This window comes from Pithys albifrons, chromosome 17, assembly GCF_047495875.1.
Source record: "Pithys albifrons albifrons isolate INPA30051 chromosome 17, PitAlb_v1, whole genome shotgun sequence".
Lineage (NCBI taxonomy): Eukaryota > Metazoa > Chordata > Aves > Passeriformes > Thamnophilidae > Pithys > Pithys albifrons.
The window spans coordinates 7,637,160-7,775,697 of record NC_092474.1 but is presented as its reverse complement, the minus strand read 5'-3'; the positions used below and the strand labels follow the sequence as shown (position 1 = coordinate 7,775,697).

The window sequence follows — 138,538 nt, the reverse complement described above, 5'->3', positions numbered from 1 at the left end:
ACCAGCCATTCCCCCATTAAGCTGATGTTATGGGCTTTTTACAGGTGTCTTAAATAGACATTGTTATTAACGAGTGTATTAAGCCAATTAAAACCAGCGCCTTTGAGTAGGATTTAATGGAGCTGCTGAGAGACAGGAGGCACAGCACCAGCAGCTTCTTCTGGCAGCACACGTGTGGCAGTGTGGCATTGTCCCCAGTAGGGACATCCTGGGAACCGACTGTCCAGCCTCACACCTGCAGGGCAGCTGGTGCATGGGCACACCTGAGTGTGCACGGGGGGTTCTGCTGAGCATGGGCATACCTCGGGCCAGTGTATGAAGGGGGTTGACCACCTTGCCCAGCAGCATGGCACAGACTGGCATGGCATGGCATCCATGGCACAGCAAGGCACAGCACTGCACGGTGAGCCATGCACATCTGCATTCCCCTTCATGGCAGCACCACTGTCCTTGGAGGTGGCAGCATTGTGAATACTCAATTAACATGATACTAATTAGCTGGTGACACCTGCAGAATCCCTAATGAGCACATTCCATGCAAATGCTCTTTTCCAAGGAAAAATATTAAAAAACCAAGGGGCTGTTGCTGAAGAGAGTGAGGTGCCAGCGCCACCATAGCTCCTGGCACAGGTCACCAAAACCCCATCCCCAAGCACCAGGGCTGCAGGTGACACTTTTAGGGTGGCCGTGAGCAGTCCCCTGGCACTGCCCACTGCTGTGGTTGGGATGAGCCCAGCTTGGCCTGTCATCCCCCATGCCAGCCCCGGTGCCGGCGCGTGCCTGGCTGGAGGGAGCCCTGAGCCACCTTTGTCGCCTCTTTGTGCCAGCTGGGTTGGATGTGACAAAGGCACCAATTCGGTGTGTTGCCACATCTCAGGGTGACACACCGAACCCCCGCCGGGAAAATTACAGCGCGCCCACTCTCCTGGCGGTGCCGGCACGGCGGCGGCACCGCTCCCGCTCCCCGCGGTAATTACTGCTTTCCAGAGCGCTGTAATTACCCAGAGACACAAACTCGCCCGAGCCACCGCGCCACCCGTCAGGCACAGCCAGCCCTGACACACAAGGGTTTGTCCCCTTTGTCCACCTCCTCTTGAACTTGGACCTTCAGAGCTGAGATGCTGTGGATGGGTGGGATGTGCCACAGACCCCCGGGAGCTGACATGTGCCAGCCCTAAACCAAACCCAGCCACTGGCATGACAAGCAGCCACCAACAGCTTCTCCCACATGTCTCACTGTCTCCCAGCTCCCTCCCCCAGCGACATTCCCACGGGATGCATATGGCACCCCCCCGGCTCCCAGCTCCCTCTCCCTCCCTGACCTGCTCTATTTTTCCAGCCTGCACTCAATAACAGCTAAATAATTGAATCTGCTTGGCAGCCAAAGATTTGGTTTGAATTTTATTGGAATTTTAAATTGTTTTGTTTCTTCAGTATTTTATTACTGTAAATGGAAAATGCATCGCCCGCAGTAATAATCCGATGGCTTTTTATATTACTCAGAGCTTCTGTTCGGAGCATTATTGGAAAGCCAGGCAGAGAGGAGACCCCAGCTAATGGCAGCACGGGCTTATGAGATTATGCCACCAGCTAAACAACTTTTTACTTTAGCAAATTGGCCACCAAACCCGGCCCGAGCCACAGATGTAAATCCCAGGCCCTGCTGGTGCCGCGATCTGGAATAAATCTCAGTTTATGGATCAGGAAGCTCCAGCCCTCCTGTGCCTGGAGCAGCAGGTCAGTGCAAAATGTCCAGTGGGGACAGGGGAAGGCTGCAGGATGGATGGGAGGGATGGGAGAAACTCCCCCCAAAATCTCTCCTGACATGCACACCCACTGCCAGCATCCCCTGCATCCCCCTCATCCTCAGCATCCCCTGCACCTCCTCATCCCCTGCATCTTCCACATGCCCTGCATCCCTCACATCCCTGGTGCCTCTGGGGGCCCCCACGCCATGCCCTGCTGCAGCCACAGCTCTCAAAGGCTGGGAAAAAAGGAGAGATGGGAAGAAAGAAGGGGAGAGAAGGTAACCAAAGCCATCCTTGCAGCAAGAGCAACCAAAGCTAATGGGAGAGCGACAATCTGAGGCTTGTGCAGCACAAGCCCACACACTCCCAGTTACCCCCAGCCTCGGCCCCACGCCACTGGGACACAATGGGCTCAGTGAGGCCCAGCTGCTGGGCCCCCCTAATTGCCCTGCCAGGCCCCCCTAATTAATTCTGCTTTTAACAGTACACTTTAAAGGCACTAAAGCAGTTACAAAGTGGGGAACGAGGCTGGGTTAATAGCACAGCCCTAAATTTCAGCCCCTGGGGCAAGGCTGCACAACAGTAACAGACCTGATGGGGCTGCTCAGCTGTCAGTCAGGAAACAATCCAGCACCAGAGAGCTCACACAGCAGCAGCATCAGGCTCCAGCTCTGGCAATCAGGGTCTGCCTGGTTAAAGCAGCTGTGGGATCAAAACGGCACCAGGACGGATCCTCAGTACAGAGAGGGATGCTTTGGACAAGGAAGGACAGGATGGATGCTCAGCATTAGGAAGGACACTTGTCACTGGGAAGGATGCTCAGGACCAGCAGGGACAAGATGGACACTTGGCACCAGGAAGGATGCTCCAGGCTGCTCCCACAGCCCAGGTGTCTTTGTGCTCTCCAGCCTGGTGCCAGCAGCAGCATTCCTGGCTGGATTCTCTCTTCCCTGCACGAAGGTGAGCACAGGCACTGGTAATTTGTGCCTTTAATTTCCACGCCATGATGCTACAGGAGACACTGCACTGCCAGGCAGTTTCCTGCCTCTGGATGGGGACAGGGATCAGGACATGGGGTGCACAAGGGGAACATCCCAGGGCTCAGCACCTGCAGACCTGAGCAAGGACTCCACTGAGATAAGCAGAGTGGGAATGTGGCAGCAGCACATGGCACTTCATTGGTTAACAGCAGCACAGACAATCACTGCTCCCTCCCTCCCCTCCATTCCTTCTCAGATAAGATGGGACAATCCTTATTTTTACACATCGAAAGCACTACAATATTTTGCAATAAATGAAAGAACTAATCTCAGCAGGAAATCTTTATAAAGCTGCTGAAGGCGACATGTGGAAGCTGGAAGCTCCCTGTTGCTGCACACAGGCCTTGCCTTCCCCTGGTCCCAAAGGAAAAAGCTTTCCACCCTTTTACAGATGGGAAAAAAGCTTCAATAGAGGGCTCAGCCCTGAAAAGTGAGTGAAATGTGACAGCAGCCAAAGAAAACATCTGCCCCAGCTCTGTTTTCATGTGGTCCCCTCGCCACGTTCACCCTGTGAAGGGGCATTTTCTGGGATCCTTGAGCATCCTGCCAAACCTCACCCTCCCTCCTCATCCACACCATCCCTTCCCATCCTCGCCCTCCCTCTTCCCATCCTTGCCCTCTCTATTCCCATCCTTGCCCTCCCTCTCCCCATTCTAACCCTCCCTATTCCCATCTTCCCCATCCCGCCTTGCCCCTTTTCCAGGAAAGTGCTGACATTTCCAGCCCTGAGCTCGTGGTTTGCTTCTGTCTGGCCTCCCTGAGCCAGCAGGGCAGAAGGGCAGCAATTAGGCAGGATTTTTAATTTGCACAGGGGCAGGAGGGAGTGGGAAGGGGAGTGATGCCGGGGGAGGCAGGAGGATGCTGGGACTCTGAGCAGGCATGCCAACGGCTCTTATTAAAAAATAATAGTGCTGCAGCCTCCAAATGAAATGAATTCTGTGAGAGCCGAGAGCTTGTCCCCAGCTCTGGGACCAAGATCCCTGTTCCCCTGCAGCAGGAAGATCCCAATGCCTTCAAAGCTTCAAAAATCATCAAAAATCCCCCTTTTCTCTGCCTGCCACACTGGGAACAGATTTTGTAAGAGCTAAACCCTAAATATTTGCAAAACACTTAGAAGAAACTTCAATATTTGGAAAACACTTGGAAGAAAACAAACAAAAGCTGCTAAATTTAACAAATCAGCACTGTCTTTCAAGTTTGGGTCTGAGCCCCAGGTGGCAAAACTGCTGGGGCAGAAACTGGCTGTGCTGCGGGGCTGGAGGGCAGAGCCTGGCACAGCCGGGGCCGGGACCCAAGTGATGGGGTCAGTGACTCCTGGCTGAGGGCACAGCAAATCCCGGCAGTCCCAGTGGAGCTGGGGGGTGGCTGGGGGTACTTCCCTGCCCAGCCTCAGGGTGACCTGTGGGTGGGCACAGGGGGTGCAGCTCCAGCCTGGGCAGAGTAGCCACAGGCCCTCTGGTTCCCCCAAACTGTGTTTGGGGCTGCCTGCGCTGTGCCCTCCACACCACCCCGGGCAGGCTGGGTTGTTGTCACACCGCCCTGGCTCTCCCACCCTGCGCCTGCCGTGGTTTCTATGGTGACAGTGTCCCCAGGATGGGTGGTGCAGAGGCCACAGCGCTGTGGCAGATGTGCTGGGGGTCCCCCGTCCCCCCAGTGCAGGGACCGCAGCCACCCACACACAGCCCCCTCGGTGTCACCGTGCTGTCCCCAAAGCCACTGTGTCCCTGCTGCAGAGCCCCCACTGCGGGACCCCCAGAACCCAGCATGGAGCACCCTCGGTGCCAGGAGCAGAGACAAACACAACCCAGCTCTGGGGGCTTAAATTAAACCAACTACAGAAATAATAGTGGGAGAAATCCATCCAAGTAACCGTAGGTGGCAAACTGCGCGCGGCAGCGCCGGAATCTGCAAAGACAACAAAATTCATGACAAAGCACAAAGGGAAGCGCCGGGCTCTGCCGTCCCCAGATATTCATCCGTTAACACGTTCCCTTTTTAGGCTGACATGTCATTTCAGACGGGTCTTTCTTCCTCCCCTTTCTTCTCCCCCTCCTCGGCGCGCGGCTCTGCCGAGGCGGCTGCTGAATTGGATCACCTCAGGGCGAGCACTTTATTATCTGCAGTCAAAGCGTCACCACAAATACCCGTCTACACACACACGTGTCACTTCCCATTTGTCTCCTCCACGAGGTATTAACGCGGCGCTGTGCACGATGCACCGGCCACCGCAGCCACTGTGCCACTGCAGCCACTGTGCCACCGCGCCACCACAGCCACCACAGCCACTGTGTCATCACAGTCACCACAGCCACTGGGCCACTGCAGCCACCACAACCACTGTGCCACCACAGCCACCGCAGCCACTGTGCCACCACAGCCACTGTGCCACCGCGCCACCACAGCCACCACAGCCACTGTGTCATCACAGTCACCACAGCCACTGGGCCACTGCAGCCACCACAACCACTGTGCCACCACAGCCACCGCAGCCACTGTGCCACCGCAGCCACCACAGCCACTGTGCCACCACAGCCACTGTGCCACCGCAGCCACCGCAGCCACCGTGCCACCGCAGCCACCGTGCCACCACAGGCACCGCAGCCACTGTGCCACCACAGCCACCGTGCCACCGCAGCCACCGTGCCACCGCAGCCACCGTGCCACCACAGGCACCGCAGCCACCGTGCCACCACAGCCACCGTGCCACCGCAGCCACCGTGCCACCACAGGCACCGCAGCCACTGTGCCACCGCAGCCACTGTGCCACCGCAGCCACCGTGCCACCGCAGCCACCGTGCCACCACAGGCACCGCAGCCACCGTGCCACCACAGCCACCGTGCCACCACAGCCACCACAGCCACTGTGTCACCACAGCCACTGCAGCCACTGTGCCACCACAGTCACCACAGCCACCACGCCACCACAGCCACTGTGCCACCACAGCCACCACAGCCAATGTGTCACCACAGCCACTGTGCCACCACAACCACTGTGCCACCACAGCCATTGTGACACTGCAGCCACCACTCCAGTGCAGGAAAGGCCAACGGTGCAGGAAGGGCTGCACTGGCATCGTGGCCATCCTGAGGCTACCCGAACACAACTCCACGCCAATGCCATCCCAATGCAGCCCCAGTGCCATCCTTTGATAGCCAACACAGCTTTGATGCCAACCCAATGCCATTTCACCACACAGTCACTGAGGGGACCCTGGGAATGGGGAAGGGACCCCACCACGCCTGGCAACTTCACAGACAGTCCCAGCTGCCCCCCAGCCCCTCTGCTCACTCATCTACAGCCAGCTACTCTTGGAATTAATTTAAAACATGGGCTTTGTACCTGCCGAGGGGGGCAGGGTGGGCAGCCCCAACACAGGGTGCCCCATCCTGGGGTCTGCCAGTGCCCAGGAACCTGCTCTGTGGCTGATGGACCACTGCGATCCTGGGAGGTTTGGACACAAACCAAAACCCCCTCATGTGCCAAGGCATTACCAGCCAATATCCAGGGCTCTGACCTGATGGGAGATGGGCACTGAGTGGCTCATCCCCACCCTCCATCCCCTCCACGCACGTGACCGATGGAAAAGTGTTTTTGCAGTGATTCCTGGCAGGGAAAGTGCAAGTCAACAGCACATTTTGGGCCCGGCAGTTAATTGAACTCCTTTTTATGGCACGTACATAAATACACAGAACCATCATTAACTGATCCCTTCCAGAAAGTGAAAATGAAAGAATTAATCTTACTTCACTCATGTGTAACCCCTCATGAAATTAAAATGATATTTTATGGGTGTGTACATGAGCAGAGCCTTGCTGCAGCCACTCTAATGAAAATGCCCTTGGAATGAGCAGAATTGGGTAACGAGAAGCCATTAAACAGGGCTTCATCCCATGTGCAATTAAAGAGGTTTATCACTGATGAGAGTCCCCGTGGGCGAGTGGGGAGAGGTGTGGGTGACCCCAGAGCTGGGTTCCCACTCACTGAGCCCCAGTCACCACCTCTCATTAGGGCCATCTCCTCTCATCCGTGTTTTAATATCCAGACAGACCCCAGGAGGACTCATGCCAACCCCAAAAAGCCACTCATGATGTTGTCCCAGCAAGGCTGAGGTGACAGGTCCCACAGGAGGATGTGCACAGTGAAAGAATCACAGAATGGTTTGGGTTGGAAGGGATCTTTAAGATCATCCTGTTCCACCCCCTGCCATGGGCAGGGACACCTTCCACTATCCCAGGGTGCTCCAAGCCCTGTCCAGCCTGGCCTTGGACACTTCCAGGGATGGGGCAGCCACAGCTTCTCTGGGTAACCTGTGCCAGGGCCTGCCCACTGCCACAGGGAAAAATTTCTTCCTAATATCCCAGCTAACCCTGCCCTCTGTCAGTTTGAATCCATTCCCCCTTGTCCTGTCATCCCATACTATTGTAAAAAGTCCCTCTCCACCCTTCCTGTAGGTGATGAAGGATGCTCCTGAGGTTAGTATGGAAGGAGCTCTGTGAGCTCCCCATGGCTCCCAGGTCCCTATGGATCCCAGCACCTTAGGGGGACACACATCCTGTCCCCCTCCACATGCCCAGCCTCAGGCTGGATGGAGGAGGGAACATGGAAAGTAACATTTAATTAAATATCAGCCACTGCTCCGTTTCTGCCGAGAACAGAAGCAGCAAAGAGTTTGGCCAAGCTGAGAGGGGTATTATTTGATTTATAATTTAAATAAAGCTCAGGATTCCTGTAATGCACCCAGAAAAAAATCAAAAGGGACCAGGCTTCTGGAGTTAATTGGATGTGATATTTTCCTGAGGATGCTGCTTCTCCACAGGCTCCTGCTCCTCAGCTGGAGGCGGGAGGCACAGGCAGGGCTGGGAGGGCTCTGGCACCTCCTGGCACTCTCCTCCTCCAGGATGCAACACTGGCATGCTGGGCTGGTGCCTGCAGAACAGCCCTGAGAATACCACCTGGCAACGGCAAGCACAGCACCAAAGTCACCTCCAGCTTTACCAGGATGGATTTCCTGGGGTGCTGAGCCCACTGGGATGTGGCTGTGCCAGCACCAGGGGCACAGAAATGGGGTGATGACAATTAGCAGGAGAGGCAAAGGGCAGAACTGGGGGGTGAAGGCACTGGGCTGGGAGCTCCTGCACGGGCAGGAAAATTAGTCAGCTCACCTTTTACGTGAAATTAATACCAAAATTAATCAGTGGCGTGGGCAGGATAATAGGATTTCACAGTGGTGCCGGGCCAGACGGCCAACGCGCCGAGAGCCAGACTCATTTAATATCGACAGAAACAATGCCAGAGGACAGAAATAAGACCCATAAAGATAATTACTGAGATACTCAGGAGCAAATTAAGTAATCAGAGGCACTTCTAAATTGCGCCTGGTTTTAAGAGGATGCTCTCTGTGCCCATTACCTACACGGGCGTTCCCGAGGCTCGGCCCTGTGCCGGCTCTCCGGCCCCTCCGCGCCGCGCTCACCGCAGGTGCCATAAATAGAGGGAAAATGGGATTCCAAGCCAGACTCGTGGCCCTGGATGTCACCTGCAAATTAATTTGCACTGGCGGGAGGCAGAGAGGAGCGAGACGGGCGGGATTGGCCCATAATGAAGGGAAACACACAGGCAGCCACACTTTGATTAAGGTGACCTGGCTGGTGGCAGCCAGCAGTGAGTGTGGCGTGGGGGGTCCGGCCAGGAGCTTGGTCACTGCTGCCCACCCGGGGGACACAGGTCTTGGAGACCTCAGGCGAGCACAGTCCTGCCCGAAGGATGGGTGAGACCAGTCAAAAAGTGTCTCCTCGGTACCCTGAGTGTACCAGGGTCCAGTGAGGGGTCAGACCTCTGCTATTCATTCTCATCTCACTGGTACAGCTCCAGGGCCCCCTGGAATTCTGGGCTGAGACCCTCCCAAGACACATGTAAGAGCAGCTCCCCCCACAGTGTCTTGCTGTGTTGTGATAGCACATATGGGCTCCTGATTCCCAAATCTTATTTTAGCATGTATGGCAGAGAGCACCAGCTCCATGGTTTGAGAGGATCCCTGGGCATCACACTGTGATCAGAGATGGTCCCCAGCCCTGAGCTGCATCCAGGGAATGCTGCAGGGACCAGTGGGTGTAGCCTGACCCCGGCATTGCACCAGCTCAACAACAACATATCTAGTGCCAAACACCTCCACTACACCAGGTTGCTCCAAGCCCCATCCAACCAGGCCTTGAACACTTCCAGGGATAATTTTCAGGGATAAAATAACTTCCAGGAATAAATAACCCTCCTGGCTGGCACTGTGACCCATACCCTGTGGAGCAATGCCAGAGGTCCCCAGGGTGGCCAAGCATTGCCCAAACCCCATGCCAGGCTCACTTGGCTGTGTCAGGGTGCCCAGGTAGAGGGAAAAAAATGTCTCTGGGAAAATCCAGCTCATTAAACAAACGCCCGGGGGCTGTCACAGCCTAACAAGCAGAGCTTTAGCAGCTGATTTGTCTTCAGCCAGCAATGTTTAAAAATCCAACTGAGACCAGCAGAAAAATATCCACTCCCCTCTTTAAAACACACATTCATCACTTGAGAATCTTAATGCGTCTTTCCCAGCCGGGGAGGTCAAACACGCCTGCCTAAAGCAGGCTCATTAAATATACATTTAATCACGGTTTGGATTGAGAGACAAAGGCTGGGAGAGACAGGTGCTTTGCTGGAGTGACCTTTTGGATCCCATTTTAATGTAACTAGTTTACAGCTTATCTGAAAGGCCAGCTCCTGGGGAAGGCAAAACAGGGAAAGTAATTAGGGGGGGAAGGGCCGGGGAGGTTCAGGGGGCTGCAGAGCTGGCGCTGCCCCATCCTCTGCCGCCACCGCTGCCACGCTTCCCAGGCAGCTCAGCAACATTTGCTGAAGTTGGACTTATCAACCACAGCAACCCAATTTAATTTGCTTATCTTGGCTCCTTCCTCCCCCACCTCCTTCCCGCTTCTCCTGCTCTTTTTAATTATCGGTTAAATAAATGTCCTTTTCAATGAGGGAAGCAGCATCAAAGCAGGCACTCGCCCCCCCCCCCCCCGAGCACTTACACTTGCGCGGCTCCAGCGCCTTGTTGGGGGGGCAGGGGAGGTGCTGGGCTGGGGGGTTCTGGGTCCTCTGCAGACAGGCCAGCATGGTCTGGGCTTGCTGGTGGGCACTGCTGCCCCGTGCCCTGTGAGAGAGGAGAGACATGGGTGAGGAGAGGGGACCTGCCCACCCCACTGCCACCACCCCTGTGCCCACCCCATTGCCACCACCCCTGTGCCCACTTCATGGCACTCAGTGCCCTTTCCTCCTCTGGAGATAAATAAGTGCCTCTGAAAGCTTGAAACAAATAGGAATGTACATAAAAGAAATATGAAGGTCTCAGCGGGTGATTTGTGCTGCCTGCAGAGCTTTCTGCCCTTCCCAGTGGGGATGGGGCAGAGCTGGGACATCCCCCCGGCACCGCGCTCCGGCAGTGCCAGACCGCTCTGCCGGCGTACCAGCCGCCACCTCCCAGCACAGAGTGACCCCGGCCAAGGCTGGGGACAGACAGTGTTAACATCCCACTCAGGGTCCTGGGATCTGTCGCCAGCTCCCAGCTGGCATGGAAATCTGCTCGACAAAAGCTGGAGGGGTCAGGCCAAAGTCACTGCCGCCACCGTGCTGCTCATTGTATGTCCTTCACCGCCGCGGGGCTGGGAGTTATAACCAGTTGCTGCTGACACCCTCCCACTGCTCCGGCTGGCACAGGGAGCGATATTCCTACTTGGAGAGGGCAGGGAGATGTGGGCAGCAGCAGCAGGAAAGCAGGCAGTGGTGCCTATCCAGTGTCACAGCTCCTGAGTCACCGCTCTGGCTGAATGTTTACAGAGGCCATGGATGGTGTCACTGTTGGGTACATCACTTCATCTTCTCCACGGTGGGGAAACTGTGCCCTCCTGCAGTCATCCTGCATGTCCCAGTGTCGGTGAGTGCTCCTTGTTGCCATGTAGGGGAGCGATGCGGTGGCCTTGGGCGCATGGTGGTCTTGGTCAGGCGCTGGGAGAGCCTGTGCCCATCTCTGCCAAGAAGCAAAGCATGGATGGGTGCTCCCAGAGCCGAGTCCGGGGTTCTCTGTGCTCCACTGGATTAAATGTCACCCTTTGAAACCCTCTTACAGCCACCATGGGCACAGATGGTCCCTGTGCATGCACCGCTCACTCCTACGGGCAGGGTGTCCCAGGCTCTGGGATTGTCCCTGGAATGGGATCCATGCAGTGTCTCCGTCTTGGCTGGGCCCTGTCCATCAGCCTGGGGGTCTCAGCCCACTTTCCCCAGCCAGATGGGGGCATGGAGAGACTCATCAGCAAAAGGTGTGAGGAGGAGGAGGGGAGGAGGAAGTCATCTAATACCAAGCAGGTGTCTGGAGAACCCAAATTGTGCTGTTTTCTCCTAATAATGAAGTATTCATGAGTAAAAGCCTTTTTCACTACTTTCTTAAGATACTAATTTCACAACAAGCGCCTTGTTACCATGCAATTATTCCAATCGTGCATTTCTCCCAGATTCCATCTGTCCTCGCGCTCTCTAAATGAAAGACAATCATGTAACCACCTTTCATTATTCACTATTTTACTTTCAGCAAAGGTACCCTGAAAGAAATGATTTCCTCTGAAAGGGACTTTTATTCAGTTTCAAAACCAATTTTCTCCTATTACTGTCTTAAAAAAAAAGGAGGGGGGCAGGGAGGTGTTTTTATTTCATGCATTACATATCCTTTGTTAACGCAGCTCGCAGTAAAAGCAGCCGTATCCATTTTCTGGCTTCGATTTCTGGTAATTTTAAAATATGCCATTACAATCAGGCAGAAATTATACAGTTTGAAAAGAGAATGAAGTGCTTCTTATTCAGAGCCTGAGCGCACTTGACTGCCAGGAGCTCGCCTCTCCCCGCCGGGACTCGGCTTCATTACGCAGCCCCACTCCCAGTGCCGCGGCTCTCCCGGCACGTGCCCACCACCTGCATGTTCCGTGCCAGGAGCTGCTGCCCTGAGCCCGGTCCTGGCCCCATCTCCAGCCGCACAGGGTGGCCCCGGGTCAGGGCACCCACGGCCGTGCGGGGGATGGATGATGGCACCGGTTTCCGCTGTACCTGAGCCTCAGCTCCGCGGTGACCTCAGCGCTGGTGTCCCACCGGGTGTCACCATATGGCCAATTAGCAATGGACGTCACCTCCTCCCTACAGAGAGACAGCTCCTCATGGGGACACTGACCTGTGTCCCTGGCAGACACAGGCACCGTGGGCGGCTCGTGCCACTGCTGGATGAGGATCAGGTCGCTGATGGTCCCTGGGGCAAATGGCTGAGAGCAAGGAGAAAGCACCCAGGGGGTCACCAAATCCATGTGCTGGCACAGGGAGGGCACAGATGCAGCCCCAGTCCGGGGGAACGCTGGTGGCCTGTCACAGGAGCCAAGGGCACACTTGACCCTGGGGGTCCAGCAATGCAGGTCCCTGGGGGCACTCCCATGCTGGGAGAGGTTGTCCCCATCACTGCCATACACAGCCCAGCACCTTCCTGGAGCCATCCCAACCCTGTCCATGGAGCATCATGGAGACACAGGAGCCACACGCCAAACTGAATAAAGCCACTGATTAATTCAGAGCCCAGCTCTGCCCCCGTCTCCCCGTGTCTCGCAGCTGAGATGATTTTTCCGACAGCTATGCTGTACTTCATGGGCACACTTAGAACTATGAGGGCTCCAGTGCCACAACCCCACCCATCTGTTCACCCCAGCACCCTGTCGGGTGTCCCAGGCCCCCAAAGTGCCCGTGGGCGAGCGGGTGGGCGCCCGGCACAATGGGCATCTGTGCAACGGTGGCATTTCGTTAATGCTGCTCAGAAAAGCCCCTGAATCAGCTGATGGGAATTGGGCACTGGGCTGTCCAACGCTTAGCGCCGGCTTAGTTAGCTCCATCTGCATTTGAAATAATTCCAATCAGCAGGATCCGATTTAGTTCAAGCTGCTCTGGCTCTTTCGTGGCAGGAAAGGCAACACTCAGCAGTTTTGCCGGAATGCCCCGAATCTGCACGGCCTCTGCCCAGGCTGTGGATCCACCACCATCCAGCAAGCACCACTGCACCTGGCAAGACCACCCCACCAGGAGCAGGGTCCCTTGGGAACACCTGGAGTAGAGTACCCCAGGAGCCCCAAACCCCACATGCCACAACCCTGGCATCACAGTGTCTCAGAATGGTTTGGATTGGAAGGAACCTCAAAGCTCATCCCATTCCACACCCTGCCATGGGCAGGGACACCTTCCACTATCCCAGGTTGCTCCAAACCCTGTCCACCCTGACCTTGGACAACTTTCAGGGATGGGGCAGCCACAACTCCATCCTCCCCCTCTCCCACCACTCCTTGCTGCCCCACACCCAGGTAATCCATCTCAACATCGCACTATTTATAAGCCCAAGGTCTTCGTGACTTTAATAAAAACCACCACCCTCTATGTCTAAAGCCCCAGTGATGGGAGGGTTTGGCACCTCCTCTGACATCAGCACTGATAAGTCGGGCTTATCTCCTGCGAGCTCCCTGCGAAGGTCCCTCCGGCGAGATAAGGGCAGTGCAGCTGTCGATAGAGGCTTTCGCAGGCGAGGATTTAGATAAAAGAAAATGTGACGGGAGGGGGAGAAAAGAAAAAGGAACTTTTGAAGTCTCAGCCTGAAGTGGGTCTGTGCAGTTGCTGGCAGTGTGAGGCAGCAGGCAGGGCAGGGATGGTAAAGGACAAGGTCTTGGTCACCATCCAGGCTCTGCTGCAACATGTCCACATCCTTCCCCAGGCATTATTGAGGTGCAAGCCCATAAAAAGGGAGCTTTTGGGTTTAGGAAAAGAAGGAGGGGCAGGAACAGCGATGCTGCAAAGCTGTTTGAGTCACACCACTACCACATCCTCCCTGGTTATTAAAAGCCAGCAATGGGTTCAGCTCAAGGACAGGAGGTGATGGGGTCACCCTGGCTGGGAGAGGCACTGACAGAGCCTGATGGACGGACAGACTGACAGTGTGGGAGCAAGGCCAAGGCTGGCAGCAACCAGGGAAATGAAGAAAAGGCCCTCACTGATCCCTGATGTGCCAAGTATAACAAACCCAGCCAGTGTGGAGCAAGGGTACCCACTATCACTGGGGACACCCCTGTCCCTTGTCCCTCCATGGAGGGAGGAGAATTCCATTGTCCCTCCAGGGAGCTCCCCTTCCCTGCAGCCCTGGGACATCAGTGCTACCCCCACAGCAGCCCTGGGACATTGGTGCTGCCCCTACAGCAGCCCTGGGACATCGGTCTACTCCCACAGCAGCCCTGGCACAGATGCTGCCGCCATCCCTGGTCCCCACAGACACTGGTTTCCCATCCCATGGCATCCTGTGAGGGTGAGGAGGTGCTGGAGAAGGAAGGCCTCCCCTCTACACACAGCAGATACCCATCCCATTGCAGGGAGAGCAGGATTTTGGCTGGTGCTGCCGTGCCAGCTCATGCCCATCTCCCACCCAGATTTAGGGTGGAGGGGACAGGATGCTCAGCAAGTGATGCCACAGCTCAGCCCTACACAAAGCATAGCAAGATTACTCCACCATAAACCATGAGGAGCACCAGGTAAAATAAAAGCGAAACTTTGCCACCAAAGGTGCCACAAGGCACGGATGGTGCCAGCAGCCGCCCCACGACCTTCCCTCGCCCGACCAACCCTCCACTGGCTGGGATAATCCTCTCCCCTCCATGTGCTCCAGCCCCAGGCCTTTCAGGGGGCCCTGTTAATAATTAAATGTTAATCTAAAAAGCAATTTTAGCTGCAGTGCTGCAGATCTGGTTAGAGATTACATTAGCATGTAAGAGTCAAGGGTAATTTTCTCTAACCCCTCTTGTGATCTTTAAAACCCGCAGATCTTAAAGCAACACCAGCTCCTCTGATTAAAATTGGAAGCTGGGGTTTGCAATGGATAATGATTCTGGAAGTGATTATTTTGCCGCTCAGGATCTCGCTGAGGTGGTGGGGAAGTGGGGGGCTGGGACAGTGACCCAGACCAGCCGAGTGGCTTCTCCCAGCATGTGCCCTGTGGAGATGCTGGGAAGATGCCAGGCTGAGCCTGGGACTCTGCTGTCACACACTGAGCATCCCCATTTCCCACTTCCCCAGAGCCTGCCTTTACTTTTGGAGCATTTTGCTGCCAGTGGGATGGTGCCTTTATCGGGCTGCTGTGACACCAGGATGGCACAGAGCCCACAGCTGTGGCACATAGCCAGGGTCAGAGTGGCACTGGAGCTGGGCAGAGCATCCCCTCGCTGCTGGCATTATAGGGCAGTATTAAGTCTTCCCCATCCCGCTCAGAACTGAGGTTTCTACTCCTGTGGCTGTTCCAAGAAAAAAAACCCCTAGACTGCACAAGAAAATCAACATCCAAAAACACCTCAGAATAACCTTTGGCCCACAAGCAGGGCCAGAGAGACTGGGATGGGGCACAGCAAATCACCTCCCGAGCAGCACAAATGACCCGATGGAAGAAATATGGTATCAGATGTGTCCGTAATGATGGAATTAAAAAAAAAAACAAAAAACCAACAATTCAAGTGCTGTTGAGCATTTGCAGACGTCCTCGCACAGGGCTTGGGCGGCCTGGTTAAATTTATGTGTCAGCTTTAAGCAGGCCTCTCATCAAATGAGCTATTTTGGGCAGAGATTAAAGATCTATTTTTGCTGAGAGCAGGAACAGCTCGAACAGGTTAATAATGATTCTGGAAAGCCAACTGACTCCAGTGCCCCAGGGCAGGGACCCAGAGCCCTGGGCAGCGCCAGGGGGTCCCTGAGCCACAAGTGCAACATCCCCCAGCCTGCTGCCATCCTGGCGGGCAGGAGGAGCGCCGTGTGCTGCGCTGGGTGCCGAGCAGCCGTGGGTAATTGGAAGTGGCAGACGCTGGCATGGCACTGCCAAGAAGGTCATTACATGGGACTGGGAATGAAATGCCAGGAGCGGGGGGTGGGGAGTGGCCCGGTTAGCAAAGGTCAGGACCCCATTCGGCACCGTCAGTGTTTTTGGCAGAGCTCAGCCCTGGCTCTGTGCACTGGGGTTCTGGCAGGGCCAGCGCGTAGCAGGTGGGCGGACCTGTCTGTGCAGATGTGTCCCCTCTGATGTGGTACCAGCCCCTCAAATAAAACCTCATCATCCAACACAATCGTGCCATGCCTTCATCCTGCATATGGATGGGAAGAGGAGCTGGGGGAATGAGCCCACTGAGCTGCCCACCATCCCACTGTGGATGGTCAGGATGCTCACAGGGTTTTGGTCCCATACCCACCAGAGACACAGGATCAAGACACCAGAAAAGCCAAGCAGCTTCAGGAAGACCTCCAGAGCAACAATTAAAAGCACCCTGGACCCCAGCCTGGCATGGGTGTCCCCACCATGGGCACCTGTAGCACCCACATCTCCAGCTGAGATCCAACAAACATCACGGCAGAGATCAAAGCTCCCACCACAGCTCCTGCCCCATCCTGGCTGCGTCCTGCCCCAGCCCAGGACTCAGTTGCCCCAGCAGTGGCAGGTCCCTGTGCTGCCATGGCCGCGGTGGCAGCGCCGCGGTGCCCGGACCCCGCCAGCCGGGCGTGCGCCGCTCTGTAATTACAGCCCCGAGCGCCTGAGCTGTGAAAGAATCTGAGGAAGGAATCTAGGGTAGATCGCGCTGCTGAAATTACTATAATCAAAGGCTTTCACAAAGGCTTCAAATGCAACCAATTACCCTGAAAGGCGAGGCAAGAAAGAAAACAAATTAGCATGTTTGCACAGAGCCTCGGCACAGCGCACACATTGCCCCGCGCCACCCTCGGCCCTGGCTGGCCGCTGCTCCCCATGCCCGGGTCCCTGGGCACCCTCCCCTCATCCCTGGGTACCAGCTCCCCATCCCCACAGCAGGTCTGTATCCCCACATCCTGCTGTCACCACTGACCCGCTCGCAGCTGCACACAAAGGGGCTCTGTGCCCATCACTCAGCCCACGGCCGCTGCTGCCCTGCCTGCACACAAAAGCCCTGCCTGTGCCATGGCCGGGGCCAGCACAGGCTTGGGGGCTTGCCAGGGTGGCCTGGGGAAACCTCTCTCCCTTCCTCCCTTCTCCCCTGGTGCTGGCTGGGGTCCTCAGGAGAGAGGAGGTGAGGGGGGTCCTCAAAGGCATCCACTGAGCGCAGCCCCACATCACCCATCCACAGTGGGGGAAAGGACTCATGGCAGGGACCCCCCACCCTCCCCTCCTTACGTTATACTTTGTCTGCGCTGCCAGTCTGGGGAAAAAGAGGGGAAAAAACTAAAAATCAACTTCTTCCTTTTAATATTTAACACGAGTCCATCACCCTCAGTCTATTTGGTAATACAAAGCTTTGGAGATTTAAACCCTTCTCACCCGGAGAGATGGAAATGAATGGTGCTCTTTAATGAGCTGGTTCAGCAGAAAAGATAGATTTCCAAGATTACTGTAGGAATTCTTATAATTGATGTGTACTTTTGTAACAAGGATTATACCACACCATCCGGGCAAGCAATTCCGGCTCTTTTCCCCCATTGTCCCCAACTCACCCTGCTTTTGGGGTTCCTGGGGGACAGGGACCAGACTGTGCACCCACGGGGAGAACCAACATTATGGGGGGAAGAAAAAGACAAAGAAAAATTAAACAGGTCTTTCTTATTTAGCCACAGACAACCTAATGCAGCCGCTGAATGGGAAAATAAGGCATCTCTCCAGATTTCTGTATTTGCTGTACAAATCCCTCCTTTCCCCACCGATCCGGGGCCGGATGAGCTCCTGAATGCCGAGTAATTAGAAGGAAGAGAGAACAATACTCAGCACTGCTGAAGAACGCGGAGTTTCCCTCCGATGTTTGTAGCAATTGTATGAAAATGTAGCAGGCGGGCTGTGGAGAGCAGACAGTGGGATTGGGAGCAGCCTGGATCTGAGCTGGCTGCCTCCCCCGCCTGATTGGCATTAATTGTGCGCGTTTGCAAAGCAGAACAGAAAGTCTGACATGAGCTGCGAGCCAACATTTCTTTCTAATAGTCTTAATGATTACGATGGGAGTTGATGATCATTGCGAGGCATTACTAGCCCAGAGAGCGGCTCTGTGGCTGCTGGGGACAAGTGGGGATGTCCCCAACCCTGTCCCCATGGCATGGGGGGCATGGTCCCCATGGTGGGCTGGGGGAGTGCTGGGATAGGTCTGCGTGGTCCTTGGTAGACAGAGCTCCCCCGGGGAACACTCCCGTCAAGCTGTGAAACTGGTGAGGGGACAGAAAGGACAGGAAGGGGACGGAAGTCCCCTCCTCTGGCTCTGCCCCATAGGAGAAGGGTGACTGCTGGGGGGCAACACCCACAGGGAGAAGGTCCCCTACAATCAGCCCCCTCTGGAGCAGGAGTATCCCCCAGGGATGCCCCACACTGAGGGGGCTGATGCCCCTGCTCCCATGGGTGCCCCAAACCAGCTGCCTCAAACCAGCTGCCCCAGCAGGTACCACAGGAGGGACTGGGGGTGCTGCCCTGGGGAGCGACTGCAAACAGCAGAGCCCATCATTAAAAGCTGATTAATGAAACCCGAGATTCCTTGACCCTTGTAAGGCTGTTTTTTCGCATGTCCTTGAGTTTTGTGGCTGCAGATGCAGGAGGGAGGTGGGTGGGCTGTGGAGACCAGCACAGGCTGCTCCGAGCACAGGAGAGATGGAGCCAGATGAGCACGAAAACCCTGCACAGCCCGGCCCATCCAGGTTTACACAGGAGGAAAAATCAATGGCCATCGATCCGCAGTACAAAGGCAGAGCGGCGCTGGCAGACGGCAGGCGGCTGCCACCTGACCGGGGCTGAGCAAAGGACACGGCTGGGTCAACCTCTGGGGACTGCTGTGCTGCTGGGGGACACGGCTCAGGGCCACACTGCTGGGGGACCTGTGTGTCCAAGGAGGGACACGGCTCGGGACCACATTGCTGGGGCACCATCGTGGCAGAGGAGGGACAGGGTCACACTGCTGGGGAATCATCATGCCCAAGAGGGTACATGGCTTGGGGTCACATTGCTGCAGACTGTGTGCCTACCAGGAGACAACAGGGCACAGCCAGCAGCATTGATGGCCACCCTGCCTGCATCAGGTGCCCTCAGGGCAGTGAGCAGCACTGCCAGGCCACGTGCCATTAAACCCTCACAGGAGCAGACAGGACACATCCACGGTGTGTGGGTGGCCCTTGTCAATGTCCTTGCCGGGACACGGCTCAGCCTCCCCTGGATGGATGGACAGACGGCCTCAGCCCAGTTCCAAGCTGTTTGATTTGTTTTATCATCTGTGTTGGCCAACAGATCACTCAGCTCTGGGCTTTCTGAGCTCACTAATAATTGTTCCCTGACGAAAAGAAATAAAGACTTGGTCCCTTGCTTCCTTCCCCCCCTTTCCAAAAAAAAAAAAGTCTGTAAAGAAGAGCTATAAAAATGGCTTGTTATCTCACCTAGTGAGGCTCCGGCTGTATGTTATTGCTAATTGGGTATAACATCCTTGTCTTGTTCTGCTCTGTGAAGCTAAATCAAGAAAGCACCACTGCTGCGAACTAATTATATCTCTGGACTGCAGACTCCTGCTTGTCTTCCCCTTTATTGAGTTAAAAAATGGTCACTAACCTTAATCTCTCATATTCCCAAGCATTAGGCCTGCTGGAAACCCACCACTTCCACCTGCATCCTGCTCTGTGCTGGGAAAGACAGAGCACATGGCCCTGTGAAGGCTCAAAGCTGCCCCAGGTCACAGCCCCGAGCAAGAGCCTGGAGGTTCCCACCTCTGGAGCACCTCATGGCACAGCAGCACTGAGACCACCACAGACACTGCTCAGGTCCTCGTGCCATGGAGTCTTTATCAGACACAGCTCAGAGGCTTCCTGTGCTGCACAAACCCACAGACCAGCCGCCTCTCCTCACAGGGGAGATTAAGCTTCTTTCATTATGATGGTTTTCAAAATCTGCCCCCCTGGCAATCCCACAGCCCGAGCTCTGCAGATGTGAGCACATGGGCCACATACAGAGGAACTGAGGAGAGCTCGTGCCGCTCCAGTTCATCCACATCAGCTCCCAGTCCCAGCCCAGGATGGACCCCCATTAATGCTGCTGCTCATCCCTGGGTCCCCCCACAGTCCCCACAGCCGCTTGGCTACAGGTGGCTACAGCTGAACCTCTCTGGTTACTGGCCCAGTTTACACACCAGTTCTGCTGCCATGGCACAGACCAAAGCAGGTCATTGTGAAAGGAGAGAGGACAACCAGAGCCCCACAGGGCACTGAGATGAGCAGCAGGGCTTGGGTCAACAGGGTGGCGCTGTCCCTTCCCATCCTGGCAAACCAGCCACACAAGGTCAGAAATATCAGCAGCAATGGGAGGCTGGGATAGGAACCAGAGTGATGGCACTGACCTAAGCCACCTGCCTGGCTCCAATCCCCCTGCCCGGCTCCAGCCCCCTGCCCATGGGCACCCGCACAGATGGTGTTACTTTTCAAAGGCAAAGTCAAGCTCCAGTTCTCCCTGAGAGCCAAGAGCATCCCTTAAAAAATTGATACTTCCCTGACTATTAATTAACCTGAACCACTTAAAACCGCCTTCAATTTGTCAGGTTTAACTGCCAGCTCTTCTCGGTAAATCAAGCGTCGCGTGCAGATGGAGGCTGCGCGTGCGAGGCAGCAGCGAAGGAGCAGGCAGGGAGCAGGGTGAGAGGGGCACCCTGGACCACCCTGCCCCCAGAGCACCAGCGATGATATTCCCACCCCACAATTAGCTAGGACACGGTATCAAACACAACAGGCAGCAGGCAGGCGTGGGCAGGGCAGCCAGTGGGGCTCGGAATGCCCCACACCGCAGCCTTCCCGTCTCCCCCCACGGCACCCCTGTCGTGCAGCCAAGGCTGAATTGGAAAGCAATATGAATATTTATCTCTGACAGCAAAATCTCCCTGCTGCAGGGTATTAAGGCTTTATTAGTGTGTGGTTACCAGCTACACTAAGCCAGCCCCCGCTCTTGCCTAGAGCACGGCAGAGATGACCTACAAGAGGCAGATGGCAAAGCCTTGGAGAGCCCCCGATGCCGGGACATGCCTCCCGAGGAGGGGGCTGCACATCCCAGTCCCACACACGGAGACAGACACAGAAACAAGAGCAAGTTCCCCCACTAAAACCCCCTCCTCTGCCAGCACCAGCCCCTCCGAAACATCCCCCCAGGCTGGGGCCATTCCCCAGTCCCCGCACCACACGGCTCTTGCTGTTTTGGGTTAAAACGCTGATGTATTCTCTCTTTAGCAAAAGGAGTCCCAGGGGCTATAAAAACTCCCAGCAGGCTCCTGTCAGTCTCAGGTCATTAACTTTCTTTCATTGGGAGTTTGTTTACAGCCAGCCATAAATAGCGGTGCCCGCACTGCTCGCCAGCAGGACTCGGTGGGATGGGATGGGGCTGCAGAGCATCCCTGGGTCCAAGGCATGGGGTCCAGCACTCGCCCCCCATATCAACTTTTCCCACCCCCCGTGCTTCCTCCCAGCCTGGCACCCCATCCTGCTCAGCACAGCGCTGCCCACAGTGCCACAGAACCAGTTCAGCCCTGCAAATTGATGGGGTCACCTTGTGCGCGGCCTGAGGGAGACAGGCACGTGCTTGTGGCTCAGTTATGGCCTTTCCTGGAGGAGGAGGAAGGAGGCAGCTGGCTGGAGCTGCCCCTGTGGGTGACCTACCTCTGGGACCTGCCCCCAACCCTCACCCAGCCCAGCCCCTGCGCTCCTCGCAAGCACCGACCTGGTGTCAAGACCTCTTGCCTGTTTGAGGCATCCCTGTCCCAGCCACAGAGCACTGGGGGGACACCAAGACCCCTTGTCTCCCCCCTGTCTGCACCTCAGACCTCTACCTTTCCAACAATTTACCAGCACGGAGGCAGAAGGCAGGACAGCCAAGTGTCCCCAGCATGGCACTCCTGGCAGGACACTTCCCACACCGTGGCTTCTCCACACCCAAGCATACACAGGGCTGTGGCAGAGCACCCACACCCCACTGCCTGCCCAGGAGGTGCACTGCAGCCCTGCCGGTGCCAGCAGCACCAGGAGCACACCCCAAACCCCGTTAACACCTCGGCAGGCCTGGTGAGATCCTGCTGGATGCAGGTGCCCAGGGCTGTCGGCGAGACCGGGGGTGCCCAGGGCTGGCAGCGGGACATGGGGTGCTCAGGAGCTGTATTTGTTGTGAGTGAACACAGCGGTTCCAGCACGGCCGTGTGACCCACCAGCTGCGGCTGTGCTGGAGCCACAGCATTCTCTGGCTCCTGAGACCCACAGACAGCAGATCCACAGGCACCTCCAGGTCCGGCAGAGCCCCGCACGCTCCCTGCACTGGAAGTTGAGCAGGAACCTCATCCTGTCTCCTCACCAGAACAGCCAGCTCCTTGTACCACCCGGATCAGCACCAGCACCTCACCCTGGCACAATGGCCAGAGTGGGTGTTCAGCGACACAGCCCTGCCAGTGCCTCATCCCAGGCTGCACAGAGGGGTCCTGTGCCCACAGCCACAGCTGGGCTGAGCCAGCCAGGAGCCCACCTCCTGTTGTATTTCACAGGATGGCTCCAGGACCAGCCCCCACAGGGACCGAGCACACAGACCAGCAGCACCCCAGGCTGTGCACTGGCCTGAGGGACTAAACCTCAAACACACACGGCGACTTCTGCTCTTCTACCCACCCTTGAGCGAGCAGGAACTAGGCAAAAATCCCAGCCTCATCCCTCCCAGTCCCCCACATCTATGGAAATATCTCTATTTTAACCCATATACTCGCCCAACCTGTAATCAGAGCAACACAAATAGCCCCTGCTTCCCATGTAAATTAAAAACACCCATTAGGCAGATTTCAAAAGATGTCAGTAGGCTTATAATTATACACGACATCCTTCCGAGATAAAAGCGATTACCGGGGATGCAAATCACTTAGCAACCAATCAGTGCCCCCAGAGCGCGGAGCACTGACCAGCCATCCATTTTCGCCTCGTCCTTTTATTCCCTGCATCGAGCAAATACAAACACAGATAAAGAGAGGCACAATAGCTCTTGACACGCAAATAGGTTAACATAATAAAGCCAGCTTTAGCCGGCTCACTCGAGGGAGAAAAGCAATTCTCAGGCAAGCAGGAGGTAATAAAACAGGGCTTTTGTGTTCCTGGCTCCCATTCTCACCCCTGCGCCAGCTTTGCTGCATTAGCTGATAGGCATCGTGGTTTGATTGAATTACCTTTCATGAATATTAGCTTTTTGAGGAATGCGCAGGCAGAAGAGAAAGAAGAAATGTCTTATTTTTGCATGCATGCGCCCGCTGCAGACGGACATGCGGCGGCACAGATGCCGGCGGGGCCGGGAGAGGGGTCCCGGCAGGTGCAGCCCCCGGCCCACCCCGCCAGCTGCATCATCGCCAGCCTTGGGGAGGTCACACACACGCTCCCTCCACCCCAGAATGAGACACCACCAGCAAAGGTCCTTCCACAGGGACAGATACCCTGCTCTGGCCCCCGAATGAGCCGTGAGGCCGCAAGCCTCTTGCCACTAACGCCACCACCCCGACACCCCCTTTCTCCGGAGCCCACCCCCGTGCCCGTGGTACCCGACAGGAGGAGGGTGGCGGGGTGGGCTGGCTCCCACCACTCATTCCCGAGGCCCCGCGCCGCAGGATCCCGCCGGAGAGAGAGCAGGGCTGCCCGGCTTCACCGCACATTTTCCCACACAAGTTGAGGTCACGCAGGAAACCCGCTCCAGGCAAAAATTAACTCCGCCGCCTGGCAGGGAGGCAAAGGCTGCTGCCGCACGCACGGCGAGCGCGGGGGCAGCGCGGGGCGGGCACGGAGCGCCCGGCCTGGCACAGACCACCGCGGGGGCGTGCGACCCGGGAGACCCCCGCCCCCGGAGCCAGAGCCCTTACCCGGGCAGGGCAGCAGCCTGCGATCAAAAACCAGCCCCGGGAGGGAAGCAGCTCCTCTGCAGCCTGCTCGGGAATAGACGAATTTCAGGCTCACACAAGACAGATAACCAGAGGGGCTTAAAAACGGAGGTGACGTGGCCTCCCCGAGGGCTCTGTCCCCAGGGACAGCCCGGCAACAGCCACCCCCTCCATGGGATTCCCTGCTCCTGCCTGGGGATAAATATGCACAGCGAGATATTTCAATTTTTAATGCCACAGCCGGCTGAGACGGGCCCAGCTCGCAGCCGGCGCTGCTCCGGCACAGAGAACGCGCCCCAGCGGCACCGACCCACCAGACAGCAGGAAAGCTGCTCCTGAAGCTGGGAAAACAAGCTGTGCTCCCGCAGCCAGGGAACGGCTTTCCCTTCCCCTGCTCCACACACAAGGTCAGCACACGGCAGAGCGACCAGAGCCTCCCTCTCCTTTCCCCACCGCGTCGGGGCAGCCTGGCCCGACCGCACCCGGCTCCCCCCGCGGCTCCCGGCACCTCCAATCGCTCCTCAAAGTTTTATAGATCCTTAACACGAAAAATCCCTCCCAGGGCGCCAGGTGCCCTCTGCCAGGGATATTTCCCACCTCACCTCCCAACACCAGAGCCCATGTGCGAGGGCTTTGCCAGCCCGGCTCCCACCGGAGCAATGTCCACGTGTGTGGCCACTGACCAGCAGCTTGTGCCCAGCACACCAGACGATCAAACCCCACCGCAGGGCCACGGGAAGGTATAAAACTGCTAAATGCCCCCAAATCATCTCGAGCAAGACGCTGGACACTCCTTATTGAAAGAGCGGCCACGTGGCTCTGTCCCCATGCCCGCAGTGCCCCACGGCCACTCTGTCCTTCCTGAGCGCCCGTCACCCACCCGGGCAAGCTGCCTGCAGCCTCTGAACACGAGCATCCCCCGAGCAGGGGGATGCACTGATAAATATATAAATATAAATATAGAGACACATAAATATACATCAAAAACCTCCTACAGAGATCCCAACAACCACAGCCAGGCAAACCACCAGTGCCTGATGCCAACAAATTCGTCCCTTGGAAAACACCGAGCACGGCTGGAAAACTTTGTCGCTGGTTGTCCTCGGAAGGAGCCGGCAGGGCCAGAGCCCCGAGCCCCGCTGCAGCCGAACCCTGCAGGGAGCCGAGCCGAGCCGTGCCGTGCCGCCGCCGGCTCGCTGCGGCCAGGCCCTGCCTCTCCAGCCATTAAATTCCCACGATGCGATGGCTTTCCCAGAGCTGGATTGGGATGCTGAGGCTGAGCTGCTGGCACCGAGAACAGCTCATTTCTGCTGGGGACAGAGCCGGAGTGGCGGCACAGCCCGCTCGTCCGCGGCTGGAGCCGGTGGATGCCCAGCCGTGCTGCCCAGGAGCTCTCGGGGAACACGACGCCTCTTCCCCGCTGAATCGTATTCCCAGCGCCGATGGTCCAGAAGATGCCATAAGGGTGCTCGGGGATGCTCCCTCCGCAGCGGAGCTTTTTTCCAGAGGGGATTTTTCCCCGGCAGAGCCTCCTGACCCAGCGGAGGCAGACAGGGAGACGGGTGTTAAATAAACCATCGCTGGGTGGGTCTTTCTTCCCTCTCCTTTGTGACCGGCGGGATCCACATCAGCGCGGGGTCCACGGCGGGGTCCTGCTCTGCCGCCACCCGCTCCGGTGTCCCGGTGGGATCGGGCGCTTCCTTGCCCTAGAAGGAGGAGAAACCCCCTCCCTTTTTTTTTTTTCCCATCCGAAAAGGGGCAGAAAAGGGTCGCAGCAAAGGCGGCAGCTGCCGGTCGGCTCCCGCTGGAAGTGTCTCAGCTTTCCTCCTGGAGGCACCCGTGGATATTTTATTTCCACTTACGAGTCAGACGACCCAAAAAGCCATTAAAAAATCAAAAATTGGATGGGGAAAAAAACCCCTCAAAACAAGAGAAAACCCAAAAGTTGTTCCCGTTCCTCTCCGGTAGGGACGGGCGAGCCGGTCCCCGGCGGCGGCGGCTCCGCGGGCACCTCCGGGCACCGGCGCTGCGGCGGGGCCACCTCCGCTGCGCCCCTGGAGCCGGCGGAGCCCTGCGGTCCCCGCGCGCCCCCTCCGGTAACCCGCCCCCCCGAACCCCCCCCCGGTGCCCGGACCCCCGTTACCGTCAGAGCTGGATGCGGGCCGGCTGCGGGCGCTGCGGTGCGGGGCGCGCGGGGCCGCCCCCCCCGGGCCGCGCAGCAGCGGCGGCGGCGCCCGCCCGGCCCCGCGCCCCGGCCCGCCCCGCCCCGCGCGCGGCCAGCGCGGGGGACCCGCCGCCGCTCGGCCCCGGGGGCGCGGCGGGGCCGCACGGCACGGGCGGCGGGGCAGCCACGGAATCGCCCGCGGAGGGGGGAAAAAAAATTAAAATGAAATCCTCCCGGCGCGGCTGGGCTGGCGCGGCGCGGGGACCCCCGGGGGCATCACAGCGCGGCTGCCCCGCTTCCTTTGTGCGGCGGCGGCGGTCGGTGCCCGGCGGGGCGGGGCGGGCGCGGGGGGGACGCGGGGCGGAGGGCGAGCAGCGGCGGCCGCGGCTCAGCGCTCCATGGCGGCGGGCGAGGGTCCGGGTGGGCGCGGCCCCGGTGGCGGCCCCGGTGGCGGCCCCGGTGGTGGCCCCGATGGCGGCCCCGGTGCTGGCTCCGGTGCTGGCCCTGGTGGCGGTCCCGGTGCGGATCCCGGCGGTAGTCCCGTTTGTGTCCCCGGCGGTGTCCCCGGTGCTGAGCCTGGCACTAGCTCCGGCAGTGGCAGCCTGGGTGCGGGTCCCGGCACTGGTCCCGGTGTCGGTCCCGGTGGTGTCCCCGGTGCGGGTCCCGGTGTCGGGCCGGGTGCTGGCCCCGGTGCGGGTCCCGGCGGTGGCCCCGGTGCTGTCCCCGGTAGTAGTCCCGGTGCGTATCCCGGTTCTGCCCCCGGCGCGTTCCCGGCGCGGTCCCGCCCGGCGCGCGGCTGCGGCGCCTCTGAGCGCCCCGCGCGGGGCCCGCCGGCCGCACGCGGCCAGGCCCCGCCCCCGGCGCGTTGCCATGGCGACCGCGCCGCGTCCTGCCGGGGGGGGCGGGGCCTCCCGGCTCCGATCCGCGCGAAAATCCGAACGCGGGGACTGCGCTTCCCGGCGTGCATCGCGCGCGACCGCCGCGCCGCGGGCACCGGGAGCGGCCGCGGGGCTTCATGGGAGTTGTAGTCCTGCCCCCACACACGGGGCGCCGACGTGCCAAAGCACCGCCAGGATGGAGCTCACCCCTCGACAGCTGGTGACCCGCGTGGCGATGGCCGTGAACACCTCCGGACCCCGCGGGATGTGTGCTCCCAGCGGGCGCTGCCTTACCTGAGGGTGCCCCGTGTCTCGCAAATCCTAGAAACCATTATTCCTGCCCCAAACTCCTGCCCCAGGATGGTTTTTTGTCACGGCAGGAGTGCGAGAGGCTGCGGGAGGAGTAGCAGCCCGTCCCCCTCGCCCAGGAGCACTGCACGTGTGCGGTGCCGCTCCCAGCGCCGCGCAGCCCCACCCGCCTCCTGCCCTCCCTCCTGCCCTCTGCCACCGACCTTTGACCACTCTGGGGGCGATCTGGCTTCTTACTGAGTTTGGAGGAGTTTTTGGAGTGGTCTGGCTTCTTTCCGGGGCCTTTCCAGCTGCCCTGCCCGGGGAGGCACCAGCAGCTCCCCAGGCATTCCTGAGCCCGGGGACAGGAGCGCTGCCACCCAGGACTGATCCTGGGGACTCGGTGTCTCCGAACACATGAAGCTGCTCCAGTCACTGCTCCCGATCCAGCAAACGTGGAAGGCTGAGAAATTAAAATAATAACTAGATCTACTTTCAGGAGAGCGACTCCTCTGTGCAATTATAACACGTATTATGCTCCCTGTGAAAATACATTATATTGAATAAATTCCCTCTCAGAGCAGGGCTATTCATACTGCTCATTTGTTTCAGTTCAAACATTTTTAGCTCATCTCCCTGGCAGATTCTGGTGCAGTTTTATACCTTCTCTGCAGCTTATTTATCTGCTTCCCGTGTTGCAAGAGAGGCCGGCGATAAGAATAAAACCATTACAGATTTGCGAACAGCACTTAGATTTTTCAGAGATAATTTAATCAAAGCTATTAGTAAGGCAGGAAGAAAGATTGCTCTTTATTCGGGGGAAAAGAAATATAAAAAGGAGCTTTCATTCTTCTCAGCAAATGTTTTAACCACCTGAAGTCACTCACAAGGACTTGAAAGGGTGACGGCGTCTTTGCCAGGGAACAGATCTGTCCCGGAATAGCAAACTTCAAAAGGTGGGTGTTTTGGCACTGCCTTCAAGGAGATACTATTAAGCAGTTCTGACCTCCCTATTTCCATCCTTTTTTTCCTTTTTTTCTCTCTAAGACTTTACAGAGGAGAAACACTTTGGTGATTCAGGGAACACGTGAATACTTTGCCGGAACATAAATTTTCCCCAGCGATTTTGGGAACACAAGGAGAGCCTTAATCTGCTAATGAATGAGCTCTGCAAAGTGAGACCGGCCCCATTGCCACTTCCAGAGGGATTGAATTGCAGGGAGGAAGCTGGAGAAGAGAGATTTTTAAAAGTCCTTCTGCTTTAGCACAAATAAATAATACATTAGTGTGTCGGGGATGGCGGAGGGTGAGTCCTTCCCCATACAGAGTTTTCCATGCTCCCAAAACAGGGATAAGGCAAGATCATAGTGACAGAACAAGGGGAAAGGCTTCAAACTGACAAAGAGTAGGTTTAGATTGGATATTAAGAAGAAATTCCTGCCTGTGAGGGTGGGCAGGTCCTGGCACAGGTTGCCCAGAGAAGCTGTGGCTGCCCCATCCCTGGAAACGTCCAAGACCAGGTTGGACAGCGCTTGGAGAAACCTGGTATAGTGGAAGGTTTCCCTGCAGAGGGATGGGACTGGGTAATTTTTAAGTTCTTTCCAACCCAGGCCATTCCATGATTCTATTCTATGATTCTCTGCTCTTCCAGATGACAATATCCCTTTAATTTAACATCATTATTTTTGACTGTCGCTGGCAATCCGGAGCATCTCCATCTCTCATCCTGACAAATGCACACTGTAATTCTTTGCCCAAAATGTCACTCTGCCCTGGCAATGCCTGGACGTCGGAATGAGAGAGATTTCCCGGGGATTAAAACCGGACCATTACTCTCTGTTTTAAATGCATCCAAGGCTCTGAAAGCTGTATCTGCTTTCATTCCTTTTGTACGAAAAGTTATTGACTTATCAAGGTTAAAATCCATTCCGTATGGCCCAATAAAACAGGGATATCTCCGCATCCGTGCTGTCATTTGCAGGTCCGTTTTCATGGCAACAGGGCTCTTTTCTGCACATTAAACGGTTCAGTTGTGCAAAGTTCAGACATTACATAAACACAGAGGTAACAACAAAAAAAAATCAATGAGCTCATAGGCATGGAAAGAGGAGATAGCATTGATCGGGGCCGCCGTCGATATTTGGGATCTCTGCCTCCTGCCCTGCTCACTGCCCTCCTGTGCTGGCAACGGGAACACAAAGGGATGCTGAAGGACATGGCAGGGGAAATGGCACCTTCACCTCCCTGCCTGCTCCTGCTGGTAATTAATATCATCAGGGCCCCACAGGCGCACCAGGATGTCCATGCACCCAGCTCAGGGTTTATTGGTGCTCATGGAGGTGTCACCACTCAAGTGGGTCCTTCCCATGGCTGGTTTTTGGGTAATGACCACACACCCTGTTTCCCATGAAATCCTGAAAGGTTTTCCCAGCTCTCAGCTGTTTCCAAACACAGGTCCCCAAGGGATGCAGGTCTGAGAGGTGGCTCCAGGCAAGGACAGGGCGCATGGGAGGCAGAACACTTGGAGCACATTTACAGTGGTGCCAGCACTGTGCCATGGTGGCTCCGGCAACACCAGGCTGTGGACACGGAGCAGTGGGGTGTGGGGTGTCCTGGTGAGTGACTTTGATGCTGATGGGAGATGCCAAGCTTTTTGCTTCCCAGTCAAAGGGGAGAGAGAGATTCCGGCATTAAAATGCTCGTTAGAGGAGAGACACCAACATCTGTTGGGAAAGCAAATGGAGAGCAGAGTGAGACAGCCGGGGCAGCCAGGCGTGAAGAGGAGGAGGAGGAGAGGGAGCAGGAGAAGGAAGGCAGGCAGGAGTGGGGGCCTCTCTGAGCTGCTGCTCCCCCTCACTCTGTACCAGCACATCGGATTACTCCTGGATCCCAAGTCTCACTGGAGCGAGAGCAGAGCTTGCCCACAGGGTAAAACTGATCCTTGTTGGGTCCCTGGGGCCAGAAGAGCCCCGAGTGCTGGGGCCACACTGGGAGATCCAGAGCAGGAGGGCACAGAAGGCATGGAGGCTGCAGAGGTCAGGCAGCTGATCCAGGCTCAGAAATCTCCTGTTCAGGCAAGGAGTCATGTCCCAACAGCATCCTCTCTGCTGTCCCCACTGTCCCCGCTGTTCCCTTGGGTGCCACTGCTCTGGGTGGTGGTGGAGGGGGAGCTGGGCAGCATTCAGGGGCAGCTGCCTCGGGTACTGCAGGGTCAGCAAGGCAGAAGCTCCCGTGCTCTGTGCTTGCTTCCCCCCAGTTTATTTATAGATTCAGCAAGTTATTCAGCTGAAACAAATCCCGGTTCCAGCCAGGTCCCAGGGCCAGCGGCGCCTGCTTTCTCTCCCAGTGCACCAGGCAGTGTTTTCTGGGGGCATTGGCAGCCCCACACCATCACTCTGGTGTCTGCCAGCTGCAGGGGACGGGGGTGGTCTGGACAGGGTGACAGTCCCCAAGGCACAGGCAGTGACACAAAAGCCACCACGAGGGCAAGGCATGACACCATCCATGGTGGGGGGATCACCATGCAGGGTGGGGGGTGGACTGGCTGGGGCTGAGGGGCTGGGGCACATTCTGCCCCTTCCTGCAGTCCCCAGCCCCCTGACAGCTTTGCCAGGAGCGAGTACTTGCTGTCAGACCAAGTCTATTTTTATTCCCTGCTTAAAAATATCCCTGTCCGGGTCACTGGCACATGATGGATCATCACTCCTGAGACTTCCCTCAGGGTCTTCCCAGTGCTGAGATGAGCAGAGTCCGGTTCCCTGTGAGAGCCCTTCACACCCTTCCCACCCTGTGGAAGCACTGAGGGCACATCACAGCCCCACACTGTGGGGTGCACAAATACCAGAAATACCCACATGCTCCTGGGAGGGACAATGAAGCATCAGCCCCAACCCTGAGCCGGGCCCCGGCGTGGCCCTGTGCCAGCTCTGCATCCCAGCAGTGTCTGGGGCATCCCGGGGTCACCGTGTCCTTGCTCTCTGCTGTCACCTCACTCAGTCCCCTGCCAGTGGCAGAGCAGATCCAATGCCTTTTTCTTTCTCCTCTATTTGTATTTCGTGAAAAATTCAACCTTGCTCAAAAGCTTGGGTGAAAGGCCTTGTGAGCAGGGCTGGGAGCATGAGGAGATGATTCCAGCCTGTGGAGCAGTTTTTAACCCTACTAGTCACAAGGCTCTGATGCCACCCAAGATATGGCACTGACTGACAGGTGATTGGTTTTTGTCTCACCTGGGGATGGTTCATATCCAGCATGGGGCCATTCTGCAGCCTTTTTGCGTGGGAGTGCTCAGCAGCATTGCTGGGCAGAGGGAAAGCTGAGGGGCTTGTGGGGGGTCCCCAGGCTCCAGCTGTGAGGGTACCCTTGGTGGGCAGCACCCTGACCATCACAGAGCAAAGGCATCACTCCCAGCGAAGGGTTGGCAGTCACAGCCACCTCCAGCAGGGTACTGTCCCCTCCCCTGTGGACATCACCTCCTCCCTGGTGGTCCCCAGGGCACTGCGGAGCCCGGGGTGCCTCCCTGTTTGGCATCAGAGCCCATTGCAGGGGATTCACCAGCTCCTTGGCCAAAGCCTTTTGGTGAGTGGCCAGTTGCTGGAAGAGGAGACGATCAGGGCCAGGAGTGGTGGAGCTGCAGGGCTCGTTCCTGCCCCATCCCTTGCATGTGGTATTATGTACCTCCCTCCCACACTCATATTTTATTTCTCTTCTGTTGCTCTCCTTCATTCCCAAACAACTTGATTACGGTGCTTAATTGCATTTATGAAGCAGTGCTGGCACGTGCTGCCAGCCTGGATCACGGGGTGGTCCCAGCCAAGGGGGGCAACCCTGGGAGCACGTCTGTGGGCTGAAAGCTGAGCTCCAGGAATGAAATCAGAACAAGGTGGAGATTCCCAGGAGATCTTCACCTTTAACTTATTTGCTTCTTTCCCCTCCAAATCTGCTGACATTTGGAAAAGGGGAATCATTGCTATTTGCTTGTTTCAGCAGGTTCCCTCTCCCCTGTGCTGCTCCCAGCTCTGCTGGACTGTCAACAGCCCCAGGGTGGTGGAGGGCACCATCCAGGGAGAGGAGGAAGGTGAATGTTCCCTGAACCACCCCCCAGTGGGACAGAACAGTGCCCGTGGCACTGAACAATGCCCTGTGGCCCCAGGTGATGCCACACAGTGCTCCCACACCCCACACCGGGGCTGCCAGGAGAGCCGGCACAGCCCCTCAGCCTCTCTGCCAGAGAAGCACCTGATTCAATCCTCCTGACAGCCAAGAATTTGAAATGATTTATTAAAAATGTATAAAGTTGGGTTGTCGGTGTCGCTGCTCTGATAAGAGTGAGTCTCCCGTGCCGCTCCCATGGCTGCCACACTCAGCTCGGGAGTGTGTTCCCCTCTCCTGACCCTCCAGGGGGAAGAGTCCTGGATCCTTCCACTCTACAGATTAAATTTTGGCAGGATGCTGCAATCAAACACATCCAGGTTCCATAAGGCATCCTGGGGGTGTCTCCAGCCCCACAGGCCCCTCCCAGGCTCCTGGTCACTGCCCACAGGGATCTGCTTGCCCAAAGATGCTTCAGTTTGGGCCATCACAGTTTTATCCCCACTTTGGCTCTGGCCCTCTGGGTGCTGGGGATATTGTGACACAGATGCCGGGGCACCACAGGGGGACCACCAAATCACTTCTCTCAGGCCCATGGGACCCTGTCTGGCCCTGCTCGGAATCTCAGCAGGATGACACAGGCATAAGGCTGTGAGAGCCCCAGGGAGGCACAACAATAATGGCCAAAATCAATATTTTTGCAGGGGAGAAATAAAAAGCCTCGTCATGGCCATCGGCCGGAACATTGCAGGGGAAAAGAGAAATGGGAAGTCTTGGCCAGTGATGCCAGGGCTCTGCCATCCATCCGTGCCATCCCTGTCCCTGTCCCCTGGCACCAGAGCCTGCCTGTGTACTCAGCAGGGTGTGCCCAAGTCAGTTTCTTCCATTGCAGGTAATTGATTTAAATCAGGATTTTCTCCTGTTTTTTTCCAAAAGCATCTTTCTCCACAGCACCCTGGTTTTCCCTGGCAGCCCCAACAACAGCACTGGGCAGCCCCAGCCCCTCTCAGGCTGCAGTTGCCCGGTGGAACGATCCCCACCACGGGCTGGGGGGGAGGAAGCCGAACCTCGGTGACCCAGCCAGGGCATCTGTCATCACAGCGCTGCTCCGCCTTTGTGTGACACCGGGACCGTGCAAATCAGGCTGTGTGTGCCCCCGAGCCGGGCTCTGCATGGAGCCAGCCCTGAAACCCCTCCTGGAGAAGGCACTGCACTCATGGGCAAGAGCCTTGTTGCTCCAGGACAACTTGAGGCGAGCTTGTCGGAGCTGAGAGCTTGGCAGGGCTCCCGGTCAACTGGATTGGCAGAACCACCCCACCTCTGGTGGCATCCTGCTCCCAGCATCCCACTCCCATGCTCCTGCTCCCAACATCCCACTCCAAGAGCCTTATTCCCAGGGCGGGACCTGCTCCCACATCCCACTCCCAGCACCCTGTTCTCCAGACCCTGTTCCCGGCATCCTGCTCATCACAGCCCAGCCACGCCGCCCCCTCTCCCACTTTTCAAGGCCAATTATGGCTCAGAAATTAGCACGGTGCCCAGGTGTATGATCCCAATTAGGCTTTACTTAAAACCAATTAAACACCATTATAAATTTTCCATTTTGGAGCAGGTTTCCATGGAACAGGCGCCTTCCCACCGGGCAGTTCGGAGCTGGGTGCCAGCAGTGCTGCCAGAGCCCATGGCTGTCCTTGCCTGGGGAAAACACTCCTGACTCCAACTCATCATCCCAGGGTGGCCTCCCTTCTCTGAGCCCCTGTAGATGGTGCTGAGCACTGGGGTGCTGCCAACTTTGTATTGTCCCTGTCCCACCCCTGGGCACTGGGTGCGAGGAGGGTGCTGGGGACACACAGGGACACACTGATGGTCCGGATGGGGTGCTGGGGACCTCAGATCCCGTTGCATCCCATGGCAGCATTTGGTCCCACGGGAACAGGGTGAAGGTGGCAGCGCCGGCTGGTGGTGGGCAGGGCTGGAGGGGGGGTCCTGCACATGGCCGAGCTCTGCGGGTGCTGCCGGTGCCCTCCCGCCGGGGGCTTTGATCCGGAGAGCAAAGGCAGCGCCTTTGTGCGCCAGGAGGCTTTGAAGTCTCCCCAAACAGGGCACAGAGGGTGTCTGTCCCTCTCTGCCGGCCCAGCCTCCATCCCAGCCCCACTTTCACTCCCTTTTTATTTCCTTCTTTCCAATTAGGAGCCATCTCCGGCAATAAAACCTGCAAACTTTCCCCAGCTGGGGATGGGGTCGTGGGGAAGGTCCCACCATCCAGGACCCTCCAGGGGTCCCGACATGCTCCCTCCCACCGTCCATGGCCACACTAATGTGTGCCCCCAGCACAGGACCCCCAAATTGGGGTCAGTGCCTTCCCCAGGGCCTTTGCTCCCACTCTGGGTAGCAGCAGGCAGGTCCTGCCCGGCAAGTGACACTAATTATCTCTGCCCTTAATTCTCATCCCATTTTTAACTTTCCCTTCCAAAAGCAGGAGCAAAGAGAAGCTCTTTTCCAACCCCCCCCCCTTTCCTTTTTGGTGGCTCTGCTCAGCCCCGGGAGGGTGAGCAGAGCCCGGTGGGTACGTGTGAGCCTGTGTTTTTTGTGAGAAAAATCTGCATTGATCATTTCTGGGAATCAGGCTGTGTTTTTTACTCTGAAGCATCCATTATACACAGCTGCTTAATTGATGAGCGCTGCCGAGTCACCTCGGCTGCCGGAGTAAAACAGCCTAAAAGCTCCAGCGCAGAGGAAGTCCGTGCTTTATAAATTGATTCAGTGGGAGAGAGAGGGAGCGAGTGAAAAAAAACATTAATTACAGATGCTTCTGTGGGCACTGTTTTATGGCAGCGAGACCAGGATGTGGGCAATTCTCCTAAATGTGCTGATTAGACAGCACTTCATGTCTGGGAGCACATTAAATGGGCTCTGTAAAGCTATTAAAGATGCAGCACCATAAAGAATTGACGAGAACAAGTGGCAGCAGCGCAGCCCCAGGCTCCTGCCAGCTCCTGCCCAACTCCTGCCCTGGGCTCCTACCCCAGGCTCCTGCCCAGCTCCTGCCCCAGGCTTCTGCCCCAGGTTCCTGTCCATGCCTTGTCCAGCTCCTGCCCATCCTTTGCCCAGCTCCTGCCCATCTCAACAGCAACAAGTCCCTGGCAAGGCTGTATGAGCCACACAGGTGCCAGATCTGGGGTAAGCCAGAGAGACTGGACTGATGCTCCTTCCCATTTTTCCATCCCTGCTGAGCTGTCTCCCCAGACACTTCCAGGGTTGGGGGCTGAAGATTGTCTGTTGCCTCTATGTGGTCCCAGGGCTCACAATGGGTTCCATCCCCACTCTAAACCCTCCAGATTCCTGCCCCAGACAGCACATCTGTCCAAAACCCCACCTGGGCCTGGGGTGGTCCCTCCGCTGCATTCCCAGGAGGGCAGAGATCCCAGCTCCATGATGGGAGGCTCAGGCAGAGCTGTCAGGGGACAGGATCGCTTCTCCTCAGGCTGCTTCTGTCTGTGTGGAGCTGGGAGAGCTGGGGCACATCCAGGAAAATTTACTGCCAGCCCAGATGATGCCACACAGAGGACAGGGTAGCTGCAGGGATGGCATCACAGCCAGCCCTCTGCCTGTCCCCATCCCTGCAGGGACCGTCTCTGCTCACCCTGCACTCTCGTACTGAGACTGAGCCCGGCTGCACTATCCTGGTTCTCTTCGGGGCTCTACCACTATAAAGCAGTGACACCATGGTGGTGCTGGCTACAGGCAGGCCTTGGAGCATCCCTGGAGCATTCCTGGAGCCACGTTCCTTTCCACCTTTCCTGGTGCTCCTGGAGCTGGAAACTCCTGCTGTCCAGAGGACAGACCCCCTGAGCCCAAGCAGGGTGAAATCAGGGGGCTTTGAGTGCTGCTCTGGTTTCACCCACGGTCTCTGCCCACCTCACATACTCAGGAGCTGGTGAGGAAGGAGCCACCCGTGCCCATGTGTGAGGGATCCGCGCTCGGCAGGTCGGAGTGACCCCGGCACGGTGGGTGCGGGGCCGGCCGGGCGTGCCATGTTAACACAGCACAAATCAATTTGTCAGGACACAGCTCACCAATTAGCATTCACTGCGATTATTACTCATTTGCACACTGCAGGTTTCAGGGAATTAATCAGGGAATCATGGGGCATCGGGACAGCCGGGGTGGGAAGGGCAACGCTGGCACCCGGCACAGCCGGTGGCGTCTGGAGCCCTGCTGGAGGCACCCAGTGTTCTCCCTGGACCCAGGGGAATGTGGCCCTTGGAGGGTACCCCAATGTGGCATCCACTGTGCCACTGGGAATGCCACATCCCCACCCACACCACAGCACCACATCCTGCTGCCTCAGCAGGCCGGGACAGCGCTGGGACACGGAGTGAAAAGCAGAGAGCTCAAGGCAAAGTGACACTTCCCAAGTGGTCCCAGGGAGGTGACACTGAATGGTGTTCCCCCACACATGCCTGGTTTGGTGAGTGAGCGTGGCCCGGGTCCTGGTGTGGCCCTGGAAGGGGGTGCCAGTTCCAGTTCCAGGGTCTTCCAGCATCAGATGCTCTCACCTGGGTGCGACTGTGAGCATGAACAGAGGGGGAAAACAGGATGGGAATTCCCAGTCAAGGCCATTAAATAAAGCAGCCCTGAGCCTTCCTGCTCACTGCCCTGGGAATGGGAGCAGCCCCACTCTCCAGCACAGGGACAGCCACCTCCCCTGAGACAGGCCCCCTGTCCCTGCCCTGCTCAGGGGGGTGCTGGAGCTGGGTGTCCCAGGGGAGCCCCAGCCCTTGCCCCGGCTCTGGCCCCAGCTGGGGGTTGCTGAGCTGAGGTGGGCGGTGGGTGGTGGGCAGGGGGAGGTGGGAGGTGTGGGAGGTATGTGTGGTGTGTGTGGTGCCAGCAATGCCCCATCTCGCCATCCCTCTGACGGATAATCAATCCCTCTAAGCTGAGGAGAGACACACTGTCCAAACAGATCAGGCTTTAAATGCCAACTTCCCTAATGCAATTTTACAATCTCCTATAATTGAGTCACAGGAAAACTTCCCCTTCCCAGCCTTCCCTCCCGAGGCAGGGTGTGCAGATCATGGTGCATCCCCCCAGAGATGAGCTCTCCACAGTGGTCAACGCCCCTCTGGGATGAGCCATGGCCTCAGGGTGCCCTCTGTCCACACAGCCCCCAGGAATGGTGCACATCTGCCCCAAAACATGGCCATGCCAATTCACAGCCCCCCAGATTCACAGCCACCCAACTTCACCTCCCTGGGGTCCCTGCAGCTGGACAAGCAGCCCCCGCCGTGCCCCTGGGGGCTGGCCTGGATTAGCCCCCCCAAAATTACAAATGAAGTCCTGAGCACAGTAGTGCCATGTCAAGGCAGGATATTTTGGGGGTTTGTACCCCACCACAGAGCTCCATAACCTCTCCCAGGGTCCACTGGGATGGTGCAAAGCCTGTTGCTGGCTGACAGTGCTGAGACCCCAACACCTTCTTTGTGGGACCAAAGCCAGGGCAGTCCCCTGACCCTTTGTGAGCCCTAAAATTGGGTTGGGGCTGCAGGGGGTCCGGCACGGCCATGGGGGGCTGTACCACCAGGAGCCCCAGTGCAGCTCAAGGTTAGTGCTGGTAATTAAGGGCTGGGATTTGCATTCAGCAAATGACTCCAGCTAATTACAGGTTTAAAAGGAAAATGATCAGAGAGAGGATTATTTGCAAAATTGGGGCATGGTGGGGGAGCAGGCTCTCTGCTCTGCTGTGGAGGTCACCAGGCTGGCAGAGTCATCACCCTGCACATCTGGGGACTGCACATCTGGGGACAGCACATCTGGGTCAGCACATCTGGGTCAGCACATCTGGGTGGCCACGGCAGGAGCTGGAGGTGGTGTGATGGCCACAGGGGTTGGACATGAGGTCAGTGAGCCCTGCGGGGCACAGGGTGACCCCCAGATCTAGGGGTTCTCCTTGGAGAGCCCCCCAGCCCCAGGACAGGCTCCCCAGATCCCTCACACGTGGGCAGAGTGTGGCACCCTGACTGCTGGGCCACTGCCAACTTACACCCCCCCAAAAAAAAATAGTCACAAATGCCAAGGTGCTGAATTGATTCATTTAATTTTCCCTTCTCATTTGATCAAGAGCAGGGTGACATTTGGCAAAAGTTGCTGATGAGGGATTGAATGATTAATTGTCATGACAACCATTCCTGGTTAATGACAGGGATGAGATTGTGCCGGCATAAAAGCCGGAGAGTGGCCTTGAGTGCAGCGGTGCTAAATTACCAGGCATGTCACTGTTTGTGCTTTTGGTAAAACGTGGCCATGCGTTTCTAATGAGAGGTTAACTGTGTCCCCAAAGTAATTACAACTGATTGAAGAGGTAGTTAGTAATTAGAGGATTAACTGTAATGAGTCTCACCTGCAGCTGTTGCCATAGTTACAGTATTTTAGATGATCAGAGGTAAAATAGGACGCGGTGCCAGGAGAGGTGAGTCTGTCCCCTGAGGGGGTCTGGGTGCCCCCTACACCCACCAGCCCATGGCATGGGGTGTCCCATGGCCAGACCTCTTGGGCAAGGAAAGTCCATCCCAAATGCCTGGAATGCCCGAGGCAGAGCATCACCCGTGCCATGGCGTTCCTGGGCACTGAGCAGCAGGTGGGAGCCTCAGGGCTGGCTGTGCCAGCAGGGGAGCTCCAAGGGTAGGAAAGTCATCCAAAAAGCTTAAATCTCTAAATTCTGACAGCAGGGCTGGCTCTCTCTGGGAGCTGCCAATGGGCACCACAAGCAGGGACAGGGTCACTGCTGGCACTGCCATCCTCCAGGGCCCCACCACCCTGGACACACCAAGATGCCACCTGAACTGCCCAAACTGAGGCTGGTCCAACTCTCCCCATTCCCTGCTTTCACAGATGACAATTTACAGACCCGTGTAAAACCTGCAAGTACAGTATCTTTAATTATTCCATCCATAAATGATAAGAGCCATTCATTTCAGGGCTCTCATTACGAATTTATGCCCCTGTTTAATGTGCTCAGGAACAGCAGCCATCCCACAGCTCACGGGAAATATTGAGCAATCCTTTCTGGAAGAGCCGAGCGGGCACTGCCACAGCTATTCTGGACTTGGGAAGGGAAATGGGCCGAGCAGGGGGGTTGGTTTTTAACATGAAGAGTAAACCCCTCGCCCCAGGGAGCTCTGGGGGCCAGAGGAGCTTCAGGGGCTCAAAGCTTTTCATCCAGGTGCCTCCCAGGTGGAATTCTGCCACTGTTTTTCTGGTTGAAAATGAACTTCATTTTGATATTAATATAAAAATAGAGCTTCATGTATGTATAAAATTATGAGAAGACCTTTGCAAAGGCTTAACCTGAAACAAAAAAAGGAAATCCCAAATATTCCCATTTCTGAGCAAATGCTGTGAGTAGGTCTGACCTCAAACAATGTTTTTCTGGATTATTTTCTGATACAAAACCAACGTGCTCCTGGTGTCAAATCAACTCCCTCCCACACCATTTGCCCTTGGGCACTTACCAGTTGTTTCCTTTCCTGGGGACAGGGGGCCCAAATGCATTTGTTTTCAGTTTCCCAGTATTTCAAGCCATTTCCTTCCCAGCCCTGGGTTTATCTGGCCCCCAGGGCACAGTTTTGGGTGGGGACACCCTCTTCCTTGAAGACCCGATGCCCACCATGCCATGAGCCCTTGGGTGGCTGTGCCTTCCCTCTCATCCCCATTTCCAACCTCACAGATCTTCCAGGTGGGATTGGGAATGGCACAGGAGCCCTCAGTGTCCCTGGCACCAGTCTGGTTCATACCAGGGCTCAGCCACCCCAGTTCTCCAGCCAGGAGCCTGGGATACACTGGAGCATCACAGCAGATTTCCCTCTTGGCATTTTTGGTCTGATTTCATGGGTGAAACATCAGCATATGGTGGGACCACAGTGACAGAGGACAAGGAGGTGGAATCATCCAGGAAGTTGTTTTCCAGCCATCAGTGATGGAGTCATGGAATCCCAGGGTGGTTTGGGTGGGAAGGACCTTAAAGCCCATCTCGTTCCACCCCCTGCCATGGACAGGGACAAATTCCACTAGCCCAGGTTGCTCCAAGCTCTGTCCACCTGGCCTTGGACACTTCCAGGGATGGGACATCCATCACCTCTGCTGGGCAGAGTCCCTGCTGGGGACCCTCCATGGGGCAGGATGGGGCTTGCCCCCAAAATTTGGGCAGGGTCACATCTTTATAGAGACTTTCAAAGCTGTTTGAAAGCTGCTGGTGAGTCTGAAGGGAAAACACACTGCCTACTGTAAATTGGTAAAACCCCTAAATGTCACATAATTAATGGGAATGTTGGCACTCAGGTCTCTCTCTTTTTTTTTTTTTTAACAAATCTTAAATTTAGGGGCAGATATTACCTGCCAGGGCTCCTTTAAAGAGGAATTAATAGGAGCTGTTGTAATTGCTGACGAGGAGTATCCTCTGTGAGAGATAAGCTTATAATGAGCTGTCACTGCTGGGTGGCTTTGGAGTATGAACACCTAAGTTAATAAACACGGATAATTGGGTGTCCCCTCCCCCGGGAGCCCTCTGTGCCACCAGTCCCTGCGGTGATTCTTGTGCTCACTGGATGTGATGCTTACTGGACCTGCTGTTTCTGGGTGGGGCAATCTCCAGGTGGGATGCTCCCTGGATGCAATAGTGCCAGGGGGGAGATGCATGATGGGTGGGATGTCTGGTGAGTGGGAAGTTGGGTGAGTTTGATGTCTGGTGGGTGAGATGTCTGATGGGTGGGAAGTTGGGTGGGTGGGATGTTTGGTGGGTGGGATGTCTGATGAGTGGGATGCTGCCCAGATCCAAGGCCTGCAAGGTCTGATGGATGGGCTGCTTGTGGGATGGGATGCTCACTGGATGAGATGACCACCAGGTGGGATATGCATTGAATTGGATGCTCACTGGATGGAGTATTCCTGGGATGGAATACCCACTGGATGGGCTGCTCTCCACACAGGATGCCCAATGGATATGATGATCCCTGGATGGGATGTTCCGTGGACATGGTGGTAGCCAGGTGGGATGGGCTGCAGCATTCCCAGCTCCCCTCCTCTCCCTGGCTCAGCTCCCACCTCTGCCTGGGATGCTTTACCTGAACATCAAGAATGGCTGGAGGTTCCCAGTTACATCAGCTCCAGTTTCCACTGAAATTAAAAATATAATTCATGAAGCCCTTCTGCTCGTGTTGGGCTTGGAAAACACAGGGCTCTCTCCCCCTCCTTTTTAATAACATCCAAACTGTGGAGCTAAACTACTTGACAGAGGCCTTTAAATATGTGCAAATATATATTTGCACTCGTTTTTTTTCCCGGAGGCTCTTCCATTAGGTAATATTTGTTGCCAACATTAATTTCATTAGATTTTCATGGCATTTTAATAGGAGCCCCGGTGTTTCTTTGCATACATTTGCATACTGGAGGAAGCAAGGATCACCAAATTAGAGTAAAAATCTGGCTGAGAGGCAGCCAAGGGAAATTCGTGGGAGTGGGACGGAAGGGGAGTCGTGGTCCGTGGCTGTGCCACTGCAGCTCTGGCACCCTAGGCGGGCACCGAGCGCCTTCCCGGCGGCTCCGGAACCTGCCAGCCCTTAATGAAGATGTTTCCACCTTGATTGTCAGCGGCACACGGAGCCTGATTAGAGCCTGAACCCGCGTGGAAGAGCTCGCAAATTAAATACGTGTTGATTATGCAAACCCGACCCCGTGTTTATTCCTCATAAATAAGGCATGAGCAGGGCCCGGCGCTCCGAGGGCGATATTTATTGTATGCAAATCGGACACAGGGCTGCGAGGAGGAGGAATCAGCTGTTTATCAGGCGGTGTTTGCCATCAGCCTGGGAATAATCACCGGGAGGAGCCGCCCATGGGTGGAGGTTGGACGGGCACCACCTCCCATTACAGTCCCTGGGGCAGGTGCGGGGTCTCAAATGCCTGTGGGCACCATGCCCGGGGGCTACAGGGGCTTTAGGGGTATTTTAGGGAGCTATTTTGGTGCCTATGGGGGTACTTTAGGGAGCACAGGGGTATCTTAGTGTCTGTAGGGGTGTTTTAGGGAGCACAAGGGTATTTTGGTGTCTATAGGGATATTTTAGGGCAGACAAGTGTGTTTTGCTGTCTGTGGGGGTGTTTTAAGTTGGACAGGGGTATTTTACTCTGCACTGGGGGTATTTTAATGTGTATAGGGGTGTTTCTGTATGTATAGGGCAATTTCAGGGTACATGGGGTTATTTTGGGTTGCACAGGGGTATTTTAGGCTGTACAGGAATGTATTGGTGTTACAGGTGTATTTTATTGTGATCAGAAGGATTTTAGTGGGTATAGGTGTATTTTAGGGTGTACAGGGATCTTTTGGGGTGCATAGGGGTATTTTGGTGTGAGAAGGGTGTTTTGGTGTGACAGGTTGTATTTTGGTGTGCCTAAATGTGTTTTGGGGTGCAAAGGGTTATTTTACAGTGCAGAGGCATCTTTTGGTGTGTATAGGGGCATTTTAGTACGTATAGGTGTATTTTACTCTGCCCAGCAGCAGTTCAGCCCCCACTGGTTCATGTCATTGTGCTCTGCTGTGCTCCACTTGGTGCCATGGGATTCCCAGGAGCCAGGGAGGAAGGCCAGGAGCTGGGCTCTGCCATGTCCAGCACCCCCTGAGTCCCCATGGGCTCCCAAAAGAATGAAAAATGGCATTTAAAGTTTTTAGAAAAGCCAGCCCTGGCACTCTGTGTGGTCCTGCCCGGCGGTGCCCCTTCGGGGAGCTCTGGGAAGGAACCTGTGATGATGATAAATGCAGCCAGGGCGATTTTTTTTCCCTTTTCCCCCACATCATTTTATAGGAAATACATGTTGGAAATGAAATTGAAATGAAAATGAATAAATATTTCATAGAATACAATTACCGTGGCTGAGGACCAAGACAACTGCAGCAGCTCCTGCTGCACACAGCGCTTGAGCAATTCACCGGCAATGAATTGCTCTCTCAGCTTTTAATCTGCTTTTTTGTAACACAAATAATGCCCCAGCCCCCAGCAGGGAAGTGCCCGTGGGGAGAGCAGGAGGAGGGCTGGATGTGGGCATTGCCCATCACCCCGAGGGCACCCTGGGTGCAGACTGGCTTCACCACCCAATTAAAAAAAGTCAAGTTAAATTCAATTCTTTGCCATGAAAGTGAGAAAAGGTGAAAACCCAGCAGGGAACAGCATGGGAGAGCTCAGGTTCTATAAAAGGTGATTTGATGTCTGCCCTCTCCCTCCACCCCCTGACTCCGTGGGACGGTGACAAACATCTCTGCTCCTGGGCGCTGGCACACAGCAGTTTCCGGCCACCACCAGTCAATGGAGAAGAAAAAGGTTTTTTTCTGGAGCGCAGCAGGAAGCGGAGGATTTATGGGAAGCAGTTTGGTGGCGAGAGTTGGCTTTGTTTGTTTGCTTTGGCGCCCGGGGGTGTGAGACCCTGTCAGACCCTGGACTGTGACGGAGCTGGGTCTGGGCCTGGTGCAAAAGCCTCATCCCGAGGGGTCCTGTTGGGAGATCCAAATCGCCCCGGCACGGAGGGCACATGGGTTGGTGTCACCTGTGGGTGCCCAAGTCCCCAAAGCGCATCCTCCTCCCTCTGCCCCGTGACCCACAAGGGGCACTCAGTGCTGTGGATGGAGCGGACACCTCGCTCACACATTGCCCACATCCTGCCCATCCCTGGCCTCCCAGTTCAAGAGCACCCCACAAACCCGCTCCACGTTCCCCGGGCCCCCCCCCCGGGGCCCGCATGTTCGCGGGGCTGTGACGGCGCCGGGGGCGGGGGCGGGCGGGGCGGGCGCTGCTTTGAACACGAATTACGGGGAAAACTCAACAAAATGGCACAGCCGCGGCAGCGTCGTGTTCTCCCAAAGCAGGAATAAAACAGACGCGCAGACGGTACTTTGCAAACAATTTAATTTGCCTGATGCTTTGATATAGATGAGGATGCGGCGAGGCGGGCGCGCCGAGAGATGAAACGCGCTGTCGGGTGCGGGGGGGGCTGCGCCGTGTGAGATGTGCCAGAGCTCGGCGAGAGATGTGCGGGCTGAGATGTGAGGTGTGAGATGTGCGGGGTGAGATGTGCGGGCTGAGATGTGCTGGGCTGTGATGTGCGGGGAGAGATGTGAGGTGTGAGATGTGCGGGCTGTGATGTGCTGCCAGAGGTGGCATACAGCAACTCTGCCCATTTCTGACCTTGGAACCGATGCTTGGGTGACCCCAAGCTCTTGCAGGGCCAGGGCTACACTGACATCACGTGCTGGGGACCCTGCTCTGGTGCCTCTCAGGGACACCCTCGGTGCCACCCAGCCCTGCTCAACACCCACACAGGGCAGGGACTGCAGGAAACCTCCACCCCCATCTCCCACCTGACACCTGTGCCAATGCCAGGGTGAGTCCAGGCTCTTGAAGAACAAGGGCTGTACCTCGAGTATCACATCCCTTTCTGCTGCCACTCAGGGACACTCTCGGTGTCACTGGCCCTGCCTGATACCCACAATGGGCTGGGGGCTGTGGGAAACTTCCACACTGGGGCCGAAGCCACAGTGAGCCCAAGCTCTTCCAGGGCCAGGGCTGCACCTTGAGCACCACGTGCTGGTTCTGGGACACCACTTCAGTGCCTCTCAGGGACACCCTCGATGCCACCCAAGGCTGGGCTGTGGCTGTGGGAAACCTCCACCCCCAGCAGCGAAGGAGACAGGGCTGGGAGCGCGTGAGGAGCGCGGCTGTCAGATGTGGGGCACACTGAAATATTAATGGAACTAACATTTCAATTACCTTTTATCTGTACAGGCTCAGGCTGCGGCGAGGGGGCTGGGGCAGCCCCCCCCGCGCGCTGTCACCCAGACATTCATGCTGTGCTGGTTCTTTTTATTGGTTTTCATCACTTTTGACATTGCCAACAATGAACCTTGAAGTAAATTTTCAGTAGTGACTGTGTCAGTGGAAAACCGTCTCCCTGTCATTTTTCTAAATTAGGCAATGATTCGAGTCCTTGGGGCTGGGGAGGGAGGAGGAGTGATGGGACTGAGGAGGAGGAAGGGATGGCTGTGGGGAGCCTCCTCCGGACCCCCCCAGCCCAAATCCCAAGACCCCGTTCCTGGTGGGACAAGAGGGCTGTTGCATCCCACAGTCACCCCTTGCCTCCCACCTGATGCTGCAAAACCTGCCCTGAGCTGTTCCCAGATGTGCCCCAGCGCCAGACGTGCCCTGAGCTGCTCCCAGATGTGCCCCAGCACCAGATGTGCCCTGAACAGTGCCCAGATGTGCCCCAGCACCAGATGTGCCCCAGTGGCAGGGCCAGCAGCAGAACCATGGTCCAGCCACCCACCCTGGCACCTGTAGCCCCCTCCCTGCAGTGTGAACACATTCTAATCATCAGTGACCCCCATAAACTGTCACTGTCACCCCCATGCAATGCCCCTTGAGAGCTGCAGAGCTGCTCCCTGAGCCAGGGCTGGCTTCTGGCTCTCAGAATTTTCTCAGGTGTTTGCTGGTCCTGGTTCCTCTCCATCCCCACTGATCCCCATCCCACTCATCCCAGTGATGCCAGGATCATCCTTCCAGCATGGCAGGGCTGCCCCAGCTCCCATGCATGGTGCTGGCACATGGGCACACCTCTGCTGCACCACAGCCCCTCCTCACCCTGGGGGGGAGCCTGAGCAGAACTTTAATTTTAATGTTCATTGAGCATGTAAAGGGAAAAAAAAATCAATTTAATAACCTCTCTTCACAAACAGTGCCTGGAGGCTGCTCGGCACACGCAGCTCTGAGAACTTCACAAAGTCTTTTGTGCTGTTATTTATTGTGGGGATTAAAGGCAGCCATAGGTGGGAGCAGCTCCATCATCCCCAGCTTGGAACTGGGAGTGCTCCAGCCCCACAGGCTGGCACGAGGCCCCAGATCCAAGGCCAAGAGGACATGAAGGGGTGGGAGGACAAATATGTACCCCTGGGAAAAACTCCTGCCTTGATCTTTTCCAAGGTGATGCTGCTCCTCCACACCTGCTCCTTGAGAGCATCCTCGGGGGCCCTAAGGATGTGACAGGATCAAGGGTTCTGCTGGACACTCAGGGAAGAATTTATTGTTGAATGTGACATGATTTGTAGGAGAACCATTCAGCAAAGGCACCTCGGTGCTGGAGCCACAGTGCTGTGGTGGGAGAAGCAGTTTGCTACCCCACATCCATCCCAGGAGCTGTGGTGGAGTGATGGGTGCTGGCCTCCTCCCTGCAGCCCCAGCCCCACCTGCACCATAATAACTGTTTGCCATCAGCTTTGCATTGCAACCTTCTCATTTGTGTGTTTCAGCATCGTTACAAATCCCAGCGTTACTCAAATTACATCAATTATTCAACTCCTGCTGCTGGGAGGGTGATGGGAAGGCAGAGTGGCACTGTGCAGCACCCACCCGGCCTCCTCACAGGCACTGCCAATCCCAGCACCCACCTGGCACCTTTGGAGGGATTTCTGATCCCCATGGGATCCATTTGATCATGTTCACCTGTGCCTTTGGCTCCTGTGGAACCAGCAAATTGCTCTGGAACCGTGTACAAGTTTGTCTTCAGAGACAATTTGTGGTGGGAATTTGAATAAACTTTCGGTTAAATTTGATGCCAATTTCCCCAGCAATTTTTCCAGCCCAGTACCTGGGATTCACTTTGGCTGCTCCATCCCGAGATCTTCAATATTGGTTCTTTCCCACTGGGAAATTGTTTAAAATTCCCAAGAAGCGACGCAGCCGCCGCTGGCAGCCACAGACCCAGAGCGGCTCAGAAATTGCCTCAGTTAAATGAAATCGAAATAAAATCAGAGACGTGGTTGACATGCAAAGGTGGGTGATGGCACATGAGTCCCCATGGACCCCCTCCCACCCTTCTCCATCCCCATCCCACCTCTCAACCCTGATTCCGCTCCTGCCATCCCTGTGTCACCACCTCCCCTCAAAGGGGGCCCAGATTTCTTTGCTTCTGGTGACTTTTTCGAGGCACGAGTATGATTAACACATCAAAAGGCTGTTTTGCTTTGCTTAACAATATTATCTGCTTAACTGCTCTGTTAATTGAATCATGGCAGCGTTTGTTTGTGCAGGGGGGTCACCACAACATGTCTATTTTATTTTGATGACTCTTGTGTCCTATTAGTGGTTTTTAATGCTGGCTCTGTCTCCCAGCAGGGAAAGCAGGATGGACATGGAGCAATCCCAGTGTTTTAGCTCTGAAATCCTGGCTCCCGGTTTTGCTCAGGCACCTGAGGATGGTGCTGGCACACAGGGCAGGGATGGGACACCCAGTGGGGGCAGAGCCATCCCTCCTGTCCTGCAAGTGCCAAGTAGGTGCTCCAGACTCAGGTGCCCTCCATGTCTCTGAGCATCCCAGTGCTCTGGGCATTCCTGAGGATCCCACTGCTCTGGGTATCCCTGAGGATCCCACTGCTCTGAGTGTGGCCAGTCCCTCGATCCTTGGAGATGAAGGGATTCATGTCAGGACTGTGCCTGGTACCAACATCCTTCTTGTGATTACAGCTGGCAGATCCCACCCCAGGTCTGGGAGCAGGGCCGGGCACACGGTCACCCCTGGGAATGTGCTGCTTGGGGTCCCTCACTGGCACATGAGTGGGCTGTGGGACCGCAGGGATGGCTGGGGGGGTTGTGGGTGCCCTGTGAGCCCAGTTCATGCCCCAGTTTCCCAGTCCCTCTACAGCCCTTCCCTCTCAGGATGGAAACCAGGAAACACAACCAGAGTGGGCAAACAGCCCCGAGGGTGCCCCCAAAGCCCCCACCGAGGTTTCCCCCCCCCCCCCACCGCGGGCGCTGCTGCGGCGCCTCCGAGACCCCCCTGGAGCCGCCCCGGCTCCCTCTCCCCCTCCTCGCCAAGGCTCCTACGCCTGAAGTGCACGAAATCAGATTAAGGGTACAGACAAAGCCCCGCGCAGGAACAAACGCGGCGGGAGCGGGTCGGGACTGCCGGGAAGAGCCCCGGCAATGGGGTGGGCACGGCCCGCACGGGTGGGCAGGATGGCACACGGGGACACGGCACAGGCGGAGACAGCACCTTCCCGAGAGGCTCAGCCGTGCCAGGAGGGTTTCCAGGCCCTCCTGCCGACGGGAGAAGATGAAAGGATGTCGCAGGAGTGATGGAGACACGGGGACAGCTGGGGACACTGCCTGGGGCCAGGGAGCAGCAGCACGGCCTGACTGGGCACTGCCCACCGGGGCTTTCCCCTTCTCACGGCACCCGGTGGCGTTTTCTGCCTGCCCCGGTTTTCCTTCGGTCGCTGCCATTGCAGCCGGGCTGGGCTGGGGACAGGCTGGGGACAGGCTGGGCCATGCTGGGAGTGGAGGAGACGGATCGTTGGGGAATCCAGACAGCAAATAATCTGGCGCTGAAAAGAGCTGCTGATGCCTCATTAGCAACTTTGAAAAGCATCCGGTGAAAAAGCCTCTGCCCTTGTGTTGGGGGTTTTCTGCTCATTCCTCCTGTTGTCCTTGATTAATAAGGACATTTGCATGTAAATTGGCTACTGGATCACTTCCCAGCGGTGCCGGCTCGGGTCTGTCTCCACCTGAAGCTCTCCCCGTCTGCACCCACTGCCCTGGAATGTCCGGGTGCCCGCGACATGGCGCGGCATGGCATTGTCCAGGATGGCACATGGAGCTGGGACACAAATCTCTCCTTTGCTCCGCAATAATTGGCTTGAGTCACCAATGTCTGCAGGGCTTGGGACACAGAGCAGAGACATGGGGCAGGGACACAGGGAAAACACACAAGGAAGAGGCACAGGGCAGGGCCATGGAGCTGCGACACAGAGTTGGGACATGGGACTGGGACACAGGACAAGGAGCTGGAGCTGGGACATGGGGCACAGAGCAGGGACAGGGAGCTGGCACACGGGGCCCTCGGGGAAGGCTCCAGCCCTGCGTGCCCGGGGTCCCCGGTGCCACTGCCGGGCAGCAGGAGCAGCTCCGCGTTTAGGCTCCGCCGCGCATCCCACAAAGGCTTTTCCAGTTGTTTGAACACGCTCCCGCTCCCGCCTGCGCTCCCCCGAGACAGCGTTTTCCAAAACAAATGCATTTGCTGAATGCTTATGGAGAAGTGCCTCTCCTCGGCGATTCGTCTGCCTCTTTGATGTCTGTTCCCACATCGTGTCACTTTAAAAGGTAACATTTTGTTAATGGAAAACATTGCCTGGCTCTTCCCTCTCCTCTTTCCCAGCCTCATCGGATGCGGGACAGGCCAGGGGACAGGCCACGTGCCACCAGTGCTGCCCAAGTGCCACCACTGCTGCCACTTCCTTGCAAGTGTGAGGAGGAGAAGGGGGAAGCACAACCCTGACCTCGGCTATGCCCATCCCCGCCAGCCATGGCAGGGAAGGGGGACAGTGGGGGCTCCTGGGGGACAGGGGTGTCACCTGCACCCTACCACCAGGTGCAGCCACAGCACCCATGGCAGGGGGTTGCTCCTGCAGGGTCCCACAGAGTTGGGGGGTCCCACACTGCTTGTACCTTGCCCCAATATCCCCCTGGGCAACACACTCAGCTACCAAAAAGGGAAAGTCAAGTCTGTGAGGGGCGAGTGAGCCACCAACCCTATGACAGCTGTGACAACAGGCACTGGAGACAGTTAAACAGCCCCAAACTTGTAGAAGGAGAGTATTTTTAGCTGGGCACAGTGTGCCACCACCACTGGTGTCACCATCAGTGCCTGCCATTCCCCTGGCAATGGAGGGAGCTGGCACTGGGGATGGGTGGCCATGCCAGTTCCAGGGATGGGTGGCCGTGCCAGTGCTGGGGATGAGTGGCTGTGCCAGTGCCGGGGATGGGTGGCTGTGCCAGTGCCGGGGATGGGTGGTCATGCCAGTGCCAGGGATGGGTGGCCATGTGCCAGCGCCGGGGATGGGTGGCCATGTGCCAGCGCCGCCGCTGTGCAGGTGACACTGATTTTCCAAACACAGCGTGCAGGGGAGGGTGACACTCTGCCAGCACAGTGAATTCCCCAGCCCCCACTAATCAGCAGCCAGTGCTTAATTGGCACATTTCTGCCTGGCTGAGGTCTCTGCCAAGGAGGGAGCCTCGGTGCTCCGCGGCTGCGGCCTCCCGTGCCCTCGGCCAGGGTGGGGACAGAGCAGGGACAGGGTGGCTGAGAGCTCTGGGGCCACCCACGTGTCTGGCCTTGGCCACACCACTCAGCCTTGGATGGGTCCCACACCAGTGTCACCGCCCTGTCCCCCAGGCCACCCATGCCCTGGCACAGTGGCACTGGGACTGGCAGGGCCTGGGTGCCACGTGGGGGTGACGCCGCTGAGAGCCCCCGTTTGTGTCGTTCCCAACCTGCCACCACGAATCAAAGGATCTGCCACGCACGCCACAGCCCTTTCTTCTCATATCACTCACACCACTTCCACGCTGCATTGTGACAATGGGGTGTAATTAAGGTGTCAGCATATCATTTAGCCTTTTCAATATAAAACCAGGAGACAGGCTGGGAAATCTGGAGTCTTCTTTAATGAGGAATGCAGGGGGAAAATAGAAGAGGTGGAGGTAGTGGCTTGGCAGGCGTGGGACAAAAGGCACCTCCGTAGTGTGGAGCTTTGGAGGACACAGGGCACTGGGCTGGCACATGGCTGTGGGCACCTGTGCTCTGCTGGGTCCACCCAGTCCAGGAGGAAGAGGGGACCCTGCTGGGGCCAGGCACTCCCAAGTCTCTGGGAGCATCCCTGGAGTGGTTGCACAAGCCACCAGGACCCAGAAAAAGGGATTGGCAATGCCATGCAGGGCATTCCCGGTGGCTCCCCCCTGAAGTTGTGCTCTAATACCCAACAGCCATTCCAGCCTCAGTAATATTTTTCCCAATTCCCAGAACTCATTACACTAGGACATCTCCATCTTCATTGCCCTGAAAGTGGGGTGTCCCTGTCCCCCCACACTATCCTGTGGGCACCGCAGCGTGCCAGGGGCCAGCTGCAATCCAGAGGGCAACCAGCGAGTTCAACACCATCAATAATCCCTGATGGCTGCAGAAACCATTTTCCCGAGGAATAAATTCTCTCAGCATCAAAAGGAAGCTACAAATCAATGTGGGAATTGCTCATTCCAAACGCTGGGAACACGTCTCACTACAGTGGGAAGCATTAGCTGGAAACGGGGGGGACACGGGACCATCAGTTCCTTCTGTAAGTCGGGGACAGAAGTGAGTGATGGGGTGGAACAGGAGTGGGGTGATCCACGCACACCCTGCTGCTGTGCCAGCCCTTGGAGCCATGAGCCAGAGGCCACGGCTGCAAACTCCTGTTCCTGCTGCCAGCCGGCGCTGGGGGTGGGTAGGGAGTTGCTATTTGGATTTATTTTTCTTGCATAACGATCCTTGTCAACTTTCCCTAGAGGAGCATCCCCGCTCCCGGCCGGGAGGTTCAAAGCCGCAGCGTGGTCCCGGCACAGCCTCCCGCCTCCATCCCGGCCTTTGTCTGCGCCGGCTCCGCTCTCAGGGCACTTTGGGAGAGATGGATGTGCGGCCCCGCCGAGGCAGACGTGTTCCAGGCGAGATCCTGGGAAGAGGTTTCCTTAGCAACAATAATGAAGTGTGAGCCAGAGAAAAGCTCTCCTGGCTTTGCTCCCTCCTCGGGGACTCCCGGCAGGTTTGGGTACCCCAGGAGGGAAGGCACATTCCGAGTGTCCAGGATGAGTGCAGGAGTGGGGCAGAGCTGCTGTGCCCGCTGGCATCAGGATTAGCTGGGAGAGGGGCATCTGGGTGCCAGTGCCGCCTGTGCCAGGAGAACAAACCATGTGCAGGAGCAGCGACCGCAGCACTGCCCAAGCATCCCTGTGGCCACGGAGCACCCTCAGCTCCCAAACCTCCAAAGTGCCTCTGCTCAGGAGGATGGAGATGTGCCGTGGGAGCAAATTCCACGGCACAGCTCTGGTGGGAAACCCTGGAATGTGACAGATGACCTGTCCCTGGCAGTGCCAGGTGGCATAACCTGCCCTGCAGCTCCTGGTGGGATGCTTGGGAAGCAGCACCTGGAGCATCCCTTTTGGCTGCAGGGACTCAGAGCAGTCCCAGCCACAGGCACAGCACACGAGGCTGCAGGGGGTGCTGGGGTGGTTCCCAGTGGGAATGGTCATGGGCTGGGGGCTCCCCTCCATGGTCTGGCAGTGCCCAGTGCCACCTCTAATGGCTAATCCAAGTTTTTAATTATCTCCTTTGCATTGGAGTGTTCCACTCTCATCCCTTCCTGAATGGAATTGCAGGTGAGGTGCCCACTGGCACGATAGGGGTGCCTGGAGGGACTGGGGCTTCCCACAAATGCCCCCATGGAGCTGGGAGGTTTAAAGGGTCTCAGCCAGCAGCTTCTGCATCCCGATGTTCAGCCTTGCAGGGAAGTCAAGCAGACCATCGTTAGTGCCCTGTTCCCTCCCCTCCTTACACAACCCCACTTTTGGGGGCAAACCCAGCCCAAGTGGGCTCTTGTTCCAGTTGGCCTCTCTGGGATGGTGTCCAACACCTGCTGGAGCGAGGGACAGGGGTGGCTCTGCCGGGACAGGCCCTGCCCCGTGCCCTGGGGCGGGTGGGACTCCCTGGGTCCCGCTGGGAGCTCCCTCCCTTTGGATTCTCCAGGATGTGCAGCCGTGGCAAAGCCCCCTCCTCCGGCCCCGCTGGCTCCCCGGGCCATGGCACTGTGCCTCGAATCACAATTACAGTAAATAAATCCTATTAGAAGGACTTTTACTGCCGCCTGCTCCTCATTAGAGTGTGCCCGAACCCCCGGCTCCTGGGATCGCCCTCGGAATGAGGCTGTGCTGGATGGATGTGGGGAAATTAGCATCAATACAAGTTAATTTGTTTTTATTAGTGCCATGCTGGCACGGGGGAGGGGTTGGATGCCATCCCACGGGAGGGGCACAGGGGTGGGACCCTCCCGTGGGAGCGGATCCATGGGCTGGGTCACTGTGTGTCATTGTCCCGTCAGCCACCGCCAGGCTGCCCTTGGCCTTGGGGACATCCCTGTCCTGCCCAGGGTGGGACAGGCAGATGGTGGCAAGGAACCACGTGCTGGACGAGGTCACATCTCATTAATAAAGGCTAATTAAGAGGAAATCATCAAAAAGAAAGGCTGGAGTTGTCTATACAACCCACGCTGGTGCTGCTGGTGATTAACTCAGGGCTGTGGCAGCTCCTGTGGCCGGTGCAGCACTAGGGGGTCACCAGGAGCAGCCCCGGCCCCATACCCTGCCCTGTGGCCACCAAGTGTCCCCTGGTGCCCCCCACGGCACCAACAGCCAGACCTGAGGGAACAGCCAGGCCTTCCTCAGCTTGGAAAATATAGATCCCACCGTTAATAATACATACATTTATTAAAATTAAACCACCGGCAGATATTACATCCAGCGGCACTGAATTATGGATAGACCTCAGCCCAACCTTTGTTTTTAATTAAAAAGCCCCTTTCAGTAATTCCATTAAAGCAGCAGCTTATGTTTTCCTTCTCTTCCCCCCTTTCAAGCACACGATCCGGCAGCATTCGGGTTGCGCTGATGAAACGCCTTTGAAGTTTCATGAATTGCTGATGTAATTGAATAAAAATAATATTAAAGGGAGCGTGATGGGGGAGCGAGAGAGACAGAGACTTTTCTCTAAAGCTAAATCCTAATGAAATCACCTTAGCTCGCCAGGCGGAGTGACAGCGAGCCGCTGGATTTGTGCATATTCCCCTAATCCTAAACCCATTAGCCAGGAGGCTCCGTGTGAACCACATGTTGCGGATTACAGCCCGAGAAAAGGCTCCCACAAATCCCAACCCTCCCTCCAGCTGCCCAGAGACACAGGAACCCCCGAGGGCAGGGGGTGCAGGGAGTGTGTCAGGGCTCAGGACCCTCCACCTGCCTTGCCAGCAGCTCTTTTTTAGGAAATTAAGGTGGAGAGCTTTCCAATTATTTTGCTGTGTACGGTTATTAATGGAAATAAGAATTTTTGCCTGCCCTCACTTGCTCATGGTAGACTCCCTGGAAGGGATGCCCAGCTGTAGGGGACGCTCAGGATGAGCTCTGGTGATGTGCTGGGAAGGAGACCACAATCCCTGGAACTGGGAGGAGAAGGAAGGTGTCCCTGACCACAGAAGAGCAACCTGGTCTAGTGGAAGGTATGCCTGCCCATAGCAGAAGTTAGAACAAGCTGATCCTTAAGGTCCCTTCCAACCCACACCATTCCAAGATTCCACGATTCTATGACAAAGTTGCCTTTCCTTTCTTCTTTCCCTCCTAATTCCTTCCTTCCCAATTTAAGCTCCTCTCCAGGATAATGCAATAAAGACATGAAGCACCTAATTTTCGGTGGGGGACAACAGACACGACGGTGTATTTACCCAGTCAAACCATTATGAAATCCTACAATTAAGGCTTCAATCAGATAAACGCAATTACATAATACGATCTTATACGATATAATTAAAAACATCTGCAATCAAACTGAAGCCGATGGTACAGTAATCCTTAATCAGAAATTACCCAGCTCCAGCAGAGGGGCTCCATCACGAAATCCACTGGGACATGGGGATGGCACCACAGGCCCCCTGGGCACGGTCACCATGGCTGTATGACAGTGGCCATGGGTGACCACAGGGAGCTGAGGGGAGCTCTGGGCCAGCCCACCTGATCCCAGCCTTGCTGTGTCCCAAAATCCATGCCCACCTCCTCCAGGACACAGCCCAGCAGCACTGTGGGCACACAGAGGTTGTGCCACAGGCAAAGGCTTCACCGGGGGTCTCCCAGCCCTGCCAGGGTCTCAGGCTGGCAGACCCATGCCTGTAAAATGACTGGGAATTCTCCATGGGAATGGGAATGGGCATCATTGGCCAGTTTCGGTTGCACTGGCCATGCCAGCATCACACCCTGGTGCTGAGAAGGGCTGAGCTGTGCCAGGGGGCTGTGGGTGCAGGGCTGTGTGCCCAGCCCCGTGTGCTGGCTGCCACCAAATGAAGATGGGCCAGTGACACTCCATATTCATCACTGGCAGCACCGGCAGGAGCACCTTCGGCCCTGGGTCCAGCGCCACATCTGGGGGCTCAGGGCTCACAGGGGGCTCAACGGGGCCAGCACACCCCCTCCTTGCCTCTGCCCAGAGCTGGAGCCCATGCCAGGCTGTGGGCGAGGGAAGGAGCTGGGTGGGGTCCAGCCCTGCCAGGGGTCCCACAGCACTCTGAGCCCCTGACCCTCTGCAGCCCCAGCTCCTGCCCTCCACTCCTGCCTCTCACAGGCATTTCTTGGGGGTGCAGACATGACCCCCACTTGTACATGCTGCCCCATCTCTGGTGTGGCTCAGGCATCCCAGGACGGCACGTGGCACTTCCTGGAGCACCAGTTCTGGCAACGGGCAGCAAGACCCACCCACTGTGGTGCCTGTGCCGCAGTTGTCCAGGGAGGCTCAGGAGAAGACACAGGGTGAGGTCAGAGCGCTGACCCTGCCAACCTTTTCCACCCTCTGACCTTTCCCCAGCCCCTCTCGGAAATGCCACGGAGCTCCTCGCCCGGCCAGATAAATGTCAGGGAAGGTGGATTGCATATTTCCAGCCGCTGCACTGGATCCTGTGGGAGGGTTTGCCCAGTGCTGTGAGTAGCTCCAGAGGGAGCAGGGGCTGTGGTCCACCCTGTCCCCATCCCTGTCCCCATCCTCATTCCATGCCATCCCAGCACAGGGCCAAGGCGGCCACGCCGCTGGGACGATCCGCGCTCGGCTGCCTGTGAGCGTTTAAGCAGAATTGAGTGTGTGTTCAGGCACTTTCAAACACAAGTAATCTTCATCTGGGAGACGGGAAGTGAAATATGTTATTGCTGGGTGCAGTAAATTACCCGTGCCAGCCCTGGCACATAAAACATCGCGGCACCAGCCAGTGCAGTTGCTCACCCGTGCCGGGCCACCGCCCCCATCCATTACAGAGCCAACGGCTGGTGGGCAGCATGGACCAGGTGCCAGGGCTCATGTGGCTGCCCCAGCAGCAGCTCCCACACCAGCACCACGCAGGCAGAACCTGGTGCTGCAGGAAGGATTCCCCATGGAAAGCACCAGAAGGTCATCAGGAGCTGGGTCTGGACCAGCAGTGGCACTGCCACCAGCTCTGAGCAGCACATGGTGCTGGCTGGTTCCTCTCCTGCTCACTGGGAACAGCCCCAGGGGTCCCAAGTTGGGGATCCCTTCTCATCCTGATGACATTCCATGTGCTGCTCCGCCAGGGCCGATGAGTTGATCTGCCGTGGCCGAGGTGATGGAAGCGACTGTGGAAGGCAGGAGGCGAGCACGCAATTCCCACTCCTTTATTTTTCTGGGAAAGACCTTTGGAAAGCCAACCCCAAGCCCGTAAAATAAATAAAATAAATTCCTGCAACTTTAACAATCATTGTGTTGGATTTGGGAGATGTTATTCCTCGTGACAGACAAGGGCAATTATCTGCTATCCGCCAGCAGTTTTAGCCTAATTTCATTACTGCTGTGCAATTCTTCCTGAGCCGCCAGTCTATCACTGTCTCCCAGAAAGGATTAGCCGGCACTTTCTTCATCTTCAAATGAATTTTAGCTGTCATGCCCTTGATGAATAGAAGAGGGAGGATGGCGAGCCCATGCTGGTGAGTGTGGCAGGCCGGCTGTGCCACGATGCCGGCACTGGCGCTCACCACGAGCATCACCCGTGCCAGGCACGACGGAGCCACTGGCACCGGGCAGGCAGGATGTGCCCTGGGATTTCCTGCTGTGCAGGATGAACTGGCCATGGTGTTTCCTTGGAGAGCACGTTGGAGGCGGGCAGGACTCTGAGCCTGAGCCCGGGCACAGCCTTTCTCCAGGAGGGATTAAAATGACAGCATCTGTAATACAAGGAAATAATGAACATGCCGTCCTTCTCCCTCTCCGGGAGATGCTTATCTGTCAGTGTGGGCCACTGAGGGATAGAGAAAAGCAATTTAAACTTCAGAGCTGAAGCTGCAGAGGAGGCTGCAGGGAGAGGTGTCCAGGCAATGGTGTCCCGTGAGGGTCCTGGGGGAATTGGTGCTTCCTGGCCTGGCCAAGCTGGAATAGAGGACATGGAGCCCACCCCGATGGCCCTGTGCATTCATCCTGAGGTCTCTCGGCCCCATGGCCTCAAGCTGCGCCAAAAGAGGTTCAGGTTGGACATCAGAAGGAATTTCTTCACAGAAAGGATGGTCAGGAATTGGCAGGGGCTGCCCAGGGAGGTGTGGAGCCTCCATCCCTGGAGGTGTCCAAGGAACAACAGGAGGTAGCATTCAGTGCTCTGGGCTGGGGGACAAGGTGGAAATTTGGAACAGGGTGGACTCGATCTTGGAGATCTTTTCCAGCCTAAATGATTACGGAATTCTGTGAAACAACAGGGGAAACCCTTGAGCTCAGCAGCGTGGAGAGCTCAGCTGCACCCCAGGACACCCGGAGAGTGTCCCCCCAGGGTGTGGGACATCACCTGTGTCAGCGGAATCTCCAGAGCTGGTGCCAGCACAGGGGCTCCATTATTTTTGTAAACATTAATTCCCACCCGGCGCATCGTCCTGGTGGAATATTTTAGCACCTTTAATGCAATTTCCTGCTCCCTCTGAAATATCATTTTAATAGAACCAGCCGCACCGTGTACCTGCTCCCTAATAAACCTCTGCGACTTTAATGAACTAAATAGCAAATTACTTTTTTATTCAAGAATGAAATTTCATCATATTCATAATTCATATTTTATTTCAGACATCTGCTGCTGATTACATTACATTTAACTAAAATTAGATGATGCTCAGAATGTAATTAAGCCCCTGCCAAATTCTCTGGCCCACCAATACCAGGCTTGCTCAGCGGGGGCCGCTTGGAACCTAATATGTAATTAGGAGCTATTTTCTAGCTGTTTTTAAAGTCTGAAAATTAGCTGCCTTTATTAATCACACAGACAAATATAAAGCAGAGCCAACGCTTGCTGAAATTTCTAAAAAGGATTTTTTTTTAATTATACACCACATAGCGCTGAGACTCATTTTGAATGTTGATTTGTTGTGCACTGACATTTTGACAACTAGTTCTCAATTTGTCTGTCGTAGTTAGGCAACAACAAAGCAGACGGTAATACTTAACTTTCAAACCCTTCAGCGTGCAGGGAGGGGAGAGGGCTGGGAGGGACGGGGGGACAGGCTCCCCCAGGCCCTGGGGCTGCTGCTGAGCCCTGGGAACGGGGGAGCCCCGAAATCCCCAGGGAGGGGATGCAGAGGGTGCAGAGCCCACCTGCAGAGGGGATGGGAACTACAAATCGCCTTTGAAATGGCTCTGGGGAAGTCCCAACTCAGCCTGGGGCACCCCCAGCCCTAGGGGGACCCCCAGACACCACAAGCCCTCCAGGCTCCCTGTGCAGAGCCCAGGACACTGCGCTGAGCCCTTCCAGCCTCCCGGAGGCCCCCCAGCCCCACTCCCCCACCCAGGAGTGCCAGGGAGCCCCAGGGGTGCCCAGCAGCCCCCCAGCCCCCCGTGGCTGCGCGCTGACATTTCCTCTCTCTGCCTGACCCTCTTTCTGCTCTCTCCATGGTCTCCAGTAATGTCACTGCCTCCTCAGCATCTATCCACCGGAGCAGAAAGAAGCCACTGCTGACACGGAGTGAAAACAAACAATAATAATACCATCTGTGCCTGGCAGGGGCCGGGCAGGGAGCTGAGGGGTCCTGGGTCAGGGGAGATGTGGGGGGCACAGGAGCCCTGGGGGGGGTAGGAGACACCCCAGGGGCGATGCTGCCCCGTGCGCTGGCTGTGAAGGAAAAGGAAGACTTTTGAAAGGTATTTTTCTACACAGCATTTCCTTTTTTGCTGTCATGAAACAGCAGTGACCCCCAGCTCCCAAGGGCCCAGCCAGGGTGCCTGGTGTGCTCCCAGGTCCTCTATCCATCCTCCAGGACAGAGCACAGTTCCCCCTCCCTGCTCCTGTGCTGGCTATTAGAGGCAAATCCAGGCTCGTTAGTCTTTCTGCAAAGCTCATAATGTGAAAAATGAAGCTCGAGAAAAATTAGCCAAATTACCAGGCTAATCCTTCAGCAGCAGTGGCTGCTCCGCCGCACATCCCCACCCTGGAGCCGTGGGGTGGCTGGACAGGAGCGGCTCAGCCGTGGGGAGAACGCGTCCCACGGGCCTCAGGGGGCTCCAGGTGTGCTCTCAAAGCAGCAAAGTGCAGGAGCGAGGGGGCTGTGCCTCCTGCTGCACCCACCATGGCCGTGTGGGGCAGCATTCCCACGGGAGCAGCTACTCCTGCTGCCCATGGCTGAGGAGAGGCAGGGATGGGGTCTCTGGATCCCAGAGCTTAAGGGATCACCGTGAGTGTTTGCAAGTTGGTGCAAGTGAAGGGGTGATTCCCGTGTGGAAGTTGGGGTAAGGCACATTCCAGACATCCCTGAGGTTATCCCATGGGGTGTAGTGAGGCCACTGCAAAGCCCCTGATGGAGCTGGCAAAGGAGGAACTTGGAAAGGAGGGAATGGGCACTCCCGTGCTCACAGATGGATGTGAAATCTGTGCTTACTTCCAGCAGACTGGGACTGGCTCCAGCTGCTGATTTCAGCAGTTCTGGTCCCTGTGGCACAGGGAAGGCAGAGCCCCAGTGCTGGGTGGGTCCTGCCTGGCAGTGCCACTCTGGGTCAGGGCACAGCAGAGCCCCAGAGCCCTGCCCAGATCACCCTCCTGTCCCCCACACTCCTCCCCCGCCTGGGAACATCCCCCACTACCCCTGCAGCAGGGAGCACAGTGGAACGAGAAAACCTGGAGGAAACCTGCAGAGGTGGCTGGTTCAGGTCGGACATCAGGAGGAATTCCTGCATGGAAAGGGTGGTCAGGCACTGGAAGGGGCTGCCCAGGGAGGTTTGGAGTCCCCAGCCCTGGAGGTGTCCAAGGAACAACTGGACATGGCACTCAGAGCTCTGGGCTGGGGGCCAAGGTGGGGATCGGGCACAGGTTGGAGTGGATGGTCTGGGAGGTCTTTTCCAGCCTCAGTGATCCTGGGATTCCCTGAGTTTCCCCTCCATTCTCTCCCCCAGTCCTCGCTCCAGGCAAGGCAGTTAATGAGGCTCAGCCCCAGACGTGCCGTTTAGAAGCGACTCTTCCCCGTGCTGGATTTGGCACTTCTTTGTGCCACCCCTCACAAAGTACAGACATGTAAGTGGTTAAAGTCAACACGCTCCCAGATACTCACATTGATTACACTGTATTAGAAAATAGTAAATTATTTATCAGCCTTTCTGACTTGTGATTAGTGTAAAGGCGTTCTTGGATGCAAATTGGAATTGTAATTAGACATGTAGAAAGCCAGCATCTGAGACCTGCTCTCCTGAAGCAGTGTAAGGTACTGTTCTCCTTTTGTATCCAGAATAATTATCAAAGAACACTTTGCACATAAAAACCCCCTCAGTTTATTAAAACCAGAGACAGTTTTACGTGTGATCAGGGAACTAAAGCTGGTCACCACGCTGCTGGGAGTTGAGTCAGAACATCTCAGCTTCTCACACTTGATTTTGTTACTCCAGAGCTGGAAGGGGGAGGGAAGTTCCCCACCTCTGCCAATTCATTACTCAGCTGTAAATGAAGCAATTCACGAGCAGACATACACTTAAAAACCCACTTAAAAATCCCACCCCAGACAAAGAGAATGACGATGAAACCCCTTTGGCAGGTACAGCAGAGACCACAGTCACTCAGAGGCAGCTTAAGGCTCCCAGAGACTTGGGCTCAGCCACTTCCCTGCCAATTCCCTTCAGTTCGTGGCAAAACTCATTAAAATTTCAGGAGTAAAAAATGCATTTACATTTGTGTAATAAGTCTAAATGCATTTAGGTTTTAGAGTTTGCCAACTGCATCTTATGGTGAGCTTTTCAGGACGTGGTTTGGGTTTCTTTCCCCTACTTAATTACATCAAAGTAAGCCCAACACCAGGCAGGGTCAGGGACATGCTGGTTTAAGGCTGATGCAAGAGAGAAGAGCCATTAAAAGGAGAAATTTTAAGCCTGCCCTTGCCTGGAGTCACTCTCCTTGCAGGTGTCAGGTGCTGTTCGAGCCAGACCTTGAGCCTATGAATAAAAACCAGAGCCTGACTACAGCACTCTGCTTATCAGCCCAGGCAGAGACCATGGAAGAGAGTGAAAACTGATAATTTCACTAGAATTGTGCTCTATCTTGCATTTTAATTACCCAACTCTTAATTAGTAGCAGGTAAGAGCTGTATTAAAGGTTTCCTCTCCACTCTGAATTGCAGTCTAGGAGAAAGAGAGACCTGAACATCAAGCCCTGAGCTGCCAAAGCTGCTCTTCACCCAAAAATGTCAAAGCACATCCACCTTGCCAGCCCCGCCACAGGACACCAGGGAAGAGGGAGAAGGCACCACATGCATCTGAAGCAGCAAAGTGTCATTATCCTGGCTGGCTTGGAATTCAGCTTGGAATCCAGCCAAGCCCCTCTCCTCCTGCCCCTTGGGAGTAGCACAGCAGTTGAGGAAGTGAATTCAAACCAGGATTTTGAGAGCCTGGGTCGAAGCCACACCTTGCCCAAGCACAGGAAGGTGTGCCCATGTCCCCATGGCAGCCCCCATTCCCAGTGACACCAGCTCCCATCCCCAGTGACACCAGCCCCCAAACTGTATCCACACCCATGTGCAGAGACCCTCAGCCCCACAGTAGAGAGGGGAAGAAGTTTCCAGGCATCCAGGCACACAAAGCTCGAGGATGTGGTGCCAAGGGCTCAGTCCTGCCAGAGGCAGCAGCTCAGCTCTGGGAGAGCTCATGCAGCACTGGGGCCTTCAGGGAGCAGAGGGAGTGCAGGGTTACCCCGGGGGCCCCGATCTTGGTCTCCCAGCACTCAAATCCACAGGCACACAAGTCTTGCTTAGCTGATTCCACGGCCAGCAGGGAGGTGTCTGCCAAGAGGAAGGCAAGAGCAGCCAGTCAGTCAGCTGGGCCATGGCAGGGAGAGCAAAACAGGCCATGGCACTTCAAACACATGGCCTCTGGCACGGGGCCAGTGCCCTCAGGGCCTGACACACATAAATGAACACCGGGAACTGCCCTTGGATGACCCTTTGCAACCCCCAGCGCCAGGCAGCGCTGCCAGACAGCCCATCCCACCCTGACACAGGCCACCACAGCCAAGGCAGGGCTGGCAGTGCCTCTCCTGCATCCAAAGCTGACCCCCAGGGGGTGGTGGGAATGGGGGAGGATGCCCAGGTCGGGCAGTCACTGACCTGGTGGCAGCAGGGTGATGGCACAGCCGCCCCCGCCAGCCCCGGTCAGTTTGCTGTGCAGTCCATGGGACGCTGTCACCTGGCACAGCCTGTCCAGGGAGGGGTGGCCAACCCCCAGCACATTCAAGTGGTGTTGGTTTATGTCAAAGAACTCCTAAAAGCAACCACAGAGAGATGAGATAAGCACACATGGAGACACAGGCTCTTCACAGCAGTGGTTCCCAATGCAAAGGTACAGGGGAGCTGCCCTTACTTCCCAATCCCTCTGACACCCTGACTCCACCACCTCCAAAGCACGGGGCTGCTCCCAGAGGGTGTCACCAGTCAGGACAGCGCCAGCTCCAGAAAGGCTCCCTAACAGCTGCCCTGTGCTCCCTTCTCCAGCCAGTGGCACCAGCTCTTCCCTGCCTGCAGCTCACAGGGAGCAGCAGGGCAGGTGTCGGGCACACCCCCCTCCCTCAGCTCCACACGGGGCTCCTGACAACACCACACAGCAGTGGAGAGTGCAGGAAGGATCCCTCTTCCCCCTCCAGAGCGTTTCTGTCCTGTGTTTGAAGAACAGCAGGGAGAGGAAAGAGCCAGCAGCACACAGAGCACAACCATCACGCACTTGGGCTGGGCTGGACACACGTCCATCCAGAGGCCTCTTTACATGCCTGAGTGAGGGCACAGCACTGCCTGTGATGATCCAAGACACCTGTCATCTCCTGATCCAAAATCTGCCAGGAATCAGATGACAGCTTATGACACACTAGACTAGTTCGATCGGTCTAATACAGCACTGGCCAGAGCTGCACATTTCAGAAACAGCCAAAAATATATATTTTTATATATATGCTGCATATAATCATCTGGGCCTCTGTGGGCTCTTCAAGCACAAGACAAAACAACAGATTCAAGACAGGGACCTGCTCACTGCAGTGCTGCTTCCTGGGTGTGGGACACAAGGGTGCTTTGGCATCTTCCATGGGAGGTTCTGAAAGCGTAACTCAAATTATCCCCCCTCTTCCCTGTCCCCCAATAATTCCAACAGCCTGAGGATATGGAATTAAGGTGAGAAGTGGTGTGAAGCTGTGCTGTGAACAGATTCCAGACCTCCACCAGCTGGTTCTGTACCTGATGGGCTCAGCATCCCACAACCCCCTCGGTGCAAAGGGAGCAAGACTGCCATGAATCCCAGAGGAGACACGTCTCAGCTGCACAGGGAACAACCCGCTAGCAAGAGCAAGGACAAGCAGAGGTGCTCACAGGAGAGCCAAGGGGAGGGATCCAGATGCCAACAAGGACCAAATGGCTGCTGACTGTCCAGGCTGGCTCCCAGGGCCAGGCCAGGTCTGGCTCAGCTGGGACACAGCCACACATGCTCCCCTCTCTCAGCACTAGGGATCAGCAGGACAGCACTCTCAGCACTTCTTCCACTCGGAAGCGTGTTCCTCCCCCCCAGCAGCCTCTTCTCTGTGAGCACAGCCAAGACAAACAGATCTTTGTGTGCACCTCGTGCATCACTGTCAGGTCAGCTCTGGGCACAGCTCTGTCTGCTGTTCCCGGAGCCAGGATGAGCGCAGGGCACTGGGAGCTGGCTCAGAACCAGCCCATCACAAACTGGAGGCTCTGGGCTCTCACTCCTCACCCCAGCCCTGGCAGGGACAGAGCAGTTGCCTCACAGCCACTGCCAGCACGAGCACAGCTGGCCCCTTGCACAGACATCCCTCCAGGGTCTCAGGGAAGGGAAACAAACCCTCCAGAGCCACAGGTCCCACTGCCCCTCCCCACCCACAGCAGCATTCTGTGTCTCCTGGCTCCAGGAAGGGCATTAAAAGCAGCACACACAGACCACGGTTTTGCTCAGAACTCAACATTTCCTGCTACCACATTTTTTTCTCAAGCCTAATGTTCTTTAAATGACATTTTGATGTTCAACAGTAACAGTATCTAAAAATACTGGCGAACAAGCCCCTTACCTCCAGCACAGGGTAATACTCTGGTGATGGATTTGCAGGCATCTCTTCCAGAACACTTTGGCACTCCTGAGAAATGGCATTGATGGAGTCCAGTACCGGGTTCATTATTGCAGGGAACTGAGAAGGGAAATGAAGACGTGAGACACTGGCCTTCCAAAGCACTGGGATGAGACTGGTCCCAGTCTCTCTGAGATACGCAATTCCTCACCCCATTTGGGGCAACTCATTCACAGAGCAGCCCACCACAAGGCAATGCTGCTCTTGCCTGCAGAAAATGGATGCAGAGAGGGGAACAGGCCAGAGGAAGGAACTGTTCTTGTCATGGTTGCAGACTGGTGATTTTTGTGGCAAGCCCTGTTAATGCTGGAGGAAAGGAGGAGATGAGCTGAACCCCCATTCCCAGGCAGCTGGGCCTTAGGTAGCAGCAGACAGGAATGCAGTGACCACAGGAAGGATCTCCCCAGAGAATCCTGTGGGACCTACAGTCCCACATAAGAGTTATCTCCATCCCCACAACCACACAGGGGGTGCACCTTCAGGATCTTCTCCTTGACCCCAGCCACCAGGACCTTGGTGCTTCGAGGGACTTTTGTGTTGGTCAGCAAGATCCTCAGCGTGGGCACCCTGGAAGCAACAGGAGACAGAGAATCACAGAGTGGTTTGGGTTGAAGGGACCTTGAAGCTCACCTCATCCCAAACCCCTGCCAAGGGCAGGGAACATCTCCTGGCCTCTTTCCTTTACAGTCCTCAAGGCTACAGCTCATTCTACCTCCAAAGGCCTCTTCGAGACACCCAAGATAAGGAATCCCATTAGTTTCACAAAACTTAAGCAGGTGGTTCAGTGTGGGGTTCAGGCTTTTTTTCCTCTTGGATACAAGGAACAACTGTACTGGTGCTATAAATAGGACTGTAATGTATTTACTGAAATCCATGTTTTTCAAGCAAAATTTTTCCTTTGAAATCCTCTCTATGAGGGTAGCCAGCAGTGGCCATTAACTGCTAATAGAGCAATTTCATGCACTGTGAAAGATTTTAATGGAGTCAGATTATCCCTGGCTGGCAGGAGGCAGAAGGAACACACAGGACCCAGATTTCTCTCTGCCAGTGGGTTTTCCTCCCACCAGGTAAGCACAAAGTTCCCCCTCCCCACAATGTCATTTGCTGCCAGAAGCAGATGCATTCCTGCTGCCCATAATGCCATGAAATTAATATTGATCCTTTGTGCTCTGTTCATCTAATGTCAGATAATGACCAAACGTTTCACTGTCCCCCCTGTTCACCCCAAACTAAGGCAGCACTAATGCTGCCCACCCCCCAAACGCGGCTGCAGAGCCCTGCCCACACTCCAGCCACCTCCCAGCATCCTCACACCCACAACACCCACTCAGAGCCTCCCTGACTCGTTCCACCCACTGTGTGTGAGGGTTATTTTTAAACTCCAGTATTACCTCTTTAATGGTGTGATTTTTCCTGCTTGGTATCTCAGGGCTCCACCTAAAGTAAAATACATGTATTGTCTCGGCACAGAGTGAGCGCAGAGATAACACAGGAGGGCTTTCATCTTCAGAACCTCACCCAGAGCCTGTGACAGTAATTGCAAGAAACACCAGCTAAATGAACCATGTTCTCCAGCAGCACGAATGTGCCTCACCCTGCTGCCTTAATGAGAGGGTCTGGCTGGACAGAGTTAACCCAGGGCCTTTCCCTTTGCTCTCCTCTACTCTGGGATCACATCAAATAATTTTTTAAAAGGCAAAGAGTTTAGCCAGCAGTAAATCTTCCCTGAAATAACAGAATCCAGCAGAGATTCCCTGGGGCAGAGCCAAGCACATGGGTTTTCATGGACTGAACGTGTGAGCAGCCATCCTTCAGCATGGAATTTCATTGTCCAGAAGGAATGTCTCACTTGGCTCCTACCCTCACAGAGGCACTGTGATTAGGTCTCATTAGAAAGATTATTAACAGCCTCTAAGGACACTTTCAAAACACTGGGAAGTCTCTGCTAATTGAAACTAAATGACAGCTGTCCAACTGCATTTTCAGTGGCATTATCCCTGGGACAGGATTAGGCTTCTTTGTTCCTGCCAGAATGTTTAACTATCAGTTATTTGTGGTGGGGTCTCTGCCCCGCAGCACCTGCCTGGGGGACACAGAGCTCTGGTGCTCCTGCAGCCAGTCCCAACATCCCAACTGGCTCCAGTCCCAGCTCACAGATGGGGCAAACCGAGGGATTCCCTCTGCTCAGGTCAGAACAGGGCTCTGGGATTGGGAGTTTCTGTCTGTGGGAGCAGCAAACACACCTACCCCAGGTCCCAACAGCATTATCCACCCCGGACGGGTTGCCATGGATCACCCGCTCCCCTTGGAAGGCCCAGCTGTTAATCAGTGTCAGCTCTTCTTCTGTCCACCTGGAGGGCAAGAAAATGACCCCAACACACAATTACTCCAGAGCAGTGGGAAGGAGGGAGCAGATTCAGGGAGAAGACCGTAACTCAGACCTAGTGAAGATCAAATTGAACAGAACGCAAGTCCAAGCCCATCCCCACCTCACCAAACACATTGGAAATGCTGAGGGAATTGGAATGTTCAGCCTGGAAAAGAGAAGCTTTGGGGTGACCTAACTGTGACCTTCCAGTACCTGAAGGGCTACAAGAAATCTGGAGACACACTATTGACAAGAGCCTGGAGTGACAGGGCAAGGGGAAATGGCTTCCCACTGCCAGAGGGTGGGGTTGGATGGGATATTTGGAAAGAATTCCAACCTGTGAAGGTGGGCAGGCCCTGGCATAGTTTCCCCAGAGAAGCTTTGGCTGCCCCATCCCTGGACATGTTCAAGCCCAGGCTGGAGCCACCTGGTCTAGTAGAAGGTGTCCCTACCCATGGCACAGAGTGGAGCTGGATGAGCTCTAAGTTCCCTTCCAACCCAAAGCATTCCATGATTCTCTGATCCTGCTCCTCAACAGGCAGGACAGTACATGTATAGCAGCAGAAGGTGAGAACAGAATGGTAAAACTTGCATTTTACACGTGCAACTTCAGGCCCTGCTCACCAGCTGCTCAGCTGCAGAACCTCCCAAACTGGGACAAAAAGTAAATCAGTTCCAACCACACCATCTCCAGCAAAGACTTTGATTTTTAGGGATTAACTCGGAACACTTCAGGCTGCACCGAAAGCTGGCACAGAGAGCACAGAAGGGAACCAGACACAGACCAGAAGGTGTTATGCTAAAAACCACAAATGCAGGTCTTCTGTTGTCTGAAAAGCAGCCACACAAACTGGTGAGTGCTTTGGGAGTTGAAATGCTGCCAGAGACTTTGGTGCTGGGTTAGACTCACAAGGACCAAGGCTCCTGAATGAACACACTAATTAATGGGCTGCAGCAGCACAAAAAGCAAAGGCAGAGCTGCCACTTACAGAGCAATTGCTGGCTGTGATTTCAGAGATTTCTCCCCCAGTGACTCCCCAAACCCCACTGCTTCCCAGAGCAACCCAGAACTCACCAGTCTCTCAAACCCACTCGTTCCCTTCACACTGAAGGATTCTGGCACCGCAAGGGAAGCTCAACACCCACAGGGAGCCAGTTGAGCCTCCTGCACCCTGATGGGACACATTTACCTCACACAGGGACCCCCAAAGCATGGAATGGGTTGGGTTGGGAGGGATCTTAAAGCTCATCTCATCCCACCCCCTGCCATGGGCAGGGACACCTTCCACTATTCCAGGTTGCTCCAAGCCCTGTCCAACCTGGCCTTGGACACTCCCAGGGATGAGGCAGCCACAGCTCCTCTGGGCACCTGTGCCCAGGTAGCCCACCCTCACAGGGAACAATTACTTCCCAATATTCAATCTAAATCTACTCTCGGTTTGAGCACAAAGACACACAACAAGCCTGCTCTGCAATCCATTCAACAGGTTTTTAGAATAAAACAGGTATGCTAAGCTGGAGCAGAGGCACAAATACAGATTTGGAACAGCCTCTCAGAGTCTTTTCAAGGCAAGGCAGAAGTTCCAAGAGGCACCTGCTGTGTGAAAGCTGTTTCCCTGAACTTCCACGTCCCTGGGCCTCTGCTCAATGACTTTATCCATCTCCACACACCTTGCATCGCCCTTGCCAGTATTTAATCTGTGGAGCACTCAGAAAACAGCTCTCAGCACCACGACTCGCAGAGAGGAGCAGGTTTGCTGTAAACCACTTGTTTTTAATCCTCTTTGAGAGGCTGCGAATCCTCCCGACACAGGAGCCTTTGTATCACGCTGTTCTTTTCTTGCCACGTTAAGCAAAAGCCCTCTGAAGTCTGACACCCCCATCCCTCACTCTCCCCTCTGCACAGCAGCTGGAAGGAAGGAATTATGCTGGCTCCATGCTGTGGCCAAGGCAATGAATGAAGACATCCTGCCCTGAGAGGAGCTGCCCTTTCAGTACCCAGAGCGGGAGATTTGCCCGAGCGCGGGGGACAAACTGCTCCCTCCAAGAACCTGTTTCTGGGTCAAGCTGCAAATTCTGGTTTAGAAGCAGAACAGTCACCCCCCCCTTGCTGTCTCACCCTCATCCCACAGAAAATGCAGCCAGGAAAGGCTGCACCTGGCAGAGAGAGCACAAGTAGGTTCTGCCCCTCCAGCTGTGACACACAGCTCCAAACAGAGCCTCCTCTCACACAGGGCACAGCACACCAGCCTTCCAGGGCTCAACTCCAAGGGCAGAAGGAAAGAAACTCTTTCAGCAGCCACTGATAAAGGGGAAAGACAGGCAGGAGATCAGGAGGAAATGTAGCACATAAAGAAAAAACATTCACAGGAAATATAGAGAAGCCAGAAAGGATCCTTGAGGATTCCAAGCAAAGCCTGGAGGATGCTCAGAGAGGAAACTGAGGTTAAAAAAATTCAGCACATTAAAGCCTGTGTTTTATTTGCTTGCATAAATCAAGCTTTTTTTTTTCCCTTTTTAAGTATGTGTGACACTAGACAAGGGAACTGGGGTGACTTTTCCAAAGTCTCTGCATCCAGCTGCTTTTATCAGAAGTGAGTGATAAACTGATTCCAGGTCAGAGCTCTGGGACAGAGTTGGGAACAGTGGGCAGGGACAGGAGATGGGCTCAGGGTGCCCCTCCTGTGGCCACAGCCAGGAGAGACCAGGAGAGGTGGCAGTGCCAGAACTCCTGCACGTAAAAGGAGAGGTGGGGCAGAGCTGTGGATCCCAGGCAGGGAGACCTCCCCAATTCCTTACCTGCCTGTGGATTCTCCCTCCTGCAGTGGGCAGGAGATGGCCCCACACACCATGAGCAGGGCAGCAGCCAAGCACACAGCATAGGCAGCACTGGAGCCCAGCCCTGCTCCCGTGGGCAGCTCCGACCACACCACGATGTCCACGCTTGGAATGTCCCTGGAACAGAGACAGGAACTGACACAACCACCCCGAATTCCACCCTGAGACAACACTGCAGAGGCAAAAGAGGCCACCTGGGACTGACCACAGGGAAAGCTGGTTGAAAACAGGCAACATCAGCACATGCACCGACACACAAGGCCTTCAGCAGAGTGGCCTTGCTAAGCCTGGGACAAAGCCTTGCTGAGCTGGAGCCACGACTGGCACAGCTTGTCAGGCTGACAGCAGGGACACTTGGTAACTAAACACTTGGGCAGCATCATAAAGAGCCCCTTCAAAGATTGCTATGAACATGATTTTAAAAATATTTCTAAATAAAAAGTAATACCCCAAATCTGTAATTGTAGTCACATCCCACTGGAGCAACAGGTTGATGGGAAGATGGAATATGGACACACCTTTGTCCCCTTGCTTCATTGAGCACTCCTGGGTTGTGTTACAGAGCCCAAAATGAAACCCTGGAGCTTTTCCCTGTGGGTGAGTGACAGGAACCCTGAACTGCTGGTCTCAGAGCAGGCTGTGACAGCCCCAGAGTCACCAGTGAGCAGCTCAGAGTGCAGGGCCAGCCCCGATGCAGCTGCACATCTCAGTTCTTTAACCCTGGTTTCTCTGGTGTGAACATTGAACTTGGGCTCTGCCCTGGTTTCCAACACCCAGCAGGGCTGTACCAGACACTGCCCTGAGCACCTGCCCAGCCACTCACACTGAGACCACCAACAGCACTGGGCAGGTTTGGGAACTGGAACTGCCCTGAGCTGGGCTTACCCCAACTTCTCCTGGTTTTAGGGACATTCAGCACACAGAGGGAGCAGACTTGGCTCAGACAACAAATTCAGGAGCTGCCTGTTGGGAGGGAGGGATGTCTGTGTTGGGACTGTGGGACAAACTGCCCTGATTTAAGCCCCTGGATGCCCAAGGGAGAGCAGGTGATTCTCAGCCCACCTGCCCAGGACACCCACCACCAAACAGCTCAGAACACCAAACATAATTCCTTGTTTTGCCCCAAAGATCTGGTTTCTCCCTGAGATCTTGTAGCAGCCAATAATGGTGGACAACAGCCAAGATGATTACTTTGGGGCAGGGGAAGAGCCTTACCCATACTTAGCTGAAATAGCCAGGCACATGTACAGAAAGGCAAGAGTAGCAAGGCTGTCTGGAGCTGAGGCTTCGGCAGCAATTCCTGCAAACTCCCTCAGTGCATCCAGCTGTTCTGCACTGGGAGACTTGGACTCCTCAAAGTCAGCTATGGAAGCAAGCAGGGCAGAATTTAACCTCTTAGAAACCAGGGAACTGTTCAATTGAGAGCAATATTTACAACAACACCTGTTACAGCAGGCAGAACAGTTGGGGTTAATTTTAGGTTCTGCCTGAGGATCCATGACAAAACTAAAGGAAAATCTCCACCAGCCACTCTGAAATGCAGTTTCCACCTGCAACTGCCTCCCTGCCTACAGCTCCCAGTGCATCTATCCATGATCCCAATGGAGAACTTGGCCAGTCACAATTTCTTCATTAAAGAATGTGGATTCTGGAACTGGGACATTCTGGGGCTCCACCCAGCACCAAATGCTGCAGGAATTCCAGAAAGGGCTGGGGTGGGGCAGAGGAGCAGGAAAACAGGCCCCCTGTCCCTGCCTTCCTCAGGAGCTCCCAGCTCTGTCCAGCTCCACAGAGGCTCCTTTGGGCCCCCATCAGTCACAGCCCTGGACACCATCCCTGCCTGGCTCCTGCCTGTGTTCCAACCCTGCCTGAGCTACAGCAGCACAGAACAGGGCCCTGGGAACCTGAACGGGAGGGGACACACACGGCAAGGGCCACACAGGGACACCAGAGCACAGAGGGGCACAGGGGAGGGAGGGGGAGCCTGGAGGGTGCAGGGACAGGTCAGCAACACACACAGAGCAGGGACAGGGACAGCAAACACCGCACGGGGGTCACGCAGAGGCTCTCCAAGGGGGGATCCCACCACAGTCACCCCTGGGGGGCCCTGCACACCCACCCCACACCCACCCTGGGGAGGCCCTGCACAGCCACAGCCACCCCTGGGGGGCCCTGCACACCCACCCCACACCCACCCTGGGGAGGCCCTGCACAGCCACACCCACCCTGGGGGGGCCCTGCACACCCACCCCACACCCACCCTGGGGAGGCCCTGCACAGCCACACCCACCCTGGGGGGGCCCTGCACACCCACACCCACCCTGGGGGGGCCCTGCACAGCCACCCCTGGGGGGCCCTGCACACCCACCCCACACCCACCCTGGGGGGGCCCTGCACACCCACCCCACAGCCCCCCAGGGATGCAGATGTCACCCACCGGCCCCGGGGCCCCTCCCTCCCCTCCCCAGCCCTTGCCTGCGATTCGCCCGCGCAGGGCCCGCAGCGCGGGGCTGTCCCAGCTCCTCCGGACGCCGACCCCGGGCAGACAGACCCGCACCCGGCCCTCAGTCCCGGGCTGCAGGCGGAGGAACGTGCGCAGGTCCAGCGCCACGGCCAGGGCCACCTGCGGGGACAACGCGGATCAGGGGGCAGCGCCGCCAAGCCGGGCATCCCCACCCTGTCCCGCACCCCTCTACCCCGCCGGCCCACTCCCCCTCCCGTGTCCCTCACCCTGCCGTGCCCTCACCTTGCCGTGCACCACCGCGTGCTCCCCGTGCAGAATCACCTTCCCCGGCGCCGACACCGCCAGGTCCCGCGTCCACATGGCCGCCACTGCCTCAAGCCCGCGCTGACTGACAGCGCCGTCCACCAATGGCAGCGCTCTCCGCGCCACGCCCCCGCGGCTTGACCAATAGACAGGAGCGCTGCGGGGGCGGGACTTGGCGCTGGCCAATGGGCAGGCGGCGCTGAGCGGTGGCGCGGCGCTGGGGTGAGGGCGGAACGGCGGCCGCGGAGGGTCACGGGGTGGCGGTGACGGCGGCCGGGAGGGATGTGGCGGAGGGCAGCGATGGCGATACCGGGCCGGGTGCTGCGGGGGCCGGTGGGGACGCGGGGGCGGAGCGGGGAGGGCAGGTGAGCGGGGAGGGCCGGCACCTCCTCACGGTGCGTCCTCCCACGCGATGTGTGTCCTCCCTCGCCGTGTGGCCCTCCTGGTGCTCCCCCACGGTGTTTGGCCCCCAACACCCCGGTGTCCCTTCCCTCAGTGTCCCCTCTCGGTGTGAGTGTGTCCCCTCACACTGTGTGTCCCCTCACTCTATGTGTCCCCTCACTCTATGTGTCCCCTCACACTGTGTGTCCCCTCACTCTATGTGTCCCCTCACACTGTGTGTTTCCTCTCATACTGTGTATCCATTCACTGTCTGTGTCCCTCCCCGTGTCCCCTCTCTGTGTTCCCTCACGTGTCCCCTCACTCTGTGTCCCCCCCCGTGTCCCCTCACTGTGTCCCCCCCCGTGTCCCCTCACTCTGTGTCCCCCCCCGTGTCCCCTCACTGTGTCCCCCCCCGTGTCCCCTCACTGTGTCCCCCCCGTGTCCCCTCACTGTGTCCCCCCCGTGTCCCCGCAGCTCCAGCCGCGCCCCCCCCGCACCCCCTCCGCGGATCTACACTCGGACAGGGGACTCAGGTAGGGTCGGGGGGCACTGGGCACAGCCCCCCGGGCACAGCCCACCAGGCACAGCCCCCCGGGCACAGCCCCCCCGGGCACAGCCCACCAGGCACAGCCCCCCGGGCACGGCCCCCTGAGCACCCCACACCTCTCCCCCAGGATTCTCCAGCACCTTCACCGGGGAGCGGCGGCCCAAGGGCGATCGGATCTTCGAGGCGCTGGGAGCGACAGACGAGCTGAGCTCGGCCATTGGGTAAGGACCATCCCAAATCCTCAGCGTTTCACGTGGAAAAACACGTTTGTGATGGTTTTTTCCATTCCCAGCTAACTCTGGTGGTTTTTTTGTCTCTCTACCCAAGGCTGGCTGGTGAGTTCAGCAGCGAAAAGGGCCACACATTTGTTGGACAACTTCACAAAGTGAGTATTAATGACAATCCTTACCCAGTGGTTACTTCATCTGTGCTATTGAAACATAAACTCACAGAAATTCAATGCCTTTAGTAGTTAAATAAATACTTAAGACTCCCTCGGTTTCTGTCTAAGAGATAAATTTCTTTAAGCAAGAAGGAAGCTGGTAGATCAAGTGGTTAATTATGGGCAGCAGACTCATCTCTGGGGTTATTCAGAGAAGTCAGAGACAGTTTATGGACACAAGTGTTGTTGTCACAGAGCCTTAGGTTTGAAATTGGGGCACAGACCCCCGTGGGCACAGCAGGGACACAGCTAATTAACTTTGCTGAGCATGGAAATGCAGAAGGAGCTACTCGGAGATTTTGGGAAGCTTTTCCAGGCTGCCTCTCCCGTATCCCGGGCTGTGGAGGTGCCCTTTGTGGAGGGGACATCACACTGCTTGGCTGCAGCTTCTCCCTGCCTACCCAGAGGTTTGGTGCCCTGCCAGCCAAGGAGTTCTGTGGGCACTGCCAATCTCCTGCAGACAGCCAGGCTGGTCGATGTGCCAGTGAAAACAGTTGCATGTGCTGATGTGGCTTCTCAAGCAGCATTTGGGGAGCCCTTCCCTGCTGCCTCTGAGGCACAGCAGGGTGGGATCTCTGATCTGCACCCCCAGCATGGCAAAGGTGGGCAGTGACAGCTCTTGTGGTTTCTGTCCCGGTGCCACCCCCAGGTCCAGTGCATGCTGCAGGACGTGGGCTCCAACCTCGCCACGCCGCTGTCCTCGGCCAGGGAGGCTCACCTGAGTAAGCCCTGCCATGTCCTGGGGTCACAGGACTTGGGCACACCCGGGAGGGGGTTGTGAGGGTGGGCAGATGCTGTGGGTGTGTTGGGGTGCTGGGTGAGGCACAGGATCAGTCCTGTGAGGAGGAGCTGGGGGGTGGATCACACCCAGTCCGAGTGGCTTGCGGTGCTTGTGGCACTCGGGTGGTGTCAGGGGACCTGAGGCACTGCCCCAGCAGCCACCCGGCCCTGCTGAAGCAGGAGGAACTTTTTGGGATGCTTTCTTAGCACTTGCTGATCTAAGAAAAGCAAAAACAGATCTCTGTGTGTTGACTGAATGGTTTCTGAATCACTTTTTTTTTTGCTGATTCTCCTTTCCCTCCATAGAACGAACATCCTTCAGCGAGCAGCCGGTGCTGGAGCTGGAGCAGTGGATCGACAGCTACTCGGAGCAGCTCCCTCCCCTCCGAGCCTTCATCCTGCCCGTAGGTGCTGCCTGTGCCTCCCTCTGGCTGCAGGAGGCTCCCTCCATCCCTTAGGGGAGTCCTGCCCCACCACTTCATGGGAAAACAGCTCAGGAGGCCACTATTTCCACTGAGAAATGCCAGGAGAGAAGCAGAGAGGATTTGGGAGTTAAATTTCCCCATCCTGCTGCACTCAGCTGCCCCTCCCCTGGCCTGGCCGTGGCACGGGGGCAGCCCCACATGTAGGGGTGCTGAGCTGTCCCGTGGGTGAGGGCTGCTGAGCTGTCCTGTGGGTGAGGGCTGCTGAGCTGTCCTGTGGGTGAGGGCTGCTGAGCTGTCCCGTGGGTGAGGGCTGCTGAGCTGTCCCGTGGGTGAGGGGTGCTGAGCTGTCCCGTGGGTGAGGGGTGCTGAGCTGTCCCATGGGTGAGGGGTCAATGCTGTCCCGTGGCTGAGGGGTGCTGAGCTCTCCCATGGGTGGAGTACATGGGTGAGGGGTGCTGAGCTCTCCAGGTGTGAGGGGTGCTGAGCTATCCCGTGGGTGAGGGGGCAGTGCTGCCCTGCGGGTGAGGAGGGGGCAGTGCTGTGGGCAGCCCCTCAGGACTGTCCCCTGCTCTCACAGTCCGGGGGCAGGAGCAGTGCTGCTCTCCATTTCTGCCGTGCCGTGTGTCGCCGAGCTGAGAGGTGGTGAGTGCTGAGCTGGGACAGCTGGGAGGGGATGGGGCACTGCAACAGCAGCAAAGCAGTGCAGGGGGAGCCCCCAGCCAGGCCTGGGCTGCACTCAGGGCTTGGGCCAAGCTTTAGTTTGTTTAGTCCAGTTCCAGCAGTGCAGGCTGCACAGAGCCACTCTGTGTGTTCCTTCCCCTCAGCTGGGGCATCTGAGCCTGAGGCAGCACAGCCAGGGTTGGGTTGAGCTGCAGCTCTGTGCTCAGCTCCTGTCTGGTCTGATAAAGGTGGGAAGGTGGGACACTGACAGGTTGAGATCCACGGAAGCTCTGAGTGGCCTTAGATGTCCCTGGAAGTGTCCAAGGCCAGCTTGGACAGGGCTTGGAATGGCCTGGTTGGTGGGGGATGTCACTGCCTGTGGCAGGGGGTGGAACAGGATGGGCTTTAAAGTCCCTTCCAGTCCATTCTGGGATTCTCCACCCTTGTCCAACCTGGCCTTGGACACTTCCAGGGATGGGGCAGCCACAGCTTCTCTGCCCAACCTGTGCCAGGGCCTGCCCACCCTCACAGGGAAGGATTCCTTCCCAGTGTCCCATCTAACCCTGCCCTCTGGCAGTGGGAAGCCATTCCCCCTTGTCCTGTCCTTCCAGGGCCTTGTACATAGTTTCTGTCCAGTCATCCCCATGGATGAGTATCCTTGGAGGAGCAGAGCTGGGGCCTCTGGGACAGACACAAACATTATTGCCATCATTTATGCCCCCAGATTCCTGTGGTGGGAACAGCCTGCACAGACAGAGTGGGGACCCTGGAGGGGGTTGGGAGTGAAGGGGCTCCAGCAAATTGCAGCCCTTTTTGCACTCACAGTAACATTTTCCTTTGCTTTCTCCAGTGTGGTTCCTTTAGTCCAAGCAGGGGAAGCAGATCCAAACGTGGCCAAATATTTAAACAGGTAAAAAAATACAATCCCAAGTCCTTGCTCTGTCCTACTGAAGCATTCCTGGTGGTGTTTCCCTAGTTTTGGGAAAAAAACCTATGGGGTTTGTCTCCTGAGAAGCTTCTGGAATAAGATCTTTGAAGTGGTTCTCCTGCCTTTCCCTTGGTTTCCAGGCTCAGTGACTATCTCTTTGTCCTGGCACGTTATGCTGCAATGAAGGAAGGGAAGGAAGAGAAAATATATATAAAACCTGAGCCATAGCTGGGAGCTGGAATGTTTATTTGCTTAATCATGGGAAGGTAAATCCAGACTGCTTTTGTCCATGAAGGAAGGGAAAGAGAACAATCCTGGACTGAGAGTGGGAGCTGCCAAGAACTTCCAGCTGCAATAACCAGGACCTTGCTGATAAATCCTGTGAGGAACAGAATCACAGAACATTCTGAGCTGGAAGGGACCCAAACACAGCTGTTCTGCTCACTGGGCCTGGTCCACACACCCTGTGTGGGGATGTCACTGCTGCTCCCAGGCTGGGGCTGAGGCAGGAGAATTCTGAGAACCCTCTGGAGCTGCCTTTGTTGCCCTGGGCAGTGGCAGGTGCTGTAGGAAGGCTTTGAGAGGACTTTGAAGAAAACAATCAGGTTTTCTGTCTAAGTCACAGTGCTGTTGTGGAACAGCAGCTGGAGGGATTTGGGAATTGTGTCCACAGCTTTGAAATAATAAATGTGAACTTCCTTGTACCAAAGGGCCCTAAACTGTCACTTCAACACTGAGCCCTGTGAGCTTTTCCCTTCCCAGTCACTTCCGATCCATCAGCCCTGGCTGGAGCTGAGCTGTGCTGATTGGCAGGAATGCATCAGGAATTCCTTGGCTCTGGCTGCCTCTTGTTGTGCATGTGAGGAATGTCTCTGTGCTGACAATCCAGGGCATCCTTGGCCAGGAATGGGGCTCACACAACGGAGGGGTTAGAGGAGGAAAGGCCCAATCCCAGGGTCGTGCTGGGGTTGACTCTGTGTGCAGCCACCCCTTGAAACAGGTGGGGGGGGAGCAGAGCCCTGGGTTTGGGACCACTCAGGGCACTGAGGCTGCAGGGAAAGGGTTGGGATGAGGAGTGGGGCCCTGGCAGTGCCTCGGCTGGGGGGCTGGGTGAGAGGGGCTCACATCCTGAAGATTGGTCTCACCCCCCGAGGGTTGGTCTCACACCCTGTGGTGTCCACGTCGGCCTTGGGAGCATCACCCCACGGAGCCCCCAGCAGACAACACACACAGGCACACAATTCCAGCTCAGCAGCCACGTTCAAGCCTCTTCCAGCTTGAAAATGTAATTGGGAAAAATCCCCACGGGATCTGGTGGTGTGTCTTTCCCCAGGGAATGCTGTGGGCTGCAGGATGGTCATGCAATCAGGGGCTTGTCCACTACAGTGGAGGCAGCTTTTAAATCCATCCTGCACCTTCCCCTGTTCAATTATTTGAGCAGAAACAACCTTAAACTTGTTTCCAAAAGAGTCCCTGGCCCTGAGGCCCTTTTTGGTCAGCGAGGAACACCTGGCAGCAACAGATCCCCCATCTCATCACTCACCTGGCCTTTAAGCAGGTATTTCATGGCTGTTGTTAATGCACATTTTTCATGGAGTAATTTTCTCAGCCTCAGCCTGGAACACATCCCAGTGACAAATGCTCTGGATTTGGATGGTCGTGTCAGCTTCAGTGTCACCTCAGCCATTCCCCCAGTGCCTGCTCCAGACAGGCCCTCCAGGTTTATGGGAGCTCTGGCTCCAGGAGCACTACTGAACCTCAGGAATCGAGAGGCTTTTCAAGTTTAATTGAATAAAATCCTTTGCAATATAAATTCTTCATGAATGCTCCATAAATCAGCTCTGGGAGGGATTTATAGTAGTTCTTTTTTTTTTCCAGCTGGGGGGAAGAAATCTCACTGCTGTTTTGGGACCAAAGCTGGCATTGTTTGGATTGCAAGGAGAAATAAATTTAGCTACTACACTTTATTATGATGGAGAGATTAAATTTATTGGGGTGCTCTCAGCTGCCCCCCCCTCCCTCTCTACCCCCCACAGTTGTTTCTGAGGGGCTGAGGCAGAGGGAGGCTGGGGCTGGGGTGACCTTTGTGAGTCACTTGAGCAGGCTTTGAATTTAGGAGGGAGCAAAGACAAGGCTGAGCCTGGTCCCAGAGCAGAGCTGGGCCAGGGTCAGGACTTTGTGTCCTGAGTGTCCTTGAGGTCTCTGTCACACTGAGGGGCCTCAGGCTGGGGGGGGGGGGGGGGCTGAACCTGGAGAAAAGGAAACTCAGGGGGGACCTTCTCACTCTCTGCAACTCCCTGACAGGAGGGGGGAGCTGGGGGTGGTCGGGCTCTGCTCCAGGGAACAAGATGAGAAGAAATGGCCTCAGGCTGGGCCAGAAGGGGTCAGGTTTGACATCAGGAGGAATTTCCTCATGGGAATGGTGGTCAGGCACTGGAAGGGGCACCCCAGGGCAGTGGTGGAGTCCCCAGCCCTGGAGGTGTTCAAGGAATGACTGGACGTGGCACTCAGTGCTCTGGGCTGGGAGACAGGGTGGGCTTGATGGACTAGGGGGGAGTTTCCAACCTCAGTGATCCTGGGATTGCTCAGGCCCTGGTGCTCCCTCCTCCCTGGGCTGGGAGCAGAGGGCTGTGGTGGGGACACAGGGCTGGAGCAGGGACCTGGTGCCCCAAGTCCCAGCACGGCCAAGCTGCCCCTGCCAACGATCCCACAGCACCAGAGCCCGGTGAGGCAGCAGGAGCAGAGCACCAAAATGAAACACAGCCTTTAAAACAAATAAAGCTCCTTTCCTCTGGGCTGGCAGTTCTTTTTCCAAGCTCTTTGTCCCTACCCAGCAAATCCAGCCCTACATCATAGGGATTCCAGTGCCTGCACCTCATTAATATACCGGGGGAGGCAGATGCTTTGTCGGTGCAGTGCCCAGCCACATTCCTGCCTCGCAGGGCGCCGGCTCCCGGTGGGGCCGGAGCTGCCAGCACACACATATGTTGCTAAGGGTCGTTTATTCTTGTTTGTAAAATGTATGGCTGCTTCCAGCTTCCACACTGTCAAAACTGGAAGAACAGGCCCCAAAATCTCTTGCTGCATGATTGGATCGGACACCTGTACATCTGTTAACGCTGTAGGAGCTGTAAAGCGGAATAAGTTGTGCTATAACTCAAGCCCCTCGATTGCTGCCGCGACGCGGGAGCAGCGGAGCGGCTGCGGCTCCGCCAGCAACGCCACCACACACACCGGGCCACTCGGATGGAAATTTCCACAAGGCAACATTTCCCTGGCCAATGCACAGAAGGGAGGATGGGGATGTGTGCCTCCACCTCAACAGGCTGTGCTGGACCCCCAGCCTGGCGAGTTTTGGGGTGCACAGCCCCAGCAGTGGGAGCAGCAGCAGTTCTGTGCTCCTTCTCTCGAGCTGTGGGAGCTGAAGCGACCACAGGGCAACTCCTCTGCACTCACCAGCTCCTAGAACCTCCCTTTAGCCTGAAAAAACAGCCAAAGTAAAACCCTCCCCACACAAACAGGTCGTGCTGCAATAAGGGAAGATGTGGCTGGAAGGGCAGGAGCAGTAACGGCATCCCAGGGTAAGAACCACCACCCCTGCACTGGCCAGGAGCAGCTTCAGCCCAGTGGTGTGGAGGACGGGGCTGTCTGGGCCCCTCAGCTCCACCTGTGCTGCAGCCTGGCCCCAAGTGCCCATCCCAGTGCCCATCCCAGCCTCTGCTGCTCCATGGGACAGGCATGGAGAGGCAGTGACAGAGGGAGGGCTCAAAACTCCCCAGTTGTTGAACAACTTGACCTTAGAAACAGCCACAAAACCACGTTTGTGAGGACCAGTTCAGTGCCACTTACCCAAGTGTGGCAGTGCCAGGTGGGTGTGACCTCTCCATCACCAGGGCACTGACCTGCTGCAGGAGCTGCTGCACATCCTGGGCAAGACGAGCAAACACAAAAATGACTGCAGGAACATCGGATCTTGTTCTGCTCAGGGATGTGGAGACCAGAGCACAGCACACCCTCCTCCCTCTCCATCCCAGCCTGGAACCAGCCCTGGCACAGGGCACGGGCAAAGAGGTTGTGCAGAACAGGGGTATCAAACAGGAATACTGGTCTGTGGTGAGTCTGGGATGGGGCAGCCTGCAGGAGCAGCAGAGGAGGAAGAGCAGCTCGGTGTTCCCAAATCCCCTGTGCCCACACAGCACCTGCTGTGGGTGGGACACCCAGCTCTGCCCCCAGCCAGCACCCTGAGGGAGCACCAACCTCCAGCGACCCCTCTCAGCTGCCCCTCTGGCTGTGCCCTTGAACGGCCCTGGTCCCACCTCCCGCTCGGGATGCCCCTCTCCAGCCTGGGATGCCCCGGGAGCGGGCACTGTGCAGGCCTGCCTGGCTGCTGCCAGCTCTCTGCCTTGGCAGCATCTGCTATGGGGGCTCTTCTTGCCCCTTCTGACGGTGCCAGATGCCTGTGTCAAAACAATGGCACTTGCACACTGACTGGGAGCCTCTCCCTCGCTCCATCCCTGCGGAGCCCACGGGGCCGGCCCAGGGCACCACGGGCATGGGGAGTGAGGCAGGAGGGCCCCACATCAGGGACAGATGGGCAGCAAAGGGCCACACACCAAACCTGGACTGGGGGGAGCTGCAGCAGCAGGCACAGCTCCTCAGTGCTGCAAGGAACTTCCAGAGCCAGGCCAGGGGAGAAATAGAACATGAACATCAAGTCCCATCCTCTGGCTGATCCTCAGGGCTGTCCCACTCGATTGGGGTTGGAAAGAACCTCAAAGCTCATCCAGTGCCACCCCCTGCCATGCGCAGGGACACCTTCACCAGCCCAGGTTGCTCCAAGCCCGCCCAACCTGGCCTTGCACACTTCAGGAATGGGGCAGTCACAGCTTCTCTGGGCACCCTGTGCCAGGGCCTGCCCACTCAGAATAAAAGCAGGTGCCCTCTGAGAGGTACCAGCACCCCAACACTGCTCTCCCCTCCGCCAGGAGCATCCCAGCCAAGCATTCCCTGCCCTAGGAAAGGACAAGGAGACATCTAAGCACCTGAACTCACACCAGCTTTATTTCCTCTGCAGTTGCCACACAGGGATGTAACCAAGGCTTGGATAGAAAAGCTCCTCATTAATTTCCCGTGGCACCACCATCCCTGCCCTGCACAACACCTGCAGGATACACAGAGCAGGCAGCACTGACACACCTTCCCAGCCTTCTGCTCAGGTAAACACGTGTTCCAGCCTCCCCAGGACACAGAAATCAGCCCTTGCACAGAAATCCTTGCCCACAGCCCCCAGGGATTTACCAAAGTCACATTTTATACACCAGCTACAATGGGGAGTAGTGTCTCATAGTGCAACGTTTCCAAGGTTGAAGAGTCCAAGCTAAATCTGCAGGAAGATCTTTTCTAGGAATTGTACTCCTGAGGAATAAAGGGAAAAGGGGAGCAAGGATTTTATTTCAGTGTTCAACAACTCATTGAGTTCTAGTTTGACACACTGCATTTCCTAGAAAAAAAAAAGGACATTTTGGGTGGTATTTAAACTATGAGTGGTCCAGGGCAGTGCCTAAACCTCCCACCTACACAGTCACCAGCTGGTTAATGCCAAAATGCTCTATGTAAAAAATAAATTAAAGAAGAAATTTACTCCTATCTTTAATTTCTCTGACTCACAGCCCAGTGTCCTGAACCCTGTGGATGCAGACACTCCTGTCCACACCAGCACTTCCCATCACTCCTGTTCAGTATCACTGATTTGACAGAGAAAAAGGATCCTGACGTTGCTTTTCAGGTGCATTTCCAGGCACTGGTTCTACAAAAAGGGTTATTTATCTGAAAACCATCTGAAGCACAACAGGAGGGTGAGGCCGAGGCCATGTCTCTGCTCGTGGTTGGTCAGTGCCAAGTGTTTCTGATCTGTTTTAAATGTGGAATATCGTGGCTGAAGGGCCTCCCAGAGCCCAGGAGCCTTCTCCATGTGGATATCTGTGTTGTGTTGAGCACACCTGGGGACAGGAATCCCATGGGATGGACCAGCAGGGCAGCAGATGAGGCAGGGCATGGCCAGAGCAGGGTGAGGGTCACCAGTGCCAGGAGGGGAAAGGAAACCCAGGGCAAACACTACCAGCCTGTGCAGGAGCTTGTTTTATTAGTGGGGTGAAGGGGCCTGGTTTTAATCCTGTCCCAAACAGGGCAATGTCACGATTCTTCTCTGTGCCAGAATCCCAGCACAGACAGGACAGCCCAGGCTCTCCTCTCCCTGACCCAGGTCAGGGCAGGACTTGCAACAGCACAAGGGACCAAGGTGGGAAAGTGCACAGACATTTTATCAGTGTCTCTGGACTTGACTAGAATTGGCCATAAGGGCCCCCACCTTCCCAACAGCCCCCTCAGACCCTGCAAAGGCTGCCTGCTACAGGTAAACACCACTCGGGAAAATAAGGCCAGAAAGAGACAAAAGCAACCAAAATAAATAGTTTGGCAACAAAGCAAATGTGGCTGTTACACAGAGCCCCAGTCCTGGGTGGAAACAGCGCATCTCCCTAACAAAAAGGGCCTGCAAACAGAGTGGAACTTCCATCCAAGAAGGATTTTGCCAGGGGAGGGTTCCCAAGAGGAACCTGCCCCACCTGGGTTGGTGCTGGGGAGTGAAGGCTGCCCAAGCCGTGTGACAGCTCCTGCCCTCCACCAGCCCCTGCCCTCCTCAAACACAGAATTAAACACTGCCTGCTCCTGAGAAATTGAGACACAGCCCCTTCCACCCAAAGCTCCAGCTCTGGCAGGAATTTGGCAGAGGCACAGCTGGCTCAGCACACTGACCCCACACCTGCTGCTCCAGCTCTTAACCTCCAGCACTCCCAGACCTTCCCGAGAGCCATCTGCTCGTGTTTAACCTGCTGCTTCCCTGGTCTGGCACGTGGTTCCTTCTCTGAGACACACAAAGGGCCTTGGGGGGGCACCTGGGACTCCCCTGCAGTACCTGAGTGAGCAGTGCCCATCCGGGGCACATCCAACGCTGCCACCTCCTGCTCGTCTCCCTGTGGGCTCTGTCATTCCCCTGCCTTTCCCACAGACTCACACCCAGAGCAGCTCCTGGGAAAGGGAAAAGCAGCACTCAGGGCAGCAGCTGCCTGGCCTGCCCAGCCTGCTGGGGGGTCTCATGGTCACTAATCTGACTGGCACTTGGAATGTTCCTTTTGTGCTCCCCCGGGGTTTTGCTTTGAAAGACGATTTACGTGGGTGTCAAGTGAAAGTATTTTGGGTCAGGCCCATCACCTCCTCCGGCCTGGAGCCGCTCCCAAGAAGAGCCAGCCCTGAGCCCAGTACTCTTCCCCGGGTGCCTGTAACCCTCCACTCCCAGCTGCACGTCCCAGCCCTCGAGTGGCTCCCGCCGAGCTGTGGCGGCTCCGCGCCCGAAGCCTCCCCTCCCGCAGCAGCTGCCGAGGGCAGGGCCTAGGACAGCTCAAAGCCAGTGTTCATGCTGATGGCATAGCGCAGCTTCTCCCTCAGGATGCTCTTCTTGCTGTAGTTGGGCAGCTTGAGCAGGTTGAAGCAGGTGGAGGAGGTCGGGAGCCGCCCGCCTGGCTCCTTCTTGCGGATGGTGAAGAAGCCACGCAAGACGCTGCCCAGAGTGTCCCCTGTGTCCTGCAACGGGCACAGAGTGTCACCTCCCCCTGTTGCCACGGGGCCTGCACACAGGGCACAGCGGCCAGTACACAGGGCAGAGTGGCCAGCACACAGTGGTCAGCACACAGGGCAGAGTGGCCAGCACAAACCCCAGAGCTCTGACCCCCACCCTGGGGCTGTGACTGTAACTGCAGTGCTGTGACATGGGCAGGTGTGCAGGGAGTTGGGAGAGGGGAACGGGGAGGGGAAAACACAATGCTGGGCACAGGCAGACGGAGCCCAGAGCTGTGTGTGTGGGGACAGGCAGGGCAGCCATGAGCACCCTGTTGGGGTGGGGTTGTTTCACCTTGTCCTGCAGAGCATAAATGCAGTCATGGAATGGTTTGGGTTGGAAGGGATCTTAAAGCTCATCCCATTCCACCCCTGCCATGGGCAGGGACACCTTCCACCAGCCCAGGGTGCTCCAAGCCCTGTCCAACCTGGCCTTGGACACTTCCAGGGATGAAGCAGCCACAGCTGCTCTGCCCAACCTGTGTCAGGGCTGCCCACCCTCACAGAGAGGAATAATGCCTGATGCTAACATCTAACCTTCCACCCTCCTGATTTAAGAGTTTCGTGGTCAGACAGAGGGGGGAAGCCTGGCAGGGAATGCCTCAGTCAGGAGCAAGTAGGGCCCACCTGGTCATCAGAGACTTCCACACAGCGGATGGAGAAGGGAGGCTTGAGGTAGGCAAAGCCCAGAAGTGGAGGCCTGGAGCAGCTGGTCACAAACTGAAAAGGGATGGAGAATGAAGATGGGAGCAGGGAGGGCAGGAACAGCCACACAGAATAACACAGTCCCAGCAGGGAACTGAGCATTGAGCACCACCTGCACCCCAACACCACTGAGCTCTGGGGCACAGCTCTGCCACCCTCTCACGTGTCACACCTGTGCAAGAGGATTTGTGGTGACACCAGAGCATTTCTAGGAGTTCTGCTGGGCACGTTCAGGTGTCCAGGATTCTGATGTTCTAGCAGTGCAGAAAGCACCCTGGTAACTGGAGACGAGCACTGGCCCCCAATTCAAAGCCCAGGCTGGGCTGCCATGATTTCCCACTCACCTTGAGGAACATGGCTCTCTCCTCGGGGCTGAAGTCGTTGGCCAGGATGTCCCACAACCAGATGATGACCCGGTGACTGCCGTGGAAACCCCCGTAGTACACGGTGTGTTTTCTGGAGAGACAAAAGTTGTGCCAGGCCTGTGTCACTGCAGCAGGAGGGGCACAGCTGCCAGCTGACAAGTGCTGGAAGGATCAGTCATGTAGGATGGTTTGGGTTGGAAGGGACCTTAATGCTCCTCCTGCTCCAAAGCCCCTGCCATGGGCAGGGACACCTTCCCCTGGCCCAGGCTGCTCCAAGACCCATCCAACACCTGCCCCAAGTCAGAGTTCAGTGCTAAGCTGACAGTGGGCAGAGGAAAGGGAAGGGCAGGGAGAAATTCTGTTCCCAGGAACCAGCGGAAGAAAGGACCCTTCCCATTCCTTAATTCTCCAGATTAACTCTAAGGAACATGTTCCTCAGCTCTGCTTGCCTCCGTCTGCTCCTCGAATTTCCATCAGGAGGAGCAGAAGGCTGTGGACAAGCCAGTCTCCGCCAGCCTCCAGTAAGTTCTGCAATTTTAGGGCTCAGTTTGCCGAGGGGAGGCCCAGCAGCAGGAGCTGCTCACTCACTTCAGGTCCTCGAGGTCAATCTCGGCGTTGTCCCCGGAGATGAGGCGCTGCAGTTCCGGCGCCGAGAACATGCGGATCCACTCGGGCTTGATGATGGAGCGGAAGCCGCCGATGAGCGCGGCCGTCTGGCTCTTGATCTGCGTGTGCATCCGGAAGTGAGCCATGAGGTGGATGTAGCTGATCCTGGGGGGGACAGGGCAGGTGGCAGGAAGGAGGGAGCAGCCAGGGACACCCTCATGCCAGCCCTGACCCGTCTCTGCAGCCCAAAAGGGACTGGCACTGCCTGGAGGGGGATGGCACGTTCCCCGCCTTCACCCACTCTTTATTGAAGCAGATAAAGATGTTCTGCCCAGACTTTGTCCCTTTTCCCCCCACCTTGGTGACTCTGCTCATTCTCAGAGCTCCTGCCCAAGCCAGGGACTAATTGGCTCCAATAATGCCTTGATCAGCCTTGGGCAGACACAGCTCACAGACGGGAGCACACATCCAGCTCCCCTTTAAAGGATCCAGAGGGGAGCACACATCCAGCTCCCCTTTAAAGGATCCAGAGGGGAGCACACATCCAGCTCCCCTTTAAAGGATCCAGAGGGGAGCACACATCCAACCCCCCTTTAAAGGGTCAGATTGCAAGGCAGACACTCCTCTCAGCCTGACAAACAGCTGTCTGGGCTCTGATGCCACCTGCCCCCATGGCTAGAGAATAACACACCAAGGCCACACAGCACACTCCAACCTCCCTCCAGGAGTGTGGAAGAGGAGCCCTGTTTGTTACAGGAAGGCACCATCAGCTTCCCCTTCTCACACACAGGCAAAACACCTGAACTTGCTGACTCTTCCTCAGTTCCCACACAGATCCCACCCACTGAGCTTTTGGACAGGTCACCTCACCCCACCATTCCCAGACAGCTGTTCCCAGATTGCTTCCATTCCTTTCACCACTTCTGCTCCCTCCACACTCCCGGTTTGTGTGCAAAAGCTTCAAAGTTTCTGCTGTAAAAGACTAGAGCTACATGCAGGACTTTGAATTTTCTCCCTGAGCTGATTTCAGACAAGCAGAGGAAGATCCTTTCAAATGCAAACTCCCTGGTCAGAGCTGGAGAAGAGAAAAGACTGGGAACATCAGAGTGCAGAGCACGACCAGCACTGCCAAATCCTCAGGTAGGACCGAGCTTTCATTTGTCATTAAAGAGAACAACCCCCCGATTACCAGTTCAAATGCACATCTGCTTAATAGGTATTTCATCCTGCTTTTATGATCACCGAAGGGTAGAGGGAAGCAAAAAAGAGAAGGGAACAAAAAAGTGGGGTAGTTTTTCAGGCTCCCGAGTTGACATTTGCGATAACTATCTAAAAGCCGGTTATCTGTGAAAACAGCCCCAGGGCTCGGTGTCTCCTCTCATTTCCTGCGTCTAAAGAACGACTGTCGACTGCATTTGAATTCACCACAGTCTGCTCCGACCACGGTGCTTTATACAACTGCCACATGTTATCATTCTGAGAAGATCTGTCTGCTCCAAGGTGTCTTTGAGCATCTGTGCCCTCCGTGTTCACCACCGTGTGCCTGAATTGCTTTGAATCCATCTGTCTGTATCCATCACCATCATTAAATCCTGCAGAATCTCCCTGACTGTGTGCCTTTGACCTCAGAAGTGCTGTTTCAAGAAGTAAATTGTCAATTTTTATTTTGCAAATCAAATTTAATACAATTTCTGCCGATGAACTGTAACCAGCAAATTCCATTAAGACATTTATGTCCTCCTTCTACTCCAATCTATCTCAATTCATTCCAGATGCAAGCCCAAGGAACTAGAATAAAGTATTTTGCAGTGGTGACCTTAAAAATGTAATTGCTGTACTTACTTATTTTCATTGGTAACGGGAATGGTCTTCCCTCCAGGAACAAGTTCATGGCAAACAAGCTGAGGGAAGAAATGATTGGATTGCTAATTACTGCCTGGAACCACAACGGAAGGAAATGCCATGCTAAGCTGTTACCTCCCCATAAAACATTTATTTTTACAATAAAACAGTAGGATTTAAAATTTAAGTAATAATCCTGCTTCTGCCTTGAACCAGTTTCACTGAACTATTAACAGAGCAATGGAACAGCAGGAACTCTGACTCTCCCACCAGCAGAGCCAGCCCTTCTCCCAGGAATCCTCCTCTCCAGCCTGATCCATCACTGCTGAACCGCACACAAATCAATTCCAAGCACCCTGGGGGCCTGTCACGATCCCAGAATCCAGGGCTGAACCAGCTCAGAGCCCCGGAGAGCCCAGACTAACAGCACAATCCAAAGCTGGCTGAGCCACAGGTCTCACCCAGGAGCTCCTGGGGCTTCCTGTCCCTCCAGCTGGGCACTCCAGGCAGGAAGGGAGAGAGCTGGGAAGGCTCTGCCAGGGCCTGGTGCTCCCCTCCAGGGCCAGTGCAGGGGCCTCCAGGTGCTGGCTTATCTCTGCAAAAGCTGAGGCAGAAAGTCTTTATTTACACTCTGTGCCTGGGCTGCAGGGGAGTGCCAAGGTCAGGAGGGAGTCCAGCTCAGGGAATGAGCTCAGCTCACATGTGCCCAACACACACACCTATCAGGGGCACAGTTCACTCAGGGTTATCCCACCTGGCTCCTTCAGCATGGCCAAAGCACAGGGAAAACAGCAAGCCTGGTTTATTTTTAACCTTAATGTAGCACAGCTTTCCATGTCTCATTGCTGGGCTCTATACCCCATTTCCAACCTTTATTCTTCACGTGGAAAAGCCCTCAAAGCTGAGCCCTCAGCAATCCTGAGGCAGCAGGAAGGTGCCCTGCAGTGGTGCTGTGCCCATACTCAGCCCTTCCCACTCACCTCTGCAGGTGCATTTCCAGGGTTGCTGCTCCCAGACAGATTCAAGCTGGTCCAAACTTGCCAGCTGAGGAATAAACTGCAGCCTGCAAAGCTCCCAAGGACAAGCTGCCCCAGATAAACACTCCCTGGCTCAGTGGTCCCTGTGCCACTGGGCCTGTCCTGCTCTCAGTGCCTGGGACTCCCCACGGAATCTGCAGCCACAACACACTGACAGCAAAGGCAGTTTTATCTTATCTCTCCAGATTTTCCAGCTATGCACACACAACATCACAGAGCCCAGGGTCCAAGTGCAACCAAGTACCTTCAAGCCTTCCTAAGGGACTGACAAACAGCTTTCTCTTCTCTAGGCCAAGAGACCTCCTGACACACTTCAAGTTCCTCTGACAGAAACAGCTGTGTTGGAAGAAAAGGAATTTCTCCCAACTCACAGATTCTTCTTTCAAAAGAAGGCAAGACCAGTTATGCAGGGAAAGCATTAAACACTTTTTCAACTAGAAAGTAAAAACCCTGGCAGCAGAAAAATTAAGGGTCAGAGGGCAACCTTTTTGTGGAAAAGGCTGTTCTCTGCTCACAGCTAAATAGTGAATGCTGTGCTGAGCCCAGAGAGGCCCTGAAGCTGGGCCAGCCTTGCAGAACAGGCTTTTCTTCTGTAGAGAAGAGCAGAGCTCAGCCCTCACTACAATTACACACAAGGTCATTTCCCAGTCAGTCCCCTGGGGATTCCTGCTCAGATGGGCCACACAGAGCATCCACCTGACACACTCAAACATAGCTCCAGAGTAAAAAGCATGAGCTGGGACACACAGTCTGGCTCTTAGATGCTCAACATCAGCTCTCAGAAAGCTCAGCAGAGAATTGTATTTGTTTTCTGCTGGCAAATCCAACTGCAGGTGTATTTCTCTGCTCTGTGGACATCAAATATGCCAGTTCTGGCACCACAGGCTCTCCCACAGTGATGTGCAATGACCCTCAGGACCCCTCAGTGCTTCAAAGGCTCTTCTGGTAGCACCAGACAAAGGGACACTCCACGTGGAGCAGCTGGGATCTAACCAGGAGGAACAGGGACTACCTGAGCCAGGGCTGTGGACTTTCAGGGCCCAGGATTCTGCTCATTACCATCTATCAGGAGCTGGAGCTTGATGACCCTTGTGGGTCCCTTCCAGCTGAGGATATTCTGTGGTTTCTATTCCATGACAGCATGAGGAGGGTGTTTGGGACAAAGCAGAAATAAGGCCCAACACATCACTGAATAAAAACCTACCTGACCCATCACATCTTCATCGTAGGACAGTGTCAAGCCCAGGTCACTGATGTCACCATCGTAGCGCTGGGGACAACAGGAGAGGGAAAGGAGGTCAGTGTCAAGCAGCAGAACCACCTGTGACTTCCAGGGGGGTTTTACAGAAGGCATTTGTAATCTACTGTTTCTAACAGCAGCAATAAGGGAGGTGAACAACAGGAAAATTAATGCTCAAACCTTAATTGAAGTGAGATTTTTATAGAACTCAGAGTCCAAGGAGGGAAGTTCATCCACAGAGCTGTAGAAGACACTGTGGTGGTGCCCAAGGAGCTGACTCAAAAAGAAGGAAGCAAATGGTACATCCACAACTATTCCCTGTGGACAAGAAGAGTGCACAGGTTGCACAGGTGCAAGTCCTGTCCTGCACTTGTTACATGTGACAATTCTGGTTACCTGTGAGACCTGCAGGCAGACCTGGTGCTGTTGGGACAACAGCAAAGACCATCTTTGCAAGGCACTGAAATCAGCTACAAAACCCACATCTGCTCAAAATCCATTAATTAGTCCAGCAGGTGCAAAAAGGCAACAGGAACTACATGTTTCCTTGAAAAGAGCTGTCTTAGAGGCAGAGCTCATTCTGTCATTCCATCCTCCCTTCTGCCACATGTCCCCTTAAGGCATCAACAAGGGACCACAGGGCTGTACCAACAGAGACAATATCCTGCTGTGGTGCTTCTGGCTCACCTCATACACAGCCTTCCCCAGCATCTTCCCCACAAACTCGAAGAGCTGGAGGTAGTTCTCATGGATGTAGGATGTTGGGGATGGATACAGCCTCTCATCACCACTGGTGGTCTGCACACAGAGATAAGGGCACAGTGAGCAGCCTGTTCCTGCCTGCAGGGAGTCACCACTGTCAGCACCTGCGTCCTACCTTGAACAGGTTCAGTGCAGGGTCAAACACTTTTTTTATTATCTCTTCCAGAAACTCTTTGAAGACCCCATCTTGATCAATACCAGCCTCATCGACCCCCAAATCATTCACAAACTTCACTCTGATCACTCCCTTCATGGCGTTCTGGGAAAGCTGCCGGAGCTGTTCATATCCATCCTACACAGACCAGGAGATCCAGAGGACAGTCATGAGGCACACACATGAAACACCCACACAACAGGCAGCAGAGACAGATACACCACAGAAACCAGTATTGCTATGGACCCTTGAGTTCAAAAAGAGCAGCACTTTCCTAGCCAGAACCCCAGGTTTGGAGCAGTCTGAACTGAACAAGGTCCAGCATTTTTCCTGTAACATCAGTTCTGGGTCTGGGTCCCTCATCACCCACAGAGAAGGTAAAAACACACTCTGGGCCCACATTCTTGCCAGGCCAAGTGCTGCCTTGCTGGCTGGCTGCTGCAGGGCAGGCCCCTCACCTCCAGCATCCGTGAGCGGCGGATGGTGATGTGTGTGACGTGAGGGGACGCCGAGCTGGTCTCCACCAGCCCCAGCTTCTCCTTCTCCTTCGTCACCATGTTTCGGAACAGCAGCACCCTCTTAAAAAGAAAACAAGTGTCAGTCTTCATCCACAAAGATCCTTATCCTGCAGGGCAGCAGGGCTTTGGGATGCTGCTGGCACACACACACAACTACTCCTGGTTGTCCTGCTCCCAGTTCTCCTAGAGATGCCACTGGCACCCACTCACTCCACACACCTGCCCACACAAATCAGTTCAGTCTCAACCACAGAAAACAAGCCATTTAGCGGAAATACTGGGGAGAAGTGGGAAAGAGGAAATACTGGGGAGAGGCTGGGGGGAAGGAGACTTTTATTGAACTGGCATTTCAATCACAAGCTCCATGTCACCAAATGCTCCAGACACATGTTCCCTCCACCCCAGCCCACCCAGGTCAGTGGCCTCTCAGCTCCATCCCACTCACGTTCTTGTGGGGAATGACGTGTGGGATGTACTGCAGGAGCAGCTGGGCTCGTTTCTTGTCCTTGTCCAGCTCCTGGAAGAGCACGCTGGGTTTGAGGTCCCTTTGCAAAGAAAGGCAGAGGTTCAGAGAGCCCTGAGAAATGCACACTGTGGGGAATAGCTGGGGGTGGGAGACAGGAAAGCTGCAATGATTTCAAAGATGTGCTCAGGTGCACACTCCTAAGGAGGTGAGAAGGCCAGAGACACTCAAAAGCTCTCAGGTGCTGAGTCAGTTTTCAAAGCACCACCCAAACCTCAGACCATGGAAAAGCAGCACAACAGGAGGGGTGCCCTTAACTGCATACACAGGGAGCAGCTCTCACCTTGATCTCACAGGCAGAATTTAAAGTGAGGGATGCCAAGCCAGGAGCACTGGGACAGGCCCCGAGCTGCTCCTGATCCCTGCCCTGGACACTCACTTGCGCAGCCAGTGCTCGTCGGGAGCGAAGCGCCGGCGACAGTCGCGCTCGTACAGCACCATGAGCCAGCCATGCACCGAGTGGAACAGCTCCAGGGTCTCCCCTCGGGCATTCTCTGCACAGAAGGGACAAGGCAGCCATAGCCAGAAGCCCCAGGCAACAGGGGTGGCCAGGGGCACCCCAGTGAGCACCACCCCACAGCAGCAGGACAGGCGTGTTCCTCCTGACCTCCACTGGAAGGGTTTTGTCCCTCCCAGGAGACATGGTGTCTTGTCTGATCAGAGCTACATCAAAGCCATCTCATTTCAAAGCAGAACTGGAGTCTCTCAGCTAAATTACCAGAGCTGAGCTGTACCAAATTAACCAGCAGATAGATCAACACCAGGTATCTACAGAGGCCTGAGCAGGCCTGGTCCCAGGACTGCATTACTGTCCAACACATGGCCCAGTCATGCTAAACTTCATCCCTGCCAAAAACCAACATGCTCATCGTGCCTGTTTGTTGCACAAATTCTTACTGGAAATAGGAAAGTGCTCAGTATTTGCTGCCAAGCATGACAGTGGCATCTGGACATCAGAAGACTGGGACATATTCCCATACAGTAGTGGGTTTTGTGCCAAGTAATAATTAGCAGAAGCTTCAAATTCCAAAATAATTGCCATTTGTTCTAATAGTAGTATCAACTCAAGCCACTAAAAGCACTTACCTACAATTCCATCCCAGATCATCTTAAACACGAAGGAATTCAGGAAAGAGGAGATGGTAACAAGCTCCTCCAGTTTGAATGAAATCTGCTCTTCATAGACCTCTATGTCATCAAGAATCCTGTCACAGCAAACAAATGCAAATGCACAAGTGTAAATTTAATTCCCTTTTGAAATTTTCATAAAGGCAGATTATCCTTTAGCAGCAGCTCTTATTTCTATGACAACTGACACCCATGAGGATCCAAAGTCATAAACAGCTAAGCCTTATTTATGGATTTTGATTGATAGCAGATCTTTACAGAAGATGGTGTGAAGTCTGAGACACAAGCAAAGCCAGAGTTTCAGGCTTAGAAGGACCTGTGCTCTCACTTCCCAGAAAACTTTTGCACCATTCAACCTAAGAGAACCGACTCTACTGACCAGCAAGGGCAATTTTCCACACCCTCTCCCATCCTTTGTGCTGTTTCTTTCCCTTCTCACTTTTGTTACCCATCCAGCCAGCTGAATATTCCATGGCTGAGGGGGAAAGTCCTTTTGAAGCTGTTTATTTCTCAGTACTCTATCCCAAAATCTCACTGCTTTACCCTGCCTAATTATCTTCATTAAAAGGCATAAAACCTTAACTACTTCTCCTCACACTTCAGGAACCCAAGAGCCCACGTCACAAACACAGGGAGCAGCCTTCACGTGCTACCTACGTGATCAGGTGGCGGGAGCAGTCACAGAAGAGCATCAGCATGGCCAGCAGCCTCTTGGATTCCTCTGTGTCATTGTTTAAACACTCCAAGAAGAGTTTTAACCCACCCTGTGGTCCCAGCTCACAGATAAAAGCCCATAATTTGGGCAACAGATCATCCAGGTAAGTGAGACCTGTGAAAATATAAAGCACAGTCAGTAAAGTTCATTCTGCTGCCTGTGAAGGTTGAGACTTGAATGTGCCTTGCAGCTGAAGGGCCCTTTTGCAAAGCAGAAGAGGAACAGGAGCATCCCCTTTGGCTCCCAGGCCTGTCTGCATTAACAGGAGAATTACAATCACCAGGAAAGAAGGAGAAAACCTTATAATGAGACATTCTTTGAACACCTTAGGCCTTTTCCCCTTAATTCTTTTGCAACTTGAGAAAATAACGAATTCCTGTGATCCCACCATCATTCCAGCCATCTCAGAGATGGGAACACAACAGGACTGTACCCATGGTCACCACAGCCACAAAACTCTCACAGCTCTGCACTCTCTACCCACCAGACCAAAGCAGTGCTGATCTCCTCCTCCATCAATTCCCAAGACAGGTAATTTGTTCCCAAGATGTATGAAAGCATCCAGTGTTCCCACCACAGAAAGATTAATATTGCCAGGCTTCCCAAAAACACTGACTCAGGCTGAAGTTTGATATGGTGTAAGCAAGGTTTCACGAGAGGAAAACTTGCTTCAATTTGTATTCTGGAGAGATAATGCTTGATCAGGTAGTGCTGAATGTCATTGACCAGCTGGGCAGTTCAGGATGGAACAAGCCTTCCACCCCAGCCAGTCAATAAACTGCTGTCAGTAACAAAACCACCACCAAGTCAACAGAATTTAGTAAGAAAAAGCCATTTTTCCTGCACATTGGAAGTGACTTGGAGAGCAGAGAGGTGCCCTGACCTGTGAGGATCTGCAGGCGGATCTGGGTGAGCGTGGTGAGGGTGGTCTGGTACAGCACACAGATGCTGCAGACCTTCTGTACCTCGGCCGAGTCCACGCGCTTGCCCCCGACCGGCTTGAGGATGTTGCGCACCGAGGCCGACTTCTGGAACGCTCTCTTGAACAAGTCTGGGCACAGAGAGGCACAGAACTGCTGGTCAGGGTCACTCCCACTGGCAGGGGGACGTGGGACAGTGGGAAGGAATTCTTGGCTGGAAAGGTGGGCAGGCCCTGGCACAGGTTGGGCAGAGAAGCTGTGACTGCCCCATCCCTGGAAGTGTCCAAGGCCATGTTAGACAGGGCTTGGAGCAACCTGTGGAAAGTGTCCCTGCCCATGGCATGAGGTGGACTAAATATGCTTTCAGGTCCCTTCCAACCCAACCCATTCCATGATTCTCCCTGCAGAAACCAATGCCCACAGGACCCGGTGCCATGGGCAGCACTAGAAAATACCTGATTTACAGTTATCTTACCCCAACGCCTGTCCTGCAGCAGCCCCACACCCCACAGGTGCAGCTTCACCCTGCCTGCCACACGGGCAGCTGCCTCCACCTCGCTTGGGGAAGCACTAAGTTATGCAGCAATCACTTCAGCCACTTGAGAAACAATGAAAAGAAACTGCTACAATAAGCAAATATTTTCCCAGCACCAAAGAAAAAGACCTGACCCAGGTCACAGAGCCATTTTGAGCAGGAATTACAAATAGGAGAGGCCATATCCCCCCTCAGCAGCAGCAGCTGTTTCAGGTAATTACTCAAAGCTTTCAGCATTAGTGGAAAAGCCAAAACCCTGTGAATCTGGGAGAGAGACACATGTACAAACACACACAAAAACTCCCACAACCCTCCAGAACTGACTTTTCATGGGCAGGCTGTTCTGAGGGGAAACTGGCTGTGCTGGCAGCTGAGCTATTTCCTGATTTTCCAGCAATTTCTTGCTGAGCACATCACTGAAGAGGATGCGGATCATATGGACTCCCCAGAGGTGCTGCAGTTGCTTTGTCAGCAGAGGCATGGACTCATTCAGTCTGAAAGACAAGGCAGGTTGGAATAAAACACCAGGCAGTGACACTGATACATTTAGCTCATAATCCAAATTGGAATCTGCTCCTCCCACCCTACAGATGATGCTCACAGGAAGGGCTGATATGCAGGTGCTCTATCAGTGTACCAGTATACAACTGGTCACCAGTTTAATCACACTCATATAAATTTCCCCATGGAATGGTATGAATGCTACAGTTTATATTGTGCAGAGAGAACCTGAAATACCCGAGAAATTATTCTGAACAGGCTCTCACTGTTCATCTCAAGATATAAAGCACATTGCAACATACAAAAAAAAGGGTAAAGAAATTAAAGGAGAGGCTTAATCATCTATCTCCATAAGGCCCTTCCCACTTACCCATAATCCACAGTCTGTGAAAACCAGCCCAGAACAGGGTGCCAGTGGGTGAGGTTGGATTTCTTCTGTGACACGTACTTCTGGCAGTAGGAGAGCATGTGGATGAGCACCCCCACAAAGTGGGCTGTCTCTTCCTCCAGGACCTGGTCATTCAAGGAGCCCAGGAACACCAGGTTACCTGGAGGAAGGACCAGCACAGCAACACGTTATTAACAAGAACAGATGCTGTGGGGCAGTGGCTACAGGTGAAATCAATCCCTTCTCAAGCCCAGAAGAGGATTTCTGTCAATGGTGATTCTCAGAGGCCACCATGCAGGAAGTCATTCCCAGTGAAACATCCCTTTGGCCACCTTCTCACCTGTGCCCCACCAACACTTTCTACAAAGCTACAGACCATCTGTGGTTATTCCTGCGTTCCAACTGTTAATCTTGTTACTGTTACAGAATGGTGAATTTAAGAGTTTCAGCAGCATGTCCATTTAGGGAACTGAGACCCAGCTCTGCCATGCTACAGGACTTTCTCAGAGTCCAAATGAAAAGCTGGCAGAGATGGTGCTTCCCAGTTGAGCATGATGACAAGGGGACAAGAACAAGCCTCTGACCCTTCCTCCATCTGCAGAGATCTTATACCATGCTTGTAATATCCCAAAATACATCTCAGTTATTACTTGGAAAATATAAACCAACCATTAGCTAAATAACGATTAAAAAATGATGAGTTGGAGGCAGCTCTGTCCCACAGAGAACGATCTGACTCCAGACTCTTCCAAAGACAGCAGGAAGCGTTGCAGGTGCTTACCCAGCAAACAGAGAGTGTGGCTCCCCTCCAGGCACACACAGACATCTCGGCACTGCTCCTCACGGCTCAGAAACAGGATGAACTTGCGGAAGAGATCGTGAGATTCTATCACTGCCAGACGCTGAAAGACAGAAGTGACCTGCCCGTGGGGCTCAGAGGCACCACACAAACCACCACACCTGATCTGTCACAGCACCTGGCACTGGCTCTCCTTGCCAAATAAAGCAGCAAGCTGAGAGTGTTGCCCTACAGAGTGTTTGACATGGAGCTGGCCTGGGAAATCAAACCCCTTGCAGGTGAACAGGTCAGGCTGTAGTTGTAGACAGAGCTTTGCAGTCATCTGTCTGCAAGGACACAGGATGCCCAACTGGCACAAAACCTGCCTGTCTGCACCAGGTAGATTAAATTGGATTAGTGGACAGCACACTAGTTAGCTCCTCAGATCCTGTGCCATGCAACAGAGTGATTTTTGCTTTGGCTCTGTCTATGGTTACAGAAATGGAAGAGTAGGAACATGAAAAATTCAAGCTGTGGGTCATATATGCCTTTATTATTTATTTATTTATTCAGGGGCAGTTCTCAGCCCACCATCCCACTGGTGTTAACAACGTCTGTATTATAAATCCAGGGGTTTTGTAAGGATCAAGTACTTTCACAACAGAGTTGAAACTGGCAAAGACAGAAATGCCAAAGCTCTGTCCCAAGAGCTGATAAAACAGAATAATAAATGACCTGATATGATAATCAGATTTTGGGTCCTATGAGATCACCCACTTACCTCAGGGGTGAGAGTAGCAAGGTGAGTCATTATGGCAGGCACAGACATGATATGGATCAGGAAGGACCTCAACAGATTGTCTGAGAACTGTGCAGCAATCACAGGGCTGTGGAGAGAGAGAGAAACACTTCAGAGCACAACCTGACCTAGAAAAGCAAGACCCAGCCTTCAACTGAGCCATTCACAGCTGGCTACTGATTCCTCCCTCAACAACAATCACAGACCCATGGAATGGTTTGGGTTGGAAGAGACCTTAAAGCCCATCTTGTTGCACCCCCTGTCATGGCCAGGGACAGCTTGCACTAGACCAGGGTGCTCTAAAAGCTCCATCCAACCTGCCCTTGAAGCAGCACAGCAAAAACAACGTTCACTTACACTTTTGTTCTCAGAGCAAGTTCACAGAACTGCTCTGGCTCAAAGCAGTATAAGACAGTTCAGAGCATAAAGCATTTTTACACAGCAAACCCACACAACTCCCAGGGTTACAGGGGTCACCTCCTGATCACCTTCTCCCCACTGCCATGAAACCAGTAATTAATTGTTTTCCTTAGGAAGAAGTTGGGTGACACTCAAGGCCACCCTCTGCTCCTCTCCTGGCCATCCCAACCTCACCATCCCAGCAGTGGCAGAAGGGAAGGGACACCCAATTAGCCACTGAGGTTTTCATGCTCATTAGTGGCTGCAGATTTCCAAAGTGTTGCTCCAGGGACACACTTTGCCCCTGCAGGTGGACTAACAGGTACATCTGCAGCAGCACAACCAGCTCACCTGGAAACCTCCAACCCTTCTGGGGTTCAACAGACTCTGAACTGAACTGCACCCTGAGGTTTAGGCTCACACTAATTACTGACTTAAAGGCATTCTGAGCTGAAAAAGGAGGACAGCAGAGTGAGCCATTTGAGCAGCCCTTAAAAAGCCCAGTAAAGCCAAGTTTGCCTGTCAAACCCCCAGCAGCTCCAGCTGCCTCACCGCAGTGCCAGGGAGAAGATGGCAGTCAAGGAGCCCTTGGACAGGGAAGGTCTGGATCGTGCCAAGCCATTAGTTAGCAAAATCTGCAATAAAAACCAAATAAATAAAATAAAACCCCTGTAGTACTCAGAAAAGAAAGATTACAATTACTCCTGAAAGACAGTAAGTTAATTTACTGCAGAGAAAAAGGACACCAAAGCAACCTAAAATCCAGTTCCTGCAAGTTAATTGGCAGCTCTAGAAGGGCTGCAGGTTAATAGTGGCAGAGCAGAGAAGCTGCAATCAAATCAGACACTCTCCAGCTCTTATTTCTCTAGGACTTGTACTCACAGGGTGCCCCAGCTTTCAAAATTAACAGGCAATAGTTTGGTAATCATTTAAAAGGTTAATTACACCAGTTTCTGTCCCCAACAGAACAGTAAACAAACCCAATCTATACAATGTGGCAGTAGCAACGTTTGGGAAAATATTTAAGATTCTTCCTTGTCCATCTCATTATGACATGATTAAGAGGATTTAGATTCATCAGAATGTGAATGACAGAAAGGAGAGGGTTTGTTTGATCTCAGGTGGGGAGACTCTGTTTTACTGCTTTGAGAAAAACATGAGCCCAGACAAAAGCCCAGCAGCTCCTCCCTGACACCCCAGCAGACCCAAACAGCGTCCTCAAGGCTGGGGTTTGTTTGGATAAAGAGGAGACAGGACTGCACCAGCTGAGACTGACCTGCAGCACAGAATAAAACCCCTTCTGGTTCAGGTGGCCCATGATGTTTGCACAGATGTGGTTCATTGCAGGCCTCAGGGTTTCACCTTTGGGTTAAAGCACTGATGTCACCAAAGCAGCACCACAGTCCCACCCTGCACTTCCCCACACACACAACACAGCAATTTGTCACTGCCCGAGCCCTCCTTGCACAAAGTCCTTGTCCTTAAACACAAAATCACTTAGGCATCAGTTCACATTGTCTTGTTTAAGGTTTAAGAGTCTCATTTCCTCACAGTATTTGTCTATGTATATTTCCTAAAAAAAACAGAGCTAAAGGCACATTCCCTTATCCCCTGAACACTTGGGGGGGGATTTTGAAATGTTATAAAAACCTTGTAAAAACTGTTGGTGTCCTAAGGGAAACAGCCACAGGAAACAGTCTAATCCCAAGGGATTCCTTGTTTTGTGCAAGCACAGGAGCAAAATGAACCTTTGTGGCAACCACAGGGAGGGGACAAGGTGCAGAAACAGAATCCCAGAATGGTTTGGGTTGGAAAGGACCTTAAAGCCTCTCCAGTGCCATCCCTGCCATGGGCAGAGACACCTCCCACCAGCCCAGGGTGCTCCAGGCCCTGTCCAATCTGGCCTTGGACACTCCCAGGATGGGGCAGCCACAGCTTCTCTGCCCAACCTGTGCCAGAGCATTCAGAGGACTTTAATAGCAAGTCCCAAATCTTAAATAATTAATGCACCAACCTTTTCCCCGAAGGATTTTCCAGGTAGAAGTGTCTGTGAAGGTGACGAGCATTGTGAGGTGCAGATTGACCAGTCTGGAGTCCTGCAGGATGTCAGGCTGTGATAACAAACATCAGGGGCAATAAATCTAATGAGCCTCATGCCAATGGGTAAATTCAGGGAGAGAAAACCTGAAGAAAACAGTCCTTACCTTGAGCTGCTTGAGAAATTCACAGCAAAACCACAAAATGTCTTTGATCTGCTTGATCCACAGGAGTGTGAGGTCCTTGGAGAGGGCCAGGGACACGTACCACACCTGGGGAGGGAGGGCACACTCAGTGACCAGGATTTGTGCCTGGCAGAGCACATTGCCAGGGAGTTCAGCAGCTGAACCCAGATGTGGGTCCAAGCCACTTCTCTTCCCAAATTCCCTGGTCAAAGGACACCACCCACCCCAGAATCAACTGCCCTGTAACTCCCATGGCTGCACACAGAGCAAATGCCAGACCAACACTAAAGGGCTTGTCCAAACTTCCCCCACGAAATCTCTGCAGGGTTCAGAGGCTTCTGAAAGCTAAAAATTCAAATATCACCCATGTAAATCCCCCCCAACAGAATTAAAAATAACAAACAACCTCCCCACTCCAACCCAACCCCCTCCTGCTGACCTTGGGCTCATTCTCCACATCCATGCTGTTCAGGATACAACGGCACAGCTTTTCAAATCTCTGGGGAAACAAAAAGGTGGGATTAGTTCTAACTACAGGAAGGGCTGTTCTGGACCAGCACGAGGAACAGCTCAGCAGAGGGAGCAAGAGCTGTCTGGATTCCAGCAGCAAATGTTCCAGACACACTCCCTTCAGCCAGGCCCACGGCCCCTTCCTGGGAGCACTCAAATTCAGGGCACAGTCAGAAAAGCAAAACAGATTTCTCAGATATTAACAGATATAAATCAGACATGAAAAGCTTCCCTTGTGCCAGCACAGCTCACTGGGAGCTGCCACAAGGAACTCCTGTGTGCCCAAATCCTCAGGCACTGCTCAGTTCCTGCACAGTCACCAGGAGGAACATCCACTAAGCCATGTCATACACACAGAACCACTACTGAAAAATTCAAGGCTTCTCCTGTTTCATTCCTACAGGCAGATCCTCCAGGAAGGACCAGGAGACAGAGATCACATTTCTGAGGCCAAAATATATTGTAGGAACCTACGAGATCACGTAGATAATGAATTAAACATATTTAACATGTTAAAATGTGTCCTCAGAAGAGCAGCAGCTCAGGCAGTGTCCTCACCTCCTTGTCCTCTTTGGGATTGAACACAAACAGCAGCTTCCTGGCAATTCTGAACACAGACAGAGCACTTCTTTTACTTGAGCCACATTCATTTGTCCCAAAGAAATCCTCCACCTCTCTCCTGACAAAGGGAGAAAAATGAGTCGTTAAAAACCAAGCAAACTCCTCCAGATAACAGAGAGGGGTTGGACTTGATGATCTCGGAGGTCTTTTCCAACCCAATCAATTCTATGATTCTATACCATTTTACAAGAGCCTGGAGTGACAGGACAAAGGGGAATGGCTTCCCACTGCCAGAGAGTAGGGTTAGATGGGATACGGGGAAGGAATTCCTCCCTGTGAGGGTGGGCAGGCCCTGGTGGTGCCCAGAGCAGCTGTGGGAGCCCCATCCCTGGGAGTGGCCCTGTTGGAGCAGCCTGGGCCAGTGAGAGGTGTCCCTGCCCAAGGCAGGGGATGGGATGGGATGAACTTTAACTCCCTTTCGAGCCAACCCACTCCCCAATTCCACGAGTTCCACACACCTGATGTCCCTGTGGAGGCGGCAGCGGCACAGGAACCTCCTGACCAGGGCCTGGAGCTGCACGGCCGCTCGTTCCCGCTCCTTCAGCTCCCGCCGCTCCTCCCGCGCCTGCCGCGCCCTGTCCAGGAACTGCGCCCGCGAGCACTGGCTGGCACTGAACATGGCTGGGGCCTGGGCAGCACACCTGGGACCTGGGGGGACAGGGCAGCACACGCCTGGCACCTGGGAGCACACCTGGCACCTGGGGGGACAGGGCAGTACAGTCTGTTTCTGCCCCAGCTGCCTGCAGGGGAGGGCAGAGCCCAGCCATGGGAGCACACACAGCAGGGCACACAGCCTGGCACAGCCCCTTCCAGCCCAGCACACAGCCTGGCACAGCCCCTTCCAGCCCAGCACACAGCCTAGCACAGATCCTTCCAGCCCAGCACACAGCCTGGCACAGCCCCTTCCAGCCCAGCACACAGCCTAGCACAGATCCTTCCAGCCCAGCACACAGCCTGGCACAGCCCCTTCCAGCCCAGCACACAGCCTAGCACAGATCCTTCCAGCCCAGCACACAGCCTGGCACAGCCCCTTCCAGCCCAGCACACAGCCTAGCACAGTCCCTTCCAGCACAGCACAGAGCCTGCTGAGGGCAGGCAGGCTGCAGAAGGAACAACTCAATCCCACAGTGTGTGGCCGTGGTGTTCCTCACTCCACCTCCCCTTCCAGACTCTGCTGTTTTCTTATCACAGACAAGAACAACTCCCCAGGCAGGGGCAGGAGACAAAGGGCACAGGGGACTCTCATTTATTGCCTCTTGCCACATAAGATGCCAGAGCCAACAAGAGCTCTATGAACAGGGCCAGGGAACTGACCTGAGGGGTCACTTCTTCAGGAGCAGCGTGTGATGCTCATTCACTCACACCTCCCCACGATCCCATCCAGCGGCTCGGGCAGCTCCTGCACCGATCGGCACATTCCCTGCGGCTGCGGGGGATCCAGGGCTTTCCCTCCGCCGTTCCGAGCTGCTCCAGCCAGGAAGGGGAAAGTGGGGAAGCTCCAACAGAGGAGAAGCAGCGCCAGGACAGCTGCGGGGCAGGGAGAGCTCCGTGTGGGGCAGCAGGGCAAGGCAGGGCGCTCCAGGGCCTCGGGTACCGGCGGGACCGAGCAGGGGCAACCGCGAGCTGAGGGGGCAGGACCCAGGGCCACCACAGCCCCCGAACTGGGCTCCAGGTCTGGGGGCTCGCCCAAGCCCCGAGCGAAGCAGCCACGGAGTTCTCTCACAATCCCCCAGAACCTCCCTCAGACCCCCCCAGAGCCTCCCTCAGACCCCCCCAGAGCCTCCCTCAGACCCCCCCAGAGCCCCCCTCAGACCCCCAGGCCCCCTCATAGCCCCGCGGCCCCTCCACAGCCCCCCTCCCGTCCGGGCCGAGGTTTCCGCCGCGCCGCTCTCCCCGCCTGGCCCCGCAGATCCCGAGTTCTCACCGTTGCCCCCCGGGCCGGGCCGAGCGGCCCCAGGACCCCCCGGACCCTCCGGTCCCCTCAGGCCGCAGCCTCCGCCTCGCACGGCGGGTCCGCGCCCCGGGTCCGGCCGCCAACCCGCACCGCCGGTGCCGTTCCGCCCGCTGCTCGGCGACTGGGCAGCGGAGAACAGCAGGCCCTGGGCCCCGCTGGCACCAGGGAGGCCGGGCCGTGCAGAGGCAAACCGGGCCGGGCCGGGCCAGAGCCGTGGGGCGGGAGCGCAGAGCGACTGCAGCAGCGGCAGCGGCCAGGGGGGCCCGGGGGAACATCGGACGGGTTTGGGCGGCGCACCCGGGCGGGGCCGGAAAGACGCGAGGGGCGGAAGTGCCCCCGCCCGCGCTCGCGCTCTGTCGGTGCGGGGGGAGCGGCCCGTTCATGGTGAGGGGGGGACGGGCATGGGGGCACCGGGGGGGATGGAGGGGATGGGGTTACCGGGGGAGATGGGGGTACCGGGGGGGATGGAGGGGATGGGGAGCACCGGGGGGCATGGGGGGAATGGAGGGTATGGGGGTACCGGTGGGGCCGGGGCCCTGCCCGGGGCCGTTGAGGTGAGGCAGAATTTGTGGGTCCGGCCCTCAGGGTGGGGTGCGGCGTTTGGGGGGTCAGTCCCCACCGGCGGGTTGTGCGGGGCGGGCCCAGCCCCGGGGTTGGGGCGCTCGGAGAGGGTGCAGCAGGCCCGGGTGGCGGCCCCGCACTCGGGGGAACCATGGCCGGATTCGCATGAGCCCAAACCCGCGAGTGCCCCTCGGCCTGGGCCGGTGCTTTGGGGAGGGCAGGGCTGGGGTGTGGGGGGCAGCCCCCGGCTCTGTGCCCGGGGAGGGCAGGATTGGGGAGCAGCCCCCATTGGGGGTGTCAGGGTGGTGCTGCAGCCCAGGATCGATCCCCTCTGGGGCCCCTGTGGGGTGTGGAGGGGCTGGAGGAGCCGAACGTGGGCTGAGGCTGCTGCCTGTGCTCCCCAAAGAGCCCGGCGCAGAGGGACCGGCCCCGGGCCCTCCTTGCCCCTCCTGCTCCTCATGGGGACACACAGCAGGGACACACACACGGACACACAATATGGACACACACACGGACACACAATATGGACACGCAGCTCCAGCTCTGCTGGGCTTTGCCACAGGACAGTTTCGTGGCACTGGAGCAAAGCACATTGCAGGCAGTGTCACCCAGAGGGGTGGGAGCTCAGTCTACAGGGAGGGAGGGTGTTAATCATCCCAGCCTATCCCGGGTGAGGCAGAAATCCAGGGAGTCTCAGGCTGATTAAGGATTTAGCAGCTCTCAGGGAGCTGAGCCTGTTGCAGTGTGACCTCCTTAGCTTGGGCACAGGGAGTGTGGCAGAGCCCACCCTGCCAGGGCTGTGGGCACGTGCCCTGGGGGTGCCGCATGGTGGGGTTGGGGTGTGCAGAGTGTGGGAGGGCAGGGAGCAGGGTGGGAGCTCTGTATGCTCTGCCTGGAGCTGTCTGTGCTCCAAGGAAAAAAGCCTTGAAAATCTGGGCATATTCTGCATTTTGACACATCTGCTCCAGCTGTGTGTTGGGAATTGCCCAGTTATGTCCCAGACTGTTGATGGAGTAAGAGCTTAAGCTGCAGGAGTTGTGTAAGAAATGAAGGCAGTTGTTGTGGGAAAGTGTTGGCTTTGCAGTGTCAGACCCAGCTCAGCATTCCCAGGGTTTTTGCTGGAAAAAAACCTGAGAAAAAATTCAGGCTGAGCTGATTTCTGCCCCTCAGTTTCTGACAGTTTATGCCAGAAAGAAACCAAAATTAAAGGTCTAAAACGTTTGAGCACTTCACAGAGAGGCTGAGAGGAGCCGGGGTGTAAAACACCCACTGGGAACAGGGGGCTGGGAGTCCCACAGGGGGACAGCCAAATGGGGGGCTCCTGCCTGGACCTGGGGGCTGGAACTCCTTCCTTGATCTGGGGGCTCCTTCCTGGACGTGGGGGCTCTTTCCTGGATCTGGGAACTCCTTTCTGGACCTGAAGGGCTCCATCCTGGACCTGGGAACTCCTTCCTTGGCCTGGGTACTGGGAACTCCTTCCTGGACCTGGGGACTCCTCCCTGGGTACTGGGAACTCCTTCCTTGACCTAGGAACTGGGAACTCCTTCCTGGACCTGGGGGCTCCTCCCTGGGTACTGGGAACTCCTTCCTTGACCTGGGTATTGGGAACTCCTTCCTTGACCTGGGTACTGGGAACTCCTTCCTGGACCTGGGGCTCCTCCCTGGACCCGGGAACTCGTTCCTTGCAGGAAGAGATGTCGGGAGAGAGCGTGGTGAGCTCGGCGGTGCCGGCGGCCGCGACACACACGACGTCCTTCAAGGGGGCGAGCCCCAGCTCCAAGTACGTGAAGCTGAACGTGGGGGGGGCCCTGTACTACACCACCATGCAGACCCTGACCAAGCAGGACACCATGCTCAAGGCCATGTTCAGCGGCCGCATGGAGGTGCTCACCGACAGCGAAGGTAAGGACGGGCTGTGCCTGGTCCCCCCTCGGCAGGGACCCCCACAGGGAGGGCATGGGACAGGGGGAGCTTCCACTTGTGGGGCTGCAGAGGTGGGCAGAGGATGGAGCAGCTCTGCTGTGGGGAAAGGCTGGAGGGCTGGGATTGTTCAGCCTGGAGAAGAGACACTTTGGGGTGACCTGATTGTGGCCTTGCAGGGCCTGAAGGAGCAACTGGAAATAGAAAGAGAGACTATTTACAAGGGCCGGGAGTGGCAGGACACACGGAATGGCTTCCCACTGCCAGAGGGCAGGGATAGATGGGATATTGGGAAGGAATTCTCCCGTGTGAGGGTGGGCAGGCCCTGGCACAGGTGCCCAGGGGAGCTGTGGCTGCTCCATCCCTGGAAGTGTTCAAGGCCAGGTTGGACAGGGCTTGGAGCGACCTGGGCTGGTGGGATGTGTCCCTCCCCATGGCAGGGGGTGGACTAAATAATCTTTAAGGTCCTTTCCAACCCAAACCATTCTGTGATTCCATCATTGTACAGCTGAGAAAAGGTGTGGGACGTGGGTGACTTGAGGTGGTGTCTGAACACCAGAAGGACACCAAGAAGGGCTGATGCTCCTGCCAGGCCCTGGAACATCTTTTGCTTTTGAAATACTGACACCTAAAGCTCAGAAGCCCAAGGAAGGTGGTGGGGACAGTGAGTGGGAGCCCAGGAGCCAGGACTTGTGTGTTCACTTTGAAGCCCAGAAGGCCATTCCCTCTTCTTGTCTCTTTAAATATCAAACTTGCTCTGAACATGGGGGGATTTATAAGCTAAAGCCTGATTTTTTAAAAAAATTAAGTTATTTCCTTGTGAGCCTATTGTTTGCTTCCCTAAAACAGGGCCAGTTGTAAAATACTGAGAAAGTTTGTAGGTTTACATCCATGTTCCCTTGGTTTTGGACATGTCAGAGTTTCATTGGAAGTTCAGCTTTATTTTGCTGATGTTTTGCCCATAACAATGTTTATGGACTGGGATACCTTTGAATTAACAACAGCTACTGCAAAGCTGAGCCTGGAGGTTCAAAACACCTTCCCTGGGACTAGTTAATTATTATTTGAAAATTTTGTTTGAATTTGCTGAAGGTACAGAAAATGCAGCACATGGTGAAGTGGGTTGGTCTGAATTTGGAGTGCTTTGGAATAGTCTGTATTTAGAGGTTTATAGGGCTCTTGAGACAGGAGGAGGAGGATTTGGAGGAAAACAATGTAAAAATACAGCCTAATTAGCTGAATATTCCTGTTTCAGCCAGAAGTCTTTGTATTTAAGCTGGGGGAAACAAAGCTGTGTTGTTCCAGTTGTTATCCCATGCCAGGATAAAGCAGTAATGTGGGCCCTGTGGTTTGGGGCTCCAGATCAAAGGGTCTCTGAGATACTCTCATGGGCACAGGCCATGGAGATTGCATAAAAAATCCAGTCTGTGGGTCAGACTGGGAATAAAACCTGTCAGGTGGGAATGAACACCCTGACTGGGAGCACTGAGGGGGTGGGAAGGCTGTGAGCCCTCTCCCTTGCTCCTGAGCTCCAGGCAAGTCCAGCAGGACCCTCCTGGCCCTCCCTGAAGCTGCTCTGTGCTTCACTAAATTTGGAGATTCCAGACTGTTCAAGGTTGGAAATGTATTGGAAATTCCAAATGAATTTTGGAAGCCCACCCTGTTGTGATGCCAGCCCTTCCTCTGGGCATCCTGGGCAGGTGCAGGAGGGCTGGTACACCCAGGGCTCAGAGGCCCTGGAAGAGCAGGTGGTGTTTGCACTCCAGATCTGAGAGTAACTGGAGTTTCTTCTGCTAAAATATCATGTTTGAGATGTAAAATCCCAAGTTTGTTTTGCTGTGACTCCCACAGTGTCTGACTGGGATTGCTCCATGGAGCCAGTTTGTGTTTTAATAGCAATTTGATATTTCCTGTGTGTTGTAACCCAGACACTCCCACTGCAGAAGTTCTTGCTTTATCTCCCCTTGCCTGGAAACTGGGACAATAGCATTGGAGCTGTTAAAGGAAACATTTTTTATCTGGAATTCTTCAAAATCCTCCTAATTGGTCACACCCAAAACCTGGCACCAAGCAAAATGTTTCCTGGGAAAAGAAGCCAGACCAGGGGAGAAACTGGAGGGAGTTGAGTTTAACCAGTCTGGAATGTGGCCCATGGGGTCCTGCTCTGTGTCTGGTCCTCCTGACCCCAGCCCAGCTCCTTCTCACAGCTGAACAATCCCAACCTGCTGCTCCTTGGCCTGCAGGAGAAATCTGGAGTTCTCTGCTTGTGGGTGGCACATGATTATTTTCAGCTTAGAAACTGAAGATGAACTGTAGCAAATGGGCATATTTGGAACATTTTATTTGCATGGTAATGAGCAGAGTGCAGGGTGTGAGTTTTCCAGGTGCATCCATCTGTTTCCAGTTCTCTTCTGCTGCTGTGGGATTCTTTTCCTGTCACTCTCAGTGGGATTGTTCCCTCACTCCCTGGTGCTGGAACCAGCTGATGGGGATGCTGTTCTTTGTCCAGCTGCTGATAAAAGCCTGGAGTATCAGGCAGTGTCCAATGTCAGGCTCCTGTGTCACCTGTCAGGGCTTGATTGGAAAATGCCATCTGGTTTATTTGGAGTGTTTGGATCTTGTCCTGGACACTTTTTGTGAGACAAAAGGTTAACTCCCTAAAGGTCTGATGTGTGCACATACAGAGGAGTGAGGAGAGGGGGATTCTGCCCCTCTGCCCTGGTGGGACCCCCCTGCCATGCTGTTCCAGCTCAGGGGTCCCAGCACAGGGAGGACATGGAGCTCTTGGAGCGAGTCCAGAGGAGGCACCAAAGATGGTCATGGAGATGGAGCAGCTCTGCTGAGAGGAAAGGGATTGTTCAGCCTGGAGAAGAGAAGCTTTGGGGTGACCTGATTGTGGCCTTGCAGTGCTTGAAGGGCTACCAGACACCTGGACAGAGACTATTGGCAAGGGCCCGGAGTGGCAGGACAAGAGGGAATGGCTCCGACCAGATCTCCCACTGAAACGGGGTTTCTTGCTTTCCACACCTCTGCATTGCCAAATGGGCTTTTTTCTGCTCCACTTGGAGCAGTGCAATGTGTTCATTAGTCTGGCTCAGTCCTTTGTTCCATGATTTCTCTGTCTCTAGTTCTGCCTCCAGCTTTCCAGTCTGTTCCTAGTCTGTAAAATCACACTTTGAGCACACATTGTGTTTCCTGCAGACAGCAGGAATGAGGGAGATGGGAAGCCTGGAGTAAAACTGCTGCAGAGTGTCTCAGTGTCCCTCAGTGTTCCCTTTCCAAACCCAGCCAAATGTTCAGACGTTCCTTGTAATTCCATTCATGCAGAACACCCAGGGTCTGCTCTTAACCTACTTTCCTTATTTGTCCAAAATATGACTCCTTCCCCACAAGCGTTTCCTCGCTGCATTCCTGAGCCTCAGCCGGAGAGTGGCCGTCTGTTCTGGCAGGGTCGCTCCAGCCTGCACTGCCCCAACCTGCTTGGTGTCCTGCCACAGCACCAGGGCCTGGAGGGACTCCAGGAGAGCTGGAGAGGGACTTGGGACAAGGGATGGAGGGACAGGATGAGGGGGAATGGCTTTAAGCTGACAGAGAGTAGGTTTAGATTAGAAATTAGGAAAAAATTCTTCCCTGTGAGAGTGGTGAGGCCCTGGCACAGGTTGGGCAGAGAAACTGTGCATGCCCCATCCCTGGAAGTGTCCAAGGCTGGGTTGGACAGGGTTTGGAGCAACCTGGGCTACTGGAAGGTGTCTCTGCCTATGGCACGGGGTGGCATTGGGTGAGCTTTAAGTCCGTTTCCATTCAAATCATTCCATGATTTTCCTCCCACCATGTTCCTTACAGCAGTACCATTGAGCTCCAGGGCAGGGACTGTCCCTCTGTCTGTCCTGTAGCACTTGGACACTGTCAAGGCCTTTTGACACGTTTGCCTGTGCTTGTGCTTACCCTGCTCTTCCCTGTGCCCAGGCTGGATCCTGATCGACCGCTGTGGGAAGCACTTTGGGACAGTGCTGAACTACCTGCGGGACGGGGCGGTGCCGCTGCCCAAGAGCTGCCGGGAGACGGAGGAGCTGCTGGCTGAGGCCAAGTACTACCTGGTGCAGGGGCTGGTGGATGAGTGCCAGGCAGCCCTGCAGGTGGGGCCCGGGGGGGCAGCAGGGATTTCTCCTGGTCTCCACTTGGAGGCTGGGATGGAATGGGCACAGTCCGTGTCATTGATCTGCTGTTTGGTCCTTGCTCCCCCAGAACATGGATGCGTACGAGCCGTTCTGCAAGGTGCCAGTGATCACCTCCTCCAGGGAGGAGCAGAAACTCATCGCCACCTCCAACAAGGTGAGGGGCTGTGCTGTGCCAGGGAGAGAGCTGGGGGTGTTCAAGTAGCAACAGAAGGCTCCAGGGAGACCTCAAAGCCCTTTCCAGTGCCTAAAGGGGCTCCAAGAGAGCTGGGAGGGACTTTGGACAGGGTCTGAAGTGACAGGACACAGGGAATGACTTCCCACTGCCAGAGAGCAGGGTTGGATGGGATATCAGGAAGAGATTCCTCCCTGTGAGGCTGGTGAGGCCCTGGCACAGGTTGGGCAGAGAAGCTGTGGCTGCCCCATCCCTGGGAGTGTCCAAGGTTGGACGGGGCTTGGAGCAGCCTGGGCTGGTGGGAGGTGTCCCTGCCCATGGCAGGGGTGGTGATAAGGCACAGGGCAGGTGAGAATAGCTGAGGATCCGAAGGCAGAGGCTATATCAGCTATGAGAATAGGTGAGGACCCAGTCCCAGAAGGGCTGAGGAGGGATTGGAGCCCCACTGCCAACATGTGCATCACAGGTTTGCAGCCTCAGCAGTAACAGCACCACCAAAATTCCACTGGGAATTCTGGAGCATCTGTGTGGGGCCTGGGGCTGGGCTGAGGTTCCAGCTCTGGCTGTGCTTCTTGTGACTGATCTGGGCTTTGTCTCTTACAGCCAGCAGTGAAGTTGCTGTACAACAGAAGCAACAACAAATACTCCTACACCAGGTAAATTAACTCAGCTGAACTTGTTGGAGGTTTTTCATTGACTAAAATCCATGATAAGCGTTTCCTTTTTCTTCCCCCAAACCCAATGACAGATTGGTGTTGGCATGCACTCCACTTCTTCCCAATTATTTTCAAACTTGAGTCAGAAGGGAGCCTGCTGCCATCAATAGAAGGCTGAGGCTGTGCCAGAGGATCTCCTCTAATCCTTGGGTGCTTCTGGCAAAGGCTCTTGGCCAAGTGCTGTCTGCATTCCCATGGATTGCAGTGTGCTCAGTGAGCGGTCAAATCATCAACTTGGGGACCTTGTCCCCCTTTCCTTATGCCATTTTAAGTTTCATGGCATAACACTGTGTCCATCCAGCTGATGCTGAGCTCAGGAATGGGTTTGGGTTATTTTGCACACAGGTGAAATGGCCTTGGACAGTTTTTTGCAGGACTGTTACTGTTGAATTGCTTCTGCTGAAGGTCTTCCTGCTTGTAGTAGTGAAATAGTAATTAATAGTAATGGTAATTACTTTTTGGTTTTGTCCCATCCCTGGAAGTGTTCAAGGTCAGGTTGGATGGGTCCTGGTGGAAAGTGTCCCTGCCATAGGCAGGGGCTGGAACTGGATCTTTTAAGGTCCCTCCCAGCCCAAGCCATCCTGTGACCCTGTGTCACTGTAAGTGAAAGAAAACTGTGTGTTTGAGGCTGTGGCTGCCCCTGCTCTGCTCTGTGTACTCTCTAATTCCTGCTGCCTCCCCCCCACAGCAACTCTGACGACAACATGCTGAAAAACATTGAGCTGTTTGACAAGCTGTCCCTGCGCTTCAACGGCCGCGTGCTCTTCATCAAGGACGTCATCGGCGACGAGATCTGCTGCTGGTCCTTCTATGGGCAGGGCCGCAAGATCGCCGAGGTCTGCTGCACCTCCATCGTCTACGCCACCGAGAAGAAGCAGACCAAGGTACGGGGCAGGCCCGGGGTGTGCCTGCCAGGGCCCTGCTGCTGCCAGCCTGGCACCCTGAACACCCAGTGCTCGGCTTCTCGTGGGGGATAATCAGTGCCATTCGCAGAGGGCTCAGCCTGGGGGTCACAGCAGGGACTGCCTGGCCATGGCACGTCATGCTGCGCAGCTGTGACATTCCGTAAGATGCCTCCAGTCCAGCACTTTAGGCTAAGCTTGTACATTTAACCAGGTTTGGGGATTGGCACCAGATGATCTGGGAGTTGGAACTGGGTGATCTTTAAGGTCCCTTCCAACCCAAACCATTCTATACTTCTACATCCCTGTGTAAAGAGAGGTCCAGGGGAGCAATGGCACACCTTCCCTGTGATTCTTACCTTTCCCAGGACAGATCTCTGTGGCTCTGGTGAAAACTGGTTGCTGGATCTCAGAAGGTAAAAGCAAATAATGCAATGGAAAGGGTTATGCCAGAAATCATCTCTGTGCCTGGAGAGTAATTAAGACATTGTAAAAGCAGGTGTCAGGAGTTAGAACTGAGGTAACCCGGTGCCTGCAGTGAGAGGCAACAGGTGAGTGAGTGACCTTCTGTTCCCTGGCTGGGCAGGTGGAGTTCCCAGAGGCCCGAATTTACGAGGAGACACTGAACATTCTGCTGTACGAGTCGCAGGACGGGAGGGGCCCCGACAACGCGCTGCTGGAGGCCACGGGCGGGGCCGCAGGGCGCTCCCACCACCCCGAGGAGGACGAGGAGCGGGAGCGCATCGAGCGCGTGCGCAGGATCCACATCAAGCGCCCCGACGACAGGGCCCTCCTGCTCCAGTGAGCCAGGTGAGCCCTGGGCCCCAGCTCTGGGCGAGCAGCAGAGGACCAGGAGGGTCACCTTTACCCAGCACAGTCTGTAAATTATGTTTTGTAACAAACTCTAGGTTATTTGGGGTATTTAAATGCTGTAGTTCTAGGATGAGAATAAACGAGGTTACTGAGGTTACTGGGCACACAGTGGGGGCTGCAAGGGCCTCTTGAGCAGCTGGAGAAATGCCCTGAGTTTTTAGCACTCTTGTCCTATGTGTTTTGTGCTAGAGAGGAGGAGGGCTGGCTGCCTTTGGCTATTGTCCTGCACTTTAGAAACAAAACAACAAACAAACAAAAGCTCAGCCAGCCCAGCCAACCTCCTTCCCTCTGGGCACTCCCTGACCCTCACTCCTGGCACTCGGGAAAGGCAGGGATTTGGTCACAGAGCTGCTGCACAGCTCCCTGTCTCCCAGGCCTGCAGGCCTGAGAGCTTGGGATTGCCTTGGGGTGACTCCCTGAAGGACAAACAGCACTGGCTGGTGACATTCCTGGAGTGCTGGGGGCAGAGGGACCCCTTGGAGCAGGGGGGCTGCTCCCCTGGGCCTGGCTGTGGCTCCCCATGGCTCCCAGGACCTGCTCCTCAAAGGGTTCAGTGGAGCTTCTGCAGCACTGAGCTGGGGACACCCCTCCCTGCTTTATCCCTGTGTTCAAGGCTAAAATTCCTCCAAAAGGAGGAGCAGCAGGAGCAAGTTGTCCGTGTTTGCTTTCTCTTAGGGTGATGTTGGTACTTGTTAGTGCTCAGAGCTTCTGCCTGAGCCTGGAGCTCAGCTGGGGAGTTGCTCCCAGCAGCTCCCAGGTGTGTTCTGTGCTGTGTGGAAGTCGCAGGAGTCAGAGCAGGTTCAGCCTTCCTGTGACAGCAGCCCTGCTTCCCTTCTGGAGCTGATCAGGGGTGTGTCCTTGCTCTGAGCGAGAGCAGCACCACAGGGGAGAGGAGCTGACAGTGGCCCAGAGGCAGATACTCCATGTTTGACTTTATCCTGAGCATATTCCAAGCCTTTTCTGCAATGGCAGCTGTGTGTGGAAGGGCAGAGTGTGGAGGAGACAGCTGCAGTCTGGTTTTCTGAGAGTGCTTTTCTGTTGTAAATGAATATTTCATCTACCTCCTCGGCTCCTGTTGCCTGTTGTGGAGTCAAGTGACGGTGAAGGTGGGAGATGGGGTGTCATTCCCTGGGGCTGGAAGCAGAGCCACAGCTGTGATAGTTCAGGTAACAAATCCTGGGAGGGAGAGAAACCCAAGGCAAGAAGTGTTAAACTCTCAATTCAGCAGCACTGTGGCTGACACTGGAGCACTCTGGTCTGGTCTAGAGTTTCTTTTGACCCTTCATCTGGAATATTTAGCACTGCCCTTGACAGCCAGACTCCTGGGGAGCAGCAGCTCCATGTTGCTGCCCCAAGGATCCCTCAGGGCTGCTGAGGACGTGTGAGCAGAGTATAAACCAAAGGAGTTGCAGCACCACCAGCCCTCTTACCCCAAGGCTTCTCTTCCACAGAGCAGTTACACCCCAGTTACTCAAAGCTCGTCTGGAGAGGCTGAAATATAGTATGAAGTGTTTGTACAATTTTGGATCATCAAGTAAAGCTGAAATATTTCAAAGTTAAGCTGAGGACATCTTTCTCATAACCAAAGACTTCCCTCAGTCACAGGCAGCTGGTGTCTGTAGCAGGTGAGGTTGTGGTACCTGTCTCCTCTCCTCTTTCTTCTTCACCTACTGGTTTATAAGAGCTCAACAGTTACCCTGAGGTTCAGCAGCCTCAGCTCTGTCCTGACAGATCAAGCTTCTGGTTTGAGTTGTACTTAGACCTGTTTGGGTTTGTAGCCATTCAGAGTGCAGGAGGAGCTAGAGTCCCTCCCTCCTGGCTGGGATGGGCTGGGGAGGAGGAAGGGAAGTCCTGGATTGCTGGTTCTCCAGCATTGTGCTTTGGCACTTAATGATGTGTTCCTGGCCTTTGTGGGTTTCTGAGCACCTGTAACAAACCTGCTGCCCTTGAGGGGTTGACACTCTGTGTCTCTGCAGTGGGAACACCAGGGAACACCAGCCCAGGACTGTAGAACACCAACAGCCCCTCAACACTCCCTGCCCACTGCAGCTGAGGCTGCTCTGACCTGCCTGGGAGGCCCCAGCCAAACTGCAGCCAGGTCCCTGGAGCAGAGCAGGACCAGCTCCAGGAGGTGACAGCAGTGCTAAGCACCTGACAGGTCACATCTTCGTGATTAACTTCTCTGTAAATAGCTTCTTAACTGGCTTCAGGCTTTTCTCATTCAGGTTTTGCAGACTAAGTTCTTTAAAAACCAGGGGATGGTTGTTTTTAATCTTTGTACAGCGGTTTGTAGAGCTGTTGATTTAGTGAAGTCACTCCAGGAGAGTCTAAGTTGCAATTTCAGTTTTGTTCCTTTGTTTGTGGGCAGACTCTGCCTTAACACACTCCTGAGTTCCCCCTCTGTGCTGGGGTGGTGCCCAAAGCTGTGCTGGGCTGGTGGAGTGTCCTTTACCTCCTGCCCTGTCCTTGAGTGCACACCCTGGTAATGCTATTGCACAAATGCTCTCAGCTCCTGAGCCTCCTTACTCTAAGTGGTTTTGCTCAGCTCTCAGGTGCAGGTGGGGCTCAGGGCAGGTGTCCTGGGCACAAGCAGCTCTTCAGATTAGCCCAGGCAGAGCAGACCTGTCTGCTCCCCTTGTCCAGCCACCAGCAGTGACAGCACAGCCAGGAGAGCAGAGCAAAGTCTTCCCTGGGAAGGGCTTTTGTCCACCTGCAGCTCCTGCACAGGTAGGGCTGCAGGAGAAGGGGCAGTGCCCACCCCAGGCTGACCCCTCCCCACCTGGATCTGTGTAGCTGGAGCTCCAGACCTTCTCCTGCACTCCCATAGGCAGGTCTGGATCCCCCTGAGCCCCGGGGAGGGCTCGGAGCTCCCATCTCACTGCAGAGCAAAGCAGAGGTAAAACCTCTCAGTCTTAATAGAGTTGTTTCATGGACAACATCAGATTCTGTCCTGTACAATCATTCCCTCCTGTCCATACTTAGACACAAAACAAGCTTCTGCTGGATTTCATTGTATGGTTGATGTTTGCAATATGTACTTTTTGTTTTTTAATATAACACAATAAATTAGAAGAAATTTCATATTTACATGCGAGTCACTTTATTCCTTGGTGGAAGCACAATGGCCTCGTGGGCCATGGAGGAACTTTGGGGGAGAAATACCAGCCCTCCTCCTCCTCCTGGGTGTCACCTTGACCTGGCACTGCTCAGGGCTGAGGACCCAGGGGGCAAAGGCAGCATGTCAGGGACTTGAGCATGGGCAATTTTACTCGTAATTGTGGTGAAGGGACAAGGTGTGGGTTTGGTTTAAATTGTCCATTTTAATTTTGATTTTTGTTTTGACTGGTTGGAGATTTTTGGTTTTTATGTAAGTGAAGGTTATGTGGTGAATGTGGATTTTTTTAGTTAAGGTGCAGTTTCAGCTTAACCCAAGTGAGCTGGAGCAGGAACCTCACCAGTTCCCTCATCCTGAGGCAGCAGCTGAAGCACCACAAACACAGAGTTCAGCACAGCTGCAACTTCCAGGCAAGAGGCAACAGAATTCCTGTCTCCAGTCTCCCTTCCAGAGCCCCAACAGCCCAGGGAGCAGCAGCTCCCAAATCTCAGCACTGGGAACAGAGATGATGGTTCTTCAGCAGCAGGAGCCTGGTTTCTTCTGCCCTGATGGTACCAGCTCCTCCCTCTCTGAGAAGAGGCATTTTGGTCACATTTTAGGGTTCTGTTTGCCCTGCCCTGTGTGGCTGCACAGGAAGAGCCAGGACAGGGGTGCCCTGAAAGCAAAGAGCTGTGTCAGAATAGACAAGAGCAGCTCCTGAGCTTTCCAGCACCACAACCAGCAGCCCCAGCCCTGCTCCTGCCCTGACCCTCCTCTCCTTGTGCTGAGCTAAAGGTTGATTGAGCCAGTCTGCTCAGAGAAAACGTGTTGTAAGACCAGAGTTAACATCACTGATCTGCACTTTTTGCAGTTCTCCTGAGTTGTGACTCTAAGTAGAGCTAAAGAAGCCTTTTGGCTTCTGTCTTAATCCTTCCTCAGATATGGACATTTTACCTGTGGAACTGCAGCTTTTGGTTTAAACATGTCCCTGTGACTGTGTAATGAGCATCTCTGCTCACTGGAGTGTTACAGCAACATCATGGGTTTTATTTAGCTAGAGTTGAGTAGTTTCAAGCTATAAAAAAAGAGCCTAAAAGATGCAAGCAAACTCTCAAATCACAGCAGCCCTGTGGCATCACAGATTCCAGGGGAGATGTGAGGGCTGGTCTCATCCTGCAGGCTCCTTTCTGTTCCCAACCAAGGCAGGGCCTGGGAACAGGAACTGGTTCTCATCAAGACTTTATCTGAGTTGACACCTGGGATGAGAAGGAGGAGTCATTAAATTAGGGATAAAAAGATGGAGTCATTAAATCAGGGACAAAGGTCCTGGGGGTGCCTGGGAAAAGAGGTGGTGGTGTTTCTGTCTGACAGTTGGGGTATGGAGACAACTCCAGGCACAGGTGACCATGTTACACCTCTGTGGAATTCTCCCTTGGAGCTCTCAAGTCTTGACATGACCTGCTTGGGTGGGAAGTACCTTCCCTTTTATCCCCCAACCTATTTCTGTCATAACTTGGTTGGGGGAGGCAACAAGAGGTAGAAAACATCCTCTGAGGCCTCGTTTTGCAGGTGCTTGTTGAATTTGGGTCAGGTTAAATTCTCTGCTTGACCAAGCCAGGGCTGAGCCTTGCTCCCTGTCCCTGTGCCAGCTCAAAGGCCAGTGGCAGGGGCAGTTCCTGCACAACTGATGGAGCTGCAGCTCCCAGCAGTGGTGACCAGCTGGTGGGCATCATCTTACACTGGGAGGTGGTGCTTGGGTTGCACCTCTGCCCTGAGAGGACTCAGTTCCTCCTGAGCTCCCACGGGGCCCTTTGTGCTCTCTGCAGGTGTAGAGTGTCTCAGGGTGTTCCCCATGCTCAGGTGAGGCCTTACCACTGTTAGTTGTCCATTCTTGTCCTTGAAGACCTGAGGCTCCTTCCCCACAGTGAACACCATGGTGCCCTCCTTGCCGGAGCCGATGCGGAACCTGAGGCTGCGAGGACAGAACCCCCAGCAGTGCTCTCTGCTCTCCCCACAAGAGGCTTTACTGTAAGCCCCCTTTCTCTCTGTTCCCTGGGCAAATCTCGTTAGATGAGGAGATCAGAGCCCCAGCTTAGGTGAATTTCCTAAACAATTGCATTATCCCCGAGGCCCAAGGGTTTGATGAATGGACCAGCCCTGCCTGGCCCAGGCTTTGAATGTTCTGGAGCAATTAAGCACTGAAGTTAAGCAGATCTGACCTGGAGAAAACCACTGAACACACCAAATCTAATTACAGCTGAAAGGCAAAGGCCAGAGAGAAAAGCTGGAGCAGAAGTGCAGGTTTCACCTGCCAGCTCCAATTCACAGGGAGATCAGAGAGACAAACCATCCACCTGCCCTCAGCTCGGGGCTGTGCCTGGAAGGATCCTGAGCTCTGCAATCACATTTTGGGCCTCCTCCATCCTTTTGGGGGAGGACCATTTGTCCTGAGATGACCCCAACCTTTCCAGCTGGCTTTCCTCAGAGCTGGGGCTGATGGGATGCCCTGGGAAACCCCTAAACCCACAACCTCATGGTCAGGTTGCAGTAGCAGAAACCTGAAAAAGGTGGTTTTTGAAGTGCAATCACCTCTAAATAAGGTTGGAGTTCAGGCAGCTGGGGTACAGGCAGCTCTCAGAGCAGAGCAGCACACCCAGCAAGGTACACCCACCATGGAAACAAGCCTCATTAGCCTGGGAAAAATCTGGGGAAAAGGTTTGGCATGATTTTTAATGTATTTTCTCTCAGTGCATCATCCCATCCTGTCTCCCCTGTACCTCCATAGCCATGAAAACAACAGTGCTGCTGCACCAGACCTGCCCAGCTTTGGGCACCGTCTGCTGGCTGAGGGCAATACTCCTGACCTGAGTAGTCCAGGCCTAAAAGGTTTTGAAGGAGGTTTTTCCATAGAATACAGCCTGCCCAGTGCTGCCCATCCACCTCCTCACCTTCCCTGCACAACCTTCACCAGGCTTTGCTTGTTGGCCAACATGCAGAGCTTCGTCACCGTCTCGAAGAGGTGCTCGCACTGCAGGATCACGTCACCCTGGACAGGGGGAGAGAGGGACAAAGGCAGCTGGCACCACCCCAGCATGTGAGCACAGAGCAATGGGGCACCCACACAGACTGCCTTGGGAAGCCAGAGCAGAAATGCCCAAATTAAACATCCTCTCCAGAGATTATTTAGGATTACAGCAACTCTGGCTCTAAAAAAAAGGCAAGAGCGTGTCCAGGAGAAGGGAACAGAGCTGGGGAAGGGTCTGGAGCACAAGTCTGATGAGGAAGAATTAATAAACATCAGTAATTGTGTACTCCCAGGTTTTTATAGGATGATACTGGAAGCATCAGCCACAAGACCTCACTTGTAACCCCCAGCTCACAGGAGTGTGTTGTGATTTTGTACCTTCTGTTTGTTGTCCTCTGGAACGTGAATGACCACGATGCCATCACTCAGGTTACTGGTGGAGATCCCTTCAAAAGAAATCCAGACTTAGAGGAAAACCTGTCAAACCCAGCTCCACCCCACCCTCAGCACCCTCCCCCAGGGGCAGTGACCCACATGGGTGCATTCCTGAGGGAGGGCTCTGTCCCTTTCTCAGTGTGAAGAAAGAATGTCCTCCTGCTTAGAGCAGAACACAACAAAGCTACTTTGATCAGGTTTTCAAAATATCTTCTGAAGATTGCTGTGTCCTCCCCTTGTCCATCCTCTGTACCTTTCTATGCTACTTTGGTTTTGATAAGAGATAAAGGAAAAAGTATATATTCTACCCTTGGACTGTAGTTCCAACACTAGTAGGATTAAAAATACCTCCAAGCCAGGGTAGTAAAGTTTTTGTTTTACTTTTTCTCCCCTCTGTGTCAGCAGAAAGATTTAAATACAGGAAGACATCAAAGAACTGTGTCCTTTTAGCCATCAAATTCTCTGTCCAGGCTGACACACAGACCCTTCGTCCATCCCCCAGGAAAAGCTGTTCCCAGGTAGATCATTGCTTCAAATATCTTTCCAAAACCAGGTTTCAGAAGTTCATCCTCCCCCTCCCAGGGTCTCTGGCAGGACATGAAGCCCCACAATGACTCAGAATCATTGTAAGTCATGGAGTGGTTGAGGTTGGAAGGGACCTCAAAACCCATCCCATTCCACCCCCTGCCATGTGCAGGGACACCTTCCACCAGCTCAGGTTGCTCCAAGTCCCACCTAGTCTGGGCAAAGGGCTCCCAGGGTTACCTTTCAGCGTGGCATAGTCAATCTTCTGCTTGACCTTGGCCATCTCCACCACGTAGGCCGAGCTCTGGGTCAGCACCAGAAGCCGCTCCCGCGCCTTGAACCCGTTCCTGTCGTACTTTATCACGGGGGTCACGTACTGAAACAGCAAGCTGGTGTCAGTGCTGGCCCTGCTGCAGGGCCTGGGCCAGGCAGCTCAGCCCTCCTGCCTGGAGGCAGCTCTGCCTGTGGAGCTCCAGCTCCCAGCAGCTCCTGCCAAACTATGCTCACAGGGAGCTGGATTCTTTATACTCGGAAATTCAGGTGGCAGAATCCTGCTCTGAGCAAGGTGGGGCACCTGTGCCCTCTGTGCCATACCCATGGGAAGGGCACGGACACCCCAGCTCTGCTCCTGCCCCATGCAGCCCAAGCAGGTCTAGGAATGGAATCCTAAACAATTTATTTAGGTGCATTTTGAGGCCTGTCTCCAATTTAAAAGCAAGGATACAGCGGCTCCCCTGCTATTGGCCAGGCCCTGTGTGACCAACCAGCTCCAGGACTCCAGTGAAGCCGATTCCAAGGATTCTGTCCTTCCCTTACCTTGATGGTCTCCCCTTGGATGAGCTGCAGCACTTTGGGGTTTATATCGTTCACTTCTGAGGAGCAAACAAGAGAACCTGAGTGTGGGTGACAGACCTACAGCCACAGACAGACAGACTCACCACTGCCCCAGCAAACACCACAGAGCTGCCCTAACTGTCCGTCCCAGCTGGCTTGTCCCCTTGGCACAATCTCTTCCCAGCTGAGGGTGGTCACTTCCAGCCACCCCCAAACCCATTGTGGTTACTCTCCTGCCTGACAGTTAATTCACACTGGGAGTTTCTGCCTGTTCTTCATTCTGCTCTTGGTTCAGACCCGGATCCATCCCAGCCCACCGGGAATTCTGCTCTGGTTTCTGGCTGTGTGAGAACCAATGTGGCAGATGGATCTCTGAGCTGGTGTCACCAGACATGACAGGAAGGGAACTCCAAGAGCAGGGTCCACACACAGCAGGTGATGCTGCCTCTGTTGGGTGGCAATTGCTCTTGGAAATGAGTCTGGTCCAACAGACCTTCCCTGAGCAGGAGCCTGAGGCCTCGGGGCCGCTGTGCACTCACTGAGCCGCGTGTCCAGGAAGGGCTGGTTGATGCTCTGCACGTATCCCTCCTTCTTCCCTCGGAAAACAGCACTGGTGACCACCTTCTGCTGCAGCTGAGGAGGGGAGGAAGAGCCCTTACCCTCGGAGAGCCTCCACCAGGAACATCAGCAGGTGTAGTGTGAGCCCTGGTGCTGCCCAACATCCTTCCCCACATACACTGCCCGACTATGGAATCATGGAATTGTGCTGCATTTCTTCCAGCAGCTTTAGGCTGTTCCTGTGTTACACCAAATAAAGGGGCAGCAGGGACAATCCTACAGATTTTTCTGATTTATGGATCTTTTCTAATTACATGGAGTGTGGTTTTAATGCCACAAAGATAAAACCCCATGTGGTCTGGAGGAGAACTGCTCTGTACACTGAGGGACACCAGGGGGAACCCCTGACTCCAGGCTCTCATGTGATGGCTCTCATTCCCGAGGGAGTGAGAGGAGCAGCAGGGTCAGAAGGTGTAGCCTGTGTTCAGGAGATCCCCAGGGAGGAGAGGTCATAGCACACTGTTGTGCCTCACACACCTGCACTCAGGTGTTGGTTACCTGTGCCTTCCTCTCAGCAGTGACCCCCCGGCAGTATTTCCTCACCAGGTTTCTCATGCAGATTTTCTGGAGCAACTCAGATGTCTACAGTCAAAAAAGGAAAAACAAACCAGCAGGGAAGTTGTGCAAACAGGGCTGTCTGTGCCATGAGCCTAAAGCCTCGTGGGAGTAATTCTGTCTCTGTAGGGCTCGTGAGTTCACTTTTCTGTCTGTGCTTAAAACACAGAGCTCCCTCCTTTCCCATGGAAACACCAACAATGGGGCCATTCCTCCCACTCCCCTCCAAACACAGCAGAGCTCAGGCTCTTCCAAAGGCTCTTCCATCCCACCTGAACTGAGGACAAAGCCAGCAGATCCCTGCTCTTCTCCCACACCACAGAACAGAAGCAGCTCCACCTCTCCCAAAGCCTCCAGCAGCCCTCACCTCTTCCAGGATGGAGGGAGGTTGGAGCCAGCTCTTGTCCAACACATTTTTTGGAAGGTGGTCTCGGAGCTTCACCAGGTAGTTGTACTGGGCAAGCCTCACAAACTCCCTGTTCTCTGGACAAAGGGGCTTCTTCCGATTGATGAAGCCAGTTATGAACCTGCAGAAAACACCAGAGCAGAACTGACCTGTGGCCCCCAGAAACCCACAGGAGGAGCACACACTGCAGGTTAACATGTGGTGAATTTTAAGGACCCTTCCCAACCAAACCACTCTGACCCCTGTGGTTTTCAAACACAAAGCAGCAGAGCCTCAGAAGTTTGTGCCAGTCAGAGGATTCCTGGAGAGGTGCCAGGCATTTCAGACACAGTCCCTGGCACTTGTGCTCCTACCTACAACCACAGCTTGGAAATGATTGCGAAGGAGCTGGTTGTGACTCCCTGCACTGTCGGTGCTCTGGGCTCGTTGTCCAGAGACCATCTGCATGCTGGGCCCTCCATCCCCAGCCCTCCCAGGACCCCCCCATGGTGATAGTTACTTCCTGATGGTCTGAACTGCCCACGTCCTCTTCTTGGCCTCCCTCCGTGCCAGCGCTCCTCGCCAACACGCCTCCAGCTTGATGGCTGCAGGAACAGCCAGGTGTCAGAGGCCTGTGCCTTGCTGTCCTTGAGCCCACACAGCAGAACTTAGAGCTGGTTCTTTTGCAGCTCTAAAGATCAGCTGATGGGAACAGCAAGAATTTTAGAATGTTTTCTTCTCCATCCTAAGTGGTTGATCCAATTCCACCTGTACAACACCAGGGCAGTGCCAGACCTTGGCACTGCTCATCCTCCCACTCAGCCCATCTCAGAAAGCTGCCCCTGCAGGTTTTAGATCAGCCTGCCTGATGTGATAAAAGGGTTTTTTTCTCCCCCCAGCTGATGATCAACTCCTGGGTAACCCAGAATGTCCCCACGTGTGCAGCAGAAGGTGCTGCTGCTGCTCAGAGCTGCTGCCTGGCTGAGGCCAAGAGCAGCTCTTGGTGTGAGGAGCCAACACAGCTAAGGGGGCTCCTGTGACTGCTCTTCATGCAGCTGACACCCGAATCCCACCTGACACCCACAGCCCTGCAGGGAACCCACGAGTGTCACCCACAGCAACGTGGATTTGTGACCTCCCAAAGCTACAGCTCCAATGGAAAGCCCAGCCCTGAGGATCCTCGACTCCAGAGCCCATACCTGCTTTCCTCTTCTTCTGGTAGGCTCTTTTCCCAAGGAATCCTTTATATTTGGCCTGTAGTCTTGAAACTGGAAAAAAAAGCAGAGGCATCACTTGTACCTCCAGGATCAGAGGCTGAGGAGCTGAGATCCCACATCCCAGCAGCACAGCAGGGGCTGCACAGGCACCAGGAAACAGGGGAGCCACAACATCAACAGGCCCAGGATGTGCCCTTCATTTATGCTTTTCTGGCAGGTACAGACAGGAACCCCCAGGATGAGACAGGTGAGATCCCAATGCCAAGGAAAATGCACTTGGTGCATCCAGGTTTGGGCCAACAGCCACTCCTGGGACTGAGGAGCTCTAAAGGAGCCACAGATCCAGGAGTCAAGCAACAGACCCAGTGATTTCTCCCCACCCTGGAGAAAGTGCACTAAGTTTTCCATGGATTCTGCAGAGCTGTGCAGAGCAGGGGGCTGTGCACAGAATTCCCCAGTGGTTTGGGTTGGAAGGACCTTAAAGCCCACCCAGTGCCACCCCCTGCCATGGGCAGGGACACCTCCCACCAGCCCAGGTTGCTCCAAGCCCATCCAGCCTGGTATTCCCTACATCACCCTGGAGCCCAGGAACATGGTCCACCAGGCCCTGCTCCTTGGTCTGTGCCACAGAAAGGGAACTGGAACCTTACTCAGCAGGTGTTTCCTGTACTCAAACGCGTCTTCCGTAGCAAACAGAGTCTTTGGGAAGCGAATGAATATTTTGGTTCTGAAAGAGAGGCCAGGAACAGGTTGTTATTCACTGTGAGCCATCATTTCAGCTGCCCACCCAGGGTCAGGATCTCCAACCAGCTGTGATGCCATGCAAGCCTAAGCTGCTTGGGCTGCCCAAGCAAACAAGGGCACCTGGACCTGAGACAAAGCAGCCCCTCTGCCCTCACCCAGAGATGGAGGAAACGAGCCTGGATTGAAGTTTTCATGAAAACAGGCAAAAATAAAGAGGAAATTTAAGCATCTGGGGTTTTATGTGCCCCTTGCTTGTGTCACAGACAGGACAGAGGATCCAACGCAGCAAGCACTGAGAGCAGAGATCACAGGCAGAGCAGGGCCACTTACCTTCCTAATTTGTACTCCTCAGGTTTGTAACCAATGTGCTTGATGAGCCTCTCCACACCCTCGGCTGCTGTCCCATTCCAGTTGGGCCAGGTAGCTGGACAGAGGCATTTATACCTGAGAGAGCAGCAAGACATCAACACAAATGACATGGAAGGTGAGGAACCCCTTCCTGAAACTCTCCCCCTCAAACTCCCACTGCCTTGTTCGAGACAGATGAGGCCAAAGCAGATCAAAACAGATCCAGACAGGACACATGCAAAGGTTATTTGTAATGAAGAGGAGTGTGTGCTGACACCCCCATCACTGGGAGCTGACCTGGAATCCCAGCCTGCTCTGGAGCCCTTGGGAGGGCAGGAGTACCTGGGAGGGCAGCGTGCCCCAGGAGGGCAGGGTGCCCTGGCAGTGCTCACCTCTGCAGGAACAGCTCGTACTTGCGCCGGTACGCGAATCCAGCGCGTCTCACCCTCAGGTGCTCCATCAGGCCCAGGTACTTCACCTGGTGCCGGATCAGGAAGTCATCGAACTTCCCTGCAGCAAGGACACACCTTCACTGGTGAGTTCTGCCTGGGGCAGCTCACCCACTTGTCCATGTGTTGGGAGAAACCAGGGAGGAATCAAATCCCCGACCAGCCAAGTGATGGATCTAAACTCCAGTTCCTCAAGGTGATGGCTTTGCTGCAGCTTAACCAAGCTCCTGACACAGGCATGTGTATAAACACACACACACGGCACACACGCAGGGCACACACACGGGGCACACACAGGCTGCACAGTGCTGCAGGCAGCCCTCAGTTCCTCCCTGTCCTCAGCAGTGTCTCCAGCCTTACCAGGCTCCTTGTTCTCGTTGGGTTTGATGCAGCGGATGTAGGAAGGCTCCTTGGACATCAGGATCTCTATCAGACTCGTCAGGCTGTTTTTGAACTGGGTTGCAACCTAAGACAGCATTGGAAGAACTTTCTTAGCCTTGAAACTCATCACTGCAGGAATGGAGGTCAACTCACTCCCTGCATCCAACCTAAAGCTGGAAGTGCAAGCTGATGTGGTTTATCTATGTGTGTGTATATATATATATATAAATTAGATATATTATATTTATATATAACACTGGCTGCTGTCTCAGCAGCATCACTGTTCACCTGCCAGAAGTTTGCAGGGGTGGAACAGCAGCAAAAACATCCACCAATCCAGCAATTCCCAGAATTGTTAGGGTTAAAAAAAGGGACCTCTGGAGATCATCCAGTTCAACCTCCCAACCAAGGACACGTCCAGGTGGGTTTGGAACGTCTCCAGGGAAAAAGAGACTCCACACCCTCTCTGGGCAGCTGTTCCAGGTTCTGCCACCTCCATGGAAAGAAGTTCTTCCTCGTGTTGAGGTGGAACTTCCTGTGCTTTGCTTTGTGGCCATAAGGACTAAGGGCAGGATCAGTGGTTAAATCAAGCCTTGGGGAGTTGAATTCATGACAAAAAACTCACAGTCTCTGGTCTCCTTCTGTTGTCCAGCTCTGACAGGAGGAAACAGTCTCTAATGATGCCATTCTTGGAGTTGCATAACACCTGAGGAGTTAAAACAGGAGGAATTAAAAGTTGCCTTAATGAGCAGCCCTTCTGCTCCTCCTGTGAGCAGCACAGCCCTAAGGACACACATCAGGTGCCTACAGGTCACTGCTGAAGAGAAAAGCATGTTCTTGTTCTCTGCAGAGATCAAATGCACCTTCTGTAAAGCATTTCTGCTCCAAGCAGGTAACAAGAAAACAGCATCCCTTTTCTGTCCTTACCTCCTTCAGGTTTCTGTACAGCAGATCATTATTCTTCTCCAGAAATCCTGAAAAGAAAAAAACACAAAAAAGGTTTAATTGGTTTCTAAGACAAACACTTTGGCACAAAAATGGGGCATTTCCACCCTCAAAATTCTCACTCCAGTCCTGTGTGAGACATTCAAGTAGCAGAGGGCAGGTATTTAGGAATTCCTTTCCCACATCAACTGAGGGGCTCAGGTGGCCCAGCCTGGCCCTGCTCACTCACCCACAGCACAGGAGGTGACCTGGCCCAGCCTGGCCCTGCTCACTCACCCACAGCAGAGGAGGTGACCTGGCCCAGCCTGGCCCTGCTCACTCACCCACAGCACAGTAGGTGACCTCTCCTGCGTAGTGGAGGAGCCGGAAATCCACCCAGTCGATGGATTTGCGCGTTTTCTGGTCCGCCAGTTTGCGGCTGCAGGGGGAGAACAGCAAAGCACCAAGAGAAAGGGCAACAAACAGCTTTGCTCAGCTGGGAGGGACCCACAGCTGCAGCACAGCTGGAAAGGCACGGGCTGCTCTCAGGGACGGGCTCTGAGTGTGGAGGTACAGCCCAGAATCAAACCAGCATTTATCTCTGGTGGCAGCAGAGAGTGGGAGCTGCTCCCATAACCCTGGAATTCCTGTGACCTCCCTATGCCATTTGGCAAAGATCACCCTTTCCAGAAGTACTAAGATTTCCTCCCATAACATCTATTTAAACACATTTTTTCTGCCTGTGTGGGGAAAAGATCATGGCTCAGCTTAAAAGTGAACCCAGGAGAAAGAATTTTTTGAGATATTTTGCCCTGGAGCAAGAACCCAAATGCAAAGGAGGAATCAAAATTTTCAGGAATAGCAGAAAATTTTATAAAGGAAGGATTCCTCGAAGAAAAAAAGATACACCAAGAAAAAAAAGAGCAACTTCACAGTTGAATTTCAGCTTTGCAAGCAGTCAGTAAGTGCAGAGCTGGGTGTCACAACAGCACATTAGTCTATCAAAGCTCCTTCCAAGAGCATCGCCAAGTACAGCTCCTGTTTAAGTCATCCCAGCACTGCTATTTAAAGCTTTTAATCAGGCAGAACAGCATTAAGGCATGTTGTGGTGACAAGGAAGTTGGCTCCAAATTTTCCACTTGGCTGTGGCGAAGTTCAGAGCTGTAGGAACAGTGACAGCTCAGCAGCAGGACTCGGGGCTGATGCCTTGTCAGAGCCTTCAGCAGCTCCTGCTGGAACCAGCCTGGTGCCAACACATTCAGCTGCCACCAGAACAGCTCCAAACTCACGGCAAGGGGGGCACCAACCAAACTGGAGCATTTCCTCTCCTCTTCATACCCAAAACTCACTCATGGCAAGAGGGGTGTCAATATTTACACACCCCTCAGGCATTGGGCTGCTCATCACAACATCCTCTGCTTCCCTTGGAGACAGTGGGGCCAAAGCCACCCCTGCCCAGAGTCATCTAACCTTGGTGGGCTAAAATCCTGGGCTGAACCCATGAGTGCAGAATTTTGGTGTGGAATGAAACCAGTCTCCAAGAGCAGCATGACACCAGTAAGGAGACAGGACTCTGCAGTGCCCCAGGGCAGCCTCTGCCGGTGCAGCACATTTGGGTGTCAGACTGGATGGGCTGCCTGATCTGCTTTGGTGCAAAGCAAACCCTGTTCCCTCCCCACCAGTGCTGTGGGTGTGAGCTGGGAGGGCTGGGGTAGGAGACAGAGCTGAATGCATACGTCACGAAGTGGGCATGGTCTCCTACTTTCTCCTCCAGCTTTTCCAAGAAGCTCAGGTCAGTCGCTTCCCCAGGCCGCAGACATTCCTCATCCTGGAAGAGCAGAGGTGGATTGGAGCTGCCCTGAGTCCCTGATCCTCCTTCACAACATTTAGCATAATTTTGGTACACAGAGCCCGAGACCTGTCAGTGAGGAAGCAGCACATCCACCCCTAAGCCCCCACAGCCCTGCAGCCACCAGATCCTCTGCATTCAGCTCCTGGGTGCTTGTCTGCAAGGTCTGTGTGTTTACACTCTGGATAATGCAGATCCATCCCAAATTAGAGCAAAGAATGTGATTATGGGCCATTAGAGCAGGGCACAGGCCAGCATTTTAACTTAGCACAAACTCTTCTTACCAGGATGGAGATTATTCCTTTGTGCTTCTGCTCAACCAAGTCACAGATGATTTTGTTGTTAAAATACGGGATTGGCTCCCACTGGAAGAGGAGAAAAAGGAAGGACAGCTTTAAAGGAAGACCTTTTCTTTGCAATTTTAAACTTCTTTAGAACTTAGATCCAGACTCTGATCCCACTAAATATCAGTGTGGTGAATTAGGACCAGTTGAGGGGACGAGGTGACAGCACAGTGACTCATGACCCCACTCCAGATTCTGCTTTCAGCAGCCCAGCCCAGCTCCTTGTTTTCCACCTTCCTGTGTCTGGCACTGCTGGAGCTCCTCCTTCTCCAGGGACATTGTCACTGCTGAACATCTGAGCTTTGGGGCAGGTCCTACTTCTTTCTTAAACGCTGTAAATAAAGTCTTGGCCAAATTACACTTCAAAAGGGGTTTCAGAATGAGACCCGTGGCAATTTCACACTTCCCATGGGAACAATAACAAACTGCCAAAGTCAGGATGTCCTTCCCACCGCTGATCAAAAGCATTCAGAGGAATGGCAGTCCAAGGAGAAAAGGAGGGGGAAATACAATTTACCTCTATCCCTTCCAGTTCATATTCCTCCTGCTCTGCTTTCAGGGTCATCTCAATCAGCAGCTGCTGGAGCTTCTCATTGCAGTAATTGATGCAGAACTGCTCAAAGCTTCAGAGGGTTAAACGAGCATCAGGTTTTATTTAATTCATGGGCAGTTCTGCTTCTCCCACCTTCACCACCTGCTGTTCTCAAGACAAACCTCCCACTTGCACCCAGATCAAACCCACACACACTGTGGTGCCAACAGCCCAACCCCAGGCCTGCAGCCCAGGCTAAAGCTCCCAGTGGGGCTCAGCAAAGCCCCACACTCAGGTTTTACAGGCACACCCAGGTTTTACAGTCCCTGTGTCTTCCTTGCTGGGGGAAGGGCCCTCTGGAGAAAGTCAGGCAGGACTTCAGCACGTGCCCCAGGGTTCTCCAAGCCTCAGGAACAGCCAGACTTTACCTGTTCGTGTCCAGCACTTCAAAGCCATAAATATCCAGCAGGCCAATAACTGTTTTCTGAGTTGAATCCTGTTAAAGACACCACAGCTCTGCAATTCCTCCTTCCTTGCGGTTTCTTTCACTTAAATTTTAAACTTTCTCTTTGAGAGCTTCATGTCACATCCTAATGGAGAAGCCACTTTAAAGCAGGTACTGAACTGCTAAAGCCATTTAAGAGACCAACTTCCACACCCACTGAGCACTTTTCCAGCTCAGGGCTGTGGGAAGTCCCAACAGCAAATAACATCCAGTGTACTTGGTGATGAGGGTTGTGGGGTCTCTCTGGAGAAACTCTGCTCAGTATCTGAGGAGAGCTCCAGTCTGGGAGGACACCAGACCAGGAACCAACCTTGTTGGCCAGAGATCCGTTGATTTTGTTGACGAGCCAAGAGAAGGTGCGGCCGTAAATGGCCTTTGCCAAGGCGTCCCGGGCATAGAACGCCAGATCCACGTTCAGAGGGCTCAGCACCTGGAAACAAACACAGATACACCCAAATCACAGAATCACTGAGGCTGGAAAAGGCCTCCAGGGGCACAGAGTCCAACCTGTGACCCATCCCCGCCTTGTCTTCCAGCCCAGAGCCCCAAGTGCCACGTTCAGTCATCCCTGAACACCTCCAGGGATTGGGATTCCACCACCTCCCTGAGCAGCCCCTGCCAATGCCTGACCGCCCTTTCCATGAAAAAAAACAAGCAAGGAGTTAAAAGAGAGAAGGAAATAAGTGTTCTTTCAGTCTGGTGTATCACCACATGCCAGCAGGATTGGAACACCACATTTTGAAGAGTCCTGGGGAAGGTATTCTGGTTGCCTCTTGGCTTTATTTTATTGAAATATAAAATGCTCAAGGAGCAGTTTTTACCAGAGTTTCCCCCTGTTTCCCAGGAAGCACTAAGGACTGGACAAAGGGAAGTTGTTTGGCTCAAACCCAGGGCTGCCTGCAAGTCATTGTTTCCCAGGTTTTTAGCAGTTTCTTGTTCAGCAAGAAAAACACTAATATTGGGGATCTATTTAACTGAATGTGTCAGGTAGAAGAAGGGGATATGGCAGAGAAGAGGGCCCTGTTTGGGCTGCAGCACTGAGGACAGAGCCTCTTCTGCACCCCCCAGGGTTGGGGTCTCACAGGGTCGGGGGTCTCACAGAACCTCTTGGTACCTCCTCGGATCTGGCTTCGATCTTGCGGTGGGTCAGAGCTTCCTGCAGGATGGACAGGTGGGAGCCCAGGAGCTGCAGGAAAGGGGGTGTTTGCACTCAGAGCATGGTCAGCAGCAGTGGGGGATCAGTGGGGCACAACCCCCATCCCCTTCCCAGCCACCCCCATCTGTGAGAAACTGTATGTAAGGAAGTTCAGGGAGATGAGATACGGAGAAAACTCCAAGCAGTTTCCAGCAGGAGTTGGGTGTCGATGTAGTTATGTATTTATAGTTATCCTTCTGCTTTGGGGAACACAAGGTTTGCCCTCAAGAGAAAAGCATAGCAGGGGGAAGGGTTTCCTCATAGCCCTGGCAAAGGTACCTTTGAGATCCACTTGATCTGGGTGCCGTCCCGGATGATGGCGTGGCCATTGCTGTCCTCCTCAAACTGAATGTTCCCGAGGTGCAGGACACTGGCAACAATCCCAAAGAGTTGCTGGGAACAGGAGACAGAGCATTAGAGCACAGGTTTCCAATTCTTAGGTATGGTGCACATCCTTGCTACAAGTGCTGATAAACAGGACACTGGCCAGGCTGAGGGAGGGGAGTCAGTGAAGGAGCTCGAGGGGTATGACAGAACTTTGGCCATCATGCTACTCACCCACCCACCCCTCAGTGGAATCCCAGAATGCTCTGGGTTGGAAAGGACCTTGAGGATTATCCCATTCCAACCCTGCCATGGGGAGGGACACCTTCCACCAGCCCAGGTTGCTCCAAACCCCATCCAACCTGGCCTTGGACACTTCCAGGGATGGGGCAGCCACAACTTCTCTGCCCAACCTGTGCCAGGGCCTGTCCACCCTCCCAGCCAAGAATTTCTTCCCAGTATCTCATCCAACCCTGCCCTCTGGCTGTGGGAAGCCATTCCCCCTTGCCCTGTCACTCCAAGCCCTTGTAAAAAGCCTCTCTCCACCCTTCTGTATGTTCCCTCAGGTACTGAAGGTGCCAAATGATGTCCTACCCCACCCTCACCGCCTCTCCCAAGCCAGGCTGCTTCCATCACTTCAGGAAAACAGCAGTTCCCTCCATAAACTGCCTTTTCTCAGCCCCCTTTAGCACACACACCTCGAGATCTTTCTCACTGAAGTCAATGATAGAAAAAGCTTTGCGGACAATTTTCCAGTCGTTCTTGTCATTAATAGAAAACACTTTGGCACATCGACCCTACAGCAAAAGAAAGATGGATTAGTACAATTCATTGGCAAAGCACCTTCATTATCAGCAAACACAGGTACTTCTGGGCACGCTGCTTTCATTTCCAGTTTCCTCAGCAAGTTACTTCCCTGCTATTAATCCTGAAAGTGGCTCATTTGATCAGATCTTTTAGTTTAGACTGAAAACCTCAAATAAATTAAAGCACCAAATGTTAGCATAAATTGGTCAAGGCTTTGCAGAGCCCGAGCTCAGCCATCCTCTGTTTTTAGGGTAAGGGTGCCCAAGCTGGGGTTCCTGGGCTGGCAGAGGGAGCAGCTCCCACTGACCTGGATGAGATACGTGTATTTCTGGGGGTTGCGCTCCAGCCCGAGCCAGCACAGAAGATCCTTCTCTCCACCCTCCAACAACTGGTAGAAAATGTGGAAATTCCTCTCCCCATGGTTTTGGTGGACAACTCTGGATTTCTCAATTAGGTAGCTGAGGATGTGCCCTCCCACTGGGGCTCCCTGGCAGAACAAAGCAGTCAGATCAACACCAAAAATACCAGTAACATGCCCTGTGATGGCTGGTTTTTTTACATCCAGGTGAGGAGCAGGGGCAGGAGAAGCCGAATTCTGCTGTCACTTATCTGCCACCTTTTGTTTGAGTATCCAGCACCACTGCAAGGGTGTGCTGTCCTGCCAATGTAACCTGTGCTTTACAGCCCTCTGAGCTCTCCAGGGAGCACTGGCAGGACTGCAGGGATGGAGGAACCTTTCAGGATGGGTAACTTGTGACCTTACCTGCAAAATGCAAGGCCTGTGAAAACAGGGTCAGAAATCTGCAGTGTAAGGATTAATAAATCCTGGGCTGTGCCAAGAGGTTCTCTGATCCAGCTTGTTCTCACAGTGCTCCGCTGGGTTTGTCCTCACCTTAAAATCAAACTGGATGTCCATGTACTTCCCAAATCTACTCGAGTTGTCATTCCGCAGAGTTTTTGCGTTCCCAAAGGCCTGTGGATGCACAGACAGGTAAAGGCACTTCCTCCTCACTGAGAACCCAACACCCATGACAGGACCAGGCTCCAGTAACAAAGCTGAGTCCCAATGAATCCAGGGGGATTAGAGAAATACAAACTGAGGTATTTCCACAGCTTTAAGTGAAATTCATTTGAGCCCATCATTACTCTACATAACCTGTAACTGCAGTCTTAAGGAGCTGCTGAACACTTTCCTTGCACTCCAAGGTTCCAGCTGTCCTCAACTAGAAACCCCAAGTTTAAGATCTAAACACCTCGAGCAGTGAGGCCACCAACCCCATCCCTTGTGCCTTTCCCCCCAGGTGAGTTCCTTGCCTCGAGGACGGGGTTGGAAAGCAGCAGCCGGTCCCGCACGATCTGCAGCTGCTCCGTGGTGGGACAGGTCACTGCGTAGTACTGCAGGATTTTCTTGGAGGCCTCTGTCTTCCCAGCCCCACTCTCCCCAGAGATGAGGATGAAGTGGTTGTTGTACTCGCTGCACATCACCCGGTAGGCGTTGTCAGCTATGGCATATCTGGGCATGGCACGGGAGGCATTTGGGGGAGAACATCCATCAGGAATGGCACGGGAGGCATTTGGGGGAGAACATCCATCCAGAATGGCACAGGAGACAGAGTATTGAAGGTTTTCCATGGCATTCACTCCTGGTTTAACTTTACAAGTGTTGGACAGCATCATAGAATCCTGGAGTGGTTTGGGTGGAAGGGACCTTGACATGATCCCTGTTATGGGCCATTCACTGAAGAGTTGGACTGAACGATCCCTGTGGGTCCCTTCCAGCCCAGAACATTCTGGGATTCTGTGATCTCATTCCAACTCCCAGCCATGGGCATGGGCACCTTCCACTGGGACAGCTGAGCTCAAAATGAGCCTGACTCCAAGTCTCACAGTGACAACCAGACCTGGTGCCTGTGGACACCCTGTGGTGCCAGAGCATTACAGGAAAATCCCAAACCCGTGATCCAAACTGCCGTCCCAAGGGATTACTCACAGGTGTGGTGGCAGTTCAAAGAAGTTCACCCCTCGGTAGAGCTGCATCTGAGTCACGGTGTAGATGTCCAGCTCCTTGTAAGGGTTCACAGACACGAGGAGGGTTCCAATGTATGTCTGCAGGAGAGAGCACTCGGGTGGGAAAGCTGCTCCAGCAGCAAATCACACACCCAAAACAGGAGCCAAACACTTCAGGATATAATGCAAGAACTAAAAGAGATTGCACAGAGCTTGTTAGGAGAGAACCAAACCAACCAACCAAAACAACCCTCCACGGGCTTCACTGTTTCCAAGCTAACTCCAAATATTTTCCAAAAGTCTAGAGCTGAACTATGACACCAAGCTCAGGGCCTGACATTTTAGATGCAAGGTTTTGGTGTCCCTTGATGCTTATGGGATTCCTCTCTTACTAAAGTTAACATACAATAAAATCCTCAGCACTTCCCAGACAAATCAGACACCATGTTCTGCCTTCCCTTCACAATGTTTCCTTCCCCATTCCTTTGCTATTTAGTCCACATACTGTAAAACTTCGTAAGGCAGCTCAGAGCAAGCTGTGACTGTAATTTTCATTAGCTAAAGAAGATAAACCACTGCTGGGGTATCGCCCTGCTGGGCACTACAAACACCCAGCAAGGCTTGTTGTGAGGCTGGACACGGCTCCTCCTTCTGGGTGTGCCCAGCAGGGCCCCTCAGAGCCCCTGCCCCAGCCCCTCAGAGCAGGAGCAGCACTCACATAGATGAGGTTCTCCTGGTAGCGCTTGCGCAGGTTGCTCAGGAAAGCGGCCTCGCTGGTGTGCGAGTCCAGCAGCACAAAGTCCTGCACCCCGACCCTGTCCCGAGCGATCAGAGCCCCCTCCATGATCTCCTCCGTGTTGTCGTCCACTTCTTCCTTCTGCAGCACAGAGGGGGTGGGACACAGGATTAGGAGGGACCCCAAGGGCCAGGGTTAGGGCGGGTGCCCAGGGACCAGCCTTGCACAGGGAATGCCAAGAGATCCTCGTTCCAGCCTGTCCAAAGATGGCAATTCCACATCATGAGAGTTTGCACTTTGACATCTTCACTGTCAAGACATCCAGGACTCCCTGCTGGGGTCAGGGAGGAAGGGCAGGATTTCCAGGCAGCCTACTGACACAAGAGCAGGGTGAGGCAGACCCAGCCCTGGAGGTGCAGTGGGATCTGCACACTCAGTGCTCAGCCTGGACTGAGCCCTGGCAAGCACAAAACTGGAAGGGAACAGTGGAAGGCACAGAACAAACCTACAGTCCTGCACCACCCGTGAGTCCTTCACACAGACAGAACCACAGGACAGGAGAAACTCTGGGAAAGCTTCATGGGATTTGACTTTTAGAGGAGCAAGATACCACTTTGCACAGGACTTTGCTGTCCCCCTGTCCCCAGGCCTAGCCCCAGTGCTGGCCCCAGTGCTGGCAGCAGAGGTCCCCACACGCCAGCGGAGCCACTGCTGAAACCAGTCTGAGTGTGACTGGGGGCCAGTGAAACCCTCCCCAGCACAGCCCCCTCCTTCTCCAGAGGTGAAAGGTTGGTTCTCAAAAGCATCTCAAAAGATGCTACAAAGGGTGTCACTGCCCAAGCCCAATTCTTTTGCACCCTCCACCTCTGGTTCTTTACCATGGAATTTGACTTTATACTGGAAATCCTCCCTGCTGAGGATCAAACTCCATTCCAGGCTGTAAGAATAAACTGCACTTTTTATTTAATTAAATCAAGCTTCTAATCTCACACTGGCAAATAGAAAAACACTTCTGGCTATATATTCTCTGAGTATCAGGCTATATTACACATATTCTATAGCAATATTGTGCCACAGTGGCGTTTTCTGGGGTTCTTTTTTCCTTCCTATTTTAAAGTCACCGGGACTAGACAGTTCAGAGCAAAATAAGTAACTAAAGCATCAAATGCTCCCTTAGGACAGAGAAGCAGGCAAAGAGCTGGAGCTGCTTACCTGGCAGGGTTGCAGCCCTGGGGACTGGGGCAGAGGATGCTGAGGAGCTGCAGCTGCTCCGCAGGCTCCGGGCTGTGCTCACCAGCCCAGCCCCTCTGCAGTTCTGCTCCTGCCCTTGGGGACATTGGCTGGGCACACTGTGCTGCTCCATTGCTCCAGAAGATGCTGTGACTGTCTGTGAGGCTTCCAACCAGCACTAAAAGGGTGGTGATGGCCAGTTTGGGCAGTGCCACCTCATCTTCTCCCTCCCTTCTTTTTATTTAATTTTTATTTTTCTAAGGCAGAGGCTTTCAAATTGTAAATAGGCATAAACTGTTTCTGCCAAGCTTTGGCAAACTCTGGCTCTGGAGGGAACCTGGACTGCACTGGTGGACACTAAGGCTTTGGGGGATTTAGAACAGGGTTGAATAACCTGAAGAGCAAAGGACCCAATGACACAGGATTCTTTCTGACTGAGTCAAACTCCTGAACAGCTATTTAATGTTATTCTCCTTTTACAGCCTGTTCTTTACATTCATCTTTTATCTCACTGAGAGTGATCTGAGCTTTGAGATGTATATTCAGCAGTAACACTACCACAGCACTCCAGAGACAGATCCCCTGCAAGCCTGTTATTTAAACCTTATCACAGTTTAAAAATAAATAAATCAGACCTGCACTAACTTCACACACAAGGAATCACATTTTTGCCTTTCACATCCTCTGCCTCCAGCTGCCTGTCCCCTGCCCCAGGCTGGCAGGGCACAGCATTCCTCATTTTTCCTAAGCCAGGGCATAAGTCTGTGCTCACTTCTTTCTTTGGCCAGAAAGATACCCCCAATCTTTCCTTTTAATAACAATGTCCCTTTTTTTTCTCCTCCTCTGCACAGGACCTGTTTTATCCTTTTGTTGTGCTTGCCCTTAGCTCAGGCTCCATTGGTTTGGAGACTCCACTACCTGTATAGGGAGGGACATGGAGGGGGGAGAGGAAAGATGATGATGATGATGATAATAATAATAATAATAATAATAATAATAATAATTTGTCCTTCTTAGACAGCTCTTGGGACAAGCTGGATAGGAGACTTTTCCCTTCCCTCCCAGCTGGGAATTAGGCAAGGATAAGCCTGAAACCACAGTGACCATCTCCCTGCTCAGGTTTCCCTAACCCAATTCTCTCACGTGTATGTTAATCGGTAAGTGACACTGGTCCCCATCAAAATTCCTGAACTCTTCTCTGGGCTTTTTTGTGCTCAGATTTTCCCAGTATTTTGCTGTTGTTATCACAGCACCATTTACACCCATTTCAGGAAGTTTAGCACAGTTTTGTACTTCCCTGGTAAGACACCCCAGGACTCCTCAGCACACAGAATCCCAGTAAGACTCTGCTCTTTTGCAAGGATTATTTTCCCTTCCTCATCCCTCAGGAGTCAGGGGGTTTCTTTCTTGCCTTCTGAGACAGGAGCTCCACCAGAAAACCTTTCCCTTGCTACAATGAAGGGTTTTGCTTTTCCCACAGGGATTTGTCCATCAGCACTGAAACTACAAGGAACTTTGTCAGATCCCAACACAAATTCTGTGCAGCTCTTGAGAAAGGGCTCAAATGAGGTCAGACAGAACAGAAAAGTTTCTTTGACAAAGTTTGTGCCAGTTTGAAGGAAAATCTGGTAAAAACAGATAGAAAAAAAAACTTTAAAAAATAACAGAAAGGAAGAAACTTGGCGAAATTATGACTTATCTTCACCAGAGGATCAAAACTTCATTTTCCAACAGGCTCTAAAGGGAATTGTGGATGTTATTTTGGTTTACTTTGTCAGAAGAGGAGAGATTAGTGCAGAGGGGGAGAGGAGGAGCAGGTCTGAGGCCACTGGTCTTTTGGAAGCACCAGAAAAGCCCAAACCCTGCAGGTCCAACGAGGTGAGGGCAGAAACAGTCTCAGCCCGTGGGCAGCCTCGTGCCCACCCTCCCAGCCAAACCCCCTGTACCCAGTGCCATCAGACCCAGCCCTAGGTTTATTGGGCCACCCCAAGGCCACCAATTCCCACCCCCAGAGCAGAAAAAGGATCCTCCCCAGCCAAAGCCACCCCTCCCTGTGGGTTTCCCAATTTCTCTGTCACCACTACCCTACAGGGGGTTATTCCACAGCTCCTCCCGCTTTACCTGCGCCCTCCCGTCCCCTCCTGGTCCAGCCACAAAGAGTTCCCGGGCTGGAGCTGAGGCCCATTGAGGCAGGATCGTGTGTCCCCTCCTTGGGCAGGGCTGCTCATCGTTCTCCTGTCATGAATTATCCATCGCCTGGCAGTGCCCAGCACCGCCACGGCACATCCCACATCCCGGCGGTGCTGCGGGTGGACCGCGGCAATCCCACCTTTCCCATGGGAAACCGCAGCAAACCCGGGCGCAAAACACATCCCACCAGCCCCGAGCAGCTCCCGGCTCGGTTCCCGCTAGAGGTCACTGTAAAACTCGAGTCAGTTCGCAGTTTCAGCGGGTTATCTCTTTTCCCCCTCCATATGGAACAGAGAGTTCCTTCCCATAGGAATAACTTCTCCTGCTGGACCAGCCCCGACCCCCGCACGGTGCCAGCTCCTCCTGCCCCTGACCAGCTGCCAAAGACAGCAACAAACATTTCCCCGGAATATTCTCTGCACAGGGAATTGCAGCGAGGATAAACCCCCTCCATTT

General features: G+C 54.7%; 6 protein-coding genes across 11 annotated transcripts in view; 2 read left to right on the top strand and 4 right to left on the bottom strand.

Moving 5' to 3' along the window:
• The window catches only part of FAM222A (family with sequence similarity 222 member A), a 29,979-nt gene extending 3,968 nt beyond the window's left edge, over window positions 1-26,011 (bottom strand). Inside the window, exons 1-2 of the mRNA XM_071572077.1 lie at window positions 25,923-26,011; window positions 9,851-9,972 (exon numbers count right to left, since the gene is read on the bottom strand). Coding sequence (XP_071428178.1) covers window positions 9,851-9,935 — 85 coding nt within the window. The 5' untranslated portion in view covers window positions 9,936-9,972; window positions 25,923-26,011. The remainder of the gene's footprint in view (window positions 1-9,850; window positions 9,973-25,922) is intronic.
• Window positions 26,012-59,964: 33,953 nt separating this feature from the next.
• Window positions 59,965-72,526, bottom strand: MVK (mevalonate kinase). The gene is made up of 10 exons (XM_071572303.1): window positions 72,431-72,526; window positions 72,160-72,307; window positions 70,900-71,047; window positions 69,646-69,801; window positions 66,726-66,829; window positions 65,870-65,915; window positions 64,955-65,045; window positions 64,422-64,538; window positions 62,461-62,614; window positions 59,965-62,136 (listed from the first exon to the last, which is right to left on the bottom strand). Exons 1-10 carry the CDS (start codon window positions 72,506-72,508, stop codon window positions 61,985-61,987), a joined length of 1,194 nt encoding a protein of 397 aa, XP_071428404.1. The 5' UTR covers window positions 72,509-72,526; the 3' UTR covers window positions 59,965-61,984.
• Window positions 72,527-72,689: 163 nt separating this feature from the next.
• On the top strand, window positions 72,690-78,575 carry MMAB (metabolism of cobalamin associated B). Of its 3 annotated transcripts, none has more exons than XM_071571980.1 (9): window positions 72,690-72,816; window positions 73,307-73,365; window positions 73,507-73,600; window positions 73,707-73,764; window positions 74,471-74,543; window positions 74,908-75,005; window positions 75,604-75,668; window positions 76,537-76,596; window positions 76,910-78,575. In XM_071571980.1, the coding sequence occupies exons 1-9, from the start codon at window positions 72,734-72,736 to the stop codon at window positions 76,935-76,937; spliced, it is 618 nt and encodes a 205-aa protein (XP_071428081.1). In that variant the 5' UTR covers window positions 72,690-72,733; the 3' UTR covers window positions 76,938-78,575. The 3 variants fall into 3 exon arrangements, with proteins under 3 accessions (XP_071428081.1, XP_071428080.1, XP_071428082.1); XM_071571979.1 differs by having other exon boundaries at window positions 76,755-78,575; XM_071571981.1 differs by lacking the exon at window positions 75,604-75,668.
• Window positions 78,576-81,654: 3,079 nt separating this feature from the next.
• On the bottom strand, window positions 81,655-103,592 carry UBE3B (ubiquitin protein ligase E3B). Of its 4 annotated transcripts, none has more exons than XM_071571953.1 (28): window positions 103,478-103,592; window positions 102,868-103,080; window positions 102,012-102,201; window positions 101,491-101,611; window positions 100,862-100,921; window positions 100,405-100,509; window positions 100,215-100,311; window positions 99,477-99,562; window positions 98,753-98,835; window positions 97,784-97,889; window positions 97,006-97,126; window positions 96,207-96,384; window positions 95,660-95,829; window positions 94,764-94,931; window positions 93,823-93,994; window positions 93,124-93,242; window positions 92,417-92,531; window positions 91,960-92,059; window positions 91,455-91,574; window positions 90,958-91,134; window positions 90,768-90,878; window positions 90,261-90,398; window positions 90,045-90,110; window positions 87,804-87,862; window positions 85,944-86,126; window positions 85,335-85,446; window positions 84,913-85,005; window positions 81,655-84,252 (listed from the first exon to the last, which is right to left on the bottom strand). In XM_071571953.1, the coding sequence occupies exons 3-28, from the start codon at window positions 102,170-102,172 to the stop codon at window positions 84,061-84,063; spliced, it is 3,213 nt and encodes a 1,070-aa protein (XP_071428054.1). In that variant the 5' UTR covers window positions 102,173-102,201; window positions 102,868-103,080; window positions 103,478-103,592; the 3' UTR covers window positions 81,655-84,060. The 4 variants fall into 4 exon arrangements, with proteins under 4 accessions (XP_071428054.1, XP_071428055.1, XP_071428056.1 ...); XM_071571954.1 differs by having other exon boundaries at window positions 102,868-103,017; XM_071571955.1 differs by lacking the exon at window positions 102,868-103,080.
• Window positions 103,593-103,816: 224 nt separating this feature from the next.
• KCTD10 (potassium channel tetramerization domain containing 10) lies at window positions 103,817-115,916 on the top strand. The gene is made up of 7 exons (XM_071572163.1): window positions 103,817-103,891; window positions 105,757-105,970; window positions 109,955-110,124; window positions 110,234-110,320; window positions 110,942-110,994; window positions 111,743-111,938; window positions 112,543-115,916. Exons 1-7 carry the CDS (start codon window positions 103,889-103,891, stop codon window positions 112,759-112,761), a joined length of 942 nt encoding a protein of 313 aa, XP_071428264.1. The 5' UTR covers window positions 103,817-103,888; the 3' UTR covers window positions 112,762-115,916.
• A 1,187-nt stretch (window positions 115,917-117,103) lies between these two features.
• MYO1H (myosin IH) lies at window positions 117,104-134,800 on the bottom strand. The gene is made up of 31 exons (XM_071571962.1): window positions 134,645-134,800; window positions 133,910-134,025; window positions 133,234-133,432; window positions 132,812-132,892; window positions 132,227-132,406; window positions 131,811-131,909; window positions 131,068-131,181; window positions 130,708-130,779; window positions 129,904-130,023; window positions 129,517-129,584; window positions 129,074-129,179; window positions 128,497-128,577; window positions 128,100-128,191; window positions 126,708-126,802; window positions 126,367-126,413; window positions 126,065-126,145; window positions 125,419-125,524; window positions 125,002-125,119; window positions 124,592-124,705; window positions 124,168-124,244; window positions 123,500-123,568; window positions 122,821-122,905; window positions 122,283-122,442; window positions 121,859-121,942; window positions 121,282-121,375; window positions 120,725-120,780; window positions 120,149-120,284; window positions 119,327-119,394; window positions 118,872-118,969; window positions 117,796-117,895; window positions 117,104-117,179 (listed from the first exon to the last, which is right to left on the bottom strand). Exons 1-31 carry the CDS (start codon window positions 134,768-134,770, stop codon window positions 117,156-117,158), a joined length of 3,066 nt encoding a protein of 1,021 aa, XP_071428063.1. The 5' UTR covers window positions 134,771-134,800; the 3' UTR covers window positions 117,104-117,155.
• Between the last annotated feature and the right edge of the window lie 3,738 nt (window positions 134,801-138,538).

Coding starts and splice junctions, on each gene's coding strand:
- MVK (XM_071572303.1), bottom strand. CDS start 72,508: ATGTGGACGCGGGACCTGGCGGTGTCGGCGCCGGGGAAGGTGATTCTG. Junction 65,916..66,725: donor TAATGCTGTTGGGACCTGGG/GTAGGTGTGTTT, acceptor ATTTTACTTTAG/GTGGAGCCCTGAGATACCAA. Junction 65,046..65,869: donor AAAATCACACCATTAAAGAG/GTAATACTGGAG, acceptor TGTTGCTTCCAG/GGTGCCCACGCTGAGGATCT.
- MMAB (XM_071571979.1), top strand. CDS start 72,734: ATGTGGCGGAGGGCAGCGATGGCGATACCGGGCCGGGTGCTGCGGGGG. Junction 74,544..74,907: donor GGCCAGGGAGGCTCACCTGA/GTAAGCCCTGCC, acceptor TTCCCTCCATAG/AACGAACATCCTTCAGCGAG. Junction 75,006..75,603: donor TCCGAGCCTTCATCCTGCCC/GTAGGTGCTGCC, acceptor CTGCTCTCACAG/TCCGGGGGCAGGAGCAGTGC.
- UBE3B (XM_071571953.1), bottom strand. CDS start 102,172: ATGTTCAGTGCCAGCCAGTGCTCGCGGGCGCAGTTCCTGGACAGGGCG. Junction 92,060..92,416: donor GACGAGCACTGGCTGCGCAA/GTGAGTGTCCAG, acceptor TTCTTTGCAAAG/GGACCTCAAACCCAGCGTGC. Junction 91,135..91,454: donor GCCGCTCACGGATGCTGGAG/GTGAGGGGCCTG, acceptor TGGTCTGTGTAG/GATGGATATGAACAGCTCCG.
- KCTD10 (XM_071572163.1), top strand. Junction 105,971..109,954: donor GGTGCTCACCGACAGCGAAG/GTAAGGACGGGC, acceptor CCCTGTGCCCAG/GCTGGATCCTGATCGACCGC. Junction 110,125..110,233: donor AGTGCCAGGCAGCCCTGCAG/GTGGGGCCCGGG, acceptor TTGCTCCCCCAG/AACATGGATGCGTACGAGCC.
- MYO1H (XM_071571962.1), bottom strand. CDS start 134,770: ATGGAGGGGGCTCTGATCGCTCGGGACAGGGTCGGGGTGCAGGACTTT. Junction 130,780..131,067: donor AGATCAAGTGGATCTCAAAG/GTACCTTTGCCA, acceptor CCTTTCCTGCAG/CTCCTGGGCTCCCACCTGTC. Junction 119,395..120,148: donor TGACTATGCCACGCTGAAAG/GTAACCCTGGGA, acceptor TTTCTTTTGAAG/GGATCTCCACCAGTAACCTG.